General features: G+C 43.0%; 1 protein-coding gene and 1 long non-coding RNA gene across 4 annotated transcripts; one reads left to right on the top strand and one right to left on the bottom strand.

The window, feature by feature from the left end:
• Positions 1 to 54,731: 54,731 nt before the first annotated feature.
• On the bottom strand, positions 54,732 to 63,483 carry PPP1R3B (protein phosphatase 1 regulatory subunit 3B). 2 transcript variants are annotated; one of them, XM_082444675.1, is made up of 2 exons: positions 63,231 to 63,483; positions 54,732 to 56,758 (listed from the first exon to the last, which is right to left on the bottom strand). In XM_082444675.1, the coding sequence occupies exons 1-2, from the start codon at positions 63,365 to 63,367 to the stop codon at positions 55,879 to 55,881; spliced, it is 1,017 nt and encodes a 338-aa protein (XP_082300801.1). In that variant the 5' UTR covers positions 63,368 to 63,483; the 3' UTR covers positions 54,732 to 55,878. The 2 variants fall into 2 exon arrangements, with proteins under 2 accessions (XP_082300801.1, XP_082300802.1); XM_082444676.1 differs by lacking the exon at positions 63,231 to 63,483 and adding an exon at positions 62,381 to 62,526.
• Positions 62,691 to 142,824, top strand: LOC309651748. 2 transcript variants are annotated; one of them, XR_014258358.1, is made up of 4 exons: positions 62,691 to 62,908; positions 96,103 to 96,246; positions 116,169 to 135,705; positions 138,057 to 142,824. It is a non-coding gene; the product is annotated as an uncharacterized lncRNA (long non-coding RNA). The 2 variants fall into 2 exon arrangements; XR_014258359.1 differs by lacking the exon at positions 62,691 to 62,908 and having other exon boundaries at positions 86,971 to 96,246.
• Positions 142,825 to 144,179: the final 1,355 nt, after the last annotated feature.

The raw sequence follows: 144,179 nt of genomic DNA, 5'->3' as shown, positions 1-144,179 counted from the left end.
CATGTATTTTTAGAGCCAGAGCTAAGCCAGAATTGCTTTTCTCTTTATCATCCATGTACTTCTTTCAAAATCCAAATTTTTTCCCTGATATCTCTGAAATCTTTTTATATGTGATTGACTTGACACTGTCTTCCTCATGCAGAAGCATTTCTAGAAGTTCCACCGAACAACCCGTTACATCTCACATGCCGTCCTGCTCTTCAGGATGGCCAGGGCAGATGGGTTTAGTTTTGTGTTTTCTTTTTGAGTTGGGGCTCTCTTCTTAAGGGTGAGAGGGAGGCTGGATATCGTCAGGGCAACAGCCTTTCTGCCACAGCGGGCTTTCTTGACACCGATAGAAACAAGTTCCTTCCTCGCCTGTAGGCTCCATCATATCCAAGGCTTACTTCTCTTGCCAGGATTTACCACAGTCTGAATTTATTTTCTCCCTTCACCTGTGTGCTTATTCATTGTTTTGCTCTCTCTTCGTGAGGATGTAAGCTTCCTGAGAGCAGGGAGCTCACCTGTGTTGGTCATCAGTGTACCTTGAGTGTGTAGCATTTGATAGGCACTCACATATTAAAAGTATAAAAGAATTGTGGGGTCAGTGAGTTGGAACATTCATAAGATTTGGATCCATATTGTCAAATTGCCTCCCCCAAAATGTCAAAGTTCACATTCTCATCAGTGATGTCCAGGAGGGTCCTTTTCCTTGTATCCTCTCTGAACCTGGGTATTATAACTCAGTGAAAAGCCCTTGTTGATATCCTAGACAAAACACTAAAAAAGAATTCTTAATTTATATTTGTTTGTTTCAATGTATTTTAGAAAGATTTTTGTTCAAACTCATTAAAATTTTTTTCTTTTTTGATTATGGTAACATAAAGGGATAAACTTTAATGGTCAAGAAAATTCAGTTAATCTTCCCTGGGTAAATTAAAGATGACTGTACAGCTTCTCTCAGTTATGAAGATCAAACATGTTTGACAGCATTTTAAGAAGTATAAACAAGTTATGCAATCATAACGATTTATTATGCTCAAGATGGGAGTGCAGAGGACACTGATGGTTTTACTCAGCATATTTAAAGTACTGTAAAGATATCTAGTTAGACAGTCGGGCCTTCTGTATCTGTGGGTTCTGCATCCTCGGATTCAACCAACCTCAGATTGAAAATATACATATAAAAAAAAAAATCCAGCAAGTTCCAAAAAGTGAAACTTGAATTTGCCACGTGCCAGCAACTATTTAGATAGCATTTACATCATATTTACAACTTTTTACATACCATTTACATTGTATTAAGTATTATAACTAATCTAGAGATGATTTAAAATATCCAGGAGGGTGTGCATAGGTTATATGCAAATACTATGCCATTTTATATAAGGGACTTGAGCATGCCTGGATTTTGGAATACTTAGTGGGAAGGCGTGGGGGTCCCGGCACCAATCCCCCACGGATACCGAGGGATGACTGTACTTGGTGAGACATTGGTGGTGTTCAGAACAACCAGTACGGATAGAAAGGAAGAAATTGATTGGTTCTCTTCCCAACTACTTATTCACCCACAGAGCATTCATAATGAATACCCACAAGAACTCATTGCTTACAAGGACCAATTAACCCACTTAACCAATGCATTTCGTCCTTGCTGATGCACACAGAAAGAGAATACTTGCTATCTAAAAGGATCTGGCTCCAGTCTCAAGGGTATACAGGTCAAAGTTAATTTTTTTTTTGACTGTGGTTCTGTGAACTGTTGGGGCTGACTTTCTTTAAATCCCTCTTTTTCTCAGCATGTTGGCAGACCATGCATGTGTGAAGGGCCCAGCGGGGATGACACAGTGGTGGTCTGGGAGTGAGGGGAGAAGCTTTCAAGGGCATCACAATCTGCTGTCATCCTGAGCTCTCCAGAGACTGCAGGGTGACCCGAGTCAGACTTCTCTCTACTTCGTTCTTCTGGGTGTTTTGGTCTGTTGATTTTCCAGTGTCCGTAACCCAAAGCAACATATCTTTCTTGGCATGTTTGGAAAGGGAGCTGTTGCTAAGATTATTGAGCTCACAAGGGAAAGTTCTTATAGTTACACGTATATAATACATTATTCTAAGCTGAAGATTGCATAGTTATAGATACCTGCTAGGTCAGTTTTTCTTAACCATTTTAATAAAACTAATGCTAACCAGTAAACTTGATGCAATCATTTCTCAAAGGAGCTTTGGGATTTAATAACTACTTTCCTTTTTCTAGCGTTTGTATTCTAGATATTACATTTGGAAGTAGAATGTACACCCATTGTAAAATGCCTAACCTTTAAGCTCCTTCTTTGGAATTCAATATAATTAAAAACAGAAAGTATTTATTAAGTTTCTGGGAATGCCAGCCCTATGTGAGGAGTTTTGGGGGACACCCAAGAAGTCCAAGTCCTGTAAGTGATGTCCTAATTATGTAAAGGAATAAAAAACCTTTACCGGATTTCGGTTCCCAATTCGCTCATCTGAGAAACGCTTTCTCCAGATAGGACAGGATAATGATTCCTTTAATTGGACCCCCATTCTGCAGGGAGAGGTGGAAACTGCTCCCATCGAGCCATTCTCTGGCTGGTACCACCCTTTCAAGTGCTTGAACTATAACACATTCATCACACCCACAGTTTGCGGGCTCCAACAGGGCAAGGTAATTCACCTTTGGAAATAGTGGTATCTAGACAATGACAGAGAGGCAGAATTCCCCTAAGAGGTGTAAAATATGGAATATGATGATTTTGAGTTTCCCTGTGATTCTTTACTTAGCATTTGATAATACTTTTCCTTTTCGGGGTCCGTTATACCCAAGGTTTTACCTTCTAGCCCTGGGAGGTTGCTGTGTTAAGGCTGGTTCTCATGCCGCATTGACCCGTCTCTCTAATTTCTTATAGGCTTAAAAAAAGGCTTTATTGGTATGTAATTCACATAACATACAATTCACTCATTTAAAGTGTACATTCAGGGACTTCCCTTGCGGTCCAGTGGTTTAGGACTCTGTGCTTCCATTGCAGGGAGCAAGGGTTCAATTCCTGGTCTGGGAACTAAGATCCTGCATGCCACGTGGTGTGGCCAAAAAAATAAATAAATAAATAAAAATAAAGTGTACATTCAGATATGTGCAACCATCACCACAGTCGATTTTTTATTTTATTTTATTTTATTTTTAATTAATTAATTTATTTTTGGCTGCGTTGGGTCTTTGTTGCTGCACGTGGGCTTTCTCTAGTTGCGGCGAGCGGGCTTTCTCTAGTTGTGGCGAGCGGGGGCTGCTCTTCGTTGCGGTGCACGGACTCCTCATTGCGGTGACTTCTCTTGTTGCGGAGCACGGGCTCTAGGTGCATGGGCTTCAGTAGTTGTGGCGCGCGGGCTCAGTAGTTGTGGTTCGCGGACTCTAGAGCACAGGCTCAGTAGTTGCAGTGCACGGGCCCAGTTGCTCTGCAGCATGTGGGATCTTCCCGGACCAGGGCTCAAACCTGTGTCCCCTGCATTGGCACATGGATTCTTAGCCACTGGGCCACCAGGGAAGTCCCCACAGTCCATGTTAGAACATTTTCATCACCTCGAGAAGAAATCCGACATCCCTTAGCTGTCCCCTCCGTAGCCTCCCACCCCCTCCAGACCTAAAAAACTACTGATCTACTTTTTTTTTTAAATCTCTGAAGCCCTCATGAATCAGCACTTTGATATAAATCTCCACTGTTTTTTGATCAGTTCTTCTCCAGACCTTGACGTATGCTCTCCCCTTCAGTTGGAGCCAGTACACTAGGGAACATGATAACCTAAAAGTAGCGCCACAGAGAGGTTAAGGGTTAGGGTTAAGCACAAAGTGTTCTCAGGTGAACTGAAAATCTTGACTCAGAATTTGGAGAACGTCCCCAGCCTAAAGTCTTTTCATGGAGATCAAATTGCAGGATTCCTCTTTTGCCTCTTGGGAAGTACAAAAACATGTTGTGGTCTAGCTTTTTGCTGCACCTTCCCTCTCTGGTTTTCTTTAATTTACATCCACCTTTTACTGTGCTTGCCTTTAGGATGTTTCATCTGTATCCACCACATTCATCAGGGAACAAATACATCGTCCTTCTTCTGCCTTTTGCTGTCAGTGTATTGGAATACTGGTTGTCTTCTCAGCCATGAGGTTTATCACAGCATTGTCCTTGGTTTTGGAAGAAGAGTGAATCAACATTATCTTCCCTGAAGTCTGTATCTTAACCACCTTCTAGTAGCATTAATCTGCCACATCATCCCAAAGATGTAAGGAAGGCACTGCATACTGTCTAAACTGAGACTTATTGTCTGTTGAAGGGTATTATGCACTCTCTTATTAAAATATCTCCACTCATGACCCTGAATACTTCCAAGAAGGGTGAGCACAAGAGAAGGTATACATGGGGACGTTTAGGTGGGGAGGAGAGCATGTTAGAAAGCAGAGCATGGTAGAGATCAGTGTAATCAGTCATTTATCATTTTGATGTAGAAGAATTTTGATGATTTTCTTTTGGTTTTCTAGTTCAATTTTTATTGTAACAATTACAAGTCTTTTAACCATTCTATATTCAATTTTGCTTTGAAGACACTTGATGTTAGGCTTTTTAAAATGTCACTGAATAATTATATTCTTCTGGTGTGAAAAACTTGTGGTATTAGAATAAGCCTCCTATTTCTTAAATAGCCTTAAACATACTTCAGCCGTTCTCTCTCTGATGCAATCAGGACTGTAGAGACTGGAATGAAACTGTATCTAGTCCAGTAAAACTTTTGTTTTAGGGTCTTTCACTTATTAATAATTCATTTCATGAAAGATTCAAACCCTGTAGTCTCTTATAAAATTCCATGATTCAGTCAATACTGTGCTTTATTTTTATTTATTTATTTATTTATTTTTGGCTGTGTTGGGTCTTCATTGCTGCACGCGGGCTTTCTCTAGTTGCGGTGAGCGGGGACCACTCTTCGTTGCGGTGCACGGGTTTCTCATTGCGGTGGCTTCTCTTGTTGAGGAGCACGGGCTCTAGGCGTGCGGGCTCAGTAGTTGTGGCTCATGGGCTTCAGTAGTTGTGGCACGTGGGCCCAGTAGTTGTGGCTTGCAGACTGTAGAGCACAGGCTCAGCAGTTGTGGCGCACGGGCTTAGTTGCTCTGCAGCATGTGGGATCTTCCCAGACCAGGGCTCGAACCCGTGTCCCCTGCATTGGCAGGTGGATTCTTAACCACTGTGCCACTAGGGAAGCACCGTGCTTTATTTTTAAAGTGGCCACATATATATGTATGGATACTTCCTGTAATATCCACCTCCCTTAAAATAAAATTCCTGAAGCTTTAATTGATAGAGGGCATAGTCTTCTTAGCTTATTTCAGTCCTTCTAAGGGAAAATCAGCATGTGCTTGTGTTCTTAATTTTCAGAGCCATAAGAACAAGGTTTACTCCTCCAACACCTCAGGAGGCAGCATAAAAGAGTGGCAGGGGTACCATACTTTAACTTGCATTCATCTAGTCCTGGCTGAGTTAGTAGGTTTCCCACAAAAGCCCATTTTTCCTTTCCTGAATCATTTTTGAGCCAAAGGCCCTATAAGGGAAAGATTCCCTGCTTTGTGATGAAATGCCAGCACATGACATTCTTTCTAATGAGTCACAGTCAATAAAAATTGTTCTCCAAATGAATCTGAGTATGCCTCCACACCGAGCTACATGAAAGAAACATCTTTTTGAAATCAAAACATGTCGTTTCATCCACTGAGTTCAGACAGACGTTTCACTTCTGTAAGCAAAGAAAATGAGTCTCCACACAAAGTGAAAATCCAGTCTGTCCTTATTTTTCCTTAGTTATACATGTTATGTAGTTTGACAAAATGAGGGAGACACATTGGAAAACGGTCTCGGGGTTTGGAGACTGAGGGGAAGCTACTGATGAATTTTGTGTATAAAAATAATAAAATAATATAATAATAATAAAATAATAATAAAATAATAAAATGATTATTCATTAGTCTAAAGGTATTTTGAACTCCTGAGAGCTTCCATATAAACATTAGGTGATAGGATTTGCTTATATAGCATGATTGAACATGAAATACAGGCTACAGCTTTACTATAAAGCAGTGGGGTGTGGGGAGGTGGATAAGGACCAGGGGTCGGGAGGGAGGGAGGGCTGTTAAGGAAAACTGATTCTTAACAGATCTCCCTGCCTCCACGGCCTCCCCGTTCCCATCCCTGCCCGCCCCACCTGGCCGTGTCCACAGACCAGTGTTCCTTATCTTCTGAGCACGTTGAGCTGCTGATCAGAACCTTTCATTGGCTGCCCATTACCTACTGAATCATGTTCAGACTCCTTTTCTTGGTCCTCAGAGCTTACAGTAATGTGGCTTTAAACTCCTTCTCCACCTGTATCATTAGATTAATCATCTTCCCATACCCTTCATCTCCTCGTATGTCATGCATTTTCCTGCCTTGCCCTTCACCTCCCTTCCCCACCCAATTCCCTGCCTGTTTTTCCTGAAGCTCCCCGCACCCAACCCTTTCTCATGCCAGCTGAACGCATCTTCTTTCTCCATGTTCTTGTCACACTCTGACGGTCTCTCTGACACCGACCCCAGGCTGTGTTCTTTTCTACTATTATGTATTTGTACATAATATATGTAATATTTGTACAGCACTTTTCAGCCACAAAGAATTTTCACAAACATGGGTATTATCTACCCAGGAGGTTTTTATTCATATTTTGCAGATAACTCAGGCTTTGAGAGTTTAAGTAACTTGTCCAAAGTCACAGAGCTAATATTTGGTAGAGCTGGAATTCGGCTGCAGGTTTTCTGACCCTCAATCCAGAATCTACTTCCCTCCTAGGATTGTGGTGAGGGCTAGTTAAAAAAAAAAAAAAAAAATCTCTTAAGGATGAGAGCAATTTCCAAATGTAAAGTGCTGCTCAGATGAAAGGAGGGATCTATCCATCAGACTGCAGTTTTCTCAAAGCCAGAGACTAAGTCATTTTCATCTTTCATCTTTGCATATAAATGCAGATTCTCAGGCCCACCCCAGACCTGCTGAATCAGTGACTCCAGTGTCTTTGTGCTGACAAACTCTCCAGGTATTCTGATGCACGCTCAGCTCTGAGAACCAGGGCTGTGAGAGAGGATTAGTCTTTCTTTGTGGGTCCCTTGTCCTCCAGAGATGGGGCATTATCAGATCATTAGCAAGTAAGCAAACCTTGATTCTCAGAGGAGAGGATGAGTGAGCAAAGTATACATATATATAGTGCTGAGTGAGCGAAGATTTTATCAGGGATTAAACAATAAATAAATAAAGACTAAACTGGCAAGATTTTGAGCTGTAAAGGGTGTTGTCTTCCCTGGAAGGCAGGTGTCAAGTGGAGCTTTAAGTGATGGAGGTAAGAAGACAGGACTTTGAAAGGGAAATTCTTCATGGGTGTCAGAAAAACTCATGGGGAGGGGAGAAAAAGAGTTATTACAGAGTTTTAATTTGGAAAAGAAATGACATTAAAGATTTTTTTTTCTTTGAAAACAGCTGACAACAGGCCTTTGGTAAAAGAGTGGAACAACCCAGATGTAGAGAACAGGTAATAAAGTACTGAGGGGTGAGGTTAACCCCTTGGTCTAGAGAATGGACTCGGGCATTTGAGTTCCTGTGACCATTTTCTTTTGAGTTCAGCTATAGACTGTTTTTATTTTCCCTAAGCAATGCATTGTTCTAAAGAGAGAAAAAAAGAAAAACAAACTCTGAAAGGTTCCTGGTTTCTTTAAGCTATTTTGAATAATGCAAAATGTTGCTTGGTACCCTCATTTGAAATGTATACAGAATTAGCTAGTGAGAAAGAGGAACCTGCTAAAGTTCGCGGAATCCGGATAGTCTATCGCCAGAGTGGCTGTGTCCTGTAAGTCTCCAGGAACCCTCTGGTGTGAACTTGCATCTAGTGTCCTGAGAGCACGGCTTGAGTCATCCTTCGGTACGCATATTCTAGGAAGCCACCCCCCGCCCCGACCTTCCTGGAGGTTTCCGTGGGTTCCTGTTCCCTAGTCAACTTTGCTGTCGCCTTATTTCAGAGTCTGAAAGCATATCCCCAGGGTGGAACTTGGCCCCTTTTTCAATTCTCCCCCTCCCCAAAGCGCCACTAACTAGGCTCCTGTACGTAACAGGCTATGATATTGTGATTTATAATAAGAAATACATATCTGACCTTCGTCCCTGTTTCTCGCACAGAGCTCCTAAAACCTTTGGAATTTTCTAAGTGGTAAGAGTTATGAAGGTGTCTTTTATTACTCATAACAAGCCCCTTTCAACCCTGTCGACCAAAAAAATTTAATCAGTCATCTAAAAAGAAATAGAAAATTTTGTTTGCACCAAATAGAGGATTATAACCTGGGAAGCAGTCTTTCAGAAAGCTCTGAGGTCTGTTCTGCCCATTAGTAGGTCGAAACATAGTTATCTAAGTTTTTGAGACACAGGGCTGTATGTTAAATGACATATTATGGACAGTTTACACAATCCAGATCTAAGCATACAAAGTGAGTAGTGGGTCATGGGTCATCGTGGCCCCTTACAAGATTAAGAAGGAATGTTATCTTTTAAGGAGTTGTCTTGGTGCCAGGAGAATGTTGCTTTTTATGGTTGAGCAGGTATTTCTGCCGATGGGGAGGTTTGGTCCATGCATAATGCAGATATACAATGCACAGTAGAGGGGTGAGAGGAGGCCAAAGGGCAGAGAAAAATTATGTTTAAATTTTCCTTGACTTGCCTTAGTATATTAATTTTTATTTCATCAATCCCATCTGAGTTTATGTGAATGAAGTGACTTTTGGAAAGACCCTAAGGATGAGGGCTGGTGGCCAGGAGAGCCAAACATGTGATTAGAGGGTTGGAACTTTCAGTCTCATCCCTTGACCTCCGGGGAGGGGAGAGGGGCTGGAGATTGAGTTCAGTCACCAATGGCCAATGACTTAATCATGCCTCCATAATGAAGCCTCCATAAAACCCCAAAGGGCAAGGTTCCGACAGCTTGCAGGTAGGTGAACTCGTGGAGGTGCTAGGAAGGCGATGTGTCTGCTGGGGGCACGGAAGCTCCGTGCCCTTTCCCACATATCTGGCCCCGTGCATCCCTTCCATCTGGCTGTTCCTGAGTTATATCCTTTTATAATAACCCAGCAATCTAGTAAGTAAACTGTTTTCCATGAGTTATGTGAGCCGCTCTAGCAAATTAATTGAACCCAAGGAAAGGGGGTTGTGGGAACCTCTGGTTTATAGCTGGTAGGTCAGAAGCACAGGTGACACCCTGGACTTGTGATTGGCATCTGCATGGAGTGGGGGAGTCTCGTGGGACTGAGCCCTTAACCTGTGGGATCTGACACTCTCCCAGGGTGGGTGGTGTCAGACTTGAGCTAAATTGTAGGACACCCAGCTGGTGTTGCAGAATTGCTTCGTGTGGGAAAACTGCCACACATCCGGTGTCCGAAGTGCAGTCAGTGGTGCTTTAGCAGGGTTTTGAGAGTAAAGGACACACGTGGGGCTGTGTCTTTCTTTTATACAGGCTTTTAGGGAGGATATTGGCTTATTTAGGGAGACAACAGCACAGCCCAGAAGAGGCTACTACTTAAAATTGAATGCTATACTAAAATGTTTACCCAGGAAATACGGTGTCTGGAATTTCCTTCAAAATAATTTATGGGGGAGGGGTGAGTCGGTGGGGTGCTTTAGATGAAACAAGATTGACTGTGAGTTAATTGTTAAAGTTGGGTATGGTCCATGGAGGGTCATGATACTTGTCTGTCTACTTTTGTATATGCTTGAAATTTTTCATAATAAATAATTTTTTAAACGCATGCTGGGTACCCCTGAGCTGTCCTAGAATCCTCAGCCACCCCTGGCATGGGTAGTTTCTCTCTGGCCATCCTTCTGTCTATGGCCCTGCCTGTTGATGTGTCTGCTTGGATCCCCCTTCCCCTCTGCCATGCCTTTCTTCACTGCTCTCTTCCCTTCTATGACCCACTAAAACCCTGTCTTCCCCACCTATGGGGAACTCTAAAATAATAATAACAATTATCCTGTTCTATGCAAAGCAAGCAGTTTCTTTTTTGTTGAGACTTCCCATCAGGCCTCCACTGGAAGCAACTACTCTTTTATAACGAAACATACCCATTCATACTGTTTTTCTGAACAAAAACAGTTCTAACCTCATGAAGAATTCTGCCTCCCTCCCAGTCCATCTGGATCCTGCCACCAGCTTTTAAAATCACTGTATTTCTCCCATCAGAGTTCTCAAATTTGTTTAACTGCAAAGTAGAAGTCATGAATGGTAGATATTTCTATGACTTCAGGAAAGGGAATTTAGTCTCTGTCTAGAAACTTCCGTCAGGAGAGGTTCGGCTATGAGACTTGACTCTTGGTTTGTCTCTGGTTGAGAGGCGCAGGCGAAGGGAAACTCCTACAATCTCCTAAAACTCTTGTTTTCTACATACTCCTCTTCCTTTAAATTCCCCTTACTCCTTTTACCAGAACTTCTGGCAAGTAACATGTTGACTCATGCTATTTTGTCACTTCCTTCCTCTGGCTCACCTCCAGTGGAGATGCAAAAGAGTTGTCAAGTGACCAATAGGCAAGTCAGGTTGAAAGCAACGTCCCGCTACAAAAACTTGATCATCTGGAACTGGCAGTGACAAACTGAGACAGAGTTAGGTTGGATGAAGAGATCTCTCCTGCCTTCCAGCGTGAATCACTCTTTCCCTGTTTCCTTTGGAGCTCAGATTCTACAGAGCCCATCTGTGTGTATGAAGGATGCAGCATCAGGAGTGACCTGTGCATCTCAGGGGTCTTAATTTCAGCCATGGTAGGAGCCTATTGAAGGGAACTTGGGGGGCAGCTGGCTTTTAGGCAAATGGCTGCTCTCCTTCCTGACTTCTCTTCGAGGGCCAGTGGTCAGGCTGACAGTCTGAACCTGTCTAGGGTCGGGAAGAGTGTCTTTCTAGAAATGTAAGGAAAGTTGATGGTGAAATACCCAGAGAGTCATAATTATAGGAGTCCTGTCTAATCACTCTGGGGGGAGGTGAGGTGTGGCATGAGTTGGAGAAGGGTGGGGAGGATGGACTCTCCTGAATTTTATAAGCCATAGAAATACAGTTGCTAGATAAAATATGGGATACTCACTTAAATTTGAATTTCAGATAAACAACAAATACATTTTGAGTATAAGTGTGGCCCAAATATTGCATGGGACACACGTATACTAAAAAAATGATACTTGCTATTTGTCGGAAATTCAAAAATGTAGCTGGGTACTGCATTTTTATTTTCTGGAGACCCTGTATAGTAACCCAGTTGTTTTGATCTTTTTTTGCTCCATTGATGTAACAAGTCATCATGGTGTATTTGTTCAGCGAAGCAAGCACAATGATTATGCCTTATCTTAATCGTGCCTTATCTTGGCCTACTTTCAGTGAAAAAGTCACCTATTTTTTCCCTTTGGGAATGTTGTTAAAACAATGATTGTGCTATGAAAATAACTCCCATCCAAAGGTCTTTCATTACGTCGTATATGCTTCTCGGAGAGAACATGCCATTGAGGGTTCAGAAATCATTACTTAACTCCGTGCTTTCCTGCTTTTGATGCCTTTTTAAATTTTATTTTTTTTTATTATGAAAAATTTTAAACAGACACTAAAGAAGAAAGAACAATGAACTTCCATGTTCACCCAGCCTCAACAATCATCAACTCATAATCAATACTGCTTCATCTATAACCCCCCTATTCTGTCCATCCCAACCCCATTAATTTGAAACAAGTTCCAGAGAGCTGGAGCTTTATTGTTTATAACTTTCTGCTCCTCACTGTACCTCTTCTTTCCCAGTAATGGAATCGTATGGATAGTGGTTCCCCAAAATCTTCTAAACATTGCTCCATATTTTTATAGTTCTCTAGTTGTTAGCCTTCCCAATATCAAATCCTCAAATCTGCCTTTTCCAGCCTCCCTTGCCCTCGTGGCCCATATGTGGGACTTGAAAATCAGACCCACCTGGCGTAGGACTTTGGCTGGGACTCAGGTTATGGGAGGAAACAGGAGGGGTAGTGGGAACATGCCATCAGGCCCACTCTGTAGTATCGCTCTGGGAGCTGTTCCTAGAAGCTGATCCGAGAACGTATTCCTCCAGCTATTGCAAAGAGCCTGAGCACTTTAACATACCTTAGTACATCCTTCCCTCATGCACTGTCTAGAGAGGATTCCATTGACTTTAACTTGCTACCTTGACCGAGACAAAAGCTAATAGTGCTTACCTTCCAAAGAGGTGAGAGAGGAGAGGCACACACAGCATTTAAGTCACTCAGAAGAGAACTGTGATGGTTCCTGTGAGTTTAAGAATGCACTTCGGGCTTATGGGACTGCCCTAGAGCAGAGGTGCTCAGAGTTTGGCCTCCAACCAGCAGCCTTAGCATCACTTAAAGACTCAAATGCTTGGGCCCACTCCCAAGACCTAGTGAATCCCTTGGAGAAGGAGGGGGGCGGGGGGTTGGAGGAGTCCAGAAATCTGTGTTTTCACAAGCTCTAGATGATTTAAATCTGGGGTCAGCCATGGCAACATGAGGACCAAATCCTGCCCACCACCTGTTTTTGTAAATAAAGTCTTATTGGAACACAGCCATAATCACTTATGTATTGTCCTGGCTTTCATGCTACAATGGCAGGGTTGAGTGGTGGTGACAGAGGCCATATGGCCGATGAAGCCTAAAATATCTGCTACCTGGCCCTTTACAGAAGAATTTGCTGACCGCTGATTTCGATTCATGCTAAATGATGAGTCAATAAAAGTTAGAGGGAGTCCTCCCTGCCCTGGAAGGACCAGGCATTCAACTCACTTCCCCACACCCCTCAAACCTTTATAAGCCACACATTTTCAAATGCTTGTTACCATATTTTAAAGTTTGGTTTAACATGCATGGAGTGCTTGCTATGTGCCAGATACTGTTCTGGGCTCTTTAAAACTAGAATCTCGATATTTTGGAAGGCAGCTATGCTCACCACTCTACCACCAACATGAATCTCAATCTTTCGTATGCAATATTTTATGTGTACACTGGATAGGATGACATGCCTTTTAAGATATTAATGACATCTTTTTAAAAGATTAAAGTCTTTTATCATGAAAAAAAAAAAAGAGGATGAGTCAATAAGAGTTGAACAGGAATGCCTGACACTAATTTGTGACTAAGTATAGCTGTTGGGATTGGCTTCCATGAAAGAGCAGTCTTCTACCATTTAGCTGAGGTCTGTGGAACAGAGACTAGCTGGTGATTTCTGACTTCTATAAATGGCAATCTTTGCTGCTGAGGACTTAAATTTAATAGAATCTTATTTAATCAAACTACTTTAAAAAAAAAGGTGCATGTGTCTCTGTGTGTGTGTGTGTGTGTATCTAGAAGACAAACAATCTGTCAAACAACCAGGAGCAATCACAGGAAAATCAGAACAAGGCCTAATTCTATCCCTAACATGAGAGAAATAACTCTAGTCCTCTTCCAAATCCAGATTTCTTTACTTGTGTTGTCGGGGCATTTTTCACAAATGATAAAAAGTAGGGATGGTGGGTTTACAAAGTGAGTTCAGAGGGTGCGGTGAGTGGCTGGGGTAGATGATTTGAGATTGATGTAAGATAATAGAACTCTTCAGAAGCAAGTGTAGACAACTGTTACTTGGTCACGCTTCATTACTCTGCTTTGATCCTTCTCCATGAAGAAGAAGCAGCCGCACAGTGAGGGCTCCACCCATTTTCTGATCCCTCACTAAGTGAGCCCCAGGGCAGTGCCCAGGAGACTGTTTGCTGGGTACCATAGATCCCGGGCAAGGTGTCTTCCTCCCTGGTCATCAGTTTTCTCACCTGGAAAATGATGGGCTGGAACCAGATGATCTCTGAGATTCTTTCTAGTTCTAAAACTGCAATAATTGCTTTGCAGATGGTCTAATGCTTCCTCTCACCCTGATTATGGTTTCTAAGATACCTCTTAGAGACCATGCAGCACTCAAACCTAGGCTTTTCAAGGAAGAGAGAAATAGCCATACTTATACACTGCTAGTGTGATAACTTTTCTGGAAGATGTGTTTCTAATATACATCAGAAGAGTTAACAAAGCAATCTCTTTGACCCACCAATTCCACTTTTAAGAATTTATTCTAAGACAGTAAGAAAGGGTGTATTCAATGATATAGCAACAAGCTTGTTGGATTCAGCACTGTTTATGACAATGAAAAATTGAAAGCGGCCTGAACGTCCTACCTAATCAATGCAGTGAGTAATCTGTGGGATATGCATATTGTGGAATGTTACGTGGTCATGTAAAATGATGTTGTAAAAGTATACTTGTTGACATGGATACATACTCATACTGTTGAAGGAACAATAGCTTCAAAGCATCGTTTTTTGTTACCATCTTTTTCTGGAATGGACTTACTGTTATTTATACCTATCTATATACCTACATTATAATTTATAAGGGTACATGTAAAAATTCTCAAAATGGTTACTGCTGGATGGTGGGATTATGAACACTTTTGATCCCTTTCTTGTCTTACCTTTATTTTAAATTTTTCCACAGTGATGATATGTTACTTGTGTGTGTATGTTAATGCACACAGAGGCACATGTGTATACATACACACATCTCACTTCAGAGAAGTAACACAAAATTTAAATGGATAAATTTGGACAACCTGCCCTCTGTCCTAACTGACAGAAATGCCCTCCCCATGTGGCTAGATGGGAGCAGCAGGCCCCATAAGGGTTACAGGTTGCTCTACTTTTGTAGAGAAGGAAAGAGGCAGGGATGAGGTAGGGGACCTGTTGTTCTGCCCTCATTTCCTGGCCAAGGTGACCAACCATCCCAGTTCACCTGGGGCTGAGAGATTTTCCAGGATGTGAGACTGTCAGCGCTAAACTGGTGAAGTCCTAGGCAAACTGGGACAAGTTGGCCACCCATTTCCTGTCTGACTGGAGAAGAATGGCTGGTACTCACGCAGGTACATAGAGCCGCATCTTCTGACTCACTCTGTGGTATGCGATTTCTTGAAAGATTATTTACAAAACTGTTGCTGACTCCTGGCTCTCCTGGCTAGGAGAGGCTGTGAGCTCAGCAGGGTGGGGTCAGGACTCAGAAGAGCCTTTCTGACCCCTAAGAAAGCAGAGCTCATTTCAGAAGACCCCTTCTCTTTTCTTCCTGTATCCATCCATGCATCTGTTCTGTGCCTGAGCCTCTGTAAGTAAAATGAAACGAAGTGTTATCTGAGTAATTCAGGCCAAATTAGCCATTCAGTGACTTGAATGACTTTGAATTTCCAACTTCAATTATTATTAAACATTGAACTAATTAATGTTGCTGAAGTTGCATTAATCGTGTCCCATTAGCTCAATTGTGCCCATTCCACTAAAGCTCTCGACATCCTTTTTATGAAAGTGAAAGAGAAAAGGGATCAGGAATGGGGAATGGCAAACCACAGCTGGTGTGGAAAGGAAAGTTGACGTGTGATGAAAGCGGAAGTCTGTGTAAACTGCTGGGCTGTCAACATTGAATACCTCTCTCTGTGTGGTGCACATGGACACATTGGAAGGTGGTGGCCAAGATGGTGCAGAGTGGGACCAGTGCCAGTTCTACAGATGGACGTTGTGGGCTCATCTGCCTGTCATCCTTTACTTGAAAGTAGAGCACTTTTTGCACCAGCTCAATCAGGGGACGTCCCCCTGGGTAATTCCAGGGACTCTGAAATTACATCGCATTCACATCATTCCCTTTGGATCTTAGGGTGCTAGGGTGCTCTATCAGGAATGTGGAAGGGTGAGCGTCTCCACAAAACAGACTGAGCCCATTCCGTACTGGGTCCTCAGGTCAGTTAACAGTGTTCCTTCTGTCCTCCCCTCCGAAGTGCAGAATTGCATTGTTTTCCCGGCCCACAGGGTCAGCACGTGGAGTGGAGTCGAGCAGCCCAGACTCGAGAATTAACCAGATTTAAGATTGAACCCCTTCCTAACCCTGTGGCATTTGACAAGTTACTTAACATCACTAAGCTCAGTTTCCTCAAATGTCCAATGGGGGTATTATCATTCCCACCCCATTCTCATTTTTCTCCTTTTCCGTTGAGTTTCTCTGACGAGTGCTCCTTTGTTGTCTGAAAAACATAAGGAAGGAGAGTACGATTGATCCGGGGAGGTGGGGGGGATTCCAAGTGACTCTCATCTTCTGGTGCACAGGGGCCTCAAGCATAGAGCCTGCATCTTATTCCTCAGGGGAACTTTCTTTTCTGACAAAGAGTGTTGCAGGGGGTTGTAAAGCCTGTTCTGTGGACCTTTGGTGCTTTACTGGTCCTCCAGGTGTCGTAAAATTCAAGGTGAGAACGTGCTTATGTTTCCCTGTAAGGAGGAAACACAGGAGTCCCACTGGCTCTGGGTGAGGACTCTTGGTTCTGCTTTAGAGCCCAGGGAAGATCCGATTTTTTTCTTCTCCGAGTACCTGTCTCAGTCTCACGAGAGCCCACATCTAATCCTTTGCTGTTCTCCCCACCTCTTCACTAGCAGCACAAAGTGATAAGGTTCGGTGGCGAAAGCAATCCTTTGGGTTTTGTTGTTTATTTTACACCACTAGGAAGAATAGGGGATTAAGTAGGAGAGGCCACTTAGCTTTTGGGTGATGAAATAAGAGGTGTGGTGAGATGGGCTCAGGTGTATTTTGCTGGTGGGAATGCAGATAAGATCCAGAGGAGGATGGTGTGAATGTGAGCAATGAGACAGATTCCCTGAAATTACCCAGGAGAACACCTCCTGACGTGACTGACAGACGGAAAAGAGGGTGTGTTGCTTTCAAATGAAGGATGACTGGCAGCAAAATGAGATCACAGCTTGCATTATTTTTGAATTGGCATTAGTCTCACTCTGTATCACCTTTCCCATCTGCACATGTGTACGTGTGCAACACACAGACATCCACATCTGCTAAAGAGTGGGTGACGAAAATCCAAGGACCCGAGACACTTGCTTGACCCAATTATCCAGAAACTCAACCGCTTCAATCTCCTTACATTTAGCAAGAGAGAAAAGGTGGATGGAGTAATGAGAGGACAGGTGAGGTGATCTCAGGTGTATTTTGCTAATGGGAAGGCGCATTGGTACCACATATTAGAAAGTAATTTGCATGAATATAAACATCTTTAAAAGTTCTCATTCATTGATCCAATAATTCTAGTTCTAGGAATCCGGCTAAAGGAACTAACCAGTGATTCAGAGGAGCATGTAGTATGTTAAGGGTACTTACTGTAACTTTATATATTGTAGTAAAATATTGAGAAAAAATGGACATGATCAAGGATGGGAAGTATTGAAACATTTTAGGTACATCTATCTGATGGAATTACACCGCCAGTGAAGGTGATGCTTTAGGTGTATTTGTTTTCTAAAATGAAAAGTAATACATGCGTATTGTTTAAAGGCTTAAATAGCGCAAAAGAGCAGAAATAAGGAGGAGGTCTGTCTCTCATCTCAGACCCTAGTCCTTCTCTACAGATATGACTGCTGTCATCAGTTATAGATTGTGTTTTAGAAAAGAAAGCAGTGAAATAAGAAAATGATTCTAAAGCAACGCTAAGTGGAAAAAAGACAGATAAGAACACTAACTTTTCAGTATAATTGCAATTTGAGAAGAGTGAGGTGAGGGTAATATGGAAAGAAAATATCCCAAACTGTTTCTGGGTGGTGAAATTAAGAGTAATTTTTATTTTCTGTGTTTTCTAATTATTTTTATTACGTGTAATGTTGCTGTCTAATACTCAGCATTTAGGGAGCTGAAGATTGCATTCAAGCTCGAATTCAGCAAAGAGCACAAATGATCTTTAAATAATAATTTTTTTTGAAAAAGCAAGGGGTTTTATATTTACATATATGTTCCCCAGTTCTCGTCATGTGTAAGTTTAAAATAACACTGCAGGCCAATATGCTTTTGTTCTAGAAAACACAGAAAATCATATTTATCTCCCACCAGCCCTTCTCCATCATTGCACTAGATCAACACACACTAGAAAGTTAGAGTTCTTGCTATTATTTGTTGGTCTTGTGGTCAAATAAAAACTTCCTCTTATTTTGCATGTGAGTGCCAAATGCTGGAGTTTGAACTTTGCCTTTCTATAAATGAATCCATCAGGGAAAATAAATTTGACACTGGTTCTTAGGTCAAGGTCTAATGTTATGAGATTTTTCAAAAGAATCCCAGGGGAAAGTATTTGTCTGGTTTGTGTATGACAGCACTTAGGAACAAACTCTCCAAGTTCCCCAAAATGATACATGTACATTTGACAGTCCAGTACAATGGTATTTCAGAATCCACACATATGTTTTAAAGAGACAGACTTTTTTTTTAAACATCTTTATTAGAGTATAATTGCTTTACAATGGTGTGTTAGTTTCTGCTTTATAACAAAGTGAATCAGTTATACATATACATATGTTCCCATATCTCTTCCCTCTTGTGTCTCTCTCCCTCCCACCCTCCCTATCCCACCCCTCTAGGTGGTCACAAAGCACCGAGCTGATCTCCCTGTGCTATGCGGCTGCTTCCCACTAGCTATTTTACATTTGGTAGTGTATATATGTCCATGCCACTCTCTCACCCTGTCACATCTCACCCCTCCCCCTCCCCATATCCTCAAGTCCATTCTGTAGTAGGTCTGTGTCTTTATTCCCATCTTGCCACTAGGTTCTTCATTACCTTTTTTTTTTTTTTCCTTAGATTCCATATATATGTGTTAGCATACTGTATTTGTTTTTCTCTTTCTGACTTACTTCACTCTGTATGACAGACTCTAACTCCATCCACCTCACTACAAATACCTCCATTTCATTTCTTTTTATGGCTGAGTAATATTCCATTGTATATATGTGCCACATCTTCTTTATCCATTCATCCGATGATGGACACTTAGGTTGCTTCCATGTCCTGGCTATTGTAAATAGAGCTGCAATGAACATTTTGGTACATGACTCTTTTTGAATTATGGTTTTCTCAGGGTATATGCCCAGTAGTGGGATTGCTGGGTCGTATGGTAGTTTTATTTTTAGTTTTTTAAGGAACCTCCATACTGTTCTCCATAATAGTTGTATCAATTTACATTCCCACCAACAGTGCAAGAGTGTTCCCTTTTCTCCACACCCTCTCCAGCATTTATTGTTTCTAGATTTTTTGATGATGGCCATTCTGACTGGTGTGAGAAGATAATCTCATTGTGGTTTTGATTTGCATTTCTCTAATGATTAATGATGTTGAGCATTCTTTCATGTGTCTGTTGGCAATCTGTATATCTTCTTTGGAGAAATGTCTATTTAGGTCTTCTGCCCATTTTTGGATTGGGTTGTTCGTTTTTTTGTTATTGAGCTGCATGAGCTGCTTGTAAATCTTGGAGATTAATCCTTTGTCAGTTGCTTCATTTGCAAATATTTTCTCCCATTTTGAGGGTTTTCTTTTTGTCTTGTTTATGGTTTCCTTTGCTGTGCAAAAACTTTTAAGTTTCATTAGGTCCCATTTGTTTATTTTTATTTTTCTTTCCATTTCTCTAGGAGGTGGGTCAAAAAGGATCTTGCTGTGATTTATGTCATAGAGTGTTCTGCCTATGTTTTCCTCTAAGAGGTTTATAGTGTCTGGCCTTACACTTAGGTCTTTAATCCATTTTGAGTTTATTTTTGTGTATGGTGTCAGGGAATGTTCTAATTTCATACTTTTATATGTACCTGTCCAGTTTTCCCAGCACCACTTATTGAAGAGGCTGTCTTTTCTCCACTGTATATGCTTGCCTCCTTTATCAAAGATAAGGTGACCATATGTGTGTGGGTTTATCTCTGGGCTTTCTATCCTGTTCCATTGATCTATGTTTCTGTTTTTGTGCCAGTACCAAACTGTCTTGATTACTGTAGCTTTGTAATATAGTCTGAAGTCAGGGAGCCTGATTCCTCCAGCTCCATTTTTTGTTCTCAAGATTGCTTTGGTTATTTGGGGTCTTTTGTGTTTCCATACAAATTGTGAAATTTTTTGTTCTAGTTCTGTGAAAAATGCCAGTGGTAGTTTGATAGGGATTGCATTGAATCTGTAGATTGCTTTGGGTAGTAGAGTCATTTTCACAACGTTGATTCTTCCAATCCAAGAACATGGTATATCTCTCCATCTATTTGTATCATCTTTGATTTCTTTCATCAGTGTCTTATAATTTTCTGCATACAGGTCTTTTGTCTCCTTAGGTAGGTTTATTCCTAGGTATTTTATTCTTTTTGTTGCAATGGTAAACGGGAGTGTTTTCTTAATTTCACTTTCAGATTTTTCATCATTAGTGTATAGGAATGCAAGAGATTTCTGTGCATTAATTTTGTATCCTGCTACTTTACCAAATTCATTGATTAGCTCTAGTAGTTTTCTGGTAGCATCTTTAGGATTCTCTATGTATAGTATCATGTCATCTGCAAACAGTGACAGCTTTACTTCTTCTTTTCCGATTTGGATTCCTTTTATTTCTTTTTCTTCTCTGATTGCTGTGGCTAACACTTCCAAAACTATGTTGAATAATAGTAGTGAGAGTGGGCAACCTTGTCTTGTTTCTGATCTTAGTGGAAATGGTTTCAGTTTTTCACCATTGAGGACAATGTTGGCTGTGGGTTTGTCATATATGGCCTTTATTATGTTGAGGAAAGTTCCCTCTTTGCCTACTTTCTGCAGGGCTTTTATCATAAATGGGTGTTGAATTTTGTCAAAAGCTTTCTCTGCATCTATTGAGATGATCATATGGTTTTTCTCCTTCAATTTGTTAATATGATGTATCACGTTGATTGATTTGCATATATTGAAGAATCCTTGCATTCCTGGAATAAACCCCACTTGATCATGGTGTATGATCCTTTTAATGTGCGAGACAGACATTTTTGAATATCCCTAAAAAGACGCAGTAGCAAAAGTGTTAATTTCTGATGTTGGAAAGAGCTTTCTGCACTTATATTGGAGCATGTGTATGTGTTTTCATGATAAGAGTCCCATGGTGCTGTGAAAACCCTTACTGGAGAGGAGTTGGGAGGGTATCGACTTTTCATTCTGTTTAGAATCTTCTTGTCTACACCATTGTCTATGCTTCTTGTCAACACCAGCTGTTGGGTTCACCTGAGTCTGGGCTGGAACAAATATCCTATTTATATCCACATGCTGGTTAATTGGTCAAGTAGATGATGATGTTAGTAACTCCGATTTGTCCTTTTTTTTTTTCCCTAATTTGTTTATTTATTTATTTATTTATTTTTGGCTGCGTCGGGTCTTCATTGCTGCGCATAGGCTTTCTCTAGTTGCGGCGAGCGGGGGCTACTCTTCATTGCGGTGCGTGGGCTTCTCATTGCGGTGGCTTCTCTTGTTGCGGAGCATGGGTTCTAGGTGCGCGGGCTTCAGTAGTTGTGGCATGCAGGCTCAGTAGTTGTGGCTTACCGGTTCTAGAGCGCAGGCTCAGTAGTTGTGGTGCACAGGCTTAGTTGCTCTGCAGCATGTAGGATCTTCCCAGACCAGGGCTCAAACCCATGTCCCCTGCATTGGCAGGGGGATTCTTAACCACTGCACCACCAGGGAAGTCCTCCAATTTGTTCTTGCCATAGATAAAGAGATGAGGACGTAACTGAAGATTACATGGCACCAAATGAGCAATGTTTTTCTTCAGTCCTTCCCACACTTGTTATTAGGATAAACATGAAAGCTGTGAGCGGGTAGTGCTAGCAGCAATGAGGAACCAGGGCTGTGGGCAGTGGTCTGCTACTAGAACTAGTTCAAATTTTTATTTCCTCGTATTTTGAATTCTTGATTCCTGGTGAGTTATGTATTTATAGATGTATTTTGTATTCATTTGTTAGGGCTACTGTAACAAAATGGCACAAATTGGGTGGCTTAAACAACAGAAATGTATTTTCTCATAGTTGTGGAGATTGGAAGTCCAAATTCAAGGTATCAGCAGGGTTAGTTCCTTCTGAGTGCTATGACGGGGGGTGGGGGGCTTTTCCATGCCTTTCTCCAGCTTTTGGTAGTTTGCTGGCGCTTTTTGACATTCTTTGGCTTGTAGATTCATTACCCCAATCTCTTCCTTCATGTTCACATCATGTTTTCTCTCTGTGTGTGTCTGTCTCCAAATTTCTCCTTTTTATGAGAACACCAGTCGTACTGGATTAAGGGCTTACTCTACTCCAGTGTGGCCTCATCTTAACTAATCACATCTGCAACAACCCTATTCTATTCACCTTCTGAGGTACTGGAGGCTAGGACTTCAACATCTGAATTTTTAGGAGATACAGTTCAACCCCTAACATACAAACAGATGTGTGCATACATGTGTGTATGTGTAATATTTTTTGAGGACACATAAGCACAGTGAAGGCCAATTTGGCCTGCTCTGGACCCTGATTGAGTGATGGAGTCTTCCTTGAATACTACAGCATTACTGTGAAAAATGTGTGTGTGTTGTCAGTTACAGCAGTTATGCATTACGTACATTTGTGGCATTGCCTTTGAATTTGATGTTTTGTGTATTGCTATGTTTTGGGCAATAATTATAGCTACATGTACATGTGACTAGCATATGGGCCAATTGAAAAGCTTATGAGGTGTGGTTTATGATTTCACAGAATTTCTTCCCTTTTGCACAGTTAATAGCATCATTTACTTCTTCATTTTGGTTTAGAAATGTATTTACTCCACACTAATCTCAACTTGGGCAATTGTGCATTGTCAGAGCAGATGCTCATGCTTTGGGTCAGGTACATGATAGGGTTGGATCATCTAGAACTTAAAAACTTCTACAGCCTTGTGGTGACTGAGAAAATGACATTTTATGGCATTTCTAGTTGGCCTAATCTCAGCAAGGAGCCCATGTATAACCACGGAAATTCTGTGATATTATCCTTCAGTTCTGATGATCCCTGCTCTCATCTGTTCTTTGAAGTCCTTCATGGAGAAACCGATGGGTACTGAGTAGCTATTACAAATTTCCTGGTACCAATCCTTCAGAGAACAGATCTGGATTAACCTCTTACCAGGGGTCAGGAAAACATCACATCTGTCCAAGAGAGCAAAGCACACATTTAGGGAAACAGAACATAAGTCTTTGATTTTTCTAGAGAGCCTTATCCACCAGAAAACAGTGGATGAGTATAGGGTACAGATATGAGGACACCAAATGAGAAGGCACGGTGCCCATATAAATAAGAGACTTTAAAAATAATTTTTTCCCAAGAGAGAAGTAGTTCTGAATTTTAAGAGAGAATGTTAATGTATTTTAAATGTTACTTATTATTCAAATACAGAAAAAACCTTTAAAAAATTATGATACCCACATACCTATCTGCTAGCTTCAACAATTATTAACAATTGTTATAAATTAATTGTGTAATCATCACAATCACAATAGCAGTTATTAGCAGTTTAAAAGTTTTGCTGAAGAATATTACAAATAGCAAACAAGGCATTGAGGAAAATGGAAATATTAGCTGGGATAATAAGCTCCAAATCCAACAATAATAGCTTATTGCATTATGGACACTGAGGGTCATTGTGGACTCTTTCATAATGAATCCGGGCAGCCAGCAGAGTCTCCAGCAGCTGAGGACCTCACCCTGCCCTGGGCAACAGCCCAGAGGCCTCTCTACAGGACTTAAGGCTTGCTATTTTGCCTAGCAATCCCTCCTTCCGCAGTTGCTGTTTGTATCGAGTCTCTCAAACTTTTGTCTGTGAACCTCTTTGATGAGGCAAAAAGCCTCCAACCATCTGCCCTACCTGTTGGCTCTGAGCACAAGGGGAGCTTGCCTTTGCTCACTCTTTCTGTCCAGTGTTTTGATGGACGATGCACTTCCAGTAACCCAACTGCTCAGAACAAAGACCACATCTCCTTTTCTCTTTTCTCTTTGTGCTGGTCGGGGAACAGAAATGTGTTTCTCATTATTTGGTCTGTTTTACAATGTGAGTTCCTGCTGGGGTTCATTGCTTTGGGGATTACTAGGTATTTCATCTCATACAAGACTGACCCTTCCTTAATGTTTAACAATGGCAGCCTGTCCCAAGACAGGAAACCCTGAAGTGCTTTGCTAAATTTAAAGACTCAACCAAACATTAAGGTTCAGAAAATTTTCCCTGTTTAAAAAAAACGTGTAATTTGCTTCTGGCTGGTGTGTATATGCATTATGAGGATGTTGGGGGGCACTTGGAATGGGGTGGTGTGTGGTAGGATGGACCCAGAGATAATTCCTAGGTTAAAAGCCATTATGGCACAATGGAAAGAAAACAGACCCTGGAGCCAGAAGGTCGGGTTAGAATCCCAAGTCTTTCTTTTTTCTTTTCTCTCTTTTTTTAAAAAAATTTTATTTATTTATTTTTTATACAGCAGGTTCTTATTAGTTATGTGTTTTATACATATTAGTGTATATATGTCAATCCCAGTGTCCCAATTCATCCCACCACTACCACCCCTCCCACTTTCCCCCCTTGGTGTCCATACATTTGTTCTCTACATCAGATGTCTCTCTACATAGAGACATCTGTGTGTCTTTATTTCTGCCTTGCAAACCAGTTCATCTGTACATTTTTCTAGATTCCACATATATGCATTAATATATGATATTTGTTTTTCTCTTTTTGACTTACTTCACTCTATATGACAGTCTCTAGGTCCATCCACATCTCTACAAATGACCCAATTTCGTTCCTTTTTATGGCTGAGTAATACTCCACTGTATATATGTACCACATCTTCTTTATCCATTAGTCTGTCGATGGGCATTTAGGTTGCTTCCATGTCTTGGCTATTGTAAATAGTGCTGCAGTGAACATTGGGGTGCATGTGTCGTTTTGAATTATGGTTTTCTCTGGGTATATGCCCAGTAGTGGGATTGCTGGGTCATATGGTAACTCTATTTTTAGTTTTTTAAGGAACCTCCATACTGTTCTCCATAGTGGCTGTATCAATTTACATTCCCACCAACAGTGCAAGAGGGTTCCCTTTTCTCCACACCCTCTAGAATCCCAAGTCTTTCTTACTGGCTGCTGGAACCGCTAGTGACTTTGAGAAAGTGAATTGACCTTTCTGAGCCTTAGTTTATCATCTGCAAAGAAGAAGATAATGTAACCTACTCCTGGGGATTGTTGTGAAGATTAAGTAAGATGCTGGCCGAGAGCACTGGTACATTCTAGGTGTTCAGTAAGTGGTACCTCTTGTTGTTATTACCTTCCTGTGTGATGGCGAGGAGTGTCAGCATTGCTAACATGGGGCCTGTGACCAAGGGTTACCCGAATCTGTGGAACAGATGTTTACAGTAGAGCTTTGCTCTGTGTTTAAGGATCATCTATAGGGGGCAGGGAGAAAGCATTGCTTAACCCAGCTCTGTGACCCAGGGCAAGTCACTTAGCCTTAGTAACCTCATTACTGAGGCCTTGCCTCCAGCTCCAGGGCACTGGGTCATCTCTGATATAGGGATCACAATAATCCCCATAGGGTTGACCTGGGGATCAGGTGAGATAATGTCTGTGAAAGTACTTGGTAAACTTGGAGCACAATCTAAATGCACTGCTGTGGATGTGAGGCAGAGGGAACATTTACTCTGTCCCATTCATGAGGTTCAAATATAAACTCTCCATTCCTCAGCATTCAGCAGAGAGCAAACACATTCTATTTGGCTTTGGCATTGAATGAAAAGTAAACAATACCTTTTCAGTTGCTTTGCTTCCTCTCTTTGCCCTTCAAAACAAAGCCAGGCCCTTTAAGTGCTTCCTGCTGAGTTGAGAAAGAGACGCTGGATTACAAATCTAGCCCCAGGTCATAGGGCCTTGGAGGAGGGGAAAATTGGGATGTCAGAACAAGGACATCCAAAGACTCGTACACCTGGTTCTTAGTTAAGGGATGGGCCTTTTCTCAATCCCCAAACCAGGGCTAAGTACCCTCAAGACAATTGCCTTCTTCTTCCATGGGGGTAATGCCAGAACACATAGGAAAGCACTTGGACAATAGCACAGCTGGATTGTATCAAGTGTTACTATGAGGATGAGGCTGAGGTGCCCTGGGGCTGGCCTGGGAAGTTTGGTCCAGCAGCTTGACTTTGGATCATGCCTTTCAGGATTACTGTGAGAAGATTCCTAAGTGATTCCAAAGTCCTGTGAGTTTTGTCCTTGAAATGTCTGTCACTTCCCTTCTGTTGCCATTCTCCATCTGAGGACCTTCAGTCTCTTTCCTCCAATCTCACCAGTCCATCCTATGTGTCCTGAATACTGCCTTTGTGATGGGAATTAGGATCTTCACAATCTAGACTAGCCTACTTTTCCTGCCTAAGTCCCAAACAGACTCATGGCCCCATCACATCTGTGCCGTAGCTCTCACTGTCACTCCCTCTGGAGGTGCCCTTTTTTCTCTCTTACTGTTCACACCCTCACGTCCTTCAGGACACTGTGTTTCCCTCCTCATGAAGCCTTTTGTGACACTTCAATCCCACTGCTCTTCCTCCCTTCCTTGGTGATCCTCCCAAACCATACACAAAATTGTGTATGTTTGTACATGTGCATTTTGGTGGGAAAATGTCCCTAGCTTCCATCAGATTTCAAAGAACTCCATGATTCAAAAACAATTCAGAACCACCATGAGACTTTTTTTATTCATTTAGTCATTCAACGATATTTACTGAATACCCACTATGTATGGGTCAAGAATTTTATACAGATAAAACTCTGTCCCTCCCTGCCTTTAAGGAGTTTACAGTCAAGAGTCATGAGTAAAAAACTGCAGTGTGTTGTGAATTTGTGTGTTACCACAGTAATTACATACATCAGAGAGAAAGCTTGTTGTGTGAAGAAGAAAGCAGAAGATTGCTAGAGTGGAGGTGAACATGATAGAATCATTGCAGGGAAAAGAGTCAGGAATCTAGGACATAAATTTCCTGACTTTCATGTGTTACTGGCAGTCAGCTGCTCCATTGCTGGAGAAGACAGTGCGGGTTCTGCCCTGGACAGAAGTGCCTGCCGATGTGTGTGTGTGTGTGTGGGGTGTGTGTGTGTGTGTGTGTGTGTGTGTGTGTAAGGGGTGGGATGGGGAGTGAGGAAATGCACCTGGCTCTCCCCTTACCAGGTGAAGCTCTGCCTACCTCGAGGGGCTCTTTTTTCTAATTTGCTCAAATGTTCTGTGCGTGCTGCCAGCCCCATGTGGTGCTGCTAGACAGTGTCAAATTTCCCTTTGGTAGTTTTGCTGTTAAACTTTAAAGTGGATCAGCTCGAGTCCTGAAAAAAAAAGTGTGCTCTTTACTCCATTGATCTCTTAGTGGACATGATCAAGATGACAGTTGGATTTCTGTGTTGACAGTGTTTTGAAAATAAAGAAGGTGTCTTCCAGGCAGTTAGCAAGGCGAATTGGAAAAATCCTGAAGCCGGAGGGGATTTGGGGTATTGTGTATCTCCGTCCTCTCATTTTATAGATGAAGACCCTGGGGCCCAATTATGTGACTTCTCTGAGGTTCCGCGGCTGTTCCTCAAGCACGGGCTGCCATTGATAAATAAAGCAGCTACAGAGCGGGTGGCTCATGAAGGCACACTCTGGATGATTCACTCTCATGGCTGTGAGCGCTGAACAGTAGGAAAGGGCCTCTGTGCAGTCAATCCCATTTCTGCCGGCCCTGCCCACAGTGACTGGCTCCACCTGCCCCATCGCATCTCGGGGGCCAGAGCCTGTGCATGTTTATTCTTTCCAATTCCGCACTTTGCTCTTTTATTTTTACTGGCCCTGCGGTTGTGTTTGTTCCTGGAGCTCTCTTCATACATATTGCAGGCGGCCCTGTGTTTACTTGAGCTCAGGACTAAATATAACCTCTGCTATGGCCAGAGACATCCTTACATGTCAGCCCCTTTCCAGTGTGTGTGCAAACGCCACTGCAGCCTGCAGACCCGGGACGGGTACAAATGCTGCTTTCATTTCACGGGAGTTCACTTTAAAATGGAAACTGTGACCGCAAACACGGATGGCCGGGTTCAGGAAGAAATTAGTTCTTATCACAGGCGGCTCTCATGCGTTGTCTCTCGTGTGCAGAAAGCCCAGTCTCCAAATCATAGGTGGGACAGGGCCCTCTTCTCCATGTAACAGCAGGGCAGGTGCCCCTTGTCCACCCTGTGGGCCCTTCAAAGGGAAATAGAAAGTTTCTGTAGCATCTGTCACATGCTTCCCTCCTTTAGGACCTTCTAAAGTATCCCTGGAAGAGTCTGGTTAGTGGCTTTCCATAGTGCCAGAGACCTGAGACCCAAGTTCTCAGGAAATCGCCACCGCAGTCCACGGAGCACCAGGACGAGCTTCCAACCCCACAGCTTCCCTCTGGGAAGCTCCCCCTCACTCTCCTATCAACCTTGCTCTCTGCCGTCTATAGCAATACTGTGCTGGTTAAAAGTTGTCTGTATGGTTCATAAATTATTTTGTGGTTTTAATCTGCAAAATGAGAGTGAAAGCTCATCAGAATTGTAGTCTGTGTCTCCTTACCTTTACCCATTCACTCTAGTCACTGCTGAGAAAACAGTTGCTTGCCAACTTCCCATCTTCTTGAGAACATGGAAGAAAATTCAAGCTGGCATTTCCCCTCTTCTCTGAATCTGGTAGAATCTGCTATGGCCTCCATTACAGGGCTGGTGAACTATGGGCAAGAAGAGGTGGCCTCGAGTGACGGCAGGACCTCTTCTAAAATACACTTAGTGAGAGAAGAAAGAGGGCCCTGCTCAGCTGGTCGACCTAGGGACAGTGGATAACAGATCTGGAAACCACATTGCCTTCATATCCTCAAAGTGGGTCTGAAATCAGATCCTTTAAAATTTCTCCAAGGTTCATAACGTCAGAGACTCACTCCTTTGAAAGAATACTATATGCAGTGATATCATTTCCCACACCAGCCTCCCTTCCTTCTAGCAGTTATTCAGCATCTACTATGTACAATGCCCTGGGTCAGCAAGGCAGGCCAACATGTACTTCTTCTACTCATGGCGTTTACTATCTAGGAGAAAAGACTTACCCACCAACATGTTAGAAGGACTTAGAAAGGACCATTACATAAGCTGTCTGGGCTGCTTCGGGGGTTGTCAGGAGAGCAATTTGGATGTTTAGAAGCAAAAGACACTTTGGCAGGGGTTCAGGGAGAGTAAGAAAGTAGAGAAAGAAGATGGTTTTGTTTGTTTGATTTTTGAGCTTGTTTCTACCCCAGGAAGGAAGCAAGTGGAGGAAGTAAGATTGCAGATCCTGGAGAAGGCATGGGAGGGGCAGCAAATGTGATCCCCCCGGACAAAGAGAGAACACATGGGGGAGGGGCAGCACCGGCCACGCTTCACGTGCTTCTCAGTCAGGATTATTCCTCATCGTCTTGGCTATAGATGGCTAACTAGCAAATTTTCTGCATGGCTGACCGGCCAGCTACTAAGCCTGTTCTTCAGAAGTTCTCCATTTTCGTGTTCGCTGTGGGTGAGGAAGGGAAATCATTCTTGCTCTTTGCCCTCAGTTGTATTTACAGGGTCACCCTCCCTGCTATCAGGACCTGAGTGAGGACACAGTGTCCCACACCGTTCATCAGAACAACCGTCTGGTCAGTGTGCATCTACCACTGGCTGCAGGGCTGTTGCTGGGGATACGGTGGGTGCTGATGGTCAGAACTGGAGAGTCTCTCTGGCTGTGACATCCAACAGCAGACAGTGGGCCTCAGGGGGCCTGAGGAGGGTGTCCTTAGGTGCCACTGAGAACACAGAGGACGGGAGCCTGTTGACAAGGAGGTGGGGCTGGCTGTGAGCTCAAGATGGGGCCTCTTGATTTTCAGTGATTCATTGTCAGAACCGGAATTTCAGGGTTCCTGTGGCCTGGGATCTACATAGGTAGGCGTTTGAAAACTAGAATTACTGGGTCATTAGGTGGTATTCAGTGTGGCTATGTCCAGAGTGTGAAAGCTTTCCCCCAGAATACAAAGCAGGATCTTATCTCTACTGCATCAGTCAGACAAGATATTACACTGGCTGTAAGATAACAGCCCGCATCTCCCTTGGAAACAGGCAGAAATGTCTATAAACAATAAATGCAGATGAAAAATGCTCAGCTTGTGTTTTAAATCAGATTGAAGACCAATTCATTTTGTTCACCGGCATATAGTCTTTGTTATCCCACAGCCCACGTACAATGAGAAAACAGGAGTCGTGGGTAGCCGAGCACCTGGTAGATGCTTAGAAATGCTAGTTACCTCTTGACCCCCAACCCCGTTTCGCTTGTTCCTGAAGGAAGAAAGTCTCAGCCCCATACACTTGGAGGCTTTTTTCACAACCCGCTTCCTTTTTTTGCGTTCAGTAAAACACCAATTATGTGCTAGGGGATGAGATGAAGTCCCCACCCTTGTGGAATTTAGATTCTAGTAGGAGAGAAAGTCAAGAAACAAAGTGTATAATGTCAGACAGTGAAAAGAACAATGAAAAAAAAAAAAAAGAACAGGGTGAGGGGAGATAGCAACTGCTTTTATATCTTTATTGGGTTCATTTCAGCAATTTCTTTCCCCAGAAATGCTTCCTGACTCCCCTTACCCTTATCTCTCCCACCTTTGTTATGTTGTCATTGATTCAGATCTCATTGCTGTTTGGATTTTTCCATTTGGGTTCAATTTCCTTTGTAAAGTTCACCCTTTTCCTTGAGGGGCAGTGAGTAGTTACATTCTTCCAGTCTTTGTCTGACTGTATCTTTTTTATCTTTTGCTTAGTAGCTTAGACCTGTATAGATTCTAGATTAAAAGGGTTTTCCTGTGGCACTTGGAAATATTATTCCACTGTCTTCCACTGTCTCCCGAAGCTGGTGAGCAGCTTTTTATTAGGATAATTGCTGTCCTTTGCATAGTTTGTCTTTTTCTCTCATTTTTTCTCTTCTCTTCCCTCTGTTTTTTTTTCTCCCTCACTTTTTCCTTTAGCTGCTTTTAAGTTTTTAAAAATTATGTGTGTGTTCTGTAGCTTCACCATGGGTCATGTTGGTATACATTTATTTTTCTCTGTTCTGTTTGGGACTAATGACTTCATATCTTCAGATATGAATCCTTATTCATTCTCCCAAAGCTTAAACTCCAATGAAATGTCGGTCCTTCTTTTCTTCTTTTATTTCTTTTAATACGCTAATATTTTCTACCTCTTTATCTCTCTGGCTTCATAGTTGGTAATCTACACGTATCTATTTCCCAATTACAAATTACAGTGACCTATTTTACAATTCACATAGTCTCTCTTCAGTTTTGCTAATCTGCAATTAAACTGTACATTGCATTTTAATCTTAATGATGACATTTGTTCGTTTTTAGAAAAAAAATTTCAAATCTTTTCCGTTTTTTCATAATGCCTAATATTTTCTTGGAGTTTTGGCCTTTTTTGGAGGGGTCTATATTTAGTCATTTCAAATATTTCTTTTAGAGTCTCTTTCAGATTGATGTTCTATTCTCTAATGCCTAATTCTTCATTTGGTTTTGTTTTCTCAGTCTCAAAAATGGTGGGTTGTTTCCTTATGTATTTTATAATATATTTTTTAAATCTAATAGAGATTGTGTGTGTGTGAAAATCTCCTGTGGCATGGATTTTGAGAACATCTTTCTCATGGTTGCCTCTGTTTCTGCCAAGGACTCTGGGTATCACTGGCCCAGAACCAGGTCTTTACATTAATTCCTGGACTTAGGGTTTTCTAGATCACACAGGTAAATTTGAATCCCTCATCTATGCAAGAAACAGACTAGAGTTCCTGTTTTTCAGGGGAGACTTTATTTCCCCACCCAGAGTCCAGCCAGAAACAGAAAAACTTTCTTGTAGTATCTTGGTACTGATGGGTAGATTTTTCTAGTCTATCTTTTACCTGAGGAGGGAAGTCTATTAGGGTCCCGTCTTAATGCAGGAATTTCACTTCCCAGCTCCACATCTCTATCAGACTCAAAACGCCTTGTTGAAGTCTAATACATTGGCTGAATATTTGCTTTATAACCCAGTGCTGCACCAGGGACCTCCAGCAGCATCTTGGAGGTCGTTAGAAACACAGAATCTCAGTCTCACCCAGAGCTATAGAATCAGAATCTTCATTTTAACAAGATCCCAGGTGATTCATGTGCACATTGCAGTTTGAGAAGCACTGGATCACCATGTTATATAATGCTCCTTCTTCCAACCCCTCCCCTAGAGAAGGGACAGTGTCAGCTCATGTGTTTTCTGGTTTTGTTTTGTTTTGTTTTGAATTTTCCTCCGCATTTTTGGGAAATGAGAATTTCACTGTCTTTCTTGGGAGCTCACCTATGCATTTAAAAACACCTGTGTTAAAACCTTCTTAGTCTGCCGTATCACCAGGCCTGGAAGGCCAATCCTACTGTCTTCACAGTCCGGCATTGAGTATTTCGCAGCTTCCTATTACCAGCCCCTTGCTTACTGCTTTTGTATGCAGACAATCAGTAACTGTAGCTGCCACATTCCAATGATAGGTTAGAACTGGTCTTTTGAAAGTTGCAGAGTAAAATGGATAATTTTTGCTTAGTTTTCTTCCCTTGCATGGTGGTCTCTTTTTTATATACTAATGCTTTTGAGACAGGCTGGGACCTGGGACCCTTTACTGCAGTGCCTGCACCTGGACAAACGTCTCCTTGAGCAACACAATACAAAGAAACTATAAGGGACTAAAAATAACCGTGTGCATGCGCAGTTGGGGCAAATTGTGAACAATAAGACACAAAAAGGCCAAAACCTAACTGCCACTTCTGAGGTGCCAGGAAGCAAAAGCAGGACCCTGTGCACAATCCCTGCACACAGCACCACCAAGGGGGTGGGCAGACCACCTAAGCACCCCTCTGGCCGGATCCATCTATCTGCTCCCACCCTCATCCCATTTAAAGAACCAGGTCACCCACTGCCTGGGGGAGTGAACAAGGGAAACTGTTACTTGTTTTATCTCCCTCCAATCCCAGTAAAGCCTTGCCTGAATTCCTCATCTGGCCTCTTATCAATTTCTGTTGGTTGATGAGTCCAAGAACCCAGATCTGTAACACTTTGACCCATTACATCCTCTGGTCCTACTATGTACTTTTTTTTTTTAAACTTATTTATTTTTGGCTGCGTTGGGTCTTCCTTGCTGCGCGCGTGCAGGCTTTCTCTAGTTGTGGTGAGCGGGGGCTGCTCTTCGCTGTGGTGTGCGGGCTTCTCATTGCAGTGGCTTCTCTTGTTGCAGAGCACGGGCTCTAGGTGCACAGGCTTCAGTAGTTGTGGCACATGGGCTCAGTAGTTGTGGCTCGTGGGCTCTAGAGCGCAGGCTCAGTAGTTGTGGCGCACGGGCTTAGTTGCTCCAAGGCATGTGGGATCTTCCTGGACCAGGGCTCGAACCCGTGTCCCCTGCATTGGCAGGCGGATTCTTAACCACTGCACCACCAGGGAAGCCCCCTACTACGTACTTTTTATAGAGCTGGGTCCGGCTCAAGGTTAGGCCCCCTCTCATGCACCATGGAATTTCTGTAGTGAGATAGGAGAAATCGGTTGTGCTCTCAGAGCCACAGACACCGAACTACACAGCAGGGGCCACTTTATCAGCAGACACCTCTTTCAGAGCCCCAGTTGAACAGTGGGTTATCTCAGCCCGTGCCCAGTCAGCCTACATGTACAGGCCAGTAAAAACAGCTGTGGAAGCAGCTCTCTCCAAACTCATTAACAGGCATTAATTATGCACTCGTCTATGGCATTGCAGTGTCTCACACCTTAGGGAAACCTGAAGGGGAGGAGGAAGCAGCCCCTGACTTTGGGCAGCTTATCATCATGCGGTAGTGAGGCATCCATACCCAAAAGAATGAGAAGGAAAATCCCGAGATGTTAGATAAGCAAGTGCCTCCTGGAGAGGTAGGGGCTGTACAGAAATGCTGAGGGAACCTCGGTTAAGAGAAGGAACTGCAGAGGATGGCGCAGGGTGACATCATCCCTTCACTTATTAAATTGCCACTAAATCCTTATCCCCTGCCTGCTTCTTCTTGGGGCAAATCATTCTCCTTTGTTTCAGAGAGAAGTTAAGAGCACCTCTGCCCTCCCCTGCCTGGGTAATCCATCACATCAACCACAGAGACCTTGGCTTTCTAACACCATTTGGGGGGCTCTGCTTGGCATAAAAAAACATATCTTCCCTGCATGAGATGAGGAGAGATTTCTGCTTTCTTCCCACCTCCTGTAGGGTACATCTGGCCCACAGTCCCTGATCATTGTTTGCAGAGCTTTAATCCAAACGTGTACATTGTTTTTTGAATGGCAAAAGACTGGGCCAACAATAACCATAGGTCTTGATCTGCTCCGTTCATCTGGAGGGCAGGGTTATTATATGAAGCTCCCTTCCAGCCAGTCTGATGTGCTCTTTGTTTCCTGGGGAGCCAGGATCATTGCCTTTGAAACTTTGCTTACAGCGCACCCTCCCCTGGAATCCCTTACCCCATTCCTTTCCAAATCCTACCTGTTCTTGAATGCCCTCTTACATGGGTGACTTTGTATCTGCACTGATTTTTTGAAACTTCACTCATATTGAAGTTCATTAGGAATTGCTTTTTTTGTATCGTTAGGAATTGCTTTTTTGTCTTTCTAACTTATCTCCTGAAATGTATTTTAAGCTTTTTGAAGTCAGAGAACTTGTAGCATGCAGCACAGTTGGCAGGCATAGAGCAAGTTCTCAAAGATCTCAAGAAAGTCTCTTGATTCCAAACTCATAAAATGACTCATTTTCAATATATACGATTATTCCCACGCTCCAATGAAACATTTCTATATGATGCCCAGGTTGTTGTGGAAATCATACCAAAGAGTGGCTAAGAACATAGGACTGTCTTGTTCATAATGGTTCTAGGAAATGAGCCAGGTTTTCCCTTGTAGGAAGTGGATTGCCTCACTAGTGCTTACCTAAACATAGTGCCCCCCTCCACCTGCCATCAACACTCCCTACCACCTTCTTTCTCATAATAAAATGAGAGATCATAAAATGTCACATCTTCCTCATTTTATATATTTGGAAGCTCTGTTATTAGGTGCATACACATGGGTAATTGTTATGTCTTCCTGATAAATTGATACTTTTATCATTATGAAGTCAACTTCATCTGGTATTACTGCCACTTGGCCTTGTTATGCTTACTCTTTGCATGGTGTGTCTTTTTCCATTCTTTTACTTTACTTTTGCTTGCAACTTATCTATCTTTACAGTTACAGTGCATCTCTTGTAGAAAGTGTGTATTTAGGTCTTGTTTTTTTTTAATCCAGTATGACAACCCCTGCCTTTTAATTGGGATGTTTAGTCCATTAATACTTAATGTAATTTTTCTTATGGTTGGGTTTAGGCCTACTATTTTCTACAGGCATACTTCAGAGATATTGTGGGTTGGGTTCCAGACCACTGCAATAAAGCAAATATCATAATAAAGTGAGTCACGCTAATGTTTTGGCTTGTGGATATAAAGGTTGTTTACACTATACTGTAGTCCATTAAGTATGCAGTAGCATTATGTCTAAAAAAACAATATATGTACATTAATTTAAAAAATACTTTATTGCTAAAAAATGCTAACCATCATCTGAGCTTTCAGTGAATCGTAGTATAACATCAGAGATCACTGATAACAGATCACTATAAGAAATATGATAATAATGAAAAAGTTTGAAATATTGCAAGAATTACCAAAATGTGACACAGAGATACAAAGTGAGCAAATACTGTTGGAAAACTGACACCTGTAGATTTGCTCAATGCAGGGTTGCCACAAACCTTCAATTCGTAAAAAGCACAATATTTGCAAAGTACAGTGAAGTGAAGCATAATAAAATGAGGTCCGCCTGTAATAATGACAGTTCATATATTCTTTGCTAGGCACAGTGCTAAATGTTCCATAAGCATGATCTCATTTAGCCCTCTCCAAAACCTTTAAATTCAGTATAACTATTACTCTCATTAGGCAAGTGAATTAGTGAGACCTAAAATGATCAAGTGATTTGTCTCCAGTCACAGAGCTGAAAGTGTACGGAAGAAGGACTAAAGTCTGGATGTGCCTAAATTTAAGGCCTCTTTTCTTGTAAGCACAGAGTGGATATGGGTTTTACTTATCCTTGCCTGTAGACAAAACATGGTAGCATAGTTCGCCATGTAAATATATACCCTGAATATTTACTTTTCTGATTCCCTTGTCTCCTTCCTAAGTAGAGAGAATATCTAGGTCCAAGTGGCCCCTGCAGTGCCAGGAGCCCAAAAGGGAGGGAATCCCTGTGGATGGTGAAGACTTGCTTTCATCTGAGATACAGGGGGTCTGACTGCAGCCCTCATTGTTGCCAACTTCCGGTATGAGGTTGGGCAAGTCATCGTGCCTTTTTTTTTTTTTTACCTCTGCTTCCTCATCAGTAAGTCTGGAGGAACTCTGAGATCTTTCCCAAAACTACTTAGCCTAATTCTCAGGTTTATTTTTGGTGCCAGGAACTAGAAAGAAGACTCTTGGCAAAGTTTTGCTTGTGGACCATGAATTTAACAGTATCCATGGTAACTGTCCTTGATATCTTTAATACCCAGATATCTTCCAATAACTTAACTCAAATAATAAAACCAGGATCTCTCATTCTTAATATAGTATTTTTCAATCTCTGACTCCATCTAAAGCCTGCCTCCCCACCTGCATCTGTCATGTTCCACTTAGTGCTATTGGCCTATCTGTCATTGCTTGGGAGAGCCAGGATCCTGGCTGGGTCACTTTTTGGTTTTCGGGCTCTAATTCTTACAGATGAAGCAAACTTAAGGGTGCAGTAGCCATCCATTTTGGTAGCCTGTGCTCTGGAGTTGAGTGGTTGACTTTTCCACCTAACAGAAAAAAATCTACCTGCTTAACCTACTCAGGATGGGCAGAAAAGGTTGTTTACTTTTCCAGTTCCCTCGTGGGGCTCAGTTTGCATGCCTGTACTTCAGTCACCACTTGCAGCCCTAGACTCACAACACAGTAGGCTGGATGTGGGGCCTGTTCTCTGAGGACTTCATCAATCTACAGGTATTCATTAAGTACATTAAAGAATTAAAGTCCTGACTGAAACGACTCCCTGTCACCAGCATTGTGTCAGTTTCTGGAATCAATAAGGCCCATCTCCCCCCTTCCTCACCCCCACGTTGCTTTTTTTTTTTTAAGATTTATTTGTTTTATTTATTTATCTGTTTATACTTCTTTTTGGCTGTGTCGGGTCTTAGTTGCGGCACACAGGATCTTCACTGAAGCATGCGGGATCTTTCATTGTGGCGCACCGGCTTCTCTCTAGTTGTGGCATGCAGGTTTTCTCTCTCCAGTTGTGGCGCGCAGGCTCCAGAGTGCGTGGGCTCTGTAGTTTGTGGCACACAGGCTCTCTAGTTGGGGAACGCGAGCTTGGTAGTTGTGGCGTGGGGGCTTAGTTGCCCCGCGGCATGTGGGATCCTAGTTCCCTGACCAGGGATTGAACCCACGTCCTCTGCATTGGAAGGCGGATTCTTTACCACTGGAAAACGACAGTTTGGGCAAGAGCTGGTGGAGGCCTTCGACTTCCTGATCTTTCCACAAATGGTTCTCATAGGAGGAGTGTAAACTATACTTTCCTTTTGACTCACTGTGTAACTGTGGGAAATGAATTCAACCTTTCAGTGGTCCATGAGTGAATGATAGGTGCCCAGGTGTTGCCTCTCATAATTTTGTGACAGTGAAGACCCTTCAAATATTAGGAGAGTCTTAGAGAAAGAAAGTGACCTTACAAGGGTGACATTTCTGGTCACTGCTTAAAAGGATAACAATATTTAAATAGGACTTTCTGGTTTGTCATCAATTTATGGCCTCAATTTGCTCTGAGCCCGCACTCTCCAGGTCATTCTGGGGATGTCTAAATCAGATGTTGACATTTTACAGTCTGTGTGCCAGACATGGCAAGGACGGGACTTTCCCACACGAGGGGCCAGGTGTTGCCACTTTTGCTGATGACTTCTATTTGTCTTTTCCCTCTTCACACTTCTGCCGCTTCCCAGCTCTGCCACAGTTGCTAACCTAGACCTGCTGGGGGTTGGAGTCGCCAAACAAGAAGAGAAAGCCCTTATCTTGGCAAAACTTTTGAAAAGTTTCCACTTCCTTATCTAAAGAGGGAAAATATTCTTGCCTTAGAAGGAAGACTTAAGCTTTCCCAGGGCTGCTGAAGCAACCATCGGTGAATAATTAAATGCTGTCAAATTCTCACAGCAGGAATTTCCCAGAAGGGCAAAACGTATGCCATTTAACTTCTCTAGGCCTTAATTTTCTCATCCATAAAATGAGGCAATAGGAGGCACAGGGGGTCCAAGGTTCTTTCCTATCTCAACAGTCTGAGTCTGTCTTTTTACTATTATTGTGTTCAATTATCATTATCAAAGCTGATGTTACTTAAAATTATTTATTTTATTACCTTTTTTTCCCCTAAACAAATTAATCTCCGAGCTCCTCTCCTTCCCCTTCTCACACTTTACTTTATAAAGTACTTTATAAAGTACTAAGATTAGTAAAAGCCCATGACTTCCGTCATGTTCTAGGTCAGCAGAAGACAGGAGGATTTCATCCTCCTAGGGAACTATTTCAGGCCTCATCACTGACTTGAGTTTTCCTTGGTATATATAGTATCGTGGGAGAATTTTTATTTCTAGCTAACACATCTCCTCTATGCTAAAGACCCACCCAAATATTCTAGCTTTATCTTCTCAGCAGAGTCCTATTCTTTTATTTCCAGCTTCCCATAGGAAATTTTCACTTAAGAAGAACATCTCACTCTAAGTCAATCAACAGGTATTTTTGAGCAGCTATTATAAATCCAACATTATGAGTAATCTAGAAGGTGCATTAGACATCACCCTTGCTCTTAAGGATCTTAAATTGAAACTGGGGAGAAAAAACTAAACTACATCCAGTCAGGAAACACTTGTTGAGGGCCTCTTTGTGTGGGAAAACATGACGCCTGATGGGTAGTGTGGCAATATATCTCAATTTTCCAGGAACCGTCCGACTTATATATGTATTGGGATAATTATTAATTATTAATCAACCCTCTGACCTTCAGAAGCATCCTAGTTTGGGTGAAAAGTTATAAGCTTGCCTTAATGTTGGGGAATGACAGGGCCTTGGTATCCTCACCCATGGGAGTTAGAACAACAGAGACGACTACCAAAGCAACTGAGAACCGTGAAGATTAGTGCTTTGTTAACACAGGAAAGCCACTGTCACACCCTGGGCATTTTTTAGTTTGGATGAGGCAGTTCCTTTCATTACCTGAGATATTTGTATAGGCTATATTGTGTTGTTGGTTAATGTAATGCAAAGGGTTATTTTCTCCAGGTTAAAATTCTGATCAGCATTTATGTCTCTGAGATGGGCTTAACCTATTGCTGAGATGTGTCAGATCTTTTATTTATGGGAAATAGACCAAGAAGAAGCCTTAAGGAATGGGCAAGAAGTAAATGGCAGCAGCTTGTGTAGTCCACATAATGAAAAGGGGCCTGGGGTCTCATCAGCTCAGTTCAACACCATGCCCGAGTATCTACTCCAAGCCAAACACTGGCTTTTACTCAATAGGGCAGAAGGAATTTTATGAGCAAAACCTAGAGGTAGGAGGTAGTGTGGGGAATGTGGGGACCGCCAGACAACTTGGCATCGGTGGGAGGTGAGTCAGCGGTTAGCAGGGAATGTGGCTATGGAGGTAGGCAGAAGCCAGATGCTGGAGAACCTACATCAAGAAGCAAAGTGCTTTTTAAGTTTGGAAATGAAATGTTACCTCAGATAGAGCTCCATCCCTAGGGCTCTCACTGCTCCGGCAGCCACCACATTTGCAGCAACGTGATCTGGTTTTCAGGGTTCCTGATGATCCCTGAAAACCCTCTCTACCCGCTCCAGGGCTCTGTTCACATACATGCTGCTCATATTTTCAGACTTAACAGTGCTGATGAGATTGTTTCTGGAGATCCAGGACAAGCAATGCTAACCAGGAGGGAATAACCAGCCCGGGGCAGACAGCCCCATGTTTGATGTCACCTGCAAGTGCTACAGAGGAGCTGGAGCAGGAAGGACCATTGATTCACTGGGTCAAGGCAGTGGCGTTTGTGTTCTTCCTGAATGTGCCACAGTTGCTGACAGTGCTGGGCTGGCACCGAGGATCCTGCTGGTTCTTCCATGGTTCCCCCAGTTGGTGGACGTGGATGGCCCCAAAGGCCATGTGACCCGGCATGGTGCACCACCCCCAAGCTGCTGGATCCTGGAGTCCCTCCCACTCTGAACGGCAGTGTACCAGTCAGGTGATCATATTTACCCTGGCAACGCACATTCTCAGCAGCAGAAGTGGAGCAGTATGGTTTGGTGCATAAACACAGGAAGTTAAAAAAAAGCTCACACCAGTTTGGACTGAGCCAGTAGAATCCACCGAAAAGGCGAAATGTAAAACTAGCAGGAAGAACTGACTCCAATCGTGTGAGAGAGACACGCCAACAGAAATTTTGTTCAAATAATAGAGTTATTAACAAATAGACGACCAAGAACTTTTAAAATTGAATGCAGATGCTTGTTTTCCAGTTTGCTAGACACAAACACTAAGCATGGTATTTGTAAGAAACCTCCCTTTTAGGTACAGGGGAGGTTTTCCTTAAAGTTTTATGAAACTTTTTCCCTTCGTTATTTCACTTAGACATGTTTCCTTAATTAGTATTTTTTCTTCTCCATTGCAAGAATCTAACCAGTGTTCATTTGGTGAAGAATTAGTGATGAACTATGGGAGTATGGAGAGGTGCTCCCTTCCTCTGAGGGCCATACAGATGCCAAGATGGAAACCATCCTGAACAGAGAAGGTCCATGAGGTTGTTGGTACTTTCAGCTTGCGCCGGGTCCCGTGGGTGCTGATCACTTTCATCCAGAATGTTTTGAGGAGTATATTCTGAACCGGACACTTGAGAATTATACGCTTATGACTATTTTTAACTGTGGCTCGCAGGAGAGAACTCCAAGGTAACAGCCTGCTTTATGAAGTTTTCATCCATGTTTCACGGTCGCTATGACAGTCTCTGATGACATGAGGGGCTTGGTCCAGAATGTAAATCAACGTACTACTTCCTTCAAGCAGAAAGTCAGGCTTTGAAACACCCATCAGCTGAAGCACAATGTGCTTCGTGAGGTGGTTGACGTGCAGTGTGGCGCAAGCCCCTTCTGATGTGGGAGGTAAAATCTGCAGAGTGCACTTGGACACGTGCTGACGTACACATTACTGTCACTTAGGTCACCATTTTTTTTTTATAAATGTATTTATTTATTTTTGGCTACTTTGGGTCTTCATTGCTGCGTGTGGGCTTTCTCTAGTTGCATCGAGCAGGGGCTACTCTTTGTTGCCGTGCACAGGCTTCTCCTTGTGGTGGCTTCTCTTGTTGCGGAGCAGGGGCTCTAGGTGCATGGGCTTCAGTAGTTGTGGCGCGTGGGCTCAGTAGTTGTGGCTCGCAGGCTCTAGAGCTCAGGCTCAGTAGTTGTGGCCACGGGCTTAGTTGCTCCATGGCATGTGGGATCTTCCCAGACCAGGGCTCGAACCCGTCTCCCCTGCATTGACAGGCGGATTCTTAACCACTGCGCCACCAGGGAAGTCCCAGGTCATCTTTCTAATCTATAACTCTTAATCTGTCTTGATAGATTTTTTTGAAGTATAGTTGATTTACAATGTTGTGCCACTCTCTGCTGTACAGCAAAGTGACTCAGTTATACATGTATATACATTCTTTTTTTAAATATACTTTTCCATTATGGTTTATCCCAGGAGATTGGATATAGTTCCCTGTGCTGTACAGTGGGACCTTGTAGTTGATCCATTCTAAATGGAATAGTTTGCATCTGCTAATCCCAAACTCCCAGTCCATCCCTCTCACTCCCTGTAACTATTAATCTGTCTTAATTAAAAAAAATAAATTTTGTAACAATTTCAAACTTCAAAATAGTTGCAAGAATAGAACAAAGAACTGTGTGTCTTTCACACAGACCCTTGCAAGTTTCACTCATAACGTGCTTGGTAGCAAACACACCAGTTCTCGACCACATGATCTAGTCTGTTTAGATCTTGAGTTTCATGCCCTTGACCTTTATGAAGATTACATTTCCTTGAATGACCCTTGGCTTAGGTTTATCCCGTGCTTCTTCATGATTAGCCCCAGGTTATGCACTTAGAGCAGGATTGTCATGAAAGTGACATTGTGTTCTTATTGTACCCTGTCAAGTGGCCTGTGATGTCACTTTGTCCCGTTAACTTTGTGTCCCAGTGGTATCTCTGATCACTTGATTAAGAGAGTGTCTGTCCCATTTCTCCACTGGAAAGTTCCTTTTTTCTTTTGTAATTAATACATATCATGTAAATATCCCATTACTCATTCCACTTTCACATACTTGTTTTAGCACCCATTGATGTCTCTTGCCTGAATTTATTACCGTGATGTTTGCCAAATGGTAATTTTCTAATTGTATCCTTCTTACACATTGACTAGTTGGCATTCTATTGCAAGGAGGAATTCTCATCTCCCATTTGTAAATGTATCTGTTTATAAACAAATGAGTTATTATTCATTATAATCTAGTATTCAATGGGTTATTATCTGTTATTTTCATTAATTATTTTGATGCTCAAATTGACCCAGATTTTGACAGTAGGAGCTCTGCAAAACAGGCTTCTGTGTCATTTTGACATGGGCCCATCACTCTTGAGCACTGCCTTCACAACAAGCTGTTCCTGGCTTCTCTTGTACTTTCCCTGCCCCAGCTCTGGATCAGCCAGTTCTCTAAGGAAACTTGGTTCCTTTTCATGCAGAATATTTAGAAGCCAAGATCTGGGTGCTAAGTGTACGCAATGCTACTGGAGTGTTGCTTCTCCCAGGCCCTCCCAGTGGACAGAGCTAGGAAATATATGTTTTTGTTTTTGTTTTTTTAATATAGTTATTTATTTATTTATATTTATCTTTGGCTGTGTTGGGTCTTCTTTTCTGGGTGAGGGCTTTCTCCAGTTGCGGCGAGCGGGGGCCACTCTTCATCGTGGTGCACGGGCCTCTCACCGTCGCGGCCTCTCCCGTTGCGGAGCACAGGCTCCAGACGCGCAGGCTCAGTAGTTGTGGCTCACGGGCTTAGTCACTCCGTGGCATGTGGGATCTTCCCAGACCAGGGCTCGAACCCGTGTCCCCTGCATTGGCAGGCAGATTCTCAACCACTGCGCCACCAGGGAAGCCCAATATATGTATCTTTATACACACACTCAGGCATACACACATATGTATGTATGCATGCGTACCTTTACTTCTTTACTTCTGTCTGTTTCTCGGGGTCCCATTATCCTTAATATGCTTATTTGCTCAATCCGCTGTATGTAGCCATTCTCCCTAACTACATGAGGCTGCCTTTCCACGCTGCTCTGATACTATCCTTGTAAAGGTCATCATTCCTAGCTGTTGCAAGCCGCTCCTGTTACCTTGCTTTAATACCATCCTTGCCCAGGCTCTGTTAACCTCCTGCTTGTGCCTGCCCAATGACTGTTGGACTGAATTAGGAAGGAAGGGAAGAAAAGAAACTTTTTGTTTCTGTTTCTTTTTTTTTTTTTAATTAAAAACATTTTATTTATTTATTTGGCTGCACTGGGTTTTAGTTGCAGCACACAGGATCTTCGTTGCTGCGTGCGGGATCTTTAGTTGTGGCATGTGGGATCTTTAGTTGCGGCCTGTGGGCTCTTAGTTGTGGCACGCAGGATCTAGTTCCCTGACCGGGGATCGAACCCGGGCCCCCTGCATTGGGAGCATGGAGTCTGAACCACTGGACCACCAGGGAAGTCCCAAATTTTTGTTTCTTAATTAGAAGAAAAAGTAAGCAAAGGCTAACTGGAAATTATCTGCAATGGTTACTTTTTTGTTCACTAGTACACTTAAGGATTTAAGCTATAAGAAAGCCCATCTACCTTTATGGTATGACTATTGACATAAAAGGGTCTTAAGTGCCTCTAAGTCTACTTCAGGACTGTAATTATGAGCAGGAGGTAGGGGAGAGGTAGGTGCTTGTGCCTTCTGTGCTGTATTTTGGCCTTGGCTGTAATAGCAGGGAAGGGGCTGTCAGCATAGAATGCTTGTCAGCTTGTCTAGACATGCATCATGCCTAATGAAAGAAGAAAAAAAAACGATTGATCTTTCAGTGGTTCTCACCAAGAGGTTATACTTTTCACCTTCAAGGTGGCCTTGACCTCTGCTGAAATAAGCACCAGAAAAATGAACGTGTTCCCATAGTTGGTAATGACTGTTACCTAATTATGAGTTCACATTTCCTGTCACTTGGGCAATAAGTAATTGCCAGCCCTTCCAAGTTGATTGCAAGCTCCTTGAGGGCAAGGTGCAGGATGGTTACTTATGAAATCTCCCACAGAGACTTGCAGTTAGTGGCTGATTAGTAGCCGATGACTCAAGGTTTGATTCTCCCCACCCTCCACCCAGCCAGACCATTAACCATAATACTGGGCAAAGACTCACACCTATTTTTCTGTAGTGGTCTAGTCACCTCCATTGTTCACATGTTAGAGATTATTCAAATCTGTAAACTTCTGAACTGATTAGGGAGGCAAAAGCAGAAGTCAACCCTTTTTAATTTCATCTTCTCATCCTCCCTTCCTCCTTGCCTCCCTCCCTGCCCCTGATTCAAAGGCTGGCAGAAGTTGATGCAAGAATGACCTTGATCTAGGCAAGAAAATGGCTCCGCTGCTGAATTGTGCTTCTTAAAGTTCAGAGCCGGCCGAGTGGCAGGACATCCAGGCTTGGGACTGCAGTCGGAGCCCTGGTTGTAGGCTGGCTTCTGCTGGGAACACTCTTGTTCAGCTTTCATCAGGTCTCCTAACCTCCCTGGGCCTCATTGTCTGCATCTGTAAAACTGGAGGTTGGATCTCATGATCTCTTTACAGCCTCTGGTTCTACAGTTGTCTTACTCGGGCCTTATGAAATACTGTGATTCATGGCCACATCCTGAACGATAGCACAAAGGTAGCAAAGTGACAAGGAAAACTGAGAGTGAAAGTGTAGTTTATGATAACACTAGAAAGAGCATTCTCCGAAAACTCAAACCTAAACCTCTTTTTCTCAGTGTGTGTGTGTATATTTGCTTGCAATTACAGGAAGAACTATAGAAAGCCACTTACAGCTGCTGCTGGAGATTATTTTTTAATTATATGGAAAACCAGTCCCTAGAATAGCTAAAACAATTGTGAAAAAGAAGAATAACGTAGGAAGACTCACCACCTGGTATTAGGTCTGACCATACAGCTAGAGCGATCAAGGTTGTATGGTACTGGAGGAAGGATAGACAAATCCATCAGTGGAACAGAATAGAGAACCCAGAAATAAACCACACAAATATGCCCAACTGCTTTTCCATGAAGATGCAAATTAATTCAATGGAGGGAAGAAAGCCTTTTCAGCCACTGGTGCTGAAACAAGTGGATATCTATAGGCAAAAAGAATGAACTTTGAGCTAAGCCTCTCATCTTATATAACAGTTAACTCAAAATGAATCATATATTTAAATTAAAAATGTGAAACTATAAAAATTTTAAAGGAAAACATAGGGGAAAATCTTTGGGATCTAGGGCTAGTCAGAGAATTCTTAGACTTCACACCAAAAGCATGATTCCATAAAGGGGAAAACTGATAAACTGATAAAAAGTAAAAAGTTTTGCTCTGGGAAAATCCACGTGAAGAGGGTGAAAAGGCAACCTATAGATTAAGAGAAGATATTTTCAAACTACACATCTGACAAATAGTACCACCACCAAAATCTGATAGGTTGTGGAGAAACTGGATACATCACCAGTGGCATTGTAAAATGGGGCAGCCACTCTGGGAGACACCTTGGCAGTTTCTCATAAAACTAAACACGGGACTACCATCTGACCCTGTAGTTTCAGTGGGCATTTACCCCAGATCAATGAAAATTTATGTTTGCAGAAAAACCTGTACATGAATATTCATGACTGCTTTATTCCTAATAGTCCCAAATTAGAAACAACGGAAGTGCTCTTCAGTGTATTAATGGTTAACCAAACTGTGGGACATCTATACCATGGGATAATACTCGGCAATAAAAAGGAACACATTTGATCCGTGGGACAAGTTGGCTGAATCTCCAGGGAAGTATGCTGAGTGGAAAAAGACAGTCCCCAAAGATTACATACTATATGATTCCATTTATACAACATTCTCGAAATGACAAAATTATAGAGAGGGAGAACAGAAGAGTGGTTGCCAGGGCCGAGGACCCAGGTTGGGTGGGAGGACGGGGTGGGAGGAGGCGGCATGCCTATAAAAGGACATGAGAGATCCTTGTGGTGGTGGAAAGGTTCTGTTTTGACTGCACCAATGTCAGCATCCTGAGTGGGACATTGTATTACAGTTTTGCCAGATGTTCCCATTGGGGGAAACTCGGTAAGAAGTACATCGATCAGCTCTCTCTATTATTTTTTAAAATTTCATGTGAATCTACAATTATCTCAAAATAACAAAGTTTAATTTAAAATAAAGAAACATTGGCTTCTCTGTCTGGGCTCAGTTTGATACAAGTAAATGGAGTTAAAAATGTAGAATTTGGGAAAAGAAAAGGCTAAAATAACCCTTGGAGGGATTGTAAATAGCTTGGTGACAGTGATATGTCTTTTTCTTTCTATATTCCCCAGAGTACTTGGCCCCAATCGTGAACTTACCTATAGAAGCACTCAGTAATGTTGTTTTATGTATCACTGTTAGTATGGAGTAGAAGTTGCCTTGTCAAGCAGTTTAATTTCTGTATGTAAATGTTAAGACATGCACGTACCATAATAAGCAACTCAGATGTGGTTGGGTGTGAACAAGCCGATGATTTTTTGTGAAAGGTGATAATTAACCTTGATAACATAAACAAAACATAACTAAAGTCCTTTTGCATAATATGGAGTTAAGTCGTTGTGTTTTCCTCCCATAGAGGGTGTTTGCTTGTTCGTTAGCTTGCTTTTGTTTTATTTTACAGGATATCCTTTACCTACGTTCACTAGCATAGGAAGCAGGGGCAGTGTAACTCTGTGCTCTAAGGCAAAGGTTCTCGCCTCTATTTCTGGAGCCCAGGGCTCTTAGGAAGTGTCTCAGGAGTCTGGGGTTGGGGGAGATGGCTGTGGTCCCCTACTTCCAGCAGTATCCACCTTAGGCAGCTCTCTCTCTTGTCTATTTTGCAAATTGGGTTCTTGTAAGATTTGGTTTAAGAACAGATTCCGATGCTTTGTAAAACCTTTGAACCACCCGTCGTTTGCCGTTTTGCAGGGCTGAGGTTGCAGTTGGAACGCAGTGTCTCCAAATCCCCCTTCTGGGGAGATGGTGGAGAGGCTGAGCAGCTAAGGGTGAGGGTGCTGTGTAGGGGTGAAAGCACCAGTGGCATCTGGCATCACTCTTTCTCTCCTGCTGCAGTCACTGCCAGCAGTGTTGTGCATTCAGTGTTGCCTTTGCCCTGGCTGGGACACCACCACCTGCAGAAGCTCCCCATTTCAAAGCAGAAAAATGAACCAGTGTGAGAGGGAAGTTTGCAGAGAAAATACTTTTGGATTTTTCTTTTCAGTCTGTGTGTTGTGTATGTGCGTGTGTGTGTGTGTGTGTGTGTGTGTGTGTGTAGTAGTAGTAGTAGAAGTAACACACAAGTAACGTAAGTCATGAAGGACCCAAGGTGTGAGGTCATTGATCAGTTGATGAGAAAAGCAGCTGGGGACTGGAGAATTCAAACTAGCAAATGCTTATTGCATGCGGAATGTGCAAAGCAGTGTGCAAAAAAGAATTTATGAAAATATTTGGGGGATATTTCAGTGTTTGTTTCAATAGGTAATTGATTAATGGTGAATAATTAATACTAAAATAAACTTTAGTAAAATGGTGTGATAAGAAGATCAGCAAAATGTCACTTGGCTAATTCCACATTCACATGGGACCAATATGTCCACCAGAGGGCAACTAACTAGGTGGCCCTGGGAGTGAGCCCAGCAGGTGGGGAGTTGCTTTCTGTCTGCAGTGCAGGTTGTGATGTGTGGTGTATCCATGTTCTCTGAAGAGGGATGAACCCGGGGAAGCTTAACCCACATCTGGTGGTGGAGAGCTCCCCTTGGATGTATCGGGGCTTCGTAAAACTTTTTCAAGTCCCTGCAGCACTAACACTGGGGTCCTCTCCACACTGCCGCCCCTCCTCCAGCACTGGGTGATGGTAAATGCCAGCCGTAGGAGGTGACAAAACTTAAAACGAAGAGCATGTGTGTCCACATCGCAAAGATGGCCATCGGGGAGGAAGAGGGGATCTTCAGGGCCGAGGCCTGGAGCGTTTTGGAGATGAATTTCTACTTCTTTGGTCTCCTGTGGTGCTTAAGGCCTTTTGAACTTGCTGGGCCGGAAAGAGATGAGCTGAGACCCTGTAGTTTGCAGAATTCCTGGGAGCACTGAAGTGGTACTTTCTGGGGACTGGGGCTTGGAATACTGCGAGATTCAGCCTGTGTCCCAGTCCACAATGAACAACTTTCTCTGGGAGCTTCGTGATGCCCTATTTTTGGGCACAAGGGTTGGGGTGGAGAGGTAGTAGGACATAAGCCCAAACCATTAATAACCCCTTTCCTTTTAAATTCTCTACTCTTAAGAGTGAATTGGCTGGGGTTTCCAGAGGGCTTTTGGCCATCAGCACTACAATTAGGAAGCAAAACCTAACCAACAAAAACACATCTAAACCACAGACAAAATCACCACTCTGTTATAACCCATCCACCCAAAAGCACTACCCAGCCACAACTGATTCTGGCCCATGACTGGCCAGGGCTTTCTGAGCTCCCTGAGGGTCTAAGAAGATCCCAAAGGCCTAGGATAGGTGAGCCCGACAGGCCTGGCACAGTAGGGTTGGCCCAGCTGCTGGTTTACACGAGTGTTCCAGGGTCATTCCGAGCGCCCCTATTCATTCTCAAAAGCATCCCAGTTTGGATGATAAATTATATGGTCTTTAAACAAACAAACTAAAAAGTTGACTCCAGGCCTCAGCTGAGGGTCTACAAGTCACCTCTGAAGTCTCACTCTTTCTATGTGACTCTTCAATCGGGGTCAGCAAACTACGGCCAGCAGGTCAAGTCCAGCCCTTGGCCTGTTTGTGTATGACCCACAGCAGAGAACGGTTTTTACATTAAAAATTTTTTTTTTTTAAAAAAGAAGAATATGTGACACAGATCAAATATGATCTTCAAAGCCTAAAATATTTACTCTCCGGCCCTTTACAGAAAAAGGTTGCCGAGCCCTGATCTAGCCGCCTGATCTTGCGTTTGGCGTAGAGGGCCAGGGGCCTGGGTCATCATTGTCTGTGGCTCCAAAGAAAAGAGTATTATGTATCCCCATCCTACCTTGGCCAAACTCAAGTCCGGCAGAGGGCCTGGTGCTGGGGAAGTGCATCAGTGTCTGTGGAATGAGTGTCAGCTACCAGAGAATCCCATGTGGACGAAGACCTCTGTTGAGATTCCCTGTCTCCTCTCCAAGGGTGGGTGATGGCACAGCGGGAGGAACAAGGGTTGGGGCGTCCTGTGCTACAGGTGAAAGGCAGTGCTGGCCCCGAATCTGGCCCGTCTCCTCGAACACATGGGGAGCTACGGGGCCCTTTGGTGGTTTCCTTCCATCAATCACATCCTGCTGTCCAGCTGGGCCCTAGGATGCCCAAATCATTTAATGTTGACCTTTATGCTTTCGTGTCGTCAGTGGTCCTTGCCATGTGCCTTTTGTGTATAAAGATGCGTGTGTTCACCCCTCCCCTGGGGATCGCATCTTTCTAGCATGAGGAACTTCTTTTCAGAATCACCATTTTAGTCTCAGTTCTGTGAGAGAGACTCCACTTTGGGGTGACAGTTCTTGGAAAAAGAAAAAGAGACCCGCGTGCGTAGTCCTCTCAGCTTTGTCACCGACTGGCTCTGTGACTTCCGGGAAAACACCGAGGGCCTTCAACTCTTCACCCATAAAAAGCGCGCCCTGACAGCGCTTCCAGTGCGAACACTGATGGTTTTGTGAAGTCCAAGCTGTTGTCTGGAATGCTCTTCGTTCCTGTGATCCTTACAAAGAATGCAAATAGTGAATGTGGCACTTCTTACAAGTTTATATTTAGAACCGTTTTAAAAACAAACACGTTGGCCAACTCTGAGAAGTACTCAGGGCACCGCCAGAGCCCCTGGTTACCTTGTTCCTGCTGAAAACACCGAGAGCCCCGTCAGAGCAGTTGACAGGGGGCGGCAGGGTCAAGGCCAGAACCCAGGCTTTCTGACTGCTGATACCTCTGGTAGCAAGCACCACCCACCACTTTACACGGCCCCCAGAGGACTCACCTAAAACATGACTGTCTTTTACAGGGTTGGGTAGAAACAGCACCTAGAAACAGCCTTGCACACAAGCAATAAATGTTCCACTGAATTATTTGGATATTTGCTATTCTGGGGACATTGCTCTAGAAAAGTGGTTTGGTGGTTTCTTTGTTTTGTTTTGTTTCCTTTTTACTCCAGACATCTCTGGGATGTCTGTCTCACAAGTTAGAATTATGTAATGATTATGAAAACCACACTGAATTCTAAGTAGACATTCATAAAACCAGTGTTATTTTTTTTCCCCTTCCCATTTCTGTGGAGGCAAAAACGTGGGCAGTGTTTGCCAGGCTTGAGAAAGGCGGTCACGCATGTAGCTCACTTTGGGCGCTTATTGACCGGGTGCTAAGATTTTAAATGCTCTGACGTTCCACGGCAGAACCACCGCTGCCTTTCCTGGCATGGCCGAGACTGATTGGCAGGAAACATCTGGCAGCAGTTTACCTCCCCTGCATCCCATCTTCTGAACTTGGAAATAAAACATCTCTGAAATCTTACTTAGGGTGAATGTCCTGTACCCAATGGAGACAGGGCCCCACCGGGAGCTGCGTGGTTTTGCCGGCTGCAGAGTTTGTCTGATCAAGCAGTGCAAAGCTACGATAGCTGCTTAGTGTTCCCACTGCTGCATACACACTAAGTCAGAAATATGCTTCAAGAGCAAGTGACACGGTAGGAAGAGACCTGCCCTTGGATCATTAAAAATGATTCAGAACAACACGGGCCCCTGTACCACTTCCCCGGCAATCACTCTCTTAGGTGTACTAAGCCTTGGCTGCTGTACAACTTAAGCAATTACCCCCCCTTCCTCTGAAACGTACAGCTTTTCTACTTAGCCATTGATTGTGTCCTGTCCCTTTTGGAAACCGGCATTCTAGATGTGGAAATACACAGACTGAAAATGTTCCTCCCCAGCCTCTGACTCTAAGAAGAGAGTCAGTTTTAAAATAGGACACTTTCAGTTTTGTTTTCAACCTTTATTACATTTTTGCATTTGAGATTCAAACCACTCTCTTATACCACACAAAAGGCATCCATTCTTGTGATTTTAAAGTGCATTTCCCCTTTAACTTTGTGTACAAAAATATGTATTTTTTTAAAACCTGTGGAACTTTCTCAACAAGGCACTTTTAGGCATGAAAATGAAGATGAGTCTCCGTTTCTACATTCACACACATAGAAGGAAGAGTGGACCACCACCATCACAGCTGCATTCTTGCTTGGAGTCTTCACGGGTCCAGCCGACTCGAAGAACTGATAAACAAGACTGTAAAAACATTCACAACCTTACAACCTGGGCTGCAACGCTTTACAACCATAACAAGGAAAAGCTGCCCGTCAGCACAGCTGTCCTTCCCCGTCCAGAGGTGTCCCCACTTCAGGAAGCGAAGATACGCTGGCAAATCGTCTGCGACGACCCTGGGAGATCCCACTGTGTGTGTAACATCTTAGCCCCAATGTCAGTGATCATTTCGGGAGAGACAGGCCGTCAGGACCTCCCAGAGCAGACAGCCATGTGCTTTCTCCAGCGCACCACATCCATTCGAGGGATTTAACACGAGGAAAACAGGAAAGACACCGAGGTTTCCACTCCGTGTCCATTGAGAGGGAAGACCTAGCCAACGGCGCTTCTGAAAAGTGAGCGCTTTTTTGGTTTATAAACATATATATACAAGCCATTTAATATCCCAGTGACTACAAGTAACGCTTGTTTTAAAAAAAGCAAATTATATGCAAAGATCAAAACCACAAAACATTCTTTTAGCAGTTCAAGATTTACATCTTTAAGAAACATTGAGAGAGTAATGTTTTGCCACCATTAAAATTAAATCTTAGAGAGAAATAAACTCTACCTTGACTCTGAAATTGTTTTCATTTCTGGAGAACTACATAACTCCATTGTTTCTCACCAGCTCTCCTATAACAAGAATACTTAAAAAAAAGCAAACAAACTCGCCCAAATGCTTCACATCTTCCAAGAAACACTGAAAGCTTATTGTTTAAAATCTGTCTTTAGATAGTCTAGCTTATTTATTGCACCTAATTTGCAAATGCTCCCCAGGACATATGGGGGAATATATATGAAACAGAAATGGAGCTGCCTCCCCATCCATGGACAGCTGCACCAGCGGCAGAAGGCTGGTCCTTTGGGGGCAAGTTGGGAAGGGGGCCACGTGTCATCATAACCAAGAGCTGTCTGAGGGTCAAACCTACAGGTCAGGCTGCATTCGTATCTCCAACTAAGAAACCTGTCACTTTCCACGGGGAGGGGGAAAGGTAAGCTGGGACGAAGTGAGAGAGTGGCATGGACATATATACACTGCCAAATGTAAAACAGATAGCTAGTGGGAAGCAGCTGCATAGCACAGGGAGATCAGCTCGGTGCTTTGTGTCCACCTAGAGGGGTGGGATAGGGAGGGTGGGAGGGAGACACAAGAGGGAGGACATACGGGATGTATGTATATGTAGAGCTGATTCACTATGTTATACAGCAGAACTAACACATCATTGTAAAGCAATTATACTCCAATAAAGATGTTAAAAAAAAAGAAGGACAGCTGCAAAACTCATTGGTGAGCCTATTTTTGGCTAGGTAAATGAATCATGGACACAAACAATATTAAAGTAATTCAGTTGAAAGAAAGCATACAACACACAAACTTGGGGGTAGAAAATGATTGTGGCCTTGAATTACCCACGTGCACAATCTCCTTTGCATGGAAAATTCCCTTTCTCCCTGCTCTTTGTCTGCTGTTGACCTGCTGTTATCAGTTCTGATTGGTTTTTTTCCCCACCTTTGTTTAGTACCAGTTGTAAGAATTATCAATTGAGTTTCAAGCTATTTCCACTGGAAGAAAAGAAAGCTGTATTTCTTAATTAAAATGGGGACATTATGACCTTGCAAGTGAGAAAAAAAAAAAAGAAACGGGTCACTTTCTGCAGTGTGTCACCTGTCTACTGCCGGTGAGCTAGGAACAAGGAGAAGGCCCGTAGGAGGAGCAGGTCCCGAGGCCATCTGCTGATTTCCTGGGACAGAACCGCCCCAAAAGGAGACAGACTGATTGGTAAAGAGGAGACAGTATTTTTCAGACGCTGCAACCTCATTGCATTACGGTGCTGATGGGGAACTCGGGCGGGCACTTGCTTTAGTAGAGAAGGGTCTTTGCCAGTGGGTGAGGACTTGCCTGGTGAGGTGAGCAACCCAGGTGCACCGGCAGGGGGCTTGCAAGCAGTGCCCCTGGCAGAAAAGCAGGGGTCAGCTGGGAGGAAAGAGGGGTGGGGGAGCGTTTGTGGTGTGTTAAAAGACATACTTATCACTGAATTACCATATTTCAAATTCTGACATAGGAATGCCTTAAGATCCTTATTACTGAAAACCATACAGAAGTCACTTGAGGCATTTTTCTTACGAATAGAGAACGATCTTGATACCTTTGGTCTGTTAATAGGGAAAGGACAGTACACCTTGTACCCTTCATAAACTGGAGGAGGAGGGTGGGGACTTCCTAAAGCAAAATAAATTCATGACCTATATAAGATCAGTTTTGCTTCCCATGGTGTAGATTTACACTATTATATAATAGTTCTGATCACCAGATTTGTAACACAGGGAGTACTGTCTGTGTACTTGATGTAAGACATGCTTAGATAAAACCCAGTTCTGCCCAATGTCAGCATAAAATTAAAAATGTGATTGTCCCATAAATTATCATGTAACCCCCAGTGCTGCCCACCTAGAGAGACATAAAAAGTAAAGCAGTAGATTGCAGACTAGTCACAGCCAGATTTAGGAACAAGAACTCCGTGGAACACCGCTTAAGAGCATTTAAAAAGTCAAAACTTTTTAAAGTTCAAAAAAGAAAAAACCCAACCACAAAACTCTAGGAGCCAAGACACTCCAGACCTGCCTGATGCTAATTTACAAAGCCACAGAAGCTGGGAGGTCTCTTCCAACTGATCTGGATAATGCAAGCGAAAGAAGACTCTGCTTGCAGAGTCCAGGAGCTGTGCCCCCAGATCCAGGCAGTGGGGCATCCCTCTTCCTTCCTCCCTGAGGAAGACCTCACTTTAGTAAGGTCAGGCAAAAGAAAAATGAGGCAGTCATTTAGCTAAGCTCCAAAAACAAAAACAGAACAGAAAAAGACCCCAACCTTCTACAAATACACATGTAAAAATATTTTTAAACACCCCCAAGGACCAACCAATTTTGCCCAAGAAAAGTCACAGGGTTTGGGGGTCCATCTGACAAGGAAAGTCCCAGGAGTCTCACAACAGTATGAACAACAGACTTTTAATGCTTTAGTCCAATGTGGTTAAGAACAAATAATCTCTGATATTTCAGAGTGGGCAAACAGCGAAAACGACATCTGAGAACTCGGTGAGGTTCTTCTCCCCAATCCCTTTACGTACCCACACACCATAGGTAAGAACAACCAAATCAAAGTCCGTGGGGGCTTGTAAGGTGCTGTTTACAACGTGGATGTTGTAAATCACAGTCAAGATACAACCAAGCACTTCCTGAAGGTGCCGAGGATACACTTAATCTGCAAATCCAAACGTCCTGAGCACAGCGTAAAAGATGACTCTCCAGGAAAAGAGATCCTAAAATCCTTTTGTGAAGAAAGAGACACGGGCAAACCAGCTTGGCAAGTTACAGCAGGTCTTGTAATTGAGCCCTCGGGTGACTCAGGGTAAGTAAGAGTGCGTGCTTAGAAAGCTCCCCCCAGCGCCAAGAGGTGGAGCTAAAAGTGTCCCACTCCTGACTGTCCTGCCTGGCATCAGCCTGCCATGGGTGGTGACACCGCACAGGAGCCGGTTGACTTTTCATAGCTGGTGTGTTGTCCTCTGCTGGGATATCTAAGTGGGGTCAGAAAAAGGAAATGCTTGTCTCCGTCATGAGCTGATCTGCCTTTATTATCTTTTCCTGAACTGCAGATGAACTGTGGAAGAAAATCAAATGCACAGAGATAAAGTGTGAAGCCCACGTAGACACGGGGCAGCTGCAACAGGCGGGGAGGCCCTGGGTGGCCGGGGAAGACCACAAGAAGAGGGGGCTGGGGGCTTTCCAGGGGACTGACTTCCCACACCCGAGGGGAGAGGGGCTCCTCGTCACTGAGCCACCATCCTCCGGCCTGGCCAGCGCTGCCTGCAGGCCTGGGTCCTGTCCAGACCGTTTCCAGCACCATCCTGCTCAGACCCTCGTTGCCACCACGCGGGTGCCAAACAGACCGGCACACCCATCTCCTCTGAGTGTGAACCCAGTTCCGTGATCTAAGCCTGGCTGGCTTGGCTGCTTGAAGAAAAAAAGTGACTAGGATCCTTTCTTTTCGAAAACTGTGCCCGATGGCAGTTCAGCTTTTCTTTGGGCTTCCATCTCCATCCTGGGGTGATGCAGCTCGGCTCCATCCCAGGCCGTCACTAATAGTAGGGCCCGAGCTTCTCGTATCCTAAATAACTAGGCCACTCCGGAAACAGACCATAGGAACACCGAGGGCTTCCAAACTGGTCAAAGGCTATTCCAAAATCTGGTCCATTTGGTGGCTGGGCTGTTCCCTGGGTGGATTTCAACTCTGCCCGGATGATCCTATAGTTTTTGCCTTTATTGCTGTCCCAGTACGTCTGTCCGTTGCACTCATAGCACACGGCAAACTCCATCCTCTCATAAGACTGAATTTTTTCAGGCAAGCTGATTTCAAAGGAGAACGTGTCCTTGTCTGAACCTGCGTACGTGTCCTTCACGTACCAACAGGGAAAGTCTGTGAAGCTTTTCCAGGTGTCGAATGTCATTCTGACTTTCACCATCTTCTCGAATGCGAGGTTCTGCACCTTCACCGTGCCTGCAATGGCTCTGTCCTTCAAGACGCAGTTCTCCAGGCAGACGTGGTCGGTCCGAAGCCGATTTCTGAAGTCCAGGTAGTCTGCAGAGGGCTGTGAGAAATCTAGCACAAAGCTCTCGCTCTCCGCTGTTGTCAGACTCACAATGCTGTCCAGGAGCTCAGTGATGTTCAGTGGAATATCTAACGGGTCATCAAACTCGGAGAACACTTTGACCATTGTCAGGGCCAGCCCTTGGTTGTCTGCAAAGGACACCCGCTTCTTCACCTTCTTCTCCTGGACGGTCGGGGCCACCGTCCCACTGGCTTCATTCTTGCCGCTCAGCTGAATACAAGGCCTCAGGGGTTTGCTTGGCTTCGGAGAGATCTGGAAGGCAAACCGCTCTCTGCGCAAGGAGGGGGCCATGCAGCTGTACCTGCACTCAATGTCCACAGCCATCACGGGGTTAGAGCAGGCTAGAACCCTGGCCAAGGGGAAAGAAAGAAACAGCAAGGAGGTCAGAAAGATGTTCAGACTCATCCCAGGGACCAGCGAACTACGTTTGCCTTCATTGTTGCCCACATGGCTACAGCTCAATATTACCTCAAGTGTGGTCCAGTGTGACCTTGGTTTCAGGGGAGATTAAGAGTGTAAAGTGGGGGGCGGGGGGAAGAGGCCCAAGGTTAAAACAAACAAAGAAGTATGGAACCACTGGTTTTAAAACTAGTTCATGGGTTTCCCTGTCAGGACTTGTTGGGGCCTTCAGTATACTGATGGGCCATGGGGAATAATGAAAACAGCGTGCTGTTTGCAGAATTTCCTAAACTTATCCCAAACAAGGAAAGTCTTTTTTTTTTCTGGTGGAGCACCTTGCTGAACGCAGTTTGGTAAATACTGCTTTCCTCCGATAAAAAGAAATTAATTCATCCCACAAATACTGATCGGTGTTTGCTATGTGCCAGGCATGGTGCCAGAGACTGGGAATCAGGAGTGAAGACAGACCCACACCTGCTTTCATTCAGTGTACAGTAGATTTTTATATTCTAGTATATCTTACTTTTAAAAAGTGCCAGCAATTTAGTATTTTTAAATCTTTTATATCAGTGAATAATTGTGTTTTTCCACAGTGAAAATAGCCTCTATAAGAATAAAAAGCAAAGAGAATCATGCTAAAGATTAAATTAAATCTGACTTCATAGAAACAATGTTTTTCTATAAGTGAAAAGAATAAGTAAAACCAAAAAACCAAAGACTGGGAAAACATTTTCCAGAAAGCATAGCAGCAAACTGTTAATACTTTAATATATAAACAGTTTTTATAAAACAATAACAAAGTCAAATATTCCATGTAGAAAAATGAGCAAGGAGCATGAATAGACAATTCATGAAAGAAATTTAAAAGTGCCTCATAAATATGCAAAATGTCCAGAATTACAAGTAATTTAAGAAATTCAGATTAAAAAACAATGCCTGTTTTTACCTAGTGAGTTAGGAAAGGATTTTAAAAGATAATACAAATATCTGTATTAGTCTTAATGGGCACAACCTTTCTAAATCATCATTTTGGGTTCTAATATCACATACAGGTATTAATCTTGGAAATAATTAAAATTGCACGAAGGTTAATGTACTAAAATGTTCAGTGCAACATTATGGGGGGAAAAGGGGTGAGAAAATAAACTAAATGACCAATAACAGGTATCCAATTAAATCAAGTACACCATATCCATGTGATACAATTTTATATCATCATTAAAACCATTATGTGGAAAAAGATTTAAATGGCATAAAAATTTATAATATATGATTAATGTAGAAAATGGAGAAGATAAATTGTACATAGAGACTAGACTTGTAGGGAAAAATATTACGTATATGCACAGAAAAAAGACTAGTGATATAATTAAAACTGTCAGAATTTTCCAGGTGATGGGATTTCAGGAAATTTCTGTTTTCCTGCTTTGTACTTTCTTGTATTTTCTAAAATAATAGACCTTCTCTAATCAAGAAAACAAAATGAATCTAATAAAACACCTCAAATATCTTAAGATTTGCCAAAAACTCACCCAACACTATTGCCTCACTAAAGCCAAGCCATTTTTATTCTGATTACCATGGCAAATTGATATTCTGATTTGACAGTTCCAATGGGCTAACTGAAGAAGTCGGCGATGAAATCAGGATTAAAATCTCTAGTCTGAGAATCACAGAACACAGATCTGGATTAGTTGCCAAACACATCTCCCCTCACTATGGCAAAGGTGTCAGTGTGTGGTGGTGTGCTGGGGTACCAGCTCTCAGGCCTCCCGATCCCCCCCCTCCTGGGAGGTGCTGTGGGGTGATGGTGGTAGTTCAGGAGAAGGACAGGCAAAATGTCACTCATCATCTGACAAGAGTGGGGACCACTGGTCCAACAAATAATATCAGTCCAATAAATAATATCTCATTTTCAACTTCTGATTTCGTTTAGTCAAATATATTTAAAAAATGAGAAAGGATGAAGACGTATTGGGCTTGATCCCATTTTCAAAAAAAACCACCAAAAAACCCAGCACTTCTCCAAGATTCAGGAATCACTTAGTGATGACCAAGGTGGAGAAACACAGACATTCAGAGACAAAACAATAATAATACAAATACCTGTATTAGTCTGAAAAGGCCCAACCTTTCTAAATGTTCTTATCTTAATTTACAGCCATAATGTAGTTATCTAGACCTGCATTTTAAAGGATATCTTATCCTTTAAAAATAAAGGATATTTGAGGATATTTAAAGGATAAGATATTTAAATATCCTTTAAATATCTTATTCTTTAAATATCCTTAAATAGCCTTATAGTTTCTCCTCTAACAAAGTTAAATGAGTAAAAAATTTAGGAGCAAATTGGCTATTATCTTTTCTTTTGTTTTTTAAATTTATCTATTCTTTTATTTATTTATTTTTGGCTGTGTTGGGTCTTCGTTGCTGCACGTGGGCTTTCTCTAGTTGCCATGAGCGGGGGCTACTCTTCATTCGTTGTGGTGCGCGGGCTTCTCATTTCGGTGGCTTCTCTTGTTGCAAAGCACGGGCTATAGGTGCGTGTACTTCAGTAGTTGTGGCACGTGGGCTCAGTAGTTGTGGCTTGCGGGCTCTAGAGTGCAGGCTCAGTAGTTGTGGTACACGGGCCCAGCTGCTCCGTGGCATGTGGGATCTTCCTGGACCAGGGCTCAAACCCATGTCCCCTGCATTGGCAGGCGGATTCTTAACCACTGCGCCACCAGGGAAGTCCCTATTATCTTTTCTTATACCCATTCAATTGTTCTGGAAAGGAAAGTTCTGACTGAATTGGGCAAGAGAGCTTTAAAAAAAAAGGCAGTGGGTTCAACATAAAAAAACAAAACAAAAAACCTATACTTACAAAGTACTTGAATTTTTCTTTTCCCCGTTCATTGCAAAACTTTGTTAGAATGCATTGGAATCACACGTTCAGTTCTACTTTTAATACAGGTAGTTTTTGCTTTTTAAATTAAATGTTAATTAAAATAACCAAACAGCAGGCAAAGCCTTGCATCCCAGCCCCTCCCATTCTGCCCACCCCTGACAACCTGGGTGTGAACTGAGGAAGGAGGGGTTCCTCCTCTGCCGTAGCCGCTTCCTCCCTGCCTGAGTCAGCACAAGGTCAACTGCAAGCTCTCTAAGAGTGTCCCGCAGGCCTGCAAACCACCCTCAGGCATGCTTTCCCGCACCACCTTAAAACAGCTCATTAGAAAATGACTGGGAAACTCGCAAGCTATTTTGGAAACAGAATTCTAAAACAAGGGGATCAGGCAAAGAATCTGCACACTTGCAGTCGACTGCAGTCACTCTCAAGGTCTAATCCTGCAGGTTAGAAAGGCTTAGTTGAAGGCCTTGGTAAAGTTTCACTGTTTGGACCCAGCAGTATAAACGTGCCCCTGAGATCCCTTTTATCACCAAGCTTTAAGGACTGGGGGTGAGGAGGTGAAGCTGGAGTCGGAGCCAGAGGTAATTAAACAATTCCACTGGCACTTTCTGGAGCCGAATTGGTTTTGCAGCATTCTCCATGAAAGGCAACAGGAAGGTGAACCACCTGGCGGCCCAGGCGTTCTTCCCAGGCTCCTGCTCCAGGCCCATTGCACAAGCACCCCTACCCAGAATCCCTTCACTTTTTTGGTGTCACCAGCACTGGCGGGGAGGTCACGAACCCCGATGGCTTCAGAAGAGGGTGCAATGTGACTCTTGGCTCCCTTGCCTATCCTCACAGGTATCGGTCTCCAAGAACTGGTGCACCGAAGTGCTGGTTTGGTGTAAGCCTTCCTGATCCTCTGCTCAGAAATTCCCACATGGACCATCACAGGGACGACCAACACCCAGACGTACTCCTAGCCACGGAGACATGCAAGGTAATAGTTTCCTAAGTCGCTGAAAGGAAGGCACCTGGACGAGTGTTTTGTCCTCAAATGGCATGAAAATTACCAGTTCCAACACAGGACGCATCAGGCTGTACCTCAGGGCCCCTCTTGTGACAGACTCTTTGGCCACTCTGCCCTTTCCCACGCCCAAGCCAGGGAATATGAGTCACCAAGGTTGGTCTGGGAGAAAAACCAGAATGAGATGTGGACACACAGTTGAACCAGCACAGCATGACATGGGACCTGGATACCAGTTTGTTGCAGGACAGGGTCACGAGACTGTGAGTAGCTGTTACTCAGACCAGTATGGATTCTCAAAACCTTTGCTTCCAAATAGATGCCTAGGAGATCAATTTTGCCCCATGAGAGCCTGGACATGCCCAAGGGTAGATTTCAGTGTTTCTGGTCAAAAGAGGGCAAACCCTAACACGCCATGCAAAAACAGAACATGGACAGTTTTGCATAAATGCTTTCGGTGTTCCTCTAGTGACAAACAACAGACCCTCTCAACCAGGATTAGATATTGTGATTTTTCTCTAAAAACTATCAACTTGTACAGAAAATAACCCCATGACCTTCACAGTTCCAGGCGGCTGAGCTACTGACTCTCTGGCTGTGCCTTTTATAGGAAGCAAATCTTTCTCTTTTGTATTGAGGCCAACACATTGCCTCCTCCATTCTCTTGTACTCTGATAAGTAAAGACAGAAAAATCAGACGCACCAAGAACCCACCAGGAACACTGAAACAGCGTTAGGTAAGCGTTCGCAACCAGGTTACCAAGTATAATTTTTTAAAAGACGGGGCCACTTACCCCTTCGGCATTTCTTTATTCCCTCCAAAAAGGTTTGGCTGCCACAGTATGAGTAAAGTTGGCATCTTTCCCTTGGTACTCAGACCATGGGGCCCTTATTCACAGCCCTAGAAGCCACTTGGACTCCTCTATTCTGTCACCATCATCCAAAGCATCTTTGAGATAAATATCTGTGGATGAGGCTGCATATTATAGGAAAGAGATAAGTAAAATGGCAGTGTCTGCCATCTAAAAATGTCCAATGTGAGACACAGCGCACTGGCCTAGGAATGCCTGCACCTGGCTGTGCCACTTGGGGCAAGTCACTCAACCTCTCTGGGCTTGAGCTTTCTCCTCTGAGATCCCTTCCAGCTCTGACATTCCTGGTTGCTAATACTGCCTGATGGTTCTCTTCTCACTAACTTTTCCCTAAATACCTCAACTTTACTTTTGTGGTAAGTCCTCCAGCTGTCTTCACTTTAGTCTTGGCTCCTGGATAACCCCGCCAAGTGAACCATTTCCTCTTCTCTGCACCCCAGCCCCCAAAGCCCTAACGCTCTCTTCTCCTGGACCCTGGGTCTCCCAAGGAGGCCTGACCACGCAGACCACAGGCTCCAACATCTTCTAGCAACTCTCCAAGTCCTCAAGTCTCTCCTCAACTTTCTCCTCCTCTGCGGGAAACAATACCAGGACAGAGCCCAAATCTTCTAGTATGTTCTGGGCCCCCTACCCCCTCTTTTGCACTGAGTCCCTTCCACACCCCTTTCTCTGGATTCAAAAGGGTGGCACGAACAGGACACAGGGGCAGACCAGAGCGTCCTGCCCTCTGTGTCCCGGTCCCACCAGGCCCGGGCTGCACCCCGCCCCCAACCCCTCCCCGAGGTCCTTCGCCCGTCCGGAACCCACCTGTTGGGCCGCGGGGAAGCCCCCTCTCCAGCTGTCTCGCTGCATCGGAAAGCCCGGAGGGAGGTGGCAGGGGAGGCTGCCGCTACCAGACTACGTGAGCCTCGGTGTGTCCGGGAGGCAGGCCTTGGGCTGGGTTCCCGGAGTTGTGACCGGCAGGGGGAGGAAGACGACGAGGAGGAGGAGCCCTAGTTATCACACCAGGGCGGGGCGGCAGGGCCACCCGAGGCGGAGCGGCGCCACGAGAGCGTCCCCGCGCGGCCACCTCGCCCCCGCTGGCCCGGGACAGCCCGTCTGGGGACCGGGAACCGGAGGTGGCTCTACTCCGGGAGGCCCCGGCCGCCGCAGCGCCCTGTGTCCCGTCGCCCTCGGCGGCCTGCGAGATCACCAAGTGTGTTTCCCTACGTTGTACCGGGAAATCGAGGCCGGGGGAGAGACGAAGCGACTTTCCCTTGTGCTGAGACCCCATCGCTCAACTCCGGGGACACCCTCTAGAAGTGTCGGGTCCCAGGTGGAAAAGCCTTGTGTCAGGTTCGAACTCGGCACAATAGGGAGTAAGAGTATCTGAAGTCCCAGCCCCAGCCTCCGGGCCGCCCGTCGCGGCCGGGACCCCCACCTCGGTGCATCACGTGGGTCCGGCCAGGCTCCATCCCACCTCTGGTCCCTGGATTGCCCTCCCCACGTGGAAGCAACAGCCTCCTTGAGCCCTTCTAAAGTGTCCCACTCCCAGAGTGTAATTGCAAGTTGGACGGAGAAAGTGTAGGTGGCACGACCAAAGAGGGTCCCCGCTACGCGCCCTCGCCGCCGTTTCCGCGGCCGGGCAGCCGGCCTTGCGGGCTTGGGAGGGACGTACCTGGTACAGCTCATAAGCCCCGAGGTGCGGAGGCGCCAGCCCGCGGCAGCATCCGCGCCGGGGTGGCAGGGGCAGCGGCGGCGACGGCAGGAGCGGGGGCCGGGGCTCAGGTCGGCGCCCTTCGCGGGCAGCCGCATCCGTCCGTGCGCGAGAGCTGCCCGCCCGCCTCCTCCCTGCGGCCCCTCAGCCGGGACCCGGCCTCCCAGCCGCCGCTCGGCTCCCTTTAACTTTCCGACCACCTCTCCCCACTCGGGATGTTATCCCAGACCCCCTTTCACGTGAACGCCCCCCACAGCCAATGGGCGCGCCCGGGAAGCGCGCCGTCGACCAATGGCCTTGGAGCCGCGGTCCTCCAGAGCACCGCCGTGCCACGTGATCGGCTGCGCGCCCGGAGTGATAGGGCTGGCGTCCAGGGCTTGCGAAGAGGGCGGTGGGTCACAATTTCATCAGAAGCCCGAGGACCGGCGCCAGGGGGCAGAGGCACTTTCCTACAGCCTAGCATCCCGTTACAGCAAGAGGGCTGGACGCCGGTGGCTGGCAGAGTTCCCTCTCCCTAGGCAAAGTCCTAGCCGGGCAAAGTCATCCTACACCCGCGGACCTGGTTGCGGCTGCATTCAGTCGTCCCGCCGCCCCGCCTTTGTCTTACACTTCAGCTACCGGGGGTTCGCAGATGACCGTTACTTCCCCCATCACACGTGGAGCCCAGAGGAGCCCCGAGAGAATGCCAAATGCGTTCCCCTCCGTTTTAGGTGGAGCCTTTTCGGGATCAGTATCCCCAGGTCCAGTGATAGTGTTGGAAGTAAGTAATTACTGAACGCTTGCTTTGTGCCCATCACGGTCCAGGTGTTACTGTGAAAGGAATACAGTAAAATCCTTTTTATGAAGTTGTTATTGGGGCAAAGGACCAATACCCATCTCACAGAATACCGCATATATAGTTGAGGGTTTCTCAGGTAGGTATATTTTCGAGGAAACTACCTGAATTGAATCTGTATGAACAGATTCAGCCTGTACCACAGGGCCTCAGTGATCTCTGTGCTATGCCTTGAGATCTGTAGAGAATGAGGAGCTTAGAAGAGAGCTTAGAAGCCCCTTGTCCCATATGAGATCAATTTAAATATGCATGTATATAGTCATATATATCATCTCCTTGGTGATCAGCTCTGCGCTAGCCACTTCAGGGATGAGAATCCCAGTTTTCCAGTTTTAATGAATTTTGGAAATTAATATAGGATTGCCAGCTTTCTAAAGTGCCAAGTAAAGACACTAAAACAAACAAATCCTACCATCTTCTGTTACCATGTTTTATTTTAAAAAGAAGTACTCTTTAACAGCAATAACAATAAAATGCAGGAAGGGCATAATCTTGGAGTAGAGGCTAGTCCTTCACATTGCATATGTTTAGCTTTATGAAAATTCATTACATTGACTATGGCATATGGGAATTTCTGCTGTAAGAGATTTTAAAGCAGCTTCTAATTTTACTAGGAATGTAAGACAAAAACGCTAGTCCGTACAATAATCCAGTCGAAGCCTTCAGCTCCGTGGAGAGCTTCCCCAGACTCAGTCTTCCTGTCTGAAGGGTGATCATTAGTCCTCTTCCTTCTCCTTCAATGGACAAATCTGATAAAGGACCACCTGTGAAATTAGCTATTGGTAGGCGATTGGCAAATAAAGTTTCTGTGCAGTATTCCCTTTGCCAACTCTAAACCCCCTTTTATTAGCTGATGAGTAGGTTGAAGATTTATGATGCCAAGTGCTGGCTATGTTTCTCAAGTGGAGGGAGCATGCTGGAGGAGTGGGCAGAGATAAAGAGCCAACAGGTATTGCAAAATGTATGCAGGCAAAGGGCGATCTGAACCAAACTGGGAAGGAGTTGGGACAAGTAAATACGATTTTATAGTGTTAGGTTTTGGAAGCATCTTCCTTACATAGATCTAGGAAATCATCCCTGTGGTTTAGGTGACTATTTCAGACCGGGAGAGTGGGGCTAAACTTAGTTGTGGCACACCACAGTCTTGGTAGGTAGGAGTGTAGCGTCTCTGAGTTTGCAAAGAGCACAGTCTTTGCTATCAGAATAGAGCTGGGATGCAAGCTCTGGAGAACTGTTCCAGTAGAATTCACAGCAGTCCCGAGTCCCAGAACCTGAGAGCTGGACTGGCCCTTAGACACAGTCTTGCTTCACCCTTTCATTTTATAGCAACAAAGAGGGAAACTGAAAATGGAAAATTTCAACCCTTTAGTCAATGCATACCAAGTTCCTTTTCTAATATGTGGCTTTGAATTGTAGCCTTAATTTCATTTAATAAGCCAACCCTCCTCCCCACAAAAACCAAGAAGCCTAACAGTGGCTAAGCATAGCTAATGATCATTTTGCCATAAGCTGTTCTCTTTCATGGCTGTTAGTAGCACTGTCTTCTTCTTGCACTTGGGCTCATCTGTGACTTTTTCAGTTCTCTCTTACACATTTGTTCATTCATTCAACAGCACACTATTAACTACCGTAAACCTGGGTGCTGGAAATGGAAAAATGAGTGAAATATTATCTTACTCTCGAGAAGCTCTTAAGCTAATATATAATGATGTGGGATGAATGTGTGAAAGGCAAATCTCTCTTAGGGGAGCTAAGAGGAAGACTGTGCATGTCTGGCAGTGGGGCAGGGGAGGGGAAGGTCTGAGAAGGCTGACCTTTGAGAAGTGACCGTTGAGCAGGATCCTGAAGGGGGAGTTAGAGTTTAGGGGTAATGGGAAGAGAGCATGGCAGGAATTGGAAATGGCACAGAGTTCTATATGTTCCCCCAAAGAATTTCCACGCCATTGATTAAAAATTAGATCCTCTTTCTGGCTTAAATATTGGACGCTGCTTCCTTCTGCATGTGTAAACAGCAGCTTTTTTGCTCATCCAGAAAGTTTGAAAATATATTGTTAATGCCTTATCTCCTCCTCAACTGAACACATTTCAAAAACAGCTCAAATCATGCAAGATTCTGGAAGGGAAATCTTTTTCTTTCTTTTTTTCTTCTTCTTCAAATTCTAACATTGCTTCTCTTTGAATGAAAGTGATTGCAAAGTGAATCTAAATAAAAATAACCAGCATCGAGTCAGAACTAAAGAAGAGAACATTCTTTTGCTAGATCAGAATAGAAAGTGGGAAAGACTGTTTCCAAACTGCTTAAATCCATTTATATTTAGACGAGTGGAGTTGTTTGCACCTGTCAGAGCTGCAGACGTGCTCTGGGTGCATCATGTTACCTGGGGCCCTCTGCCCCTCTTTCAGACTTGACTGAAAGGGACTTGCTAGGTCATGTTTTATGGGACAGGCAGAGGAATACGAGCCAAGGGATTCTGTAAGCCTCTGTCTATGGCGAATGTGTCCTTAGCATGGGGAGAAGAGCTCGAGTAATTTACATGTCAAAGCTCCTAGAGCCCATCAGTAATTTACATGGTTGAGGGCTTCTGAGTTTCTCTATGATGCTGATGTAGGGACCACTCCTTTAAAAGTTACATATACAGAGCAGCTTTTATTCCCTAGCTTTATATCTTGTGCAGTGCTTTGTATGATCCAGATATATCTTTAATTTGCATTGTGTATTATTCTTATGAATATAAAATGAATACAAGATCACTGTAGATACTGTATTTTGTGGAAAATACAGAAAAATATAGAGGTGAAAACAGAATCAGTACCACCCAGCCATAACTACCAATGTAACTCACTGTCTTTTCTTTCAGTATTTATTCTGTGCATAAAACAGGATCATAGTATTGATACATATAAAATTTAATATCTTAATTTTTTAATCATGACTGCTCATTTTGAGTGTATTAGTATTACTATAATTTTTCTGACATGCTTTTTAATGACTGCATAATATTCCTTCATATAAAGAGACTATAATTTATTTTCTTATTGTGGGATACTTAGATTTTTTTCCAAATTTTCTGTATTGTAAGTAAACTTTGATAAGAATCTTCATATTTAAATCTTTGTCCACATCCCTGATTATTTCTTATAAGTCTGTTTCCGACAGGGTACAGACATTCTTCAGACTCTTGACTTGTATTGCCAAATCATTTTTAGGAAGATCAGTATTGACTTTTTATTCACTACTGGAGCAGTTTAAGAGTTAAGTAATCCTAATTAGGTCTTGGTTTGTGGACTTTGGACAAATTATACCTCATCTTACAAAAAAGCCATATGAGAATTTTCACTAATGAATCATATACTCTGTGCCTGGGTGAAAATAGCTACACACTTGTAGCTTTGAGTCTCAAAATACACAGCCAATTTGTGTTATGAATGGGGACTTCATAACCCATATTATTGACTTAAATGATATTAAGTGGTGGCTGGTCAGAGAGAAAGGCAGAGGCTGAGAACGTGGGGTACCACTTTGCCGCAGGCTTAAAAGGAATTAGGCAGAACCCAGTATGTATTTATATTCTTTGCTGATTCATCCCCCATTTGTGACTGGTATGATCATAAATTATATTTGAACATATAACTATATACATGTGATGCAACGTGTACCATTCAGAATATCATGACAAGTGGCATGCGCTTTTGTGAGAATGACATGTCAAGCTGCTTTGAGGGTTACGACAGGCTGTTTGACCTTGTGTGCCTTGGATCTTCAGCCTGTTCGGCTGCATGCCTCTGCCTCAGATACTGCAAGCACTTGGGGCTTTTGTGTAAACGATTGTATTTTGGCTGGTTCCATCCTGATCTTTACAAAACTGGCCTGGATTGTCCTCTTAGAAACAGGCAATGATATAATTTGTATAAAGAAAACAATGACTCACTAGAGGGGTGAGGAAAAAAGACTATTTAGGTACAATAATTTCTAAATGTACACACTATGTTTTCCCACAACTTTACATTTCTATCACTCCTCTTTTTCTTTGAAATTTAGAGTCAGAAGCTGAACTGACTTCATGGTTTTCCTTCTGATCATTTGATATCCTCTAGAGAATTACAACTTAGAGACTGCATTCTTCCTTCTCTAAACTCAGGGTAATGATCTCTCCACACAGAGCCACAGGCTGTCGGGGCAGTTAAAGCTAGGAAGTCACCACATGTTGAGCATATTCTGTCTCTGCCCTCTGCCTTGCTCGCGTTCCCAAGGAGGCACAAATCTCAGGGAGCAGTGGGAGAGCCATCGTCTAACGTTGTTATTTCACCTACTGCATAATAAAATGCAGGGGACAATAGTGCATTTGTTGTAAAGGCTACTCAAGCTTGTTATAAAATTACACTTCACCAAAAACAACAACCTGATAACTATTTGTATGTCTTACTTGGCAAGCAGCCAGGGCGATAAAATATACAAAGCCAAACTTTGACATCTAAGCCTTGGAAATTGATATGACCATATAGTAAACCTTAGCAAAGATATCTGGCATGATTCCTATTTTCTTCTGTTAATACTTTGGTCATCTTCAAATGCAGAGCCCCTTATAAGTAGGGTCTGTTGTTTCCTATTTTTCTTATTAATCCAAAATGTGTAATAACTTAAGCTTTCTTCCCTGATTTTGACCCCGGCTCTTTTTCCTTCCTTCTTTCTTTCTTTTTTGGTATTACTTTTTAGTTTGTAAAAATCTAGAAATTTCTCTCTCCTAAGATTAGTCAAGAAGCATTTCTCTTTTTTATAAATCAGCATTATCCATCAACTTTCAGGAACAATCCAAAGTCATAGGTGATGAGAAGAAGGAACATATTACAAAATATAAGAGAAGGTTTCTGGCTTAACTTCCTGTAAAGATTCCTAGGAAGACACATAAAAATATAAAAACTCATATAACCCTCATGCCCTAGACACAGTAAAATGTAGTTGGTTGAGAGCTCGGTCATCTGGTGGTCCTGGATTTGAATACTGACTCTGCCACAATGAGCCGTGGACCTTGGAAAAATTACTACCCAACTTTGTGCTTCTGTTTTCCTATCTGTAAAATGGGAATACTAATACCTGCCTGGCAGGGTTACTCGGAAGATTTCCCAGAACACTTTCTGTGTAACCAGGATGACTCGTTCCACAAAACCCAAGTGCAATGAAAGTCACATTTCTGGATTATTCTAAATACAGTAAAATCTGGATCTGAACCCTCTACTTACCAAGTCCAGTAAGAAGCTTAACATCGGTTGTTGTGTGCAGCTTCTCAAAACTGGGAACAGGCCCTTTGTTCTTAGGCTCTGCGGTCACTGCCTGCTCCTTTTGCAGCCCACCTGCTGTGGAGGTCACATCCTCACCACCCACCCACTGCAGCTGCTGCTCAGGCAGGCTTCGGTGAGGCCCCCTTGGCAGGCCTGGCATGAAGGTCCTGCACTCCCGGATCTCAGCTTTTTCCATGTGAGCAGGATGTCAGCTTCCATCACCTGTGGAAACTTCAGATCCCACAGCTCCCAGGCTCTGGGATTCACCTCCTCTTCAGGGTGGATCTTTCTGTAAACCCATAGAAGCACCAGGCACTATACCCTCCCAGTCTTAGACAGTTCTGAACCCTTTCTGTAGGAGCCAGAATTCCCAAACAAAGGGTTGTATGGGGGCTATTTCTGCAGATGCTCCTGAAACTTGAAGGAACTGTTAGCACCTTGTTAGGGCTAAGAGTCAAGACTTTAGGGAAAAAAAGACCTACCCTTTTCTCTGCTGTAAGGTGTTGGGATATGTGAGAATAAAGCACAAACGTATATGCTGACATATTTGTAAACTACCAAGCACATGGTAGATATTCCAAGGACATCACTGGTTTGCCAAATACTCCCTCATTTGAGGGTAGGTGAACAGAAACAACTAAGATATAGCTTAGGAAAAGGGGAAAGGGATATTCCTAAAGACTTGGGAAAGGAGCAGACCTCTGAAACAGGCTTACTACAGGAAACAAAAGAAAAATTTAAGGTATCTTTGATTACAAAAAGACATGGTCTTTGTAAATTACATAAAAAACTCAGATGAAAAGTTAGCAAGCTGATTTTTTTAAAATGTGCATTTGTCCTGTATGGTTCATTGCTTTCTTAGATAGTTCTGCCATATAATAATTTTTGTAGTAAACCCTTAGTAAAGTATAGCATGCACTTTGAAAAGTCAACAAATTTTAAATGTATAGATTAATAAATTCTCATTATATCCATCCTCTAGCACCACAGAAACCCCTTTTATTCCCAATTCTTCTCACTCTTCCCCACAGGGGTAAGAATTATACTGATTTCTAACACCATAGCAAGATGGTTTCTTACAAAGCTAAATATACTTTTATCATGCAATCCAGCAATCATGCTTCTTGGTATTTACCCAAAAAACTGAAAGTTGAAAAATTATGTCCACACAAAAACCTGCACACGATTTTTATAGCAGCTTTATTCATAATTGTCCAAACTTGGAAGCAACCAACATGTCCTTTAGTAGGTAAGCAGGTAAATAAACTATGGTACATCCAGGTAATGGAATATTATTCAGCACTTAAAAGAAATGAGCTATCAAGCCATGAAAAGACATAGTGGAAACTCAAATGCATGTTACTAGTGAAAGAAGCCAATCTGAAAAGGCTACATGCTAGATGATTCCAACTATATGACATTCTAGAAAGGAGAACACTATGGAGACAATAGAAAGGTCAGTGGTTGCCATGGGTGGATCAGGTGAGATGAATAGAGCACAGAGCATTTTTAGGGCAGTAAAAATACCCCGTATGATATTATAATAATGGTGGTATGTGATAACACATTTGTCTAAACCCATAGAATGTACAACACTAAGAGTGAACCCTAAGTTAAACACCCTATTCATTCTGGTTGATTGTACTATGTCAACATTGACTGTACTATGTCAAATGTACCAAAAATGGGACATTTTTTCATCGTTGGTAAAAATTGTACCATTCTGATGAGTGATGTTGATAATGGGGGAAGCTGTGCATGTGTGGGGCGGGGGTGTACGGGAGCTCTCTATACTTTCGTCTCAATTTTGTTGTACACCTAAAAGTTCTTTAAAAAAAATAAGGTTTTTGAAAAAGTTAATAACATGAGATATGAAGAGAGATGAGGTACGAATGGATGGCAAAAATGCAATCAAACAGTTAAACTCCATTGTGGAAGTGGAAATAAGCAAAACTGACAGTGTAGAAGATGGAATCAGTGAGGGACTTCCCTGGCAGTCCAGTGGTTAGGACTCTGTGCTTTCACTGCCGAGGGCCTGGGTTTGATCCCTGATTGGGGAACTAAGATCCCACAAGCCATGCGGCTCAGCCAAAGAAAAGAAAAAAAAAGGAAAATCGAATCAGTGATTTGGAGGTTAATCTTGACAAGTCAACCAGAATGTATAGGAAAAGAACATTGTGTTAGAAATGATAAGAGAAAAAGGAAGAATTGTTGAAAAAAGAAATAGATACTATGAAAGAGAATGGGAATCCAATTGAAGAATTACAGCACTATTAATGAAAACCCCAGAACAGTAGAAAAAGAAGTTATAAAAACTTTTATTGAAGAAAACATTTCCAAGATGGAAAGAGACCAGAGTATATAGATTGAATGGGCTCACATATTTCAGATAAAATCAATTTTAAAAGACCCACATCTAGACCCACATTTTTGAATTCCAAGGACAAAAAAAAAAAAAGGTGCTAGAAGTATCCAGGTAGGAAATAACACCCTGTGGAAAACAAATTATTGATGGAAGAAAAAACACCAGACTGACTTCTGACCTCTTTGTAGTAACAATACTAACTGTCAGAAAACCATGGAGAAGCATCTAAAAGAATTTTATACTCATATACATTTTTATATGTGTACATGACCTCTCTTCCTAACATTTCCCAATTTTCTTACCAGATTTTCCCTGACATTACAAAATATACCAATGAGACTGAGTAGTACTCAGAAAAAGTTCTAGCTTATCCACCATGCGGATTTAGTTCCTTGATGAGTTTCTCACACTACAGGTAGAAGTCTATTTTGTGCTCCTCACTTCTCCTTGGTTTTAATCATCATCTTACCTGGCAGTGGGAGTGTTATTTGCTGCTGAGAAAAGAGGTCTGTCTCCCAGTGATGTCTTGAGCCTCCCCTCTCCCACTCCAAGGGCGGCCTATTGTTTTCCTTACCAGTGGGAATTTACACTTTGTGGGCGTGGTGTTTGCTCAGGTGGAAGAGCTTCACGTAAGTCTTGGCTCCTGAATTTCACTCCGAATGCCAAGACTTTCATTTATAAATTATATTGAAAAATCGTAGACTACTGGAGTTAAAAGGACTTTGTGTTTTCTAGTTCAGCACCCTCTGTTTACAGATGAGAAAGCAAAAACTCAGACAGGTGCCATCGCTTGTGTAAAGTCCTAGATTCAGCTCCTGTTTGAGTTGGGTGAACTAGGCTCCTGGTCTCTCTGCATCCGCCTCCAGGCAGACTGATGGGCAAGATCTATTGAAAGGCTCACGTGAGCGAGTCTTTACAATGAGGGAGGGGCTCCTGTAGGCCAGTGGTCAAAGCCCACGGAATGGCCAAGTGTGAAACTAATGCCCACTACTCAAAAGGCCAGTGAGTTTCCAACAATCAGTGGAGACACACCTTCAACATGGCACCTTGAAGTAACCAAAAACCAAAGGTATTCAGTACGGAAGAGTCTGAGGACACAGGTGACGTGCCTCCAGCCAGGTCTTCCGAGTTCTTCCAAGTTTTAACTTTGAAGGGCTGTAGTAACAAGAACATTTCCCTTCTAAACGAGCAGACTTGGCTCATGATACCTGACATCCTATCTTCAAACACTGACCAAAGTCAAGGGTCAGGATCAGAGCCTGCACTTGTGGATCCCATAGCCTTTCGATTTGGTACTTGGGTGAGTCAGGAACTCATTAGACTGCATAAGTGGGAAGCCCCACTCCAACTAGCTTAATCAAACCACAAAAAGAAGAAGTAAATTGGTTCATATAACCAAATACCAAGAGGGCAGGGGTGGGGTTGTTTCTAGGATAAACTCGGCATCGTGGGGAACATGCCTGCTGGCTTCTGGGGGCCAACACCAACCCCACTTAGAGTGCAGAGAGGAAGGAGGGAATCTCACCTGATGCCGGCATACAACTGTACACGGGAGGACCAACAACTGTAGTCAGAGAGGTGGCCCAGCCCGGCTCCGTGCCCACTTCTCTGTGGAGGAGCATTTTCTGTCACTAAATTAAAGAGAACGGGCAGGAAATAGGTACAAGGCTGATGTAAACAATAGCCATTGTTTCCATCATTACCCGCAGCGGGTTTGAGAATGTGGAGAAGATAGCACGCGCTGTCCTTCTGATGTTACTGCCACCTTGGATTTCCAAGAAGGAAAGAAAGAAATGAGTAATTCCCTTCCTTTGTCGTCCCCTTCACCACCATCACCAAGCGCGCTGCGGGAAAGTACAGGATGCTGTCTCCTGGTCAGGAAGCGCTGCTGAGGAGTGCAGGAGCTCAGCACCTGTGCTGGGTAATGAGCGTCTGCAGTGCTTTGGGGAGGATTTCTATCCGCTAGCAAGAGCCACTTCCAGGGGTCTTGGTGACGTTCTCTCCCCTCCCCCAGATAAGATATTCGCCAGCAGGGAGAGCAGGAGAACAGGTTTACTTGGTACCAGGCAAGAAACAGACTCAATGTGGGGTCGTTTCAGACAAGGCGGAGACATCCACGCTGGAGTTTCCGAGATGATGTCCTTCTGCCCTGTGTGGGTGGTGGTGCAATCCCGGTGACCCGGGTTAACCCTTGGCTCCATCACCGTCCAGCTGGCTGGTGCAACTCTAGCAAAGTGACAGCTGTGACCTCCACGGGGGAAAGCCTTCTCGCCAGCTCCTCGGCTTCATTTCTGTTTTTTATACTCCACAGGCCCAATCTAAACAGTAAGGACTTTCCTTCATTGAGCATTCCCTCAGTACCAGGCACTTACATACTCTGTACCAGTGTCCCGAAAGGTAGGTAGTTCTGTTATCCCCTTTTTATAGGTAAGAGGCTCAGAGAAGTTAAGTAACTTGCCTAAGATCACACAGCAGCCAATAGCCGAGTCTTGATTCAAAGTCAAATCTGTCTGATTTCCAAAGTTCAGGCTCTTTCCAGCACACCAGGCTGCAGCTCACAGCAACCAGATGAAAGAGGCTGAGAGTCCCACCTCAGGGATTTCTTGTCTTGCTCCCCCAGTCTGCTAAATTGAATTTTAGGGTCTTCACCCGGGCCCCAGCAGAATAAATTGTGAATTTTGCAAGCATAGCCCTTAATTTAATTTGGCCGCCAGGACAACTCCCTCATTCACAGGCAGGCAGTGAGGAAGGGGTGATTGGATTACTGTGGCTGGAGGAGGAGAGGATTGCAGTCCCCCTGGCCAGCTACAGCACAGGGGCAGGAAGGAAATCTGGGGAGGTGGGGCAGGAAACCGTAGGGCTGGAGAAAAGAGAGGAAGAGAGGGGACACATGGGGAGGAAGGTTTCGGAGGCTTGTGCGGGGTAAAAGGGAAAGGCCACACAATGGAGGAACAGATGCCAAAAATCCCTGTTTTTGGGAAAAAGCCAGACACAGAAAAGAGTTCTCCTACCCCAAACAATTCTCAAGTCCACCCCACATCCTGAGACAGCATACAAAAATAAGTAAATGAAACAACCTGCTAGAAATGCAGTGAAGGTAGAAAATTCCATAGTAACCAGGAAGGAGTTAAATCTACTCAACCCTGCTTTGTGACAGTTGTTCAGGCTGGGTGACTACCTCGGGGCAGGGCAGCTAGAAATCTGCCGGCCTTTCTGGCTTTGTCACAACCTGGGGACACAGGGCTGCAGTGGGTGAAAGGGGTGTCACACTTGGGTCTGTGGTGTGTGTTCGGGAGAGGAGGCTGACCCCTCCCTCTCATCTCTGGACCCCCCTTCCATGGCTCCCAGCCAGGACTGGCACTTGTCACACTGCATCTGAAGTGAGTGACTCTTGCAAGACGTCAAGAGAGGGGTGGTCACTGGGGAGGGGGACAGTTTGCCAGTGGGTCGTCTTGGACATGAATTTTATGTTCTCCTGACCTTTGTGCCTTGAGGACTCCTGAGATCTGAAAATAGACCATTTTCTCAAGGCGGTCACATAGCCTTAAAGACACCCTGCCAAAACAAAAATTAACTTTAATTCTAATTCACTCCAATTTAAAACATGAATGTGTGCCATCTGGCATTTTTATGAATAAGAAGAAACGTTGTAGAAGCAAGTAATGAAAATTTTAAGGCGCCAGAAAACACTGGGGAGTTATAAGTTAGGGCTATAAGGATTCTGGAAAAACCTTCACTGGGTTAAGTGTTTCTAGTGCTTTTCTGATCACTGCCGGCTGTGGAACAACGTCACAGAGGCACTTCCAGACCCTACAGTCATGCTGCCTCCTGGCAGGGAAGCCCACCTCACCCTTTCCTGGGGAAGGCAGAACACAAACTGTGATCTCCCTCCTTATTAACAGCACTCAGGGAGGGGCCTGAGATTTCCCAAGCAGCTTTCTCTATTTGCCAAACACTTAAAGGTATTTAATTTAATTTTAATTGCAAATGTGTTCAATACCTGTTTGTTTAAGTCAGACTTTTTGATTAAGGGACAGACAAAATTGGATAGAGGAAAAACCAGGAAAAGAAAATCATTTTATATTTAGGGAAACATTGGTGAAAAAATGTGATAATGTAAAGAAACAAAGGAAAAACAACAAAGAAGATATATGCTATTGTTCCCCAAAGTGCCTTGGGTGAAACACTAGTCCCAAGAGAAAATCATCACTAAAAGGTTTCTGGGATCAAATAAATCTGGAGATTTTGACCAAGTGTCACCCTCTTTGGAGGTTCACAGTGCTTGGGAGCATATTGAAGGCTGACAAATCCCGCAGTGAGGAAATCTGGCTGTTTATTTAACCCGGCACTTCCCAAACTGCCCTGAGAACTCGTGTTTCCTGCAAAGTTGTATTTTACTGTATGGAAAGGAGTAAAGACAAAAAAAAAAAAGAACATAAGTGAGCATAACTGAAACTTTAGAAATTCTAACGGAATGGGAACGTGTATTATGCGTGATTTAATTCTATGTAACGTTAGCCCTCCATCTGGAGCAAGGACGGGAACAGTTCCAACAGACATGCACTGAACCCCTGTTCCTAGAACAGGACAATCAGGATGCCTTCTTTCACCCAAGCACAGAATCGAGTGACAGTGCAAGAAACAGAACCAAATGGAAGAGATTAAATCAAGCAGTTCAAGGCTTATCGGTAAGGAATGAAGGCTTACAATGCAGACACACAAAGACCGGACGCGGGCTTCCCTGGTGGCACAGTGGATAAGAATCAGCCTGCCAATGCAGGGGACACAGGTTCGATCTCTGGTCCGGGAAGATCCCACATGCCGCGGAGCGACTAAGCCTGTGCGCCACAACTACTGAGCCTGCGCTCTAGAGCCCGTGCTCCGCAGCAAGCGAAGCCACCGCAATGAGAAGCCCGCGCACCGCAACTGCGAGTGGCCCCCCTTGCCGCAACTAGAGAAAGCCCGCGTGCAGCAACGAAGACCCAACGCAGCCAAAAAAAAAAAAAAGACGAGATGCAGTGCTTCACTTGAGATCTGCCCTAGTCCTAGAAATACAGCCACCCACATTAATGTTTTGTGTGGGTTTGAAAGGAAAAACTCTTACTTCTTTTAAAAATAGAGGATTGTGGACAGAAACATAGAAGAGAAGGCCATGTAAAGACAGAGGCAGATATTGGAGTGATGCAGCCACAAGTTCGGGAACACCTAGAGCCACCAGAAGCTGGAAGAGGCAGGGAAGGGTCCTCCCCTAGAGCCTTCAGAGGGAGCGTATAACAGCCGACACCTTGATTTTGGACTCTAGCCTCCAGAACTGTGAGAAAATAAATTTCTATTGCTTTAAGCCAAAAGAGAAAAATAGGGTAGTTTTTATCTTTGTAGGATCAAAATTCACTCATTCATTCATTCATTCATTTAGTACAATTGATTGATTGCCTGTACGTGTCAGTCAGGGCTGAGGATGCAGGGTGAGCGAGTTGGGCTCCCTGCTGTGTTGGCTTTCACCATTGGGCAGAGGAGAGATGGAAACGACTACAGGCCAGTGGGATGGGTTCTTTGATAACGTGATGACTAGGGCTGCTGGACTGAACCCAGGATGCAATTTTAATTGAACCCAGCATATCCACTTTGATCCCTAGAGCAGTTAAATGGTGCTTTCTCAGTGGCTGAAACAACCCAACAGATGGTTGTTTGTAAAACCAAACATTAACTACTGCACTTGGTAACATATCTCTTCTGCTACAGGCCCTGGAAGCAGATATCAGACAACACTCTGGAAGGTGCTAAAAAACATCCAAAGATAAAATGTGGAAATTAGGATTTCAGTTTGTTTCAGTTTTGTTTTTTTTAATTTTTAAAAAATTGAAGTTTAGTTGATTTACAATGTTTCAGGTATACAGCAAAGTGATTTGGTTATACATATATGTATAGCCTTTTCCAGATTCTTTTCCATTATAGGTTATGACAAGTTATTGAATGTAGCTCCTTGTGCTGTACAGTAGGTCCTTGTTGTTTATGTATTTTATAAATAGTAGTGAGTATATATTAACCCCACATTCCCAATTTATCCCTCCCCCACTTTCCCCTTTGGTAACCATAAGTTTGTTTTCTGTGTCTATTTCTGTTTTGTAAATAAGTTCATTTGTATCATTTTTTTAGATTCCACATATAAGTGATATAAGTGATATCATATGATATGTGTCTTTCTCTGACTTACTTCACTTAGTATGATAATCTCTAGGTCCATCTATGTTGCCGCAGATGGCATTATTTCATTCTTTTTTTATGGCTGAGTAATATTCCAGTGTGTGTGTGTGTGTGTGTGTGTTGTACATACCACATCTTCTTTATCCATTGTCAATGGACACTCAGTTTGCTTCCATTTCTTGACTATTGTGAATAGTGCTGCTGTGAACATTGGGGTGTAGCTTTGGCACTGCCCTGCTTCTTAACTTCTGTCAAATACGTTGGATGCCGAGGTTGTTTGTGTGGATCACAGGAGCACTGGCCGGAATGGCGAATGGCTTTCAATTGCTTATTATATAAATGGGAAAATAGAAAACTACTCATGAAACCCCTTTCTGGTGAAGGAAGATTTCTGTCAAGTTACCTGTTCAGCCAAAGATGTGTTTGGGGAATTCGACCCCTTCAGAAAGGGAACATATATAGTCTCCTTGTTCCTGGCCACATTTTAATGTTGGCTGCATTTTAGCCTGTAAAGGTTCTCTACACAAATCCGTGGGGATACAGAGGCAACTCAATGTTGCCTTTGAGGAGTTCATGGTCTAGTGGGGGAAACAGGCATTTAAACAGATAAATACAGCAGAGTGATCTGCGCTGTAACAGAATCTGTACCGGGAACTGGGAGCACAGAGGAGGAAGCTCCTTTCTCCCCACCTGTGCCAAGGAGGTGGAATTTGAGCTGATCCTTGAAAGAGGACATGGAGTTTTCCAGGTGGAGAACATGGGGTGGATACTTTTAGACAGAGAAAGAAAAGCAGCTAGATGTGGGAGAATCTGGAATGTTGAGGGATGCACAGACGTTTCATGTGGATGAGGTGTGAGGCATGGAGGAGAGCTGTGCGGGGTGTGGGGAGTGGGGGACTGCACTAGGGGTTGGCCTGGTGGTGGGAGCCCTCGTGTGCCATGCCAGGAAGCTTGAGTCCCATCTTCTGGTCAATGGGAAGTCTCTGGAAAAGAACTGCATGACTAGATTTTGGGTTGTTTTACACACACATAGACAAATCTGGGTGGAAGAAAGTATCTAGACGAACACAGGAATGGAAAGTTGGCTTGATAACAGGTCATGAGAGATGCTCGGCCAAAGGAATCTAGACCAAGCATCCAGATCTCCAATACCTTCAGAGACCAGATAATAACAAATGTGTGAAGTCTCTGGGTATGATTGTTCTGTCTAAAGAATTCAAATTCAAAATGTCAAGAATGCGCTTTGCCAAACCAATCACGTGAGTGGCTGATATGACTTTGTGAGTCTGTGATCCCTGCTGTGGAGGATGGGGCGTCGGAGATGGCTTTTCACGAGGGGAACTGTAGCAGATGCTGTTGGTGATCTCTGCTAAGAACCCATTGGTTCACCCTGGGGGTCGTCTGCAGATAGCTCCCTCCAAGCTGATGGCTTCCTGCCTCTTTCTGCCTGAGAACATCCCCTGGCCAGGGAAGCATACCTGGCCACATATGGGGCCAGCGAGAAGTGTCAGGGCATTACTGCCCCATGAACAACCTTCAACCAGTGAGGACAGGAGTAGCTAGATAAGCACCCCCCAGTTCCTTGCTCCTTGATGGGCCAGTGCTGAAGTCTACACAGTTTCTCAAAGGGCCCCCAGCAGGACTTAGTCTCAATTGCCCATAGCAGTACTTCACTCATTAATGCCACTTCATTGGCTGTTTCAGGCAGGGTTACCTGGAAGACAGACCCGGAAGTGGAGATCTGCCTGCAGGAAGTTTATTGGGGAATTCCCTTGAGACCAACACCTACGAGGAAGAGAGGAGGCAGGATTGGGTAGAAGGAGGTGTTGAACTGCAGGGCACCTACAGCCTCAGAAGATCCCACAGGCAGCTCCAGAGCGAGGACAGCCCTTCAGAGTTGACCCACTTGAGATCAGGATGGGGGATGGGCCATTATATCCTCACATTGACTAGTCAGCGGATGTAGGCTGCCCCCAGGGGAGGATCGGGGTGCGGCTGCTCTCCTCTGCCCCGAGCAGTTCCCAGGGAGGGACTCAGCTGAGAGCCATCAGCTACCAATCCCCCTAGTAAGCTGGGAGGCTGAGCGTCTCAGGCCTGAGGGGGGATCTGGGCAGGGAGCCACAGCACCCACTATGTCCGGTGTCCTCCCTTCCCTGCCTTTCGTCTCACTCTCTCACCATCCTGAGGTCGTCTCCCAAATCAGCCACCTGCACCCAGATTCATGTCTCAGGGTCTGCTTTGAGGAAAACCCAAACAAAGACAGGAATCGTAGGAGCTGCACATTTGTTTCCGAAACCCAATCTGGTAGCAGTGTGTAAAATAGGTTGGAGGGCTGAGAGACTGCCTACATGGACCAGAGGAAAGATGACATCAGTCATCCATGTGAGAGGGATTACATTAAGAGGATGCCTAAGGGAAACAAGCTCAGTGAAAGTGAAACTGGCTCAGTGAAAATAAAGTATGCAAAGAAAGGAATGGTATGCAGATGAGAGAAGTTAATTTGGTTTTGGAATTTTTGCACTCAAGCGGCTGGTGTGCTGTCTGAGTAACGTTGTTTATCAGGCGAGTAGATATTCAGGTCAAAAGAGATAAACAGAAGAGTTGGGTACATGGCAGTGGTGGTTGAACCAATGGAAGATATTGTTAAGGGAGAGAGTATAGACATGGAGAAACCAACTAACAATCTCTGAGCATATACAGTGTACCAGACACTATCCTGCGGCGAAGTGCAGATCCGTAGAAAAGACCAACAGATACAAGATTAAAAAAAGGAGTCAGACAGTTGAGAATAGCACTCAGTGATGGCAAAATAGCAGCTCCACCAACCTCCACTCTTTCTCGCTCCACCTACTGCAGACATCACTCGTCGATCACCATGATTTTCTCCAGAGAGCTTGGATTTGCCTCAGCATCCTTCCCAACACCAGGAAGCAGCACTAATCGATCAGATTTGACCCTTGAGAGAAAAACTCTATGCTATCCTTGGCATCATGGAAGCCAAGAGAAGAAAGGCTTGCCCAAAGAAGAGGGTGGGTGGGAGCCATGTTCAGTACTAGAGAGGCAGATGAGAACAAAGCCTGAAAAAAGCCAGCTAAGTGAAGTGGAGGTCCTGAGACTGTGGAGAACAGTTTTAGGAGCAGCAGGACAGCGACCTGAGTTCAGGATTCAAGCAGATGCTAGCCTTTCCATCTGTTCTCTGCTCAAGGGAACACTGCACTCGGAGCAGGAAATCATCGAGCTCCTAGTAACCCGCTGTGATGCTCTATTCTTTATCTCGAGAAATAAAAACAATTAGATTTCACGAAGCAGTTAACAATTACGTCTTCTGTCTGGATAAAACTTTACTTAATTCTCCAAACCTGTTTTAAGAATACAATACACCCCTTATTTCTCAGAGACATTAGATTGGCCCATAAGCTGTATGCATTTTGTTTGCATGTTCCACGATTGCAGCGGGTGGGTGTTGGAAAGGGTTTAAAAAAAATCCCTAGTGGCTGCTGATGTGGGAAAAGCATTTGTCAACGGTATCTTCTGCTTTCTATATTTATGACATTTGACATAAAACACAGAAGATAAAACCAGAGACAGCGTGGAGGTGGCTCGCAGGAGAAAATGAATAAGGGATTCAGCCCCAGGAATCATCCCAGCTCTGGCTCTAATCTAGGTTTGACCTTGGGCCAGTTGCTTCACCTCTGTAGTCCTTTGTTTCTTCATCTAGAAAATGAGAGTCCCAGCCCTGGGCACTCTAGTTCAGAGAAAGACTATGATTCATCTCTGGCCAACCCACCTTTACCCCCAAATTCATCTGGTGGAGTCCTCATCAATAATTTATACCCACCTGCAGGTCAGCTCTGCATTATCAAGTTTCTCCGCCTTGTTCTGCTTTCAGTTGAATTAAAACTCCCTGTCCTCTGCCATCTGAAGACACCACCCAAAGTCTGCAATTTTACAGGTCAGAGTTGATGACATCTAAGGTGCTTTCAAAGTCCGACATTTCTAGGAAGGGACCATCCATATTAATTAAGTGCTGGCAGATCTTAGGATTCCTTAGTATTCTAAAATATGGGTAAGCTCACTCATCTGTGTACGCACGAGGAATTTGGATATAACTGCAGATCTGGTTACTGTATCAATTGGGCCGCATCCAAAGGCCACAATGCTCTGCTGCCTGAAATTCAAGTGTGTTCTTACACAAAATGTTGATGAATACCTAAAGAATTAAACTCCTGGCCAAAACCGTTAAAGTCATTGGGTAAACTTAAATGAAAGAACAGGGTATTATATTGTTGTTAATGATAAACCAGATGTCAGGGTTTCGTGCTGGCCCATGCATTTCTTTGAATCCTGTGCTATGAATCGCTGTGAAAGGATCCAGAGCTAGGAAAGAAGGGAAGCATCTTGACTCCCTCCAGAGATGCGCTTCCTTCAGAGCTGTGCCTTAGCCCAGGGAGAGGTAAGCTCTCGACTCTTGGCTCTTGGACTTGTCTTCTGCTTCTCTGCCCTCTCTTTGCATTCTTGTTCCTAGGGTCTGCTTCCTCTGGCCATCCCTCAAAGGCTGGTTCCTTAGGATTCTGTCATCGCCCTCTTCCTTCATTATGGTGTTACTCTTCCAAGACTCACTCATTTTCTGGACTTAAAATGCCCGTGTTGCGGATGAGACCTGTACATCCTCCTGGTCCCCAAGCATCCCCACCGGGAACACAAGTGGAAAAGCATGAGTTCACCTGCCCTCCACACAACTTGAAATCTAAGCTCTGTGAATGGCACCACCCAGCCTTCCTATGTTCTGACCTAGAAACCTGAATCCACCTCAGACTTCTCTCTTACCTCTAACCAGTGACCGGGTCCTTTCTGAGCCACTGCCTTTCTTCCCACTGCCGTTTTCTCTCCACGTCAGCTGCTCCTGCCTTGCTTTGTGCTCTCATCATCCCTCAGCTGAGCTCTTTCATGGCACTGACTGACCTTGACCTTGCCACCACCACCACCCCGCCCCCCGCCCTCTCCACTGGTCAGAGTGAGCTTTGTCAAAAGAAAATCAGATCGTGGTCTCCTCTCGCTGTGTCCTTCCTTGGCTCCACAGACAGGATCCTTCATTTCCACCCGCAGGAATGTCTTGCATCTTCCTGTGGCTGTTTCACACCTCTTCGCCTCATCTGCTGCCGCCTCTGCCTGGAGAGCCTGCTCCTTTGTCTGCCTGGTGGGCTGTTACTCATCCCTCAAGATGCAGCTCAAGTTGTACCTCTTCACCCAGCTTCACCGCAGCCCACCCTCTTCTCCACAAGCCACGCTGTCTCATTCTTGTCTCCAGCACGTACTGGGGGTCCTCATGTGATGGGACGCAGACAGTGGCTGCGACTGGAATCATCCGAAGACTTGCTCACCCTCGTGTCTGGCACGTGGGCTGGGAGGTCTCTAACAGCTGGGGCTCCTCAGGAGGCCTCTCTCTCTCTCTCTTTCTCTGTGTTTCTCTGTGGGAAAGTAGTGTGACTTCTTACACGGCAGCTCAGAACTCAGAAGGTGTATGGAGAGAGACAGACAGAAAGAGAGAGAGAGCCAGGCAGAAGCCAGTGAGCCTTTGATGACCCACCCTCAGAAGCCTCACAGCATCATTTCTGCAACATTCCCTTGGTCCAAGCTGTCACGAAGACCTGCCCAGGGAAAGGGGAGATGACAGAGACTCCATCTCTTGATGGGAGGATGGCAAGATTCTGGAAGAGCACATGGGTCTGGAAATACGGTTGTCAGCATTTTTGGAAAGTACCATCTACCACACTCTGTTAACAAGACTTCATCCTCCTGCGAGTTCTTCGTGGTCGGCATTCCTTTGAACAAACACCCTAGTCACTAACCCTTCTGCGTATCTATGACTGATGGACTTTGATGCTGGAAAATGCCATCCAGAGTCACTGTGAGATACCCGAATAACTGCTGAACCACCGGAGAGCCTGAGATTTTCAGAGTCACCCATGGATGCTATTCAGTTGCTCACCACTTGGAACTGAAAGAATTAGGGAGGCATTTTGGGTTCCCAGTGGATTTCGCCACAAAGCAACTCTATGGCCTTGGGCAGCCCGTGGTTTGTGGATTCCTCATGTAAAAACCGGAGCCTGACCTACATCCCGCCTGGAACCGATCTGTGGTTTGATCGGTATAAACGTGGTTCTGCCAAGTCCCAACAGTTACCACAGAGACATTTTCCACTCTGTGGCTCTTGACCTGGATTGTATAAGCCCTTCTTTCCTTGTGGGAACCAAAGGAACCAGAGGCCTGCTAACCATGGACACCTGGCCTAGGCAGAGACAGGGAGCAACCAACCCAAGGGAGAGGAGCCACTGGAGGGAGAGGAAAGATAGGGAACAGGCAGACTGATGACAAGGTTGTTGAAATTGGCCTTGGCTTAGCGTCACCAGGGCAGGTGACCTCAGCTGGTCTCGGTAGCAAGATAAGGAAACTTTAATAAACATGGCTTCAGCTTGTCTCTCTCTCTTTCTTTTTTCCCCCCAAGACAGGTGTTTCCCCCTCTTCTAGGGTATAGTATTTCACATAAATACACAAGGTTTGCCAAGCCAACTTCTCCCATGGAGGGGACCCTCGGGTGGTTGGAATTAAATCAGAATTTTTGTTGCTGACTTGGCTTGAGTTGATATTTGCCACATCTGGTTGAAACGAGAGGCAAATGTTTTCTGTTGTGCAAATGAATAATAATAACAAAAAAGCTGAAGAATCAAAAATCAACTCTGCATACAGACTTAGGTGGTTCAAAATTCCTGAAGGATTTTAGGAAAAAATTAATTTCTATGTTGTCACTTTAAGTAGCATCATGGTGTGTTCTTCAGGTTTTACCTTTTTACTGGACAAATGGCCAGGAAAATAATTATATAGAGAAAGAATCTAATGAAAATAGTTTTAGAAGAGGAGGAGCAGTCTTCTACCAAGTTGGGTTGATTCGTCGAAGTGCTGTTGACAAGCCTGGTATCCTTATCTCTTCCTATGGATTATTCATTTCAATCAGCATATTTTAAAAAAAGTTTGTTGGAGTGTAGTTGATTTACAATGTTCTGTTAGTTTTAGGTGTACAGCAAAGTGATTCAGTTATACATATATTCATTCTTTTTCAGATTCTTTTCTCATATAGGTCATTACAGAGTATTGAGTAGAGTTCCCTGTGCTATACAGTAGGTCCTTGTTGGTTCTCTATCTTATATATAGTAGTGTGTGTATGTTGATCCCAAGCTCCTGATTTATCCTCAAACAGCATATTTGAATGCTTTCCAGTAGACCAAGTACTGGGGATGGAACCACTAATAAAATGTTCTCCCTTCCCAAGTTTATTATGTCTCTTTTATATTATAAAATAACACATGTATATTAAAGAAAATTTGGAAAAAAATCCCCATTCTAATGTAATTGCTGTTAGAACGTTGATGTATTTTCTTCCTGGGTACATAAAATATGTATGTGGTTGTAATAATACTGAATATAAAAAATGTTATCCTCCTTTTTCTGAAAAAGACCATTTTATTAACGCTAGCAACTAGGATGCTAAAAGGCAGAGGGAGAAGTTTCTAGGAACATTCCAGAGTCAGGACCAGGTGGATAAACGAATGCAAATGAGGGCCTTGGGTGTTCTGCGAAATCACCTTCAGGGTTTTGTATGTTTGTTATTCTAAGATGTTCACCACCCCTCTCCCTCATTCTCTGCAACATACACCCAAAGCAGTATTGTCCAGGGTGTCAGAACTGAGGAGATGCTAATAATTTAGAGGCTTACACCACCCCTTAGAGCTACATTATGGCCCCAAAGAGCTTATCTAACTTTTAATGTCTTGTCCCCTGGGCTGCCTGAACCCACGTGATGAGTAGCCCCTAACTCCGTGGTCTGAGGGAGGAGTTGGCCTGCTGTCTTGTCCTTTCCTGGCATCACTGCAAATTCCTGTTCCTGTTAGAACTCAGAACATTTATGGATTTAAACTTTACAGAGGTTCTGTCCCTTCAGGTGAGTTTCTGCTGAGATCCGCAGGTATTAAATGGGCTGGTATAAGTGAGGTGCTTGTAACAGTGCCCGGCACCTAGGAAGTATACATGTGTTTGTCATTATTCTTACTAATAGTCCAAGGGTGGCAGGGCTTGGTGATTCATAAAAAGGGCTTTCGATGGATTCCACATTCACCCATCGGCTCTGAGTCTTCTTTCCAACAAAGTGAGAACTATGCTTTTAAATGTCCATCCCTGAAGGGTGCAGAGCCCCAGAGGCTGACACCATATATTAACACACAGAACAAACAGTCCAAACAAATGGTCAGGAGTGGAGGTGGTGGTCTTTCAGAGAATCTCTGTTCTTGGCAACACAACCTAAGGTCTGTTCTATCAAGGCAATTCCTGTAGGTCTCACCCAGACATATAACATTTGAGATTTCCTCTCTGAGACGATCAGGCTTCTTTTAAACCTAGTGCAACACATTGATTGTAGCATTTACTGAGCTCCTACTGTGTGCAGGGCTGTGGGCTAGGGGACAGGTGAGGTATTTGAGATCATTGTAACAAGACCTAAATTACATGTATCCATTAAGTGCCAGCTCACTATACCATCAGCTAATTTTATGCTCAGAGCGGTCTTCAAGGTAGAAATGATTAACCCCATCATATAAAAGGAGAAACAGAATCAAAGAGGTTAAATAATTTTTCCAAGCTCATATAGTAATGGCTACTGAAGGTAGGATTCAAACCTTTATCCCCTGGTTTAAACCGCACTTTTCTTCTTTTTTTAAACCACTATAGATTTCTTCTCTATCCTTAAGGGGGATCATAGCCTTGGAGAAACAATCAATTGCTGTCTTGTTACTTCAGCATCCCTATGTGTCCTTAATTTGAAAGGTTTTGAATCAAAATAAGTAACTAGATGGTATTATTTCCTGGATTGAAAAGCAGATGGGATTATAGATATTTCTTTGTTATTTCCAATTGATTTCCACTGAAGAAGCAGTTGATGCTCATTGAAGAAAATCTTTCAAATGCAGAAATTTATTAATACAAAAATAATTAGGTAGCCATAATTGGAGGTAATAATTATTAACATTTTGGTGTATACCTCATCTTATTTACGTCTGATAATTTGTTCATTAAGTTGATATCCTATTGCATTTTTTTCTAACTTAACATTATATCGTAAATATTACCCTGATATATCAATAGTTAAAGAATAGTTTGAATATTTCAATATTAAAATACCATTTTGATGACTTCCTAATATTCCATCATATGGATAGACCATAATTTATTGCTGTGTTCCTTAATTTCTTTACTTCTAGGGCCAAGGCCTTCATAGAGGAGTACACGTCTTGGTTTTGCACCAGGGTTCCTGTCTGAGGTGGGGGGAGGCTGGAATCCACCTGACATTCAGCTCCTGAGGACGTGCACCTGCACGGCCTGCAGGGTGGGGTGGGGGGGGCAGTGAGGCCAGAGAACATCCTCTAATTAGCACAAAGGCTTCAAGAGGCCAGCGGCAGCCTGGATGGTAGATAATACTCTGCTGAACTGAATACAGAAAGTTCTCGAGTATTATCTGCTATTGGCAGTTGCTCCCAGCAGAACTTTCTATCACCTGCATGAACATCTGTACCTCTTTTTTCAAATGAAAAAAGTTAAAAGTTCATATTACTGCAATTGATTTTTTTTTACTACTAATTCGACTGCACCATTTTTTCCCAGAGCTAGTTACTCACAATCATGGTTCTGCAGGGAATGAGAGATTTTTTTCCATTCCCTTTTATTTCCAAAATGCAGTGCCATGGGTACTTTAAACGTGATAAAAAATATACCCCCATTAAATATCGTTTTTAGCAATGGCAGTTATTATTGACTGAAAGTGTACTAATACAGTATACACAATAATGCCAAATATTCAGGTTTCTGTAATTCCAGGGAATTGATGGGACTTCTGTACCTTTGAGAGATGTGATTGTAATGCTGAACAGTGCAGAACTTTCCCTAAAACTGGTATTGGCAAGGGCAGAGGTCGTCCCAGTTTTAGAGTGTCCTGCTCCATTAGAGATGCTAATGCAGAATTGTAAAGGGGAAAACTAGTGGTGGTTATGATGATTCTTTTTAGATTAAGAATTGAAATGACATTTATCTTGGAAGTGTTTCTCTAGCTGCCTTCGCCACGAGAAACTTGTTGGACGATAAATCACCTAATACGTTTTACATGTCCCTGAGTTTTGGCTAATGTACCAATTTCTTTATTGAAACATCCATTTACATGATATAAATCAGCTCTGAGCACAGCTTGGAGACCAGACGCCCTGGTTGGGGTTACTGCCGCTGTCCCAGCTGGCATCTGGGAGCGGACCTTGAATCCTCTGCTTGGAGTGGAGAGGCTGCAAGCGTGCGGACAAGGGCTTGGTGCTTGCCTGGGGTCAGACTTGCATTTTCAACCAAGAAATGCCAGGGAAATAGAGATGAGTCATGACTTAATGGAAACGTTAAAAGTATGGACACTTGCCAGTAGACTGTAATGATAGCTACTTCATCTTCCTTTTCCACTAAGGAGTGTGAGTTTCAGACATTCCTAAAAGTTAAAGAAACACATGGCAGTAACAATAGTCTGTGAATCAGAATGGCGTCATGTAGTGCTTTGAAGAACTTCAATTTTAATTCAATTTGCACTGCAAGAATAAACGTTGGCCTTCACATAGAAAATTGATGTAAGATAAGCATTCTGAGTACTGTTCAATTGTTTTAATAGTGAAGTGTGGTGTGTGTGTGTGGTGGGTCAGCCTCACTACAGCTTGTCAAGGGTTATAAGGAGCTTTCTGTATGTTTTCTTTCTTTTTATCTTTGTAAGGTTTACGTGTCTGTGTAGTGAGCAGACCTGTGCCTAGGGTCTATTTTTCAAGCATTTGACAAGGCAGATAGAGGAAGCAGCAGAGTAAAATTTAGTGTCACTTATGAGTCAGGTGACTGTGATGAGTCACGTCAGCTCTTGAATGCAGTTTCTGCATCTGTAAAATAAGGATGCAAGTTATCAAAAGTATTAAAAGGTCAAAGTCCTACAGCAGTGTTGTTCACCACTAAATAGGGACAGGACATATCTCCATAACTTCCACAGGACAGGACTGGGAGTCGGTTCTTGTCCTCACACCCCAGCTCTCGCTGTTGTCACACGTTACAGACATAGAGCCAGGAACCTGGGGCTCTGTCGCTTCGTTACCACCTTAAGACTGAGAAATTCCTAAAACCCCAAGACCTACCGGGGCTCAGCTTTCTCAATAATAAATGAGGGGGAGGGACTGGGCACTGTTCAGGGTCCTTCTGGAGACAAACTTCTATGAGTCTGGAAATCAATGCAATAGAGCTAACAAATGGGATTCTGCTCCCTCACCTCTGGGGATCAAAAGAGATAATGACTTAGCACTTGGCATTTTGGCCAAATCTGCTGGCTTTTCCCCAGCCAGTGTTCTTCTCCTGTCTGGTTTTCCCCTTTCGATTTTGAGCTGTCAGACAGTTGATCAATGATATATACTTTGTATGTTTCGTTTTGTCAATAGAAGGTGATTTTAAAAGGCCACTTTTTCTTTTCCTGTAAACAAGCGCTTGCTTATGAGTCCAGAGGGGATTGATAGGAAGTATTGTGTTCTCTCAACATACACCACCCCCAATCCCCGTACCCGCACACCAACAGTGATGATGTGCTTTGAAAGTCCAAGAAAGAAGATGAGTTTTATTTATTTCAAAACTGCCACTCAGGCCCTTGGGCAGGGTCACTGGGGCTAACTCCTCAGCCCATGGGGTGCTGGACCTTATTCCCCTTTCCTGTATAAGGTTCTGATTCCATTTCAAACTTTCTGCCTTTAATGACGTCCAAGGGACCTATGCAAGCTTTCAATAGTGTGACTTTCCCAGTGCTTTGTCCTGGGTGCCTGTGATGGCCATGTTGTCCTTGCCTGGACTTTCTAGGGGTGGAAGGCAAGCATTCGAAGTACTGTTTTATTCTTTTAACAGTTAAGGGTGTGTGTGTGTGTGTGTGTGTGTGTGTGTATGTGTGTGTGTGTGTGTGTGTGTGTATCTGTGTGCTTTTCCAATCACAGAAAGTAGAGACTAAGTAACTCACCTTGTCTTCCTCCTAAAGTAAAGGTCATTTACTCATGATCAGGAGCAGAAAATCCTTTGTCTATTTCCCTCCTGTGTCCATGGACCATGTTGCCATCTGATAGGACATTTCAGTTGCAATGGTATGTAAATAGCTTTTGCTCTGACCCTGTCCCATCCACGTGGGGATGCAGGAGAGCCAACTCCTATCCCAGAAGAGCCTCCTGGCCCAATGCCCTGCTTTCAGCTTGCCTTTGACCTTGGGAGCCAAGGGCAGTCTGCCTTCTTCCATGCCTCCAGGATCCAAGATGCTACAGTGTTTTCCCATCACCTGCTGCAATGTCGAATGGGAACTTGTGTTTTTGAAGTGATGGTTTGGAAGAAAATGTTATTTTCTCCAACCCTGAAAAGACCATCTGAGCATTTCTAAGCACTTAGAGATAATTGTGTGGATGAATATCAGTGTAAATACCGCGTCTCCAATCAAGTAAAAAATAAGGGCAGGGGAGTAAAAGATGAGAACATCTTTCCACATAATAAACATTTTAAAAAGCCAAAAACTGTTTGAAAAAAATGTAAAAAAGCAAGACTCACCTGCCTAGCTTCAAATCCAGGATTTGAGCTGGAAAATCAATGGTAAGTTTTCCCAGCAACCGTAAGTCAGCCTCCTTCATAAAACTCCTTAATCCAAAATGCCCCTTCTGCTCCTGCCTGTACCGTTTACAGTAAGACCTTTTATTACAATTATGAGCATAGGACACGGGAATGTGTCTTATGTTTGGCAAGCAAAACTGTAATACTGTACGCAAGAATTGTCTTATTAAAATGCACATGCACTCAGACCTGAGATTTATTGGTCTTTTTTCTGGTTGCATTAAGTTCTTAAGCTGATTTTTGATATTACTCCTGTGGCATTTTAAAGCTTTTGTGCTTAAACTGCACATTCTGCTCCAAGCACAGATATTTCAAGATGAAGTAGGCAGTGTTTCATGGAATTTCAAAGAGATAGGGTGGCTAGATGATGAATGAATGTATTTACCATGTAACAGAGGAATGAAATGGGCCAAGATTTTTCTCCTGAAACCAGGCTTTTTTACCCTCCAATAATATATTTTAATATTTCCTCTTCTTTGGGACAATGTATGTATGGCAGACTGTGCTTTACTCTTTTATTTTTCTTGACTTAGGGTCAGAGGGACAACTCGTATGAACAGGGTCACCAACCTCGGCTACTTGGCTTTCTGTGCCCTTTCCTGTCTGCTGGCATCTGTGTTACATTACTCCTGGGGACGTTTCAATGGCTTCGTTGAAGTTCTTCCTCTCCTTTTTGTTCAGTTTCCTTCCTTTAGCAGATCACTTGGTAATGGCTTTGAAATCTCTATGTTATTTGTTCTCATCCCTTGACCAGCCTGCAGTGTTTCCGGAGGTAATCTGATGAATTGGCTTGAATAGCTCAATTTGGAGAATAGCTAACAGGCAAGGGAAGAGATGGGTATGACTAACAGAGATGGCGGAGGCCCCTCCTTAAACCAATATATACAGCGAGGGAGGGGCCGGGTGTCAGGGAACACGGGGCCGCTAGGACTAATGTTGCTGAGTATTAAGTGTTGCCATTCTTAGAACTGAGGCAAGAAGAGGGAATGAGAATCCATGTTGCCGTCCCAGGCCGTCTTGTGGGGGGAGAACTCTCCATTTATTGTTTCACTGTTATTACCCTTGGAAAGAGGAAGTGTTGTCTGTGTTTTGCCTGGTGCTGCAAAATCAAATTAACATCGACCTGAGCCGTGCTACAGGCTACAAGTGAAGTGGAGGTGCATCTAGGGGTGCAGGCGAGCACTAGCTCTGGGTAGAAGAGGTTTAGAAGCAATTGGTAACCGCAGTGGAATTTCTAACACAAAATAGCCTGTGATCAATTATCTGATAAATGTGACCTTGAACAGGTCTTCCGAGGTCATTGTCAGCAAGGAGGGGACAGAGCTGGGGCCCCAAGGATGGGAGGACTGAGATGGTGAAGGGGGAACTGAGACATTCTGGGTAAGAGGGTGGCAGCAGCAAAGTAGAAGGAGCCCCAGCCAGGGGTTAGGAGACCTGACTTTTCACCTGTACTCCATGTCTGTGCTCCAGCGTCCTGTGTGGCACGGGGCAAGCTACAGACCTTTCTGAAGTTTTGTTTCCTTAACAGTGAATGGAGTAGTTAGGTGATTCATTCATTCAAGGGATATTTTTTGAGCACCTGCTGTGTATCAGGCACCGTGCTAAGCACCAGGGGTGCAAGAGTGAGCAACATTGATTCATGCCTTCAAAGCGGGTAGTCTTCTGGGGGAAAATCACAAGTCATCAGGCGCTCAGATTACGGGGAGTTAAGTCCCGTGACTGAGAACAGTAAGATACGATGGGAATACTAGGGGGAGAAGCCTCCCAGGGAGGAGGTATTAGAGCTGAGATTGAAACGTAGGTAGAGGTTGGGTAGCAAAGGTGAGATGGCGAAGGGTCTTCTGAACCCGGGAGCAACACTCCTGTTTGACGGGAACGTAAAGTTCAAAATGGTAGAAGCACAGAACTCTGGCGCTCTGGAGTGTGTACAGGATATTGAGTATAGCTCCCTGTGCTATATAGTACGTCCTTGTGGTTAATCTAGTGTGTACAACATAGTGGACGCTGTGTAATGTTAAGAAGACCCAGCAAGTTCTACCATGAACAGAAGTGCTACTAACTAGCTGTGTGAACTTGAACAACTCTCTTTACCTCGTAAAACCTAGTTTCTTAGTCTGTAAAATGGGATACTAATGGCATGTACCTCATTGGAATATTGTGGATTAAATTAGATGATGTAGGTTAAACTTTTAGCGTAGTGCCTGGAATGTAGCAAAGTTTTATAAATATTCATTGCTGAATTCTCATTGTCTTTATCCCTTCGGGGCTCCAGGGATCCTGTGAGTCAGCAGACGCCTTGCCCCTAGGGCCAGCTCACAACTTTCCCAATCACTGCAGCCCTCTCTGGGGAGTCGAAGTTCTCCATAATATCAGTTTAAGAAATTTCCGTGGGATTAATTCGGGAGCAGATGCTTGCACTGCCTTAGCTTTCCCCCCTGTTTCTAGGAGTTACTGATTTAGGTTCATTTTTCCCTAGTATTTTCGCTCGTATTATTGTATCTAGGCATTTCCTATGTGGAATCCAGATAAAATATTGGTATATGTAGTTCTATCCTTATGAATAATATGGGTTTCTATCTCTATTGTTTTGACACAATGACCAATGAATAATTAGAACAACTGGGAAGGCTTGGAAAAATAATGTACTTTCTGCTGTTTAAAATTATTTTTGTCATCACTTTTCTCCTTGGCACTAAGGATAGAGTTATACCTGTATCTGCCTTCCCTCCCCCAAGTACAAATCTTACTTTTAGGTTGTTTGAAAGGTTAATTTGGCCTTTAAATGTGTTCCTTTAATTTTTTACTTCTACCACAAGTGATTTCTAAGATCGTCCTATCAGAGAAATGCAGCACTCTTAAAACTCTACTTTATTCTGGATAGACCACTTCCTATGTATTTGTGGAAAAGGTGGCACAATTTTTAATCGAGTATGTACATTTTAAGGAACTGCAAACATGCTGTAAGTGTGAGCGGTTTTGAGAATCGAATCATATTCAAAACTTAAGGACCCTCAAAGACATATTCAACGCTTTCTGGATTTCCCGGCCCTCCATACTCTGACCTTGAATAGTTCTTCGTTTACAGTTGACCCACGATCCAGCAGCAGCAGATGTATGAAATGTTGCAATAGCAAAAGGGGTTTACAATGGTTTGTGCTCTTTATCAGTGACTTGAACAGCATTCATTCATCAGGATACACCAAAGCTCAGTAATGCAGATCTGGAGGAAGCAGGAACTGAAACAGGCAGTTTAATCTGAGGCCAGGTGGCTCTGTCTAGAATTTAGACACACACGGGATTTCTTTAAATGTGGCGCACTTGGTTTGATTTAATCCCCACTTTCTCCTCCATCCACACTATGGCCTTCTAAATGACTTCGGTTAAGCACAGTCTACTGTTCCTTCAACAAGAAGAAAGGAAAGCAATGGAAAATCTGGCAAGATGAATTGAATATGAGTCAATGCTTGGACTACTGGAAGTGAAAGACACGTCCAGAAATAAAAAAAAACCCTTTCAGCAAATTGAGAGCATTGATTGAACTTTGCAAGGAAGTGTTTCTTTCGTATTTTTCTTTTTTGATGTCAGAGGTATTGAAATCAAGAGAGTAAATAAAAAACATTGAGTAAGGATGATGGCTATGGATGGTGGCATTACAAGTCTTACTTGTAACTGAGTGTGGAATAATCAGGGTAGAAGCCTATGGGGGGTTGTTCTCTTAGAATCCATCCTAATGGGAGCTAGGCTGGGGGCACGGGGCTGGGGGCTTTATAGGCACAAAACCACAGAGCTACGCCCCAGCTCGGAATCAGAGTTAACTCTTTCTTGTGGTTTGGTTTTCCGTTTCAGTGCCCATGCCCAGTTCCCGCTGGTACCCACAGGATCGTCCCTTCTTATTGGCTTGGTTGCTTGCAGCGGGTCTGGCGCCCGGGACCAGCGGCCCCAGGTGGGAGTCTCGGCAGGTCTTTCTAGGAGGTGGTGCTTAGCTTTTCTTTGTTTTCAGTCTCCATCTTGATGAAAAGCTAGTAATGTTTTCACTATCAAAGAACACCTAGAGCCATATGTTATAGACTGGTTCCATGTTCTAGCATGTTTTGAAAAGTTACACTTTTTTCTTCTGGAAGTTTGAAGGGTCACTGGGACATGGGTGTGCATGGGGCGTGTTCCCCTCCCCCATGTTATATTTAGAACCTGTGCTGTTAGTTCATTTCTACCCAAACGCTACAGGCACTGTGTCCCTGATTCTGTTCCAAGCGCCCCTAACAGTGTTCCCTAACAATTAGCTGCATTTGTGGCTAATTGCAGCTCAGTGCTTGGAATAAACATTTCAGTTCACTTCTCAGGGGCTGACAGATTGGAGCTGCTGTACTCAGTTTCTTGTTTTATATTGTCATCAGCATTACCAGGCAGCTTTTTTGGAAGATGGACATGTACTTAGATACAGATCGCTTACCCTCTAGAAGATCGTTGTTTTAGAACTTCATACTTGGAATCCAACCTGGAGATTCTGATTCAGTGAATCTGGGATGGGGCCCAGGAATTTGTAGTTTTAACAAGTATCTTGGGTGATTCTTATCATCAGAGAAGCCTGGAAAACACTGCTTTATTGTATACTCGACTTTCCTGTTCTCTCTCCCACCCCAATCACATAGACCTGCGAAATATTTGCATGTTGTCTTTGTAATGAAGCTGTATGCTTCTATTTGGCAGCGTGAATATAACATGGCGATTTTGAGCCCTTGTGATTTTTTTAAAATGGAGTTTTACCAGATCAGTCTTCTTGACACATTTAATTCACTGCTTGCTCCTTTATGAACTTCGAGTTGTTAAACAACTCTGATGTCTTCGCTTCTGTTTTTGTTTTTTTTAATCGGAAATTTAGTTCATTAGAAAAACCTGCTAAGGCAGCTGTTCAAAGTAGTGATTGATGTTCTTTTCAATTAAAAATTGGGAGGAAGGGAGAAAATGGGAAGTTGTTTCATTGCTATAGGGGTTCAGTTTTCCAAGATGAAAAGAGTTCTGGAGATTGATTGCACAACAGTGTGAATATACTTAACACTACTGAAATGTACACTTTAAAATGGTTAAGATGGTTCATTTTATGTTATGTGGTTTTTTTACCACAATTTTAAAAAGTTTTGGGGAAGTGAACACAGGTTTATTGTCCAGATAAAGGACAGAAAATGAACATATGTACCTCTGATTTGGCCAGGCACTGTGTTAAGACCTTTTCTACTTTTTTAGTTTATTATTCTAGTCTTTAAATGACCCTGTCCCAGTTACACAGATAAGGAAATAGAAGGTCACTGAACTCAAAGGCCAGGGTCACTCAGATGTAGAGCCCAGGGTTCTGCCCAGCTCTGCCCACCTCCACACTCATGCTCTTTCTGGTTGTAAACTTCTGCCCTACCTAGGTTCCCTGACTCTTTCTGGAGCTTCAGAGACGCATGAGTCCTGTGCAGCACACCTAGGCTGGAGGGGACCTTCTTCAGACACATCTCTGTGCAGTGAGCTTCTCCAATGGATGTCCACTCTGGGTTCCCCAATCTTGTGAGCTGGTAAGATTTGATGTTGGCAAACTAGGAAAGTTTAAGGCTTACCTTTAACAATTCTTTAGCTATGAGGGACTCTCTAAAGGGATGAGTTGAGAATGACAGAAGCCCCAGTTTGGAATGATGTACATACAGTTCACCAATCCCCTTGACCAGTCCTGGGTGCATAACCGATGCCCACCAAAGCTCCCTGGGATTCGCTGTAGTCTGGTGATAGCTTCAGGCTCTGGGTACCACTGGGAAACCCTTAGCCCACAGTGGCTGAAGGTAATGTCTCTGTCATGTCCCATCGGGACCTTCCCTCCCTTGTCATGGTTTTCTGTCACTGCCACCCCTCCTCTCTGTACCCTGCAGGTCAGAATCAGAATGCTCTCATTGACAGATCAGAGCTTTCTTACTATCTGCAAAAGCTTCCGTGCATCTGAACGCAGTGGCATCAAGTTTAGAATTTAATGTCCTGGTTTCATTAACTATATTTCAATGACTCTAGGGACTGCCTTCCCTAATTATGCCTACTCAGCTCTGTGCCATTGCTGGAACTTCTCCTATGTATTTGCTGCAATATGAGTCTCTTTTTGTCTCCTTTCTCTTTGACAACCCCCTGCCCACTCCACCAATAAAAGAGAACAACTTTTACGATGAGGGCTTCCTGGAGAATCTATTCCATTGGACAGAAGGATTTGACAAGTCTGTGCTCACCATCAAACTTGACCTTCTGCTTCTATCCACTTAGGACCTGTATCCTGCCTGCCATCTGTTTTTCTACCATGATCTCATCTTTTATAAGTCACTTTACCTCTCTGGGTCCCACTTACTCATTTATTAAATGAAGGTCCCTTCTAGCCTGAGCATTCCAGGATTGCACTAATTTTTCCCTCTATTCCCAAGTTTATCACCCCTGGAATGCCTCTCTTTACTTGGAGCTCTGGTAACAAACAACAGGCAGTGTTGACCCAGCCCACTCTTGGCTTCTCCTACCACGACCCCAAAGACACTCTGGCACCTCCCGGCCTCTGGGGCCAAGATGACTTGATTCTTCTTGATGCAGGTGGAGGCTGGAGCTTTGTTTTAGGAAGTGGCTCAGAATGACTGAATCAGAGCTCAGGAAATTCCAGTACTGACCTCACAGTGACTGGTATCAGAGGAGCCCTAATGATACACGCTGCCCCAATGTCCTTATTCACATTCCTTTGCAAGTCCCTACTTGTAAAATGAGGTTACGGTAATACCATGAAAACTTAAACTTAGCTTCAATAACTTCTATCTTTTGCTGACAATCAATACTTTTCTTAAACAACTTTTCTTCAGTTCCAGCTGGTTTTGAGGAGTAGGGCTTTTCCCCCCACCCCCCCACAGAGTTTTAAGAAATGCTTCCTCAGCAAATTGAGAATAAGAAGGTATATAAAATGTTGTCTCTCACTATCTCCAGGACTCATTCCAAAGTGTTAGTTTAGAAACTTTTGTAATTCAGATGAAAGTTTCAGAAAAATGACAACATATAAAAAAGTCTGCAGGATCATTCCATAGTAGTCAAAACTGAAAACAGTCAGAACCAACATCTTTAAAGATGCCAGTAAAGTTGGTGATGGGTGTAGCTATGTCGTGGGTACCATGACCCATGGGAGAGACTGAGGAGTGTGTTCCTTCTCAGTTATGGACTATTAGAGACCACTCAGCCTTTACATGATGGGAGTGCTTGCAATGACAGAGCATAAATTCTTAAAGCAATCTTTTTTTTCCATTAATGTATTGGGTTAGCCAAAAGTTTCGTTCAGTTCTTTTTCCGTAAGATGGCTCTAGTAGCACTTAGTTGTCTTTAACTTCATTCGAAACAATTTTGTTAGATTGTGACAGCTGTCATATCAGCGTGCATTTAAAAAGAGGCTTATCAAAATCGGTGAATTTTTGTGTAGCCATTTTAATATTGAAGATGGAAGAAAAAAAGCAACATTTTTGGCCTGTTATGCGTTATTATTTCAAGAAAGGTAAAAATGCAAAAAAAGATTTGTGCAGTGTACGGAGAAGGTGCTGTGACTGAAGGTGTCAGAAGTGGTTTGTGAAGTTTCGTGCTGGAGATTTCTTGCTGGACCATGCTCCCGGTCGGGTAGACCAGCTGAAGTTGATAGAGATCAAATCAAGACATTAACTGAGAACGATCAATGTTATACCAGGCGGGAGATAGCCGACATACTCAAAATATCCAAATAAAGCACTGAAAATCATTAGCACCAGCTTGGTTATGTGAATCGCTTTGATGTTTGGGTTCCACATAAGTTAAGCGAAAAAAACCTTCTTGACCATATTTCCACATGCGATTCTCTACTTAAACGTAATGAAAACGTTCCATTTTAAAAACAAATTGTGACAGGCAATGAAAAGTGGATACTGTGCAACAATGTGGAACAAAAGAGATCGTGGGGCAAGTGAAATGAACCACCACCAACCACACCAAAGGCCGGTCTTCATCCAAAGAAGGTGATGTTGTGTATATGGTGGGATTGCAAGGGAGTCCTCTATTATGAGCTCCTTCCAGAAAACCAAACGATTAATTCCAACAAGTACTGCTCCCAATTAGACCAACTGAAAGCAGCACTTGACGAAAAGCGTCCAGAATCAGTCAACAAAAAACACATAATCTTCTATCAGGATAACTCAAGACCCCATGTTTCTTTGATGACCGGACAAAAACTGTTACAGCTTGGCTAGGAAGTTCTGATTCATCCCCTGTATTCACCAGACATTGCACCTTTGCATTTCCATTTATTTCGGTCTTTACAAAATTCTCTTAACGGAAAAAATTTCAATTCCCTGGAAGACTGTAAAAGGCACCTGGAACAGTTCTTTGCTCAGAAAGATAAAAAGTTTTGGGAAGATGGAATTATGAAGTTGCCTGAAAAATGGCAGAAGTTAGTGGAACAAAAGGGTGAATACGTTGTTCAATAAATTTCTTGGTGAAAATGAAAAATGTATCTTTTATTTTTACTTAAAAACCGAAGGCTATAACTGATTCACTTTGTTATAAAGCAGAAACTAACACACCACCGTAAAGCAACTATACTCCAATAAAAATGTTAAAAAAAAAAAACCCCAAAAAAACCGAAGGCACTTTTTGGCCAACCCACTATTTGTTAATGATTCCTTGTTGATTCTGTATTGATTTATTGATTATGAATTTCATTCATTCCTGTACTTATTCATTCAAAATCATCCCTGAATTCTACCTGCCATGTGTCAGACTCTGGATGGAGCTCTGGCATTAATTAGAGCACTGAACAAGGCAAGGAAGCTCTCTGACTTCACAGAGCTTGCATTTGAGAGGAGGGTTATAAACCGACTAGTAAATGAATTGAATAATAACAGATTTTGATAAATGCCACAAAACAATTAACATGGTATAACATTAATAGTCAAGCTAGAAATCACTGAAATCCTAATTTGCTTACCCCTTTGGTTTTCTGATTCTCTACTTTCTTTTCCATTGTTCCTCCAGACCAAGAGTTCCCTAACTCAAGTTCAAGTAACTAATGATCAGAAAACAAACAAGTAAATGCCTAAGGGAGCGGTTTTTGTGGTTGCAGATAAACAGGCCTCCTCACTAACCACTTCTACGTAGTACCTTTCTTGCATTTTGGGAATCTTCAAAGTAGGCCATTTTTAAAAAGTCACAGGATCCTCATTTAAAAGAAAAATTTTGATATATGTATAAAATTACGGTTCAAGACAGTTTAAAAAAAAGGTTTATATTTGACATAGCTCCATTCAAATTCATGATGTTAATTTTCTGAAATAACATTGGCAAGAAAAGATGAGAAATAAAATCAACCAACATCTAAACTGGGGGCTTACAAAGAGCTTTATGATTTCACCATGGAAAAAACAACTTGTTCCACTGTTCCCCACCCTCTGTCCTTTGTTCTGGCCTGGTTTTCTGGAACTCCCAGTTCTGATCTGGGTTTTCCTACTGATTGGTGAACACCAGCAAAGCATTTGCCTTCCGTGTCTGCTTATCTCGAATTTGTCTCATTTGTGTACATGTTGCCTGGTTTAGATGACTCCAACCTGTAACAATGCTCTCTCTATGGGTTTCTGTTATTGTTCTGTATCTTAGAATATAAGTTAGAATTGCCTGTGTATTTTAGTGCTATCTTCAATTTTTGTTTTTGCTGCAAAATAATTAAAAAATAATGAGATTTGTACAAATGAAATTTAACAATCACGCTTCTCACCATAAAGCCCGTGCCAAGGCAATAAATTATAACGAGTGTTTAAAACAACCCGTCTGGTATTGAGGAAACCAAGCGGCTCTTTTCAAGTAGAAGAAAGACAGGAGAGGTTTTCTATATTAATGAGAACTCTACTTTAATTCTGTTGGGAGGGCTGCCGATGGCATACAAGGCTGTGTTTTATTGGGCTGAACATCTGTCACTGGCTTACAGAGCTGTTAATCATTCATTTCCTATTCAGACTTATCAGTATTCATTAAAAACTCTCCATTTGAGCAAGTTTTTCCCAGAAGGAAAAAGTAGCCTATTTCGGGGTCTTAGGTTTTTTTCTTTTCTTAAAAAAAAAGTTCAATTTTAAACATATTTTTCAGCCAGCAGCAAGCAGCAACTGGCAACAGGAGGTGGGAGCTTGTCATACCTGCAGATGACCAAGCAGCTTGTCCCTAGGGAAGGTTTAGTGTTGGTAGGGGCAGGATTCAAAATTAAAATTTAAAGTCACCAATTTCCATCTTGATTCCTCACCTCCAAGATAATTTCAAAGTCGGTGCAAATGGCATTCCATTAGCATCTCTCAAGAGTCTTGCATATGTTTCTTGGGAGGTTGTAGGAAGCCTGAGCCGAAGTCCCTGGATGGTTAGGGCAGCCCTCTCATGGCCTCACTTAACTTGGGAATCCAGGCACACACACAGTGTCTGAAGGTCTAAACAGAAAATAGGATGTCCTGCTCCAGCAAAAATCGAATGATTTTCCATATCTGCAGCAGAAAACTAATCCAGCAGCGATTTATTCCGCCAGACCCACTTTGCAGCTCTGACGTGTATTGAAAATGCAGGAAATATGCACTGTAATCCATGGTTGCTTATTTCCCATTTATGAGACACGACTATTCCTAATGTCACCTGTATGGTCATTACCATACATCATCATACCCACAGTCTCTCAATGATTCAGAGAGGAATTAGTGTACACTGCATTTTTTTCATGTAGGCAAGGATATTAGAATAAATCTATTATGTTTAGTACAAAAGGAGCCCACAACCAAACAACCCATATCAAGAAAAACCAACCATTGGGTTTAAGGGAAATTATTTTCATTTAAATGGAATGAAAGACCAGGCCTTCTGTCTCTGAGGAATGAGAATATAAAGTATAAACTTCTGAAACCTCTAAATCCCAGCAGAAATGCAGTCTTGCAGGAGAATGTGGGCAGCAACCAGACACCCTCGGAGGGAGACGGTTTGGTCTCGGCTCTTGGGCGCTCTCCCTCAGCGCTCTTTCCTGTCTTTGAAGCCTCCATGGAGGTGAACACCTGCCCAGGAACCAGAATCAGTTTATCCTGTACTGAAGGCAGATGCTTGGTCTCCTGTCACAGGACACCTGAGCGTTTATCTGTCCGAATACAGACTTTAGGCCAGCAGAATTTTTTCCAAGTGGGGGATGAGTGGCTGGGAGTCATATCCTGTCCCCCATCCCAGCCCAGCATCTGCAGGAGTCTCAACTCGTGGCCTGAACTTACTACCATAAGTGTCTTGTCAGGCTGTAGTTTAAAAACAAATTTTTTTTTAAAATTTTGGCCGCACTGTGTGGCATGTGGGATCTTAGTTCCCCGACCAGGGATCGAACCCACGCCCCCTGCATTTGAGGTGCAGACTCTTAACCAGCTGGACCACCGGGGAAGTCCCCCACGCTGTATTTTGAAGAGATTGGACCTCATCTAGTTTTAGTTGCAGCCTAAAGCTGGTGTGGCCAGAAAGCAAGAAGAAAATACAGTGAGGAAAAAAAAGACAAGAATTTTGCTTGTCCCAGACTGCGTCTGTGCTGTGTAGTACTTCGTCTGGACTCAGTCTCTGGGAGCCTAAACACATGGTTATAACTGCTGTAAGGTGTGGGGATCTCACTGCCCAGCAAATTCCCGAGTTCAAAACTACATGGAAAGGGCAAGAGGCAAGGATGTATTGCCTATCCACAGAAAAGTATTGCTGGGAGCATTTTTTTCCCGTTTTTAAACTCTTATTTTGAAATAATTTCAGGGTTTACAAAATACAAAAAAGTACTGTATATCCTTCACCCAGAGTCCCCAAATTTAACATCTGACATAGTCACAGCTATGGGAGTATTTTAGTACAACGATCAAAATCAGGAGATTAAGCTTGATACAGTACTAAGAGCTAATATTTAGACATTCAAACTTTGCCACTTGGCCCATTAATGTTCTTTTTCTGGTCCAAGATCCAATCAAGGATCTCACCTGGAATTTAATTTTCCTGTCCCCTTAGTTTCCTTTTATCTGCAATGTTTCCTCCATCTTTCTTTGTCTTTCATGACCTTGACGCTTCTGGAGAGTACAGGCCAATTATTTTGTGGAATATCCCTCAGTTTGGGTTTGCCTGATGGCTCCTTGTGATGAGATTCAGGTTGTGTATCTTTGGCACATGTATCAGAAATGTCCCATTATTGGTGAGGTGCACTTTGGTTGAGGTGGTGTCTCCTGGGCTCCTCCTTTATACAGTTTTCTTTTTTTATTGAGGCATAGCTGATGTACAATACTATATAAGTTTCAGGAATACAACATAGTGATTCACAATTTTAAAGGTTATATTCCATTTATAGTTATTGTAAAATATTGGCTATATTCCCTGTTGTACAAGGTATCCTTGTAGCTTATTTACTTTATACTTAGTAGTTTGTAGCTCTTAATCTCCTACCCCTATCGTGCCCCTCCCTGCTTCCCTCTCCCCGCTGGTAACCACTAGTTTGTTCTCTATATCTGGGAGTCTGTTTCTTTCTTGTTATACTCACTAGTTTGCTTTATTTGTTAGATTCCACATATAAGTGATATCATACAGTATTTGCCTTTGTCTGACTTATTTCACTTAGACCCTCTAGGTCCATCCATGTGGTTGCAAATGGCAAAATTTCATTCTTTTTATCTAGTTATTTTTTTCCCTTTGTAAACACTAAGTCTCTTATGAAGAGATACTTTGAGACTAAATATCCTGTTTCTCATCATACATTCACTTATTCCTTTTAGCATCCTTTGATGATTCTTACCTGAAGCAATTCTTACTGTGGTGTTTTTCCAAATGGTGGGTTTCTATCATTCCTTCTATATTTTTTAGTTGAAATTGTACAGTAAGGAAGCGCTTCCTTTTCTCTCATTTATTTATTTTAAAATTGTTCATATCAGTAAGGGCTCATGGATTCTTATTTTTTTCCTATGAGTTATCAATCCATTACTACCATCATTTATTTTCTTGTTCAAATTATCCCTGGGTTTGGCCATTAGGAGCCCCTTCAAAGAGGTTCCTGTGTCCTTTGTGACATGCCCCTATCATTCCTCGGGCACTTTCTTTGTTACTTTCTGACGTATCAAGATGTTCCAAGCTCATCTGGTTCTTTCCCTGCTCCAGCCCTTGAATCAGCTATTTCTTCAAGGAAGACTGTTCCTTTTCTTGAAGAATGGTGTTTAGAGTCTAAGATCTTGGAAATGGTTGTTCTCATTGCTGTTGAAGTGTCATTACTTCTAGGCCTCTCAGTGGGCAGAGCTAAGAAATATATATTATAGACACATTTGTTTCTATTAACATCTGTATATCTATTAAAAACCGCAAGTGCCTACTATCTCCAATTGCAATCCGAACCCATAGGGCTCCTTCTTACCTTCCTCCTTTCTCATTTGTAACTCACTTCTCTGACAATGAGAACTCTAGTCCTCGTATATTTACCTACCTGTTCAATCCTAGAATATACATAAACTAGTTTAACATCTTACCTTAAGTGCCTGGACTTAGTTACACAAGTGAGAAATTACACGTGAATTTTAAAATGTCATTTAAAAAATCCTCACTTTTCCTTCTCATAACATCACCCTTAGTAACTTCCTATAGTAATGCAAATTTTACCTTTTATTCTTCCAGAGACATCACAAGGCTGTCTTATTTCTTACTTAGGATTCCACATTTATTAGAGGCTTTCTTTTCAAGTAAATTTTACAGGAGGAGCGTTGGGAATGGAATAAAAAATATATTATCTTTTCTTTCTCTGATTTTACTTAGAGTATTTCAAACAGAACAAAAGAGGATTGTTAGCCAATCCATCTGTTTTCTTTCAATACAGTCACCTTGTCTTTTCATCTAGTTTAATTTTCAAATTGATAGAATAGGGAACCATCAGAGCTCTCAACATGCAAAGCACTGACTTCTGCCCAATTTCTGAAGAAGTTAGGATGATGAAGAACACGAAGGGTTTCTGGAGACCTGGAGATTTATTGAGATTATCCTGAGCAAGGATGCCATCCCCGTGTTAAAGAAAGACAGAATTGACAAATGCAGCATTCTCAGTATTTCTCTGTACTCTAATACCCTAAAATCGTTGGCCTGGCCCTTTAAGACAAGTTACAGAACAACATTGCTGCTACAGCAGTCATCACTGCAGAGGAGCTGAGATGCATGGAAATATTGTAAACGTAGTTTTTGCCATGAGAACATGGCCCACAGACCTCTACTCTGTGCCTCTACTTCATTTACGCATAGGATGCCAACAATAGATCAAAGTCGAGGCAGTTAACCCCTCATTTGCTTGCCGCCCAAATTCACCAAAATCCTACATTTGTTCAGTGCAAAGCTGATCATTTTCTTCAGGACCAGCTCTGGCTAAAATAAGAAAGAGCAAGAAAAAATTTTATAGAATATATGAGCCCAAGCCCTCATCTGTCCAAGATATTTGTACTATATTTCTAACAGTTAGCTCAAGTAAGTGAAAGTAATCAACCTTAATGGGTTAAAATCCCTACCAAAACAAAGATTGTTTCAGAAACAATTTAGCTGCATAACTGTTACAAGGTTGTACAGTAAAATTTCACAATAAGTTTTAAAATAAAGGAGTGGGAAAAGATATACTAGGAAAGCATAATAAAAATACAGCAGGGTGGGGACTTCCCTGGTGGTGCAGTGGATAAGACTCTGTGCTACCAGTGCAGGGGGCCCGGGTTCAATCCCTGGTCAGGGAATTAGATTCCACATGCATGCCAAAACTAAGAGTGCATATGCCAGAACTAAGGAGCCGGCCTGCCACAGCTAACACCCAGTGCAACCAAATAAATAAATAAATACTGAAAAAACAACAACAACAACAAAAAACAGCAGGGTGGCAAGAATATCACACAAAGTAAAATTAAGAACAAAAGGATCTAAATGGGGCAAGATGATATTAAAAATCATAAAAAATACAATAGACAAAACCTATAGTTATAAAACCTCATGCACTGATTAACATAGCTAAGATGTACATAAGGCAATAAAACTATTGGGAGGCTGATAATAATTTAATAGATCACAATATTAGTGGTAGATTTTAATATTACTTTTAATATTTTAAATTATTTTTTAAAAAGTAATATTTAAATTACTTTTAATACTAATACTTTTAGTATTAAAACAGATTGAGTAGTTTAAAGAAATTTATTTATTTATTTATTTTTGGCTGCATTGGATCTTCATTGCTGCGCGCAGGCTTTCTCTAGTTGCTGTGAGCGGGAGCTAGTCTTCGTTGCAGTGCACGGGCTTCTCATTGTGGTGGCTTCTCTTGTTGCGGAGCATGGGCTCTAGTAGCGCGGGCTTCAGTAGTTGTGGCACATGGGCTTCAGTAGTTGTGGCTCATGCGCTCTAGAGCACAGACTCAGTAGTTGTGGTGCACGGGCTTAGTCACTCCACGGCATGTGGGATCTTCCCAGACCAGGGCTCGAACCCGTGTCCTCTGCATTGGCAGGCGATTCTTAACCACTGCACTACCAGGGAAGTCCCCATAGAGGAATTTCTAAGAATAACGTGTCTGTCCTCTCTCTGTATCTTTCTCCCCTTGGAATGTCTGTTGAGTTTTCGAGAAAAGTCTGAGATTTCTTGGCTCTGCCCTTTCTGGTTTACATGTGCTTACTTGCGAGAGAGGCTCCTTTCTGGAATGCTTTCTTTCCATGTGGTATTGTATTTATCAGGGCAGCTGTGCCTCTGTGGAGGAGGTTTGCTGTTACTTGCCTTGACCCGGATGAGTTTATTTCCCAGGTGAAGAATTAGGAAGCCACCTGAATCCACAACATCTACGCCACCTTGTCCAATTAGTCTTGCCAATTAAGCTGGTGTTCTGATCTGCTGCAGTCTGATTCTTGTGTTCAGAAAAGGTTCCAGACTCAAGGTGGGGAACAGATAGGGTGTTATTCACTGGTACCCTAAGACCCCCACTAATGCTAATAAAAATTCTCGGTATACTAGGAACCAAAGGAAGCTTCCTTACATAGCAGAAACCAATAGCAACTATCGTATTAAATGGTGGATTAACAAAGGAATTCCTATAAAAGTCAGGAACAAGGCAAGAATGCCCCCCAATTATTGCCAGCATCCAACCTTGTTAGGAAGACTATAGTCAATGGGATGACACAAACATGATTATTTTCTAATGATATATTTTCATACATAGAAAATCCTAGAAAATCAGCTGGAAAAATATTGAAACCAATAAGTATGATCAGTAAAATGTAGAGAAAGTTATGTACAAAAGCCAATTGCTTTTCATCGTATTACAATTATCTGTTAGAAAATGTAATGGAAAAAAGATCCGTTCACACTAGGGATAAAACTATAAAATACCCAGAATATGCTTAAAAAGAAACGTGAAAAATCTCTTTGAAGACATCTACAAAACTTCTCTGGTGGAAATAAAAGGAAGAAATACCCTAAATCAATGGAGAGAGAACTAGCAGAGGTCAATGATAGCCTTATTCTAGTAGGACAATATTTACTGTATTTCTCATTAGTGAAACAGAAAGGCATATAAAAGCACTATAGGGTTCTTAAGGAAGTGACCAGAAAATATCATTAACATGGCATCAAAGTTCCATATTAAACAAGTTTCTGAGTTATTCAATACTATTCAATGTTTTTTATAGTTTTGGGGATTTGGATGAGGCCTGTGTCACACGTGGCCCCTTGACGACATTGTCAGTCTCCGGTGATCCTTCCTCAACCCTAAGTGGCAGGACAGACTCATCGTCACTGAGAGCCTGGCACAAAGCAGGAATCATCTGCTGCACGGATATTCTGCTGCTGGAAAATGGCCATGTAGAATTACGTGTGCAGCAAAAAGGGAGTTAACTAGGTTCAGCAAGCAGCATTTTCTCCCAAAGCTGAAGATTGGTTCCTCCCATGGAGTCAGAAAGCTGATTAAGCATCTGTCCTTTGAGATGCATCACCTTGTGTGAATCACCAACAGCTTTGAACAGCCCTGAACTGCTCTATAGAGCCTGTGCCAGTTTGATTTGAGACTCCAGAAAGATTCCAATAATACATTTACTCCTCATTTTGTGGGTCTCTGAGCTCTCAGACCATAATCTCTACTTACTAGATTATCTATTTTTGGTGATGAATGTTTTTTTCCCATCAGCAGTGAATGTGGGACTTCCCTGGTGGTGCAGTGGTTAAGAATCCGCCTGCCAATGTAGGGGACATGGGTTCGAGTCCTGGTCCGGGAAGATCCCACGTGCCGCAAAGCAACTAAGCCCGTGCGCCACAACTACTGAGCCTGTGCTCTAGAGCCCGTGAGCTACAACTACTGAAGCCCATGTGCCACAACTACTGAAGCCCACACGCCTAGAGCCCATACTCCTCAACAAGAGAAGCCACTGCAATAAGAAGCCCACGCACCGCAACGAAGCGTAGCCCCTGCTCACGGTAACTAGAGAAAGCCCGCGCACAGTAACGAAGACCCAACACAGCCATAAATAAATAAATTAAAAAAAAAAAAGTGAATGTACCAAGACCTACACTTCAAGCAAGCAGATTCCATGATATGTGAAGGTTCTGTGGAAACCAAAATATATGATTAATCAGGGGTTCCAAACACATTCCACTGGAGTCATTGTGACTCTGCTCTTCCTCTCACTCTCCACTGCAATCTCTAAGTCTATCCGGTAAGCCTTACCTTCAAGATCTATTCCGAGTTCCACTGCTTCTTCACTACTTCTGTCGCAGCCCAAACCACCATTATTTTTGCTTAGGTGACCACAGGAGTCTTCAGCTGATCTCCCTGCTTCCACCAGTGCCCCCCCTTTTTTAAAAAATGAAAGTCATAGCATGTTACTTCTTTGCTTTAAACCCTTCAGTGGCTTTTTCCTTTGCTCAGAGCAAAAGCCAAACCCATATAATGGTCCATAAATAGAATGACCGTACGATTTATCCTATAAACAGGGACATCTTTAGAATGAAAGGGGGAGGTATGACAGATTATCCCAGAACAATAGGCATAGACAGGGCTATCTCAGGCAAATGAGATGTATGGTCACCCTGTCTATAAAGCCTTGCATGATCTGTCCACCCCCTGCATCCTATCAGCCCTCATCACCCACCAGTATCACCCTCTTTCTCTGCTCTGCCCAAAGAGGCCTCCTTGCTGTTCTTTGAACATGCTAAGCGTGCTCCCACCTCAGGACCTTTTGCACTTGCTCTTCCCTCTAAATGGAATGTTCTTCTCCCAGATAAGTGCATGTCTTATCCTTTCCTCTCTTGTGGACTCAGCTCAAATATCCCCTTATTAGGGAGACCGTCTTTGACCATCCCGTAAATTACAGCACTCTCAGCACCTCTCCCACTTCCCCAGTTCTCCTTATCCCCCTCACCCTGCTGACTTTTTCTTCTACTTTCCTTATCACCATCTGTCATGTTAGATATTTATCTTTTATTGTTTATGGTCTGTTTTCTCCCGCAAGAATGTAAGCTCTGTGAGAACGGGGACTTTAATTTGCTCATGATTATATCTCCAGCCTCCAGAACTCTGCCCAGCATGTAGGGAGTACTGTGAATATCTATTGAAGGAATGAGTGAGTGGCTGAAGTGAAGAGACATGTGGAAATCATGGTGTTCCCTGGGGGATAGCGCGAAGTATTTGTGTTTAATCCCATCATGTGAAGTAGGAATAATTTGTCAGCAGAAAATATGGCCGTATGATCTTCGTAACATAAAATCATAACCACAAAAGTCCACAAGCAACATCAACAAAAATGAAACCCAGCAAACTATTGAACTACGAAAGATGGGCTATTTCCAGGTTTTTACGTTCATATTTGCTTGCATCTTGTTAATTGATTTTGTCCTTTTACTCCTGCAAGTGCTGAAGTTCTTATAAGAGATACGTTGGAGAAAAACATATGATTTTGCACATTTTCTCCCTTAGCTTGACTGTTTCTAAGGAAAGAAAGCCACTGGTCACAGATGGTCATGGAACACCCTGGAGTGTTCTGCTGACTTGGGGCTTAGGAACTGGTGTAATAAATCACAATGAGTTCAACATAAATCGCCCTTGGAGAGCTTCCACATCCTTGCTAATACTGAGATCTGTATAAAATATCAGTCAATTTAATAAAGGAAAATTGGGATCTCATTTGTTATAATTTTGTTATAATTATCATTTTAATTAAATTACTTACTAGGGAGATTGAATATTTTTTCCATACATGTTTAATATTTATGTTTTTTCTTCTGTGGATTTCTATTAATCTCTTATGTCGATTTAGTTATTGTGATAGTCTTTTTATTCTTGAATTGTTTGAGCTCTCTCTGTATGTAAGACCTCTTATGTTGTCAATGGTCATTTGCCTTGCACTTTGGTTTCTGGTTGCTTTTTGCTACATAGAAGATGGGTACATAAGTAATTTCCTGTATAATATTTTGCCTTTGATTTTATATTTATAAAACTTTCTACACCTATGTGTATGTGGAGGGTTAGGGGAAAGGAGCTGTATGTGCGTTAGTGTGTGTATGTGTATCTTTGTTCCTCTTGTTGTCATCAAGTGAGGCAAAAGTCCTGTGGGTAACAGTTTATTACATACACACCACCCTGTGTCTGTCAGTCAGTCAGTCAGGGAGTAAATCACACTGGCTTTCTTTGTGTATGTCAGATTGGTGTGAAACGAATGCTGTGGGCCAGCAGGTGTCCTGCTGTGGCAGCCCTAGTCTTCTGTGCGGGGAGACAGTCTCAGAAACAGGAATGATGGGGTTCATCATTGTATGCTTTTCTGCCTTTCTTGTCCTTTCCCTTTATCCTTCCATTTTTCCATTCCAATTTCCTCTCCTTTGTAAGTTGCTGAACAAGTTTATAAGAACGAGTATTGATTTGTCTTAAGAAAAGGCAACTACAAATTACTCTGGAAGTTTCCCAAAGGCAGGACTATATTTTATTCATTTTTGAATCCTCAAAACCCAGAACACAATACATACACTCTACATTTGAATTAGGTGGCATAATTTCAAACTTGAAGCAAATGAGGAATTTCTTTGAGCATAGTAACAAGTATACACATGAAGTCATTGACCCAATTTTAATCAAAGTTGAGAGCGTTGAGTCAGACACAAAACAAAAGTAGAAAATAAACGGTAGAACAGTAACAGAGGGAAGTTTTGGAGTCTCTTTCTCTAAAATAAATAAAAGAAAATGGCTCTGTTGGAGAGCTTCTGCTTTTCTTATTGGTCTTTAGATGGGGCCTAGACCAGCTCCTTCTATAGGGTTCTCCTGGATTTCTGATGCTGTCAAATTTGGCAGGAAAAACTGAGTGAGGCAAGATGCATTACTAGTGGGCATTCAGTCTTTGCAGCGTCCTGTCCTTTTTCTGTCGGAGCATGTGGCCTCCATCTGGGAGCCTGGCCCTGCTGCTGTCCTTCCCCTGGCAATGACCTTGACATAGACAGCAGAGATGGAAGGTTCTAGTACTTATATCAAATCCATTTTTGCTGATGACCCTGCCTTCCTTTGTCCCAAGTCTGGTGACTGACATTTGCCCTGTTTTCTTTTTCTCTGCATCACTATCATGTAAATCCAGGGGTTCTGCAATCTCTTTAAAATCTGGACTCTGATTGGATTGAACTCCATAGGAGTCCTGAACTCCATCTTCTTCTCCATTCAAGGTTTGGGTCTATGCTTCCTGCTGCACTGCTTATCTAATGACTGTCTGCGGGGAGTCAGGACCCCCCCACCCCCGCCCCCGGCGTGTCTGGGGAAAGGATCCCCTGCCTCATGTCAATCACAGGCAGCCTCAACACCAAGCACGCTGCCTGCTATGTTCTCTCTACCACACCAAGCTGTTTCCCCACACCTGCAGCAATTTCCCCTCCATCCCTCAGGGACCAGGTCCAGGCTGGTTGTGGCCCCTTCCAAACTGCTCCGTGTGACCATGGCTAAGTGGATTGACTCAGCTATATTCCAGGATGCTGCAATGGTAAACAAACTAAAGGAGCATGACATCAGCAAACTCAAACTCCTGACTGAGAGGTTTCACAGTCTATAATGAGCAAGATGGTTGCCTTTGGCTTTTACACTGAGCTCTTACCATTTGCCACCATCTTAAATACCACTCCTATCTTCTCCATTTCTGCATCAAAATCTGTTCCTCTTTCACTGCAGGTCTTCTAAAGAACAGCTCAGCAGAGTGAAAGGATAAGCAATTTAGAATGTGTAAAGGACACCAGTTTCCTGGAGAGGCAGGGGGAGATAGATCATACAGGCTGGCTTCTGCAGCTGTGGAATCTCAACGTAAGATTTATCTCCTAGGCTGGATGAAGCCGGCTCTGTTTACCTGTGTATCTGCCCCTTCAGCACTTGCAAACAACACACTTCAGTTATTGTAAGAAGAAAAGGAACTTATTGGTAGACTATGGGGTAACTCACAGAGTTAACAGCGAGGATGGAGAATCCGGCAAGCGCCAAGGGAAGTTGGGTGGTTAGCGCAGGCTAGAACACAACACAACAGGTACAGACTGGTGAGGGTGCTTCTTCCAGCACTACTGCTTGCATGAGTGCCCCTGGACCCTGAATGGTGCCACCGGGATGAATTCTAAATTGTCGCTGCCCCTAGGAGTCATTGCTCTAGACTCAAATTATTAGGCAAGAGTCAATCATGGCTGTATTTTGGTTGTAACCTCATATCCTTGCTGCTTTCCATGAAGGCTCACACAAAGGCAGAACTTGAGAAGGGGGTTCAGATGCTGGATGGTCAAAAATAAGGCAAATCCTTATTTCTCTTTTGACAACTTCCTTGAGAATACACATCATATATCAATAGAGGTTCCCAAGAGCATTGCTGATATTCGTCTAATTGGAAGACTAGCTCCCAATGGCCAAGAGGCAGGAAGTTGAAATGGAACGACCTGGCATCTGCCTCACACTCACACTCTTGGGCTTAGTGTCTGTCCTCCCCTGGATGGTTGACCCCATGAGGTCAGGGTCCCTGACTGTCTCGGTGGCATTACCTACCCAGTGCCTCTCAGAGGGTATTATAGGTTGAACTGTGTCCCTCTCAAATTCATATGTTGAAGTCCTAACCCATGTGAGTGTCACCTTATTTGGAAATAAGGTCATTGCAGCTGAATTAGTTAAGATGAGGTCATAGTGGAGTAGAGCGGGCCCCCTAATCTGACTTGTGTCCTTATAAAAAGGGGAAATTTGGACACAGATCCACATACAGGGAGAAACGCCTTGTGAAGAGTGGAGTTATGCCACCACGGCTAAGGAGTTACCAGAACCTCGGAGAGAGGCTGGAAACAGATCCTTCCCTAGCGCCTTCAGAGGGAGCGTGGCCCTGCCTTGACCTCAGACTTGCAGCCTTCAGAACTATGAGACAATAAATTTCTGTTGTCTAAACCACGTAGTTTGTGGTACTTTGATATGGCAACTCTAGGAAACTAACATGAAGGGCCTGGCATAGAAAATGACAAACATTTGTTTGAAAGAAAGTATAAAGAATTGTCCTGTCCCTTACTAGCTGTGAGATCTTGATGAATGAATTTTATTCCATGATACGAGATGGAAGAAATGTCTCACTCATTTTATTTCTTTAAATCAAATGTATTCTGCTCCCAATCCCACTGGGTTGGTAGTAAGTTTAATGTTACAATGGGTTCCCTTCTGCCCCATATCCCAGGCCATTGGGAAGGTCCTTGAGGTCTTATATCATCCAATACCTTTGGAGAGGACTTTTGTTCCTTGAGCACGTGAAGAACCCAGTTTGCACCCGCTGGGCTTCTCACTGAGGCTGGTACCCTGGCCTCCCCAAGAACACCTCACAAGCAAGCTCCTATGAGCCTTGCCCTCCCTCCGTGGTGTAGCAAGTTTCAGCTGATTCTCACAACTCTTGAGACCAGGTGTTCATCTCTCCTCGATGCCTCTCCCCCCAAATCCTCTTCCTTTTTCAAGTTTGAGGAATAAAATCTCTCTCCTTAACTCTCACAGCTTCTTCCCTTCTCTTTCCAAGGCACTCACCTTTCTCCTCACCCCGTGCCCTCCAGAGACATCTCACTAGCTTTGGCTTTCTGAAATCCAAACCAGCAAGTTATGCTTGACCTTGGCAACACAAGCCCTTCTTGAGGCCAGTGAATGCAATGGTTGGACTACCATCTTCATTGGGAACAACAAAGTTCACTGTGAATGAAACACAAATTAATATATGTGGTAGATTGTGTTATTGTTCACAATGATTTACTCTCTCTTTCTACAAAAGGGTTAGACACCCCACCCACTGCTATGTGACTTACCATGCTCCCTTGTGAAAAATATGTATTCCCTGCCCCCAGTGATGTCAGGCTTAGCTTTGGCCAATGGGAGATGAGCAGACAGGACATGATGATGTCTGAGCACTGTTTCCACTAGCCCCCTTACTTCTTCCCTTTGCTATGAAAATAGTATATTCCATACACAGGCGTATCTCAGAGATATCACAGATTTAGTTCCAGACCACTGCAATAAAGTGAATATTGCAATAAAGTGAGTCACACGAATTTTGGGGTTTCCCAGTGCATATAAAAGTTATGTTTACATTATACTGTAATTTATTAGTGTGCAATAGCATTATGTCTAAAAAATATATATACCTTAATGAAAAATACCTTCTGATAAAAAATGCTAACCATCATCTGAAACTTCAGTGAATATTTTTGCTGGTGGAGGGTTTGAAATATTGCAAGAATTACCAAAATGTGACAGAGACACAAAGTAAGCAAATGCTGTTGGAAAATGGCACCAATAGACTTCCTTGACACAAGGTTGCCACAAATCTTCAATTTGTAAAAAATGCAGTATCTATGAAATGCAATAAAGCAAGAATGATAAAACAAGGAATGCCCTAGAACTTTCAGCCTTGATTCTTGTGGAACAGACCCACAGCCAACTTGCAGTTTGTGCAGAGCCATAGTCTGGTGCTAACCCACAGGCAATGTGTAACACAAATGAGAAATAAATCTTTGTTATTGTAATCTACCAAGATTTGGGGCCTAGGGTTGTTTGTAATCACAGGATTATCTAGCAAAATCTTACTAGTAAAATATCTAAATAATTATTCTTCCACATTGGGAAAGATTACTTCCCTTCTCTGAGCCTCAGTCTCATTACGTAGAGTTGATTGGCTGGACCAGGTGATATCTTCGGTTCTTTCCAGTTCTAATCTTCTAGGATTCTCAATCAATATGAGGGCTTCCCTGGTGGTGCAGTGGTTGAGAATCCGTCTGTCAATGCATGGGACACGGGTTCAAGCCCTGGTCCGGGAAGATCCCACGTGCCTTGGAACAACTAAGCCTGTGCGCCACAACTACTGAGCCTGCCCCCTAGAGCCCGTGAGCCACAACTACTGAGCCCACGTGCTGCAGCTACTGAAGCCTGCGAGCCTAGAGTCCATGCTCTGCAACAAGAGAAGCCACTGCAATGAGAAGCCTGTGCACCGCAACAAAGAGTAGCCCCCGCACGCCGCAACTAGAGAAAGCCCGCGTGCAGCAATGAAGACCCAATGCAGCCAAAAATAAATAAATAAATAAATAAATAAATAAGACCAGCTTCCTTCTGCATCCTAGGTCCACAGGGCTCATCCCTGAGGCATCTGCTAACCTCTTGCCCTCTCCTCCCCACTACAACCTTCATTCTAACCCAGAGGTATATGACCAAGCAGGTAGCCAGCATTGCAGCGTAGAAAGAACTAAGGCTTTGGAAACACGCAGACTCGGTTCTAATCCCAGTAACTAATTACTATCTGTTTGACTGTAAGTAAGAGTTAAGTTTACCTAACCTCTCTGAGCTTTCATTTTCCCATCTGTAAAATGGGAATAATGAGAGGATTGTGATGATGAAATAAGATAATATGTGTAAAGTTTCTAATACAGAACTTGTCACATATTAGGTATGTAATAAATGTTAATTCCCTTCTTCCTTTAAGGGTTTTCTTCACCTGAGAGGATTTGCAACACGTCCTAAGATAAAAGGAAGAAATTCTGAAAATTCATTTCACATATCAGCTGTAGGTAGAGGAGGTGATGTTAGGAATTCTTGAATCCCATACATTAAACACATGGAGGGATGTGGCCTCTATCTCTTCCACTTACTTTCCATGGTCAAGCTTGTTGTGTCTAGGTTGAGGATGTATAATCCTCTCACAGGGATAAGCAGTGAAGAGTTGGAACAATGGTACACCTACCACAAGGGGCCACACCCCTTTCTTAAGGAAGCCTAGGGAACAAAGTAAGTCAAGAAATAGGGGGTGGTGAGCTAGATTAAATGCTGTTGAGAGGCTGAGTAAGATGAGGTCAGAGAAGTGACCATTGGGTTTGGAAATACAGAGGCCTTTTGGAAATAAGTCGTTGTTCTAGGCTGACATATTAAGTACCTATTAATGTGTACTTTCTGTTCTAGAAGCACGTGGTGGCAATACTCTTGTCAGCTTGCCCCCTGAAGAACAATCTCGCTACATCTATGCTCTGAAAATGGAGCTGATTAAAGATCGGTGTTGCCCTGGAGCAGCTTGCAGGTCCAATAATCAAAGGTATTTGACCACAGAAGTAGAAAATGTTAATAAAACAAGGGGGCCATTAGACTGAGATGGTTCTAATACTTTAGCAGTCTGCATGAACAAACAAAAACCTGACCCTGTAGATGCCTCAGGTTATCCAATCACAAACGGCCACCTCAGCTTTTCCACGTAAGACAAACGCTTAAGCCACAGCCAGTCAATTAATTTCCCGCCTTTGCTTGTGCGTTTTCCCTGTAGAAGTCTTGCCCCTGGCTGCTCTTGGTGAAGTGCTCCTAACCACTTACGGTTTGGCCGTGTCGATTCCAACCGACGTTTGCTCAAAAAACTCTTAAAATTTCTAACATGCCTGTTTACTTTTGAACAAAGGTAACCTGAATTTTGATTTGCCCATAGTTATATGCATTCTTGGAGAGGAATCATTGGCTAAACAAATAGCAACTAGTAACCTTCTGACCAAATTAGTTTAAGGGTTTTTTTCTGAAGACAAAAGAAAGCGTTGACCTATAAGTTTGAGTTGCGCGGAAGATTCTCTGCACTCAGAGAATTAGTCAGATTTTCCTGGACCATCCCTCACACTTCCCCCAGACCTAACTCTTTGCTTGTTTGCGGGGAGTCTGTGCAGGAGCTTACGGAGTTGGGGGCAGGGGTTGTGTTGGTGAAGAAATGGTAACGGGTGTGGAACTGAAGTGCTGACTCCAGGTATTTTTTTCCCCTCAACCTGCTTGCGGTTGAGGATGACCCTCAGTGTCATTTTGATGTTTGGCAAGGTACCTGAAAAACCTGAAATTTCTCCATGTGATCTATATCTACTTTGACATTTTAAAAGAATGGCTCTTTTAAAATGTAAATTCTAACCTTTGAATTTTTTTTTTTTTTTTGTAGTTTAGAATATTAAGGTTGGTAAGGAGAGCTCCAAGTTTTGAGGCTTAATCATTAAAAAAAAAAAAAAAAAGTGAGAATCTCTATAACCCTGACAAATTTAGCTGCCCTCTGCTTATATCTGGAGATGAGAGAGCTCATTGTCTCACTACCCAAGGGACAAAACCAATTTTCAACTAATGGAATTCTAATTTTCAGGAAGTCCTTTCTGATGCTTAATTAAAACTTGCCTCCTTAAAACTTCCTATCAAGTAATTCATGCTGGGAATAATGTAAGTGTGCATATTAGTCAGACTTTTCTAGAAACAGAAAAAATAGGATATATAGAGACATAAATGTAAGAGAATGTTTATTATAGGAACTAGCTCATGCAGTTTTGGAGGCTGAGATGCCCCCTTCCGTCTACCTTCTGCAAGCTGGAGAACCAGGAAAGCCAGTGGTACAATTCAGTCCATGTCCAAAGGCCTGGGAACCAGGGATCTGCTGGTATAAGTCCCAGAGTCCAAAGGCCCGAGACCCGGGAGCTCTGATGTCCGAGGATAGGAGAGGATGAACATCCGTGCTCAAGAAGAGAGAGAAAATTCTCCCTTCCTCCACCTTTTTGTTCTATTGGGGCGCTCAAGGAATTGGATGATGCCAGTCCACATTGGTGAGGGTGGATCTTCTATACTCAGTCTACTGAGTCAAATGATTCTCTTCCAGAAACATCCTCACAGACATACCCAGAAATAATGTTTTACCAGCTATCTGGACATCCCTTAGCCCAGTCAAGTTGACACATAAAATTAACTATCACAACATGGTATAATAAGAAATACATTTGGGGTTTGTACCTGGTGCCCTGGCACAGAGCTCCTAAAACCCCTGGAATTTCTTGAGTGAGAGGAGCGTCTTTTTTTTTTTTTAACTGAATTATAGTTGATTTACAATGTTGTGTTAATTTCTGCTGTACAACAGAGTGAGTCAGTTATACATATACATATTCATACATACATGCATACATACATTCATATATACATATGCATTTTTCATATTCTTTTCCATTATGGTTTATCACAGGACATTGAATATAGTTCCCTGTCCTATATAGTAGGACCTTGTTGTTTATCCATCCTATATATAATAGTTTGTGTCTACTAATTCCAAACTCCTAATCCTTCCCCCCCGCACTCCCCCTTCCCCTTGGCAACCACAAGTGTGTTCTCTATGTCTGTGAGTCTGTTTCTGTTTTGTAGATATGTTCATTTGTGCCATATTTTAGATTCCACACATAAGTGATATTACATATAATTTGTCTTTCTCTTTCTGACTAACTTTGCTTAGTATGATAATCTCTAGCTCCGTCCATGTTGCTGCAAATGGCATTATTTCATTCTTTTTTATGGTTGAGTAATATTCCATTGTATATATGTACCACATCTTCTTTATCCATTCATCTGTCAATGGACATTTAGGTTGTTTCCATGTCTTAGCTATTGTAAATAGTGCTGCTATGAACATAGGGGTGCATGTATCTTTTTGAATTATGGTTTTGTCCATACACATGCCCAGGAGTGGAATTGCTGGATCATATGGGAACTCTATTTTTAGTGTTTTGTGGAACCTCCGTACTGTTCTCCATAGTGGCTGCACCAATTTACATTCCTACCAACAGTGTAGGAGGGTTCCCTTTTCAGAGGAGCGTCTTTTGTTATTCATTCTGAGCCCCTTTCTATCACATCTGAGTTTCTGCTAATGAGGTGACTTAAGGTAGGGCCCTGGATAGCTTCAGGATGGGAGCCAGTCAAAAACCAAGCCAACATTAGAGGGTTGGACTTTCAGCCCCACTGCCCTGGCCCCTGGGAGAGGAGAGTGGATGGAGATTGAATTCAGTCACCAATGACCAATGATTAATTAATCATGCCAAATAATGAAACCTCTATAAACACCCATAAATGACAGGGTTGGGGAGATACCAAGTTGGTGAGCACTTCCCATGTGCTGGGAGGCTGGGGTACCCCAACTCCACGGAGACAGGCTTCTGCCCTCAGGAGCATTTCAGACCTCATCCTGTGTACCTCTTCGTCTAGCTGGTCATTTGTGTCCTTTATAATAAGTTGTTATAGTAAGTGTAGCATTTTCCTGAGTCCTGTGAGTCATTCTAGCAAATTAGGAAAACTGGGGTGGGGGGCACAGGTGTGGAAACTTCTGAATTTTTAGCCAAAGTCAGACAGAAATTTGGGTCTTATGTTGGTGTCTGAAGTGAGGGCAGTCTTGTGGGAACTGAGATACTTTACCTTGTGGGGTTGGAAGCTAACTCCTGGTAGTTAGCGTCAGAATGGGATTGACTGTTGGACACCCAGTTGGTACCCAGAAAATCAGAGAATAGGATAAATCTACTCCATCTTTTACGTGAGAATCCTTTGACTATTCTTTAGTCTTCTCTTATGTCAAACCTCTTTCGTTCTTCAAACTCTCACATGAGGTAATTGACAAACTGCTCAACACCCATGTCAACCTTCTCCATGACTCATCAGAAACTCTAGTTTGTAAAAGTCTATCTTAAAATGCTATACTTAAACTTCAGCACACTTCTCTAGCCATGGCCAAAAGAGGAGGCTATACGTACCCTAGGCAGGTTAAATAATTTTATGCCTGTTCAAATGGACATGCCCTAAATATGTGTCTGTTACGTGGAGTGGGGCTGGAAAGGTTGGCCAGCAGCAATTCTTGGTCCTCTTTATTACCCTGATCAGTTCAGGTCTTGCCCAATCATGAACACCCTACGTAGCAAATACAAGTCCTATAGATAACAGCATCCACCTCCTTGAAAGCTAGTTAGTGACCCTCAATTATAGCTCAAACATGTCTTCAGAGAACTCAGTTCTCATGCCAGTGAGCTTATCAGAAAGTATCAGATTCAACCAAGAAATCTGGTAAATGACATTTTCTCCATCTTCTTACACATCGTATGATAGTGAGCATCTTACAGTTTGGAGCCCTGGACACCAACGTGGTTGACACACTCCTTAATTCAGCACTAGATCTGACCAATTATTTCCTGTATTCTGGGTTACTATATTGACTGGCAATTAAAAAAAAAAATCCTATCACAGTATGGGTCTTAGGAGATTGTGGCTAACTTAAACACACATTTTTTTTGCATGAATTGCCAAGCCAGTCTCCTTCTTCTATATTTATATGTTTGACTTTTATGAGCCTGAATATAGAATTTTACATTTAGCCTAGTTGACATTCACTTTGTAAGAGTCAATGAACCATTTTAAGTTGTCAAAACATTTTTGAATTTTATTCAAATATGTCAGTATAAGATATTTTAGGCAACTGGATTGCCTCATTAACAAAAACTTGGAGGTAGAAATTTGATCACTACATTAGAGAAATTTCTTTCTTTATGTTCTAGAGCTGTGCTAACTAAACAGTATTCACTAGCCTCATATGGCTTTTGAACACTTGAAATGTGGCTAGTACAAATTGAGATGTGCTCGAAGTGTAAAATACACACCAGATTTCAAAGGCTGAGTACAAAAAAAGTAAAATACCTCATTAACATTTTAAAAAAATATCAATTACATGTGGAAATGATATTTGGGATATATTGGATTAAATAAAATGTATTATTTAATATTTTTTTTGGCCTGTTGCTTTTTACTTGTTAAAATGTGGCTAGGTGAAAATTTAAAATTATATTTGTGGCTCACATTTGTGGCTCACATAATATTTGTATTAGACAGTGAAGCTCTAGAGGTGGAAGTGACTTCTAGCTTCCCTCTTCTGGAATTAGATAATTAGAGCAGACCTGGGTTGGGCAGGAGGCAGTGGAAATTTTGATGCCAGGCTCAATGTGTTGGCATGTGAATGGAGGTGAGAGTAGGAAGCAGTAGTGGGCAGCATGTGTATGTTGTGTATATGAGTAGGAGGCTTGCAAAGGGGCAGGAGATGAGAGATAGCGTCCAGCCAGGCAGGGAGAGGACACCCAAACTGAACAACAACTTTTTACAATTCCCATGCAACACGACATCCCCGCTGTTGTCTGGGTTGAATGAGAGTTTATCCGTAGGGCTCCCTGCACAGCTTTTCCCCCAGTCCACCCAATCAGGGAAGTCTAGGCTGCTCAGTCCAGCCTGGTACCTCCTCAGCTAAGCCCACCCATGCTTTGCCAGCAGAGGGAGGAAGAAAGGAGTGGAGACTCGTGCCCTGTTGTGTTCCCTCCTCTCCACCCAGGCAGAGCAGACGTTCTCCATCTGTGAGCCCCGTGTGTGGTGCACATGCATGTCTCTTATATAAACACAAAATGCAGAGTCAAGCTAGAGTTAATGTAGCTAAACCAGCACCCACACCTCTGTGTTGAAGGTAACCAGGTAGGCGCTCACACTAAATGCTCTACATGCTTCCATTAACTGTCAACTCCCATGCAAACAGGAGGTGTTAGTCCTATCCAAGATGGCAGACGTCTCACACTGGCAGCCTGAAGGCTGAACGTAGCCCTCAGGTAAATTTTATCTGGCTTTCATAATGTTTTAAAAAGTTGAGCCAACCTTGGAAAATCAGAACATCTCACATTAAACTCTAGAGTCTGAGCTTCCCTTGAAAACTCCTAAGATAACACTGGGTCAGTGTTCCCACAGGGTAACAATGGGCTGGAGTAAAGTCACAGTAGCCCCATTACCCCAGGCCTGTGATCAACCCTGCCGGGATCCCTGGGCACATGCACAGATGCCACCAAATCCACACATTGGAGTTGTCTAGCTGGCCCCTGGAATTATCTGCATTCACTACCCCTAGGTGTTCCTGATTGGAAAGCCAGAAGGAGTATGCCATCAAGAAAGTGACATGACACAGGCTTTATCGTGATGGTTTTATTGCCAGGGAGGTACAAGAGTTAGGTGAAGGTAGAGGTTCTAGAAGGGAGAGAGTAGGATCCTGGACATTGCTCCTAACTGGATGTTTCCAGTAGAGCTGGGAACAAGGGAACCTAGTTAGCCACTAGCCAAAACCCATGCAACTGTTTCAGCTTCCTTACAGTATTGGACTTACCATTTAGAAGGATCAATTTTCCCTACTAATAAAAGGAAAAGACAGTGCAGCAACGGCCTGGGTTCTGTGTGGGTGGAACAGATTGCACAATGGTTTGCTGGTCTTGCCAGCTGGAAGGGGGAACACCCCGATCTCGGAGGGGTAAAGGGCAGGCCGATCATGCCCAGGTGTGCTCACACATTCTGAGGTCCAAAGAGCAGGTCGGTCCCATGCCTGTATGTGGAGGCCTGGGAAAGAGGATGGAGAAAAAGCCTTCCTTGTTTAAAACAGTCATCTCCTATGATATTCCATATACTAGGCTTTTATTTTAAAGTAACAGAATTTAAAAAAATAACAATATCAGAACAGGGATGGTAACCGAAACACAACAGCAGCTTTTTTTTTTTTAAAGCAAATTTGATAAAAAGATATTGCTTAAGAAAGACCTGAGTTTCATTCACATTCCTGAGGTAGACTCTAGATAGCTTTTATAAACTTGAGTCTACTCTGGTTGCTGATTTTGGCCTCGTTTCCTTTTAGAGAAAGAAAAGACTTTTGAAAGGCCCTCAGCCCGTGGTGTGTTTTCTCTCCTTAGCAATGTCTAATTCAGGAGGCCAATTTTAGCCACACTGGGCAGGTTCCTGAAGGAGGGTCAGGTCTCACATGTTCTGTAATGACCAGTTTATATTGAGGACCAAACTGGACCCTTTTAAATGACTGTGCCCTTAGCCAAGATCTAGTTTCCCACTGACAGGGATCGTAGTGTGAGCTGATCATTAAGTCATATGTTTGTTTGCCTGTTTGTTTGGAGTAGGGATGGGGCTGAAAGAAAGACCTGTTAGAAGCTGAGAGATTGACTGAAATTTGACTTACATTTTATTACAAACGTGTTCAGTGATTTTCCCCTGAATCCCAAATCTGATCCATGCAATCTAACACAAACCAGTGAAAAACAAACAAAAATGGCTAGTCCATTTTATCCCTGTTTTCCAGTTTTGAAGTTTCTCCTCTCCATTTTCCTTGCCCTGAGTCCAGTCTACCGGGATAGCTCTGAATTCACATTTATTGCAGCCTTTAGTTCTAGAAGGATTGAATATTTTCCTTTAGGGCACTACATGGACATTTATAAACTATCACCCTATATCGCCCTATATCGCCTTTGCATTGCTTGTAAGTTTCATGGTGTGGTTTATCTTTTTTGTTGTTGTTGAGGTTAATTTATTTTATTTTATTTTTTTAACATTTTTATTGGAGTATAATTTTTTACAACTACTTTACAATGGTGTGTTAGTTTCTGCTTTATAACAAAGTGAATCAGTTATACATATACATACATCCCCATATCTCTTCCCTCTTGCGTCTCGCTCCCACCCTCCCTATCCCACCCCTCTAGGTGGTCACAAAGAACCTAGCTGATCTCCCTGTGCTATGCGGCTGCTTCCCACTAGCTATCTGTTTTACGTTTGGTAGTGTATATATGTCCATGCCACTCTCTCACTTCCTCCCAGCTTACCCTTCCCCCTCCCCGTGTCCTCAAGTCCATTCTCTATGTCTGTGCCTTTATTCCTGTCCTGCCCCTAGGTTCTTCAGAACCATTTTTTTTTTTTTTTAGATCCCATATATATGTGTTAGCATACAGTATTTTTCTCTTTCTGACTTACTTCACTCTGTTTGACAGACTCTAGGTCCATCCACCTCACTACAGATAACTCAATTTCATTTCTTTTTATGGCTGAGTAATATTCCATTGTATATATGTGCCACATCTTCTTTATTCATTCATCTGTTGATGGACACTTAGGTTGCTTTCATGTCCTGGCTATTGTAAATAGTGCTGCAATGAACATTGTGGTACATGACTCTTTTTGAATTATGGTTTTCTCAGGGTATATGCCCAGTAGTGGGATTGCTGGGTCATATGGTAGTTCTATTTTTAGTTTTTTAAGGAACCTCCATACTGTTCTGTATAGTGACTGTATCAATTTACATTCCCACCAACAGTGCAAGAGTGTTCCCTTTTCTCCACACCCTCTCCAGCATTTATTGTTTCTAGATTTTTTGATGATGGCCATTCTGACGGGTGTGAGGTGATACCTCATTGTAGTTTTGATTTGCATTTCTCTAATAATTAGTGATGTTGAGCATCCTTTCATGTGTTTGTTGGCAATCTGTATATCTTCTTTGGAGAAATGTCTATTTAGGTCTTCTGCCCATTTTTGGATTGGGTTGTTTGTTTTTTTGATATTGAACTGCATGAGCTGCTTGTAAATTTTGGAGATTAATCCTTTGTCAGTTGCTTCATTTGCAAGCATTTTCTCCCATTCTGAGAGTTGTCTTTTCGTCTTGTTTATGGTTTCCTTTGCTGTGCAAAAGCTTTTAAGTTTCATTAGGTCCCATTTGTTTATTTTTGCTTTTATTTCCATTTCTCTAGGAGGTGGGCCAAAAAGGATCTTGCTGTGATTTATGTCATAGAGTGTTCTGCCCATGTTTTCCTCTAAGAGTTTGATAGTGTCTGGCCTTACATTTAGGTCTTTAATCCATTTTGAGTTTATTTTTGTGTATGGTGTCAGGGAGTGTGTGGTTTATCTTTGACTTGTATGTGCATTGTCTGCGCAACTAAACTCCCAGCTCATTGAGAGTGGTGGGTATATCTTGTACCTCTTTGTGTTGGCCCTGGCTCTCTGGACAGTGCTATGCACATGACAGGTGCTCAGAAACAATTGCTGAAGGAACAGCACCGTGATTGATTTGGAGCATAGAATTCATACAAAATGGTTATTATCTTTGCTCCTGTTGTAGGTAAATTCAGGGGACCAGGAGATTCATTCAAACAGAAACTCAGAATAGAACATCACCTGTCTTGAGCAGGTATTCTAAACCCACAGCCCTAGTAGATAGTCTCCTCCATGACAGCAGCATGGCTTACACTGGCTTTTCTTGATTCTATTTTCCCTTATCTGTACACCCCTTACCACACACACACACACGCACGCACGCACACACACACACACACACCACATACACGTACCTCTCTGTTTTGGTTCTATATTCTTCCTCAACTTCGCTTCTCTAGAAACATTCAATTTTATAAAAACTAAACTGAGGGCCTAAGGTAAAACCTATTGAGGTGGTATTTCCCAGGAACCACACATTTAGGGAGTGGATTCTTAAGATCCCCAAATTTTTTTTTTAGTATTTTTAACTAAACACATCTAGGATTTAAGAGCATCAAGGCTTCATGCATTGTATACATTGCTTTACCTTTTATGCAACTACAAATTTTATAAGCATTGGAAGAGCCAAGAAAGGAGAGACCTCTTGGGAAGGAAAAGTCTATTACACACGCTCCTACAGCACCCTGGGCTGTCTGGGGCATTCTGGACAACGGAGGCAGTTGAAGAATCCACATGAGTAGGCGATCTCTTACATCTTTACAAGGCATCTCTGGAACACCCCAGCACTGCACTTTCAGTTGGTCCTGAGACTTCCTTCCTCTGGCACAATCTTCCCGTCATGATGGGCCATGGTTCAAGGTCTTTATGCTGCACATGCCCAGGCAACTTTTGAATTTATTCTCAATGTCTTTTTTTTTTAATTAACATGTTTTAAAAGAAATTTTTGTCTCCCACCCAACAATAGCAACAGAAAAATCCACTTTACTTCCAAGTACCTGTTATGGACTGAATTGTGTCCCCTCCAAATTTATATGTTCAAGTCCTAACCCTGACTGCCTCCGAAGGTGACTGTGTTTGGGCAGAGGGTCTTTTATGAAGTAGTTAAAGTAAAATGAGGTCATGTGTGTGGACCCGAATCCAGTATGACTGGTGTCCTTATGAAAAGAAGAGATAAGACACAGAGATGTATACAGGGAAGACCATATGAAGACACAAGGAGAAGAGAGCCCATCTGTAAGCCAAGGAGAAAGGCCCCAGAAGAAACCAAACCTTCTGACAGGGCTTGTAACAGTCAGGCTTTTTAAAGTCCTATATATATAACACTTTTGTTTTCATTCTACAATTTTAAAAAATCGTTATTTGAAACAAACTTGATTCCTGTGGAACAGCAGTTCTCACCCCCAGCTTCACATTACAATCAACTAGAGAGGTTTGGAGGAAAATTACTGATATCTGGGCTCTACCTCCAGAGTTTCTGGGTTACTGGTTTGCGGTGGGTGCCAGTACCCCACCCTGGGGTGATTCTAATGTTAGCTAGGGGTGAGGAAAACTGCTATAAAAATCGGTTGATTAGTAAACCTCGGAGAATTTACAAAGAGAATCACTCTATTTCAGTCGTTTAGAAGACTCAGATTTCATAAATCATTGTATGTTGTTCCACCAGTATAAAAGAGATTTCTTCCTCCAAATATCTCTCCATCCTTTCAGTCCCCAAATCATTTTAGCGTTGCTATTGCACCATTTAGTGAGAACAGGAGCTATTTAGTAATTTCTTCATCATTGATCAATGCAAGTTACAAAATGGCAGCTAGCATTTCAGGGAGCATTTTTAAATCCTCGAGTTTCAGGAAGCATCTACACCGAGAAGAAACTCTGTTGGGATAGGGGTGCCCTGTATCACCCTAATTAGCAACACAGCAACACAAGCCCTATAGAGAACTGGCCTAATTTGACGGAGCTGGGTTGAGAGCCAGTTGCCTGGAACTTGGCAGTGAGTAGAAGTGCTATGGGCGCCAGTTAGCTGGAGTTGCCTTCAACCCCGAGCTGCTTAGTGGCAGCCTTTTAATGTTTGTTGGGTCTTCATTAAAGATTGATCTGACTCTGCAGATTTCTAATGTCCTTTTATTTGGTAGATCAATCCCAGTCTGGCAGTAACACATACAGAAGATGTTTTAAAAAGTCTTGGCAGAAAGTGACTTTCAAAATTCAACTCTATAATTCCGGAAGAGAAGGGGTGAGAAAAAAAAAGTGGTGGAGTGAGATGCAAGCCCCTCCCTCAAGGCTGTGGGACATCTGAGGGGGTGAGAGGCAGGGCTGCTCCTGGGCCCTGGGATGCGCAGGAGTGGAGAGGAGTGACAGGTCATCTTATGCAGTTTTCCCCAAAGGATAAAAATCTTAACACTGTTTTCTACGATAGCTTTGAGGTTATTAACGTCGGGTCTTTAATGAAAGGAAAGTAAGTAAGCAAGTGGCTAATTTGGCCAGTCAGAGAAGGAAAGAGAAGTTACAATAGTACATTCAAGCTTCACTTTGACCTTCATTGCCAGAAGCTACTGCAGCCGCCAGGGTAGACAAAAGTGCTTCAACTGGTCTCTTGAATATTCTGATTGGCTGGGCGATGTAACCACTTAACCAATCAGATCGAGCCTCTCTGGGGCAACTCCAGACTAGTTGGAAACCGAACCTCACAATGGGCAAGATTCCCACCGCCGATTGATCTTGCGTCTAACGAAGTATCCCGACTATAATTTCTGGCAGAAGCTGAAAATGAGAGGACTTGCTAACAGCCTCATTGATAACTTGCCCCAAGTGGGACTATTCTTCCATCGGTTAGGACCAGTGTTCCTGCTGTGGAGAACTGGACTGCCTGGGGCTGATAATCTGAGTTGTATCACCTGAGCTATGGCCAAGGACACAAAAAAATTTAAGACTGTCAGTCTAATCTTCTAAGGGCTGGGTAGAGCTTTGTTTAATATGGCTTATGTTCTTACAGCTTGAAAAGCCCTGCTCCCAGGGGTTCAAGAGCAGTGTTTGTTCATGCCAGCCTTTAATATCATGTCATATAGCGTATCATATCAATATCATATATATCGATATATACGTATACACACACACACATATATATATACTAGAAAAGTTAACAATAGTGTCTGTTAATGCCAGCCTTACTTACTATATATATTATATATAATAAGCAGGACTTTTCAAGTTGAAATAAAGTCCTGCTCACAGGGGCTTAGTAACAATGTCTGTTAATGCCATAATTTACAGGGTATCTGCCTGCCATTCCCTCTGCCTGAAACGCGTTTCTCCAGATGTCTGTATGGCTCTCTCACCGACGTCTTCAGGTCTTTACTCACAGTCACCTTCTCCTTGATCATAAGATCTAAAACTTCAAAGCTCCCCCACTGCCCACATTTCATACAATTTTTTCTCCTTAGCACTTACACCATCTAAGGTACCATACGTTTTATTTATCTGTCTTTGTCTTCCCCCACTAGATGGTGAACTCCATGAGGACAGCGATTTTGTGTAGCTGACACATAGTAGGTAGTCAATAAATATTTGCTCAATGAATAAAAGAGTCATAGTTATTGGGGGTGTGCTGTGTTCAAGGCCCCATGCTCTTTGCTATGGGAGATACGAAAACCTCTAAAACAGCCTGTGCCTTCCAGGAGCTCACCCACCAGTAGGCAAGGAAATGAGAGCTGACAATATAAAACACTCTGGCTAGTGCCAAATGAATGATCTGGATAATAAGATGAGCAGCCTTCAGAGGAGGGAGAGACCTGACCAGGTGGTCAGGGTGGGCCCTGTGGGTAAGGTGAGCCTTGAATTTGACCTTAGAAGAGGAAGGTGTTGGAAAAGTGTCGAACAAGTGGAAGGGTGTTGTTAGTGGCGGTTTTGCCTCCTTCAGTGACTTTGCTGATAAGATGCTCAGCCCTGCTAGTGCAAAAGCCACGAGGGGTCTCTGATTCATGTCCCAGCCTCCACATTGGGCTTGGTGCCATCTGGGCATCCTCAAAGAAACATGTGCCGGCGCCTTCTGAGTGTCTTGCTCGCCTCCAGGCTGGGCAAGCGGTGTGATTCTTCCTTTGTCATCTAATGACGAACGGGAGCACTCACGCTTCCCTAGTGCTGGCCTTCTGTGCTGAGGGTATTTTAGGAGATGGGCAGCCTCATGTACACAAACAGTGCACACAACACAGGCCAACTAATCCTGGGATTTTATCTCTATACATGAGGTAATGGTATCTCATTTAAAGGCATTTCTGGTATGAGTAATTAAGTATCGTGGAAGTTTACAGATAACTAAAGACTACTGTTTTTAAAACCAAGCTTTAGACCTATTGGGTGCATCACTTGTGGAACTGAAATATAAAAATACAGAGGAAATGACTCTGAGGTTATTAGGCAGTGAGTCACTCACGAAATGCCCTCTGAGCTCTATGGGTTTTTTAGTTGTACCTGTTTTACAGCCATTTTTTTGTCTCCATCATCATTTTCAGCCTGTGGGTATCATTTTTCTTTTTTTTTTTGTTTTTGCCTGGCCGCACGGCATGTGGGATCTTAGTTCCCCGACCAGGGATCGAACCCACACCCCCTGCAGTGGAAGTGCAGAATCTTAACCACTGGACTGCCAGGGAAGTCCCGAGGTATCATTTTTCATTCTCAGCCTTGGTTTCTGATTATCTGTGGACTGGAAATCCAAATTAAGCAAATTATTTTAGTTATTATTGAAAAAGAACATAGGCTTTGATCAAGGTCTTGGGACCCCTGTGTGTGTCTCTCAGTGCCCGGATGTGGGTCATCTCTGTTTGCCACTCAGCGCTCATCTTCCCCTCTAGGTTAGCCACTCAGAAGGCCCTCTTCCATACATCCTGATATTGACCTGTGGTCAAGATGAGTGACCTATGGAGAGGGAAGAAATTCTAGAGGCTGAAGAGAAGGAAGACTGTGAAGTGAGGGGTGTGGACAGTGAAAGTGCACAAACACCCCACAAAGTGGGATCTCTGTATGAATATGAGTTTCTAGTCTAAAAAAAATTTATTGAGATATAATTGACATGTAACATTGTATTAGTTTTAGGTGTATAACATAATGGTTTGATATGTGTATATATTGCTAAATGATCACCACAGTTAATCTAATTAACGTCCATCCCCACACCTAGTTACAGTGTGAGTGCTTGTGATGAGAACTTTCAAGACGTACTATCCTAGCAACTTTCAAATACACAATATGGTATTGTTAACTATAGTCACCATGCTATACGTTTTATCTCCAGAACTTATTTCTCTTCTCACTGGAAGTCTGTACCTTTTGGTCACGTTCACCCATTTTTGCCCACCCTCCACTCCCTGCCTCTGTCAACGACCAGACTGTTCTCTGTATCTATCAGTTCATTTATAAAAATCATACAGTATTTGTCTTTCTCAGTCTGACTTACTTCACTTAGCATTATGCCCTCAAGATCCATCCATGTTGTTGCAAAAGGCAGGATTTCCTTCTTTTTTGTGGCTGAATAATACCCCATTGTGTATATACACCACATCATCTTTATCCATTCATCTGCCAATGGACACTTAGAGGGTTTCCATGCCTTAGCTAATTGTAAATAATGCTGCAATGAACATGAGGGTGCAGGTGTCTTTTCAAGATAGTGTTTTTGTTTCCTTCAAATAAATGCCCAGAAGTGGGGTTGCTGGATCATATGGTAGTTCTATTTTTAATTTTTCAAAGAATCTCCATACTGTTTTCCATAGGGGCTACACCAATTTACATTGCCACCAGCAGTGCACAAGTGTCGCCTTTTTTCCACATCCTCATCAACACTTGTTACGTCTTATCGTGTTGATAATAGCCATTCTGATCAGATATATGATGCAAACATTTCTTCCATTATGTAGGTTGCCTTTTCATTTTGTCCGTGGTTCCTTTGCTGTACAGAAGCTTTTTAGTTTGATGTAGGCCCATTTGTTTATTTTTACTTTTGTTGCTTAGTTCTTATTTTTTGTTGTCTGCTTTTGCCACATTGTGACTGACTCTTCTTTTGCCCAAGAGACAGGACACTGGCTGGTTAATTATGAAAGTAACATTTGCCACAAACCCAGCAGAAAGATTGTGGGGAAAACCATTTCAGTTTAGTGTTAGACCCACCAGTTAGCGTTTCTCTTCACTTGCAGTTGAAAACACGTTACTATTGTGACAGATATTTAACAAGGATAAGATGATAGTGGGAGACTCCTTCCATACAAACCCAATCTCCCCTAGATTTGGAGTCTCAATTAGAAAAAATTAACTTCAAGAAAACAGTTTACCAAAAATGTTTAAGTTCCTAGGTGAAAGAGGCTTTCTTACTCTTTTCTTTTTTTCTAGGCTCTGACTCCATGGAATAAAAGAGATCCTATTTAGGGACAGTTAGTTTTGCTGCCCAAAAGATTCTCTCTTTTCTTTGGTGGGCTCTTAGAAACCTTTGGGTTACTTGAATCCCAAATTAACCCATGTTGTGCAACATGTAATCAATTAGGGAGATTTTTCAGTGGAAATCATCCAATTTTGTAAGAATTGGTTGACACTTTTCCCCTTTCTAATATGATACACTTCCATAGCCTCATTCATTCCTCTCCTAATACTCTCTCAAATAGAAGTTTCAAATCATTTGCCATTTAGCAAGTGTTTTCTCCTATCGTGTGATTTACTCCTGTAACATTTAAAGTAGACTCTACAGTTGACTGGAAGGTGTGACTATGATGCAACTTCCGCCCTCCTGGCCTGTTCACAGTGGAAGTTTTGCCGTAAAAGATGAATTACGATGTAATAGCTGAGTAGAACTAAAAAAGTCAATGCAGTTGCCCTTTGGTGCATTTGGGGCCTAATGATATTTAAGTCAATATGGCTGAAAAAGAAAAATAAATGTCAAGCCAAATACCAAAGAATGAATAACCTACTGCAAGATTGCTAGAATCATAAGCAGTTACCGATGCTCTAAGATTGCTCTGAGAACCCCGTCAATACACGAGTCTCACGGTGATTAAAAAATTCGAAAAAGCCAATACTTATTTTGTCAAAGACACAAATGGAGATCCAACCAGGAATGTGAACAAATTAACACAGAGTTCTGATTGTGCTCAAGCTGGGACAGTTAGCAATTATTCTTGAAAGAATATTTCTATCGAGAACTTTCTTCTAAAACTCAAAATACTAGAGAATCACACAAGCTGGAAAGGACTTAAGAAATTATCTAGTTGCTTCGTTTTATATATTTGGAAGCTGTGGCTCAGAAAAGTTGTGACTTGTCCATGGTCACATTGCCATGTGACTGTGACTCTTGGCTGGCCCGGTGATCTTTAAATTTGCTTATCTTGAGGTCCTTGTCTTATGTATCATCCCAGTTCTCTCTTCTATTGTAAAAGAGCTCCTCCTTCAAAAAATATTGTCTCTTTGGCATATTAATTATTTTAAGCTGGTTATTTTCTAGGAAACAACAGACATGGGAAAAATTCTGAAAACTAAGTAGGAGTTACCCTTTTGTAAGAAACGTTTATATTTGTAAGGGAAATCTCTATATGCAAGGGTGTCTCCTTCCATGTACCAGGAAGAAAAAGATGACCAAATCTCTAGAAATTCTTAACCATGAAGAAGACAATGACTTAAATCTGTGTAACGCCCTTACCATTGTTTACTGTGTTTTTCCTGATAACCTCCCGTTACTGACTCTCCCACCCTCAACATCCTCTTCTGTCTTTAGCTGAAGATGGTATTTAAGATGAGGGCTCAGTTCTCCTTTGTCTCTCCCTTTTGTTTTTCTCCTGTTAATATGTCTCATGTCAATTTACTTCTTAGACCAGCCCGAAGAACTTAGAAGGGTAGAGGAAAATACCTTCCTCCTTGATACAATGTTATAATGTCAGTAAATGTTGAATGGATGTCCCCTTGGCTCTAACACATAAATAAGTAAGGTGAATTCTACAGAGAGATTAAAGGCCATAGGGCTTTCAGTGAGGCCAGGCTGGCAGCTCTTCCGTAGGAGCTGGATAAGGGCTCACAGGTGTTCAGTGAAAAAGAGGCAATCCAACATCCTCCACAGCCTACACAGGAATAAAAGAAACCAAGGAAATTTAGTATTCACAGCCCTTTTAAATAAGAAGGCCAGGCCCATATCAAAAGCCAGAGAACAGAGATGGAAGAACTTGAATACCAAAGACAGGAAAATGGACAAAGATATCAGAAGAATGAAGAAAGAGGGTGACATCAAAGATGACCAGATGTTGTCAAAAAGCTGGGAGTAAAAAGCAGGCACTTGATCCCAAACTGGTGAGTAAACAGAATGGGCCAACTGGTAAACCTTTTGGCCCTAGGATTATCTTGGGTCTAGTGGAGAAATCTTGGTCTCAAAGTCGAGTCCCAACTCTAGCCATGCCTCCTTCATCCATTGATTTGTTCGTTTAATATTTATGAACACACATTGTGTGCCAGGAGCTCTATTACGTGCTAGGGGATAAATCCATGAATAAGACAGACATAGTTCCTGTCTTTACAGTCTATCAGAGAGACAGACATCACCTAAATCACTACACAAACAGTCATTTATTTACCTTTGTGGCAAAAGCTATGAGAGGCAAGCACAGCATACAGTGAGAATTCATAAAAGGGGCATCTCACTTTGCTTGAAGACACGGGGAAATTGTGGTATCAGTTTTTAAAATGGAAACAAATATCTAATGGAAGGCAGGTAATTTGCATTTTACGTTTATAAACACACCAACCATTACTAAACAGTAATATCAAACAGAAGCGTATACCTGAACGGACCACGTGTACTAGAAACCCAGTGAGGAGGGGGAGAAAGGGATTCCACTGGGGAAGCCAGAGGACGCAGGAGAAGTTGGGTCCCCAGCACTGCTGGATGAAAGCAGAGGTGAGGCTCCTTCTCACTTTCACTTAGAACCGGAAACAGGTCGCTGAGCATGAATAAGGCTGCAGTGCAGCGAGTCAGTCTCTGTCTGAACTCAATGCCCCAGTTCTGGTTCCCACCCCGCGTTTTGGTTTCTCTGGTACTGAGGACTGACGTGCACCCTACTTCCTTCTCAGCCCGGTTAACCCAGCTTCTCTGAACTGTCCCCAGACTTCTGGATATTGCTCACCTATGTGCTGGATCTTTGCAGGTAAGAATCAGGACTGGACAAAGTCTGGGCTCTTACGAGGTGATCAGCATGCCTTGCTGCTTGTAGACTGATCCTTCTGTTTTTGATGTATCTTTGAATTCATTCTCCCATGGCCAAACCCCACAGCACTACAGAATTCCAAGGATGTCCACCCCTGTAAGAACAGGTACTAGAACTCCAGATTCTGCTACTTCAACTGGATTCCTTGGAACCTCATGACTGTGTATGACTTGATCCACAGTCATGAGTCTTTTCCTAGGTAAAGTGGGTAAATCAATCAATCTGTATTTTAACAGATACCTTCTGAAAACATGCTTCAGCCAAAAGTGGAATTCTAATGGTAGACACGTGGGCATGGTGGGTTGTTAGAGCAGAGGTTTGTGGGTGGGGGACTTTGGGTACCTAAGTAGTGCACCACACGCTGGATCAACAACCCCATCCCTTATGGATACAGCAGACATGCCCTCCAAGAGCCAAAGTCTCCTCTCTCTGGGTGTGCAGAACGCATGCCCTAGAAAGGAAGAGAACTTGGTAATGGTTTCTTAGGAGAAATAAACCCCAAGTGGAAGCGGACATTTGAGCAGAGTTTTAAAAGAAAAGTCAGGCTGGCAAACCGGAAGCCTCCTGGGGTGAGGTTGAACCTCTGCAAAGCTCTGGTTTCTCATTGACCATCTTGTTGTTCTCAGTTACCAATCAGTCTGGCCCTTCCCTGTTTTCTTTCATCATCCTCCATCCTTAGAGAGATCATCTCAGCCCAGAGACAAAGAGCTATTTTTCCGGCTTCTGGTTTGTATTTTGTTAACTGCCTGAGAAGATGTGCTGTCCATCTCCTTGGGTATAATATGGAGATAACACCCCTATCTTGGTATGGTTGTTATAAGGCTGGAGCGTGAGGGGAATTAAACAAAGTTGGGTTCCTGCCCCCTTGCCAAAAATACTTTGACTAATTTCGAATACTTTGTTCATTCAGTGATTATTTATTGAGCACCTACTATGGGCCAGGCACTGTTCTGAGTACCGTAGAGGTAGCAGTGGATAAGATAAAGTTCCTGTCCTTGTAGGGCTGACTTTCTATTGGGAAGAAATAGGCAAGGACCTGATAAGCAAATAAATAATATAAACTCAGATCATCAGTGAAGATAACAAATAGGACAATAAAGTAAAGAATGACTGTGGGGTTGGAAGGATCACATACACATCTTTCCATGCTAAGCTAAGATTTTAAACCAGTGTGCTAAATTTTCCCATAAGTGATCAAACTGATAAATACAGTGATTAATACTCCAGGACTGACTACTACCAGATCATCTTCCAGACCATGGGTCCTGAATTGGGGTTGCAGACCTTAGTCTCTATATTCAAGTTGTATTTGCGTAGCAGGCTGATCAGAGGGCCCAGGTGTAACTTGCCATCTCAGTAGACCCTGACGTCCACAGAGGGGCCACATGAGGTTAAACCCAGGACCAGGTATTTCAAGGGTGGCTGGCAGGGCTCTTTGCCTGGTTGTACACAGAACACCAAAAGTTAATCTAAGGTCTCTGACCCCTTAGATCCTTGGAGCCCTGGAGAGGCTACTGCTTTGTGTAGATGAAGCTAAAGCCAGAATCGTGACTGAATTACAACCAGGAAACCACGTGTGGCAGCTGAACTGCTGAAGGTGTTGAGCCAGGACAGAGCAGCTCGTAAGTTTCTGGGAAGCCTGGATTTTCTCAGTGTCTAGGACTGATGTAGCCCAGCCCATCAGCTCTGCATCCTCAGGCGAAGGTGCTGGAAAAAGAAGCCATGTGCCACACTGGCATGTTTTCTGTGTGTGTATGTAAATGACCTTGCTTTAGGGATGAAAAAAATACCTCTATGGTCACTTTTAGAGAAGAAGAGTCCTGTGGTTTGTTATTCAGGCCAAAGTCTCTCCTCTCCTTTTCTTATATAATCAAATCAAATAGAGTTTCATCCTGAAACTAGGGAAGAGGCAATAAGCTGGAAAACTCTTTGGCCAGTTGTCAACTTTGGGATGAAATTTTTTAAAAAACACACAAATTCCAGTCTTGCCTTTCATATGGAAATCTCGAGTTCCCTCTCTGAACTGTAGCTTTTGCAAGGTTATAGCGTATCAGTTCTTTGAGAAGATCTACTTCTTATCTCCCACCTCCAGTGTATTTATTCACAGATTTATTTATGTTTTAATCTATTGACTGACTCATATATGTTTATAATGGCTGTTGGTTGTAGAGCAGAGTTCTGGGCCTTATTAGGTTTATGATCCAGAAGGGGACACCAAACCACTTCACTTACAGAACCAGGGGCTATTGAAGTTGGAGTCTTTGATGTTTCTGCTGCAAAGGAAAACCAAGGGGGAGAGAGAGAGAGAGAGAGAGAGAGAGAGAGGGAGAGAGAACAGTATCTGGGAGAGTAGCCACTCAAACCTTTATCAGCTGAAAGAATCAGAGCATTGTTTGGGCCTCAGCAGAGCCCACTGAGAAGGCATGGGCCCAGGTGGCTCTGCCAGGGTTGGCTGGCAGCAGTGAGGTACAGAAGAAAGGACGGCTCCTGGGAGTGAGAGACCTGGATTCTAGGTCTGCCCCTGTATTTCATAACAACTCCTAGAGCCCAGCTTTCCACCTGTGAAGTGAGAGACTCAGATGATGAGGAGGCCTTTCATTACTACGCTCTTCAGCCATGCTCATGGATGGAGTCACAGACTAACTCAGAACTCACTTTAATCAACATCCCACCCTCTAGCACTGGTGAGAAATGAGTTTTAATCTAGAAAGTTCTGTGATTGGTTGAGTGGTACTATCTACGCCTTACACAGAGAACAGTTTACAAAGGATTAGAAAACAATGCACAGGGCTTTTAAAACTATAGGAATGTAAGCTAAGTTTCCCTTGATTCATGAAGCATTTCAGGGCCTAATAACTATTCCCATTGATTTAGGAAAGGCCCAGCAGCAAGTTACTGTACCTAGTTAGGCCTTTTCCTCCTACTTGTTATGGAACTTAGGCCTTAAAAGAATCTCCATTAAAAAAAAAAAAAAAAGAATCTCCATTATCATCCAAGCTCAGATGAAGAAAAAGTTGAAGCAGCATTTCCAAGTTGACACAGCTAGTTAATGGAAAGCCAAGAAGGAGACGCAGTGCTCCCTGTTCTCAGGCCCTTTGTGTGCCTTGGTACTGTTTACAGACTTCACACAACAAATATACTTTATGCTTTGCCATGGCCTGGCCCTGAGGCAAGAACCAGAGGGCTGTCATCCTTGTGGGGAAGATAGAAAATAAGTGGACAAGATCATTCCAGGTGGCCACAGGTGCTATGAAGAAAGCCAATCACAAGAATGTGATAAAACACTGGGTAGTTGGTTTGTTTGTTTTGTTTTTTAGTTTTTATTGAAATACAGTTGATTTACAATACTGTGTTAGCTTCAAGGGCACAGCAAAGCAATTCAGTTTTATATATATATATATATATATATTCTTTTTTCAGATTCTTTTCCATTACAGGTTATTACAAGATATTGAGTATAGTTCCCTGTGCTATATACAGTAGGTCCTTCCTTGTTGGTTATCTATCTTATATATAGTAGTGTGTATCTGTTAATCCCAAACTCCTAATTTATCCATCCCCCCACTTTTCCCTTTGGGTAACGATAAGTTTGTTTTCTATGTCTGTGAGTCTATTTCTATTTTGTAAATAAGTTCATTTGTATCATTTTTTTAGATTCTACATATAAGCGATATCATATGATATTTGTCTTTGTCTGACTTCACTTAGTATGATAATCTCTAGGTCCATCCATGTTGCTGCAAATGGCATCATTGCCTTCTTTTTTATGGCTGAGTAATATTGCATTGTGTATATGTACCACATCTTCTTTATAAACATTGGATAGTTTAGACTTGAGGTCAGAGAAGGCCTCTCTGCATAGATGCTCTTCAGCTGCGTTCATCGGTGAATTCTTAGACTCACTCGGAGCTCACTTAGGAAACATACTGCCATCCAGCGCTGTTCAAATCTGTAGCACGTTGTGATTTTCTAGATACCATCTGAGTTGAGGCATGAATGATGTGGAGCCAACCACGTGGATTCCTGCAGAAGAGTCTTCCAGGCCAAGGGAACAGCCAGTGCGGGGACCCACAGTTGAGGACAGCGAGGAGACAAAGTCTGGTGTGGCTGCGGTTTGGGGACCAAGTCAGAGAGTGGCATGTAATGAGGTCAGAAAAGTCAGCAGCATCCAGAACTGCAGAGCCCTGCAAGGAGTTTGAGTTTTATTTCACGTGCAATTGGGAGACTTTGAAGGGCATTAAACAGGGTAGCCATGGGATCCAATATATGTTTTCAAAAGATTGTTCTGGCTGTTGTATGGAGAATGGATGTGGAGGGGCAAAGAGAAATAGGGAGACCAGTTAGGAGGCGGGTGGGCGAGTACAAGTGAGGGTGATGGTGGCACGGATGAGGGAAGTGGAAATGGAGGTGGAGGTGAATGGAAGGATTTAGGGTACATGTGAGAAGTGGCACCGGCGGGACCTGCTGACAGGGTGTAAAGGAAAAGGAGAAATCAAGAAAGCCAGCGGATGCAAAGACTTGGGGGGCAAACAGGTGTTTTAGCTGGAAATGACAAGTTCAGTTTTAAATACAGTAAGTTGACATTGCTTGTGAGACATATATTCCTTTAAACATTCTCTGATTTAGTCTAGCGTTTGCCCCTATTTGTCTGAATTAAATGAGCTTCCTGTGTCATGCTCTAGAAACTCCACTCAAGTTCCTGCCTGAGATTCTGGACAAGAGTTGGTTGTTCTTTAATGGCAACAGTGATGTCATAGACTTGAGAAGATGTCCTAATTTCCCATTTAGAGAGGCCCCTCCTGGTCTCTGGTTGTGCTCAGCTTTTCTTTCCCTTTATAGACCTCCCCAGGGCATCTGCATTGCAGATGGGAGAGGCAGTGGGGCAGGTAGACCAAGGACACCCAGAAGGCAGAGAGACAACTGGGTCATAGACCCCAACACGCGACCCTCAGTTACCCTGGATTGGGTGGTTAGCGTTTGGGCTTCTTTCTATTTAGGTTGGGGATAAACAGTGGATAATCAAAGAAAAAGAGAGCATATGAGATGAGATGTTTAGTTTGCAGAAAATTGAGGTGGGAGAGAAAGTCAGCAGCCCGTCAGGAAAGAGGGGAGGGAGTCAGGATTGCCTGTGCATCTGATGGAAAGAACCCAGAGGAGGGTCTTGAAGAACCAAAGAGATGAGCTCATTTCCTCGAGGACCAGGAATCTGGAGAAAGGATGCATTTTAACTTGAGTATGGAAGATACAGGTTACAACTATGAAGAGATGTGAGCTTCCCAGATAAGCAGGTAGCAGAAGATCTGGGCTGAGGGTAGAGGGTAGATTTCAAGGACTAAGCAATGCAGTCTAGCTTTGTTTTCAGTTTTTTGTTTTGTTTTGTTTTGTCTTTTTCTGTTCTTGTTTTTTAGTGCAAACTAAAGCAATCTCTAGAGGCAACTGACCTGAATGCTTAAGACCATATATGTGGTTTTTCCCCAAGGATCTTTATATCACTGATATTCCTACTGTCATGCCATGGCTGGAATTTAGTGTCTGCTCACTAATTTCAGTTCGTGAAATGATAAAGACCATGGCCACTGGAGTCAGAGAGCCTGGGTTTGAATCCTGACCCTGCCATCTACTATGAAATTGGACATGTTACTTAGACCCTCTGTATCTCAACTACTTCATCTTTAAAATGGGGTCAAGGGACTTCCCTGGCAGGCCAGTGGTTAAGACTCCATGCTTCCAATGCAGGGGAGACGGGTTCAATCCCTGATCCCACATGCCTTGTGCCCCACTCCCCCTCCCCAAAATGGGAACCATGATAGTCCTTACCCAATAGGGCTGTGGTGAGGATAAAAGGAGTGAATGCATGTTAAGCCCTTGAAGTAGTTCCTGGCACATATTAAGCCCACTAAAATACCATTTCTTATAGGAAAAGAACAGAGGAGAAAACGGGCCAACAAGTTGTAGCTCCTTAGTCCCCGAAGTTTTCTGTGAGATCGAAGAAGAGGCCAAAGTAAACATAGGTGATTTATCACGTCATCTTGGCATGCTGGCATGAGTACCTGGGGACCCACTGGATCCTACATTAGAAGAAGAGGGGGGTGACTACACTAGTCAATTACACAGCATGTGGAAAATATAAAAACAGCAGCACAATGTCCGAATCTGCCTCCTAAAAGCATTGCTAAGTAATTCACTGAGCCTGAGACATAGGCAGATGGTGGGATCCCTTGAAACGCCCCTGTGAAATGTCTGGAGGCTTTCTAGATTAATAGCATTAGAAAAATGCTGTTAGAAAAATCCTGTGTTAGAAACATCCAATGCCTGACTTTTACCACTATCCCCTTCAGTTTATGCCATCTCTCCTGAGGAAAGGAACTTTTAAAATTATTTTTAAACGTAAGAGGAGGAATTATCAATCCATTAAGGAAAACAAAACCATTCTAATTAACAGTCATTCATGGGAGAAGAGCTTGCTGCTGCAGGACTAGATAAGTGCCAACCCAAAGCTACAGAAATTGAGCAAGCCACACAGTCAAGTTCAATTATATCATCCTCACTCAGCCAAGTAATTGATATCTGATTATTTTGCCTGATGCGTGTTGATGGAGAGAGAGTGATTTCTCCCTGCACAGGACCAGCATCACGAGCAGCTCTGAACTGCTGCTCAAGGAACAAAAGAACAGACAGGGCAGGCTCACTGGGGAATCTGTCCCCAGATCAACCCACCTGAGGCAATGGAGACAGGGCAGCCATCCCCTGGAATCCAAAGCAGAGATCACCCCCAGTCACCTGTCACCTTTTACTAAGCCTCTTTGACTGAGTAAAACCTTTCCATTCTGAATAGAGAACTTGCTGAAGCAACTTACTGCTTGGCAGGAAGAAACTAGGTGGTGATGTTTCCCCCTCCTGTTAGCAGAAGTAGTTATGATAATGACAATGAATGTTGCTTAAAAAAAAAAAAAAAAAGCCTATCTTTAAAAGATTGATTGAGTCCTTTGTTTCATGACCTTGATAGCTAAATGGTTATTTAATGAAGGATTTGTAAGTGCTGTTACTTCATATTCAAGAATGGAGGGAAAGTATCCTTCAGATGCCCGTCTCCACAGTGAAGTGGAAATAATCTCTGAGCAGCCATTTGAATGATCAGGGAATTTAATCCCAGTCCAGGGACATAGGATTTCAGTACTAACCCGAAAAAAGAAGTGAATTATGCAGCTAATTATCATCGCACAGGCAAATAAATTCCAGCCATTCAAATCTGCTTCCACTCAAAAGTGCTATTTGTTGAACTTAAATAATGCCTTAGGACTTACTGATATAAACATTCTTATTGGCTAGAAAAGCCTTCATAGAAACAAAGCTCCAAGAGTCAAGCAAAGACTGAGAGCAAGAAACATCAAAGAAACACCTCATTGTATTAGATATTTCCGTGGAGCCTTATTGGACAGCCGACAACTGTGGGTCTCTGTCTTGCTTTGATGACAGTTCAGCAGGCAGAACTCTTAGACACCTGCTATATCAGCAAACTGTTTTCTCCCAAGAGATAATACCATATATTGGTCAATAGAACCCATACTGTTAGGATGAAAAACACACTCATGTGTTTTTAGAGTAAAAGGTGATGACCTTCTGGTCCAACCCAGAGAGGTTAAGACCCTGTGTGCCCTAGATCACACAGAGGCAGACCCAGGACATGAAACCACCACGTCTTCTGGACTGCTGATTCAGTGCTCTGTCTACTTCACTGAGCTGCCTCTTAGGGAACACATTTGAATCACTGGAGTTAAAAAAAATCAACAGAAATATTCAACTTGCTTTACACTTGAGATAGACAGCTCTCAAGTGCAAGGGAAAAAGAGGCTCCATCTCTCAGAGCCCACCTTGCCCCAGGTTTGGAAGGAACTGCTGTTTCAGGGTGGGGTAAGGGGGGCAGGCAGCGATTTTGGCAAGTCTGATGACAGCCTGGAAGTGGCTTGAAAATGTCCTAGCGATCGTGAGAGTTTCAGGAAGTACTACTGGCTTGTGGCCCACAGACTGCAGGAACTGAGTGATAAGGAGGACATATTCCAGGTGGGGGGACAAGATAGGGGGGACACGTTCTCTCCAGGAGGGGAAATCCACAGAAAAGCGAACTCTGTGGGTGTGATTGTTTCACTGTATAGCACACATTTACTGAGTCTTTTCTATGTGAAATGCATTGTATCTTTTCATGAAATGATTATAAAAGGAGGTGTGGGTAGATGGAAGTGAGGATTGAAGACCTGGAGTTGTGCTTAGTATAAAAGTCACTTGCCTTGGAGTTCTATGTCAGGTACAACAAAAGACCCACCATGGGAATAGAGAGAACTATGGCACCTGATCTCGGGTGGAAACAGGAGGCAAGGCCACTTTTCTTGAATGTTTTCGATTATAAGTCACTGTAGAGGCAGAGAAAGAGCAGGAGGATGTTATCTGCTACTTAAAATTCCCAGCAACTTCCAGAAAAGTATTCTATGTCTTCTAGATACACAGGAAATATTTGTTGAGAAATGAACTGCTGAACTGGTGAAAGAATGACTAGTCATGTCTCATTTATTTTCACTTTTTGTGGAATTATGTTGAGTTGAATGATTTTTCCAGTTAACTAAGATTTCCTCCTATAGATGTGAAGTCACCTGCTTTTAAACATGTTATATGGTCATGTTTTTAGTGCTTCAGTCATGATCCTTTCTTCTTAAATGTTTTTTTAAAATTAATTAATTAATTAATTTATTTTTGGCTGTGTTGGGTCTTCATTTCTGTGCGAGGGCTCTCTCCAGTTGTGGCAAGCGGGGGCCACTCTTCATCGCGGTGCGCGGGCCTCTCACCATCGCGGCCTCTCTTGTTGCGGAGCACAGGCTCCAGACGCGCAGGCTCAGTAATTGTGGCTCACAGGCCTAGTTGCTCCGTGGCATGTGGGATCCTCCCAGACCAGGGCTTGAACCCGTGTCCCCTGCATTGGCAGGCAGATTCTCAACCACTGCGCCACCAGGGAAGCCCTTAAATGTATTTTATGGAACATAATTTTGCCTTTTCATTGGTTATTTTACTGTGTACAACTGTGACTTGTGTGAGCTATTTGCCTTCACCCTACAGTGATTCTTTGTTTATTCGGGGCTTCTTCATTCTCCTTCCTTACCTTACCAATCATCACGAGTGTGCATTACCGTGAGCTAGACAGGCCCTAGGTACCTGGAAACAACAGTGAACAAGACGGATGCGGTTCCTTTACAAAGTTTCCAGTCTAATCTGGAATTCAAACAAACCAGGCAAATAATTACAATCTGAGGTGAATTCTTTTTTTTTTTTTTTTTTTTTTTTGGCCGCACAGCTTGTGGGATCTTAGTTCCCTGACCAGGGATCGAACCTGTGCCCCCTGCATTTGAAGGGCGGAGTCTTAACCACTGGACCACCAAGGAAGTACCTGAGGTAAATTCTATGAAGATAACTGCTAAGATAGAGAATAATATTAGAAAACAGGTGAGTATTCCTGTAGCACGGTGAGCCCTGAAGACCTTGCTCTGAAGGTGACAGTTAAGCCACATCCAGAAGGAGGAGGCCAGCCAACTGTGGGGGGAACGCCTGGCAACTGTTTCCACCCCTCTTTCCCCTCAATCTCGTTGCTAAAGTTGGCCAGCAAATATCAGAAACACACGTCTGTTAAATCATTAATCTCATGTTCACAGAAAATAGAGATGTTGCTCTTAAGGGGATTTCAGTCTTTCCTTAGGTGAAAATATATGTTTATGACAACTATTTTATTTACTCTTCATCCCACTTTGGAAAGATGTGCAAAGCACTGATCCCCAGGGGAATAAAAAATGAATGATGCATGGCCCCCCTCGACCTTAGGAATTGTGTTAGTCAAGGTAAGTGAGGCTGCTTTGCAATAACAAGTAATCCCCAAATCTCGGTGGCTTAATGTACTAGTAGTTTATTTCTCACTCACACAATTTCCAAAGTGGGTCAGCAGCTCTCCCGGGTAGCTCTCCTACAAGTTGTTACTCAGAAATCCAGGCTCCTTTCATCTTGTGATTCTGGCCTCTATCCACAGAAGGTGAAGAGTGCGCTGGAGGCTCATCAAGTA

Source organism: Balaenoptera physalus, assembly GCF_965194825.1.
Source record: "Balaenoptera physalus genome assembly, chromosome: 21".
NCBI classification, from domain to species: Eukaryota; Metazoa; Chordata; class Mammalia; order Artiodactyla; family Balaenopteridae; genus Balaenoptera; species Balaenoptera physalus.
Note: the sequence above shows the minus strand (reverse complement) of the source record. Positions and strands in the feature narration are given on the sequence as shown.

What these genes read in the sequence shown, in the direction of transcription:
- PPP1R3B (XM_082444675.1), bottom strand. Translation starts at nt 63,367, where the DNA reads ATGCGGCTGCCCGCGAAGGGCGCCGACCTGAGCCCCGGCCCCCGCTCC. An exon ending in GGGCTTATGAGCTGTACCAG is followed by an intron (nt 56,759 to 63,230) that starts GTACGTCCCTCC and finishes CCCCTTGGCCAG; the next exon opens with GGTTCTAGCCTGCTCTAACC.